Source organism: Ostrea edulis, chromosome 6 (assembly GCF_947568905.1).
Source record: "Ostrea edulis chromosome 6, xbOstEdul1.1, whole genome shotgun sequence".
NCBI lineage: Eukaryota > Metazoa > Mollusca > Bivalvia > Ostreida > Ostreidae > Ostrea > Ostrea edulis.
The window spans coordinates 6,284,282-6,406,177 of record NC_079169.1 but is presented as its reverse complement, the minus strand read 5'-3'; the positions used below and the strand labels follow the sequence as shown (position 1 = coordinate 6,406,177).

The following is a 121,896-nucleotide window of genomic DNA, read 5'->3' as shown; positions in this document are numbered from 1 at the left end:
TTTTTATTATTAGGCTACATATGGTGCATCCCATTTCCACTACTAGATACATACATACTCAACAACCACCTCCTTGCCATTGTCTTTGGGTGGGGTGTTCAGTTTTTCAATGAACAACCGACTCCAAACCTACATCTTCTTGCTCGGAGGGGGAATGGGAGAGAATTCAACTTTAACAATGATATCGGTAAATGATCAGCTGTATATTTCTGAGCGGTAGTAAATAAGAAATATAAAGTTTTTGTTTTTCGTAGATGAGGCTTTAATATTTCAAAACATTTCTCGACCTCGGAGGTGGATAACATACACAAAAACGATATTTAATAAGTCTCTGGAAGATAATTATAAAATAATCGTAAAACATTGGTACTGAAGACAAATAGTTTATTTTGTTAGATTTAAGCTGTAAACCTACAATTATAACAGATAAAAAACAAATATTTAACAGATAAATGACAACATATTTATATATAAAGGATATGAATAAAGTTGACTTATGCTTTTGTAAAGGTTAAAAAAAATTTATGGTCTATTCCACGACTTTAAAGTTGCTACTGAAGAATGTTCTACAAATGACAAACTAAATGTATATCATTCATAATTCATCCCAGCACCTTTAAAACATAGTTGTACTTTAATGCCAAGATAGTAATGTACAACTGATCTTTTATATTGATCTTCTATAGCTATTAGAAGTTGGAGCTTTGTGTATATATGCAAGGTATGACAGCCTGAAACACATGTACAGTAAAACATGCTTATAACGAATTCACGCTTATAACAAATTCACACTTATAATGAATACAGGCTTATAATGAATTCAGGCTTATAACGAATAGGCTTATAACGAATTCAGGTTCATGATGAATTCATGCTTATAAAGAATTCAGGCATTTAATGAATTCACGCTTATAACGTATTCACACTTATAACGAATTCATGCTTATAACGAATTCATGCTTATAGAGAAGTGATATGTATTCTCCTATGAGAGGAATATAACAAACATTGTATTGGCTGTAATAAAATTTGGTTATTGTTTTTCACTGGCCCTAAAGGTTCACTATAACCATGTTTTACTGCTTTCAACCTCTATTCTAAGCCTATTTTTGTACATTAGCCTATGTCTTGCTCATAGAGTGATTTGCTTCATACCGAATGTCTGTGCTGAGACAAATCATGAAACATACTTTGCCTCCAAAATATATGTAAGTACTTAAATCATTATCTGACCATTAGCTGCCCATATTGTTAATGAACTTTCAAACCAAATTTTGTTGTCATAAACTATCGTATTATAAGATCTAAGAAATCATGCAATAAGCATCTATTGCTAAAAGCTGCAAATGTGGAAAATTCTTGAAAAACTGTTTATGAAATAAATAAAAGTCCTTGTATCGTCGTAACAAACCTGCATAGTTTTTATAGTTTGCATGAATTTGTATAATTTCAAAATTGAGCGTCGAGCTGTATATATCGTAATAAATAATATCTGTGATTGTTTCACAGGGAAGAGTTATATCTTTGCAGTAGCTATGATATGCTAAGCAGCCATTTTTCTGAATCGCAAAAGTTTCCACATTTACAGCCATTGGTCAACACTCTTAACATATTATATTATATCACTACATATCATTACTCTTTAAAACATGCATATCTGCACCAGAGTACAGTATTTCTGCAATTTTTTTTCTGTAACACATATTGTTCCTAACAAAAAAGTGAAAGTAAACACACATGTATATATATATATAGAGAGAACAAACTGACTACAGACACGTACATTATAATACAGTATATCATAAAATTTTTCCACAGCCTTTTCATTGCTAAATGGGTCAATAAAAAATAGGTTACTCCATAACAACTTTTCGACAAAAATAGAAAACTTTATAAACTATGAAATGTTGTCCTAACACACTCATTTTACTGGCCATAGATGGGAAGAAAAAAAGGAGTAAAAGAAAATGTTGGTTGACTAAATAAGGCTTTTTATCTGAACATCAATAATGTTAATTGTATTTTCAATTTTAAAAAACCCCACCTTTTCACTGTTTGCTGCAGTCCCTATTTTGGTCAATTATTGTTATGGAGTATTGACAAAAACAGTATATAGTATACATATAGGTCAGATGGTCAGTGGAAACCTACAGAATATTCCCAGATACATACATGTACAAGTGAATCTGTGATATATATATAACAAGTCTAGTGTATGAACAAATCAAAGTCTACCATGGGACAAGTTTTGTGTGGGATTAGGACTCTCCACATAGAAAGCCATGAAATGCCATATAGCAAACAAAATAACAATTTTCCCGGCTTCTGTATACAATACTAACATGAAAAAAAAAAACATGATATGAAGTACAAAATCTTCCTTGTTAGTACGGCAAAGTACGTCATATAAGAAATGGTTTTAAAAAAATAGAATGCTTTTTAACTTCATATAAATATGTCATTTTCAATATTGATTTAATCAAACATAATTCATTTTCTTTTCCATATTTCAAACATGATCAAATGTTGGTTTTGGTGCTTCAACATTAACATGAGATTCCTTTAACAAGAAGAAAAACAGACTTTCTCCAAAATTATCTTACAAATCAATTTACACCACCAAACTTTTCAGTAAAAAATAATAAACAATAAATCTACACTACACCATTATAAAAACTGAATAGACCCATCACCTCTTTGTGACATGCAATGTACAAAAAGTAAACCCATCCTTATTGCAAATACATGCATCACATTTTAATCAAATAAATCACCTGATCTACCATCTGTTGATCTCTCAGTCTCATGTACGTGTTGTTCAGAGAGTAACATTTACAGCATCAATATATTTAGTGTCAAAACAGACAAGAGATAGTGAAAATTCAACACACATTGCATGCATGCACTTTTGTGTTCACATGTACAAAACATAAAGTAATATGAAATCAGTAAAAACTGTTTGATTCCTCAAGGTTGAGAGCGAGTACTAAATTTACCATACCAAGAAAATATTCTGCAACCAGTAACTATATACATGTGCATGTATTTTGAATCTCAAAATAATAAATAACCAATTGGTATGTGAAATTATTACTGAAATACAGGTTTTAAATGGAAAAGAAATGTACAAGACTCGGAGAAAACTCTACAAGTTGTTGGTAAACTGGTGGCCAATGACTAGACTCGACTGGAGCACATTATCCAAGGTTTGTCTGAACTGGTTCTTGTTTGAACTGGTTCTGTAGAGTACTACACTGGGAAGGTGTCAACAAAGTTTTCTCTGTTGCTTGGTAACCACAGACCTAGGCAAAGTACATGACTTTGACGGTGTCCGGGTGAACCGTGATTGCTCGTGCCATGGCTGAGGGGTTCCGTTCCATTTCATCCGAGTGCCGACTTCCTTCCCCACTGTTAATTAGTAAATCAAAACAATCATGGGCCTGGAATTTCTGTACTCGGAAAGTGAAAAGTTCTAAACCACCTCATAGCATCGCTGATGCCATTTAGTAAGTTAGTTATCATTGTGCAAAATTTGTGTGAACTACAATAATGGTATTGGACCTTGATGCATTAAACAAAGCAGCAGTAGCCATATGTAAGTTTTTTTGATATATCAATTATAAGTCTTGGAAAAGATTTAAATACTATCTTTATCATTTATAATGAGCTTGGCAAAAGATCTAAATACTGTCCTTAATCATTAAATGTAGTTCAGATTCAGCATCTGGACCATGAGTAGGAAGAATCCCTTGCGAGTCCCATGAGCAATCCACTCACACCAAGAAATAATAGGATTTCATTTACAACATGTAATTTGTCCTGTACAAATGGGTTTGCTATAATTGTGTCGTGTAATGACAACTGATGATGTAGAGATAATGATAAATGGGTTTGCTATAACTGTGTCGTGTAATGACAACTGATGATGTACAGATAATGATAAATGTCCCACTTCACAGTAAATCAAGATTTTCAAATTCATTATAAAATTAAATGAGTTTCAAAACGTGAAATTATATGGAATGACATTAACTTTGGACCAAGTTATAAGATGCAAGTATACCCTTTTTAAAAACCACTTCATAGTTTAATGAAGCTTAAACTGCCCAAATCCAGATTATATCCTACAACTTCATCTAATGGTAGCTCACTTCTTAGATAAATCTTAATAATAATTTAATTTTAAACACAAGGGTATGAAAAGTACATGTAGTAAATTGTGATGATGTTTCTACAACCTCTCAGTGACATTCACACAGAATTCACACAGTACAAACCTGTCGTGCTCTTTTTCCACCAAATGATATCGTGCTCGGAATGCCACCAGGTGAGCATAGTAGGCTGGAGCGGGAATCGACACGCTGCGTGTACAGCGTACATACGTGTGACAGAGCTGATATGTCAATTGTTGAAGCTCATCCGCCTTAAAACAATTGTCATCCCACAACACATGGTAATGAGACGGTCGACTTGTGCCCTGTAAATAAAACAACACAAGGTAATGAGACGGTCGACTTGTGCCCTGTAAATATAACAACACATGGTAATGAGACGGTCGACTTGTGCCCTGTAAATAAAACAACACAAGGTAATGAGACGGTCGACTTTAGTCTTGTAAATAAAACAACACAAGGTAATGAGACGGTCGACTTTAGTCTTGTAAATATAACAACACATGGTAATGAGACAGTCGACTTGTGCCCTGTAAATAAAACAACACAAGGTAATGAGACGGTCAACTTGTGCCCTGTAAATATAACAACACATGGTAATGAGACGGTCGACTTGTGCCCTGTAAATATAACAACACATGGTAATGAGACGGTCGACTTGTGCCCTGTAAATATAACAACACATGGTAATAAGACGGTCGACTTGTGCCCTGTAAATAAAACAACACAAGGTAATGAGACGGTCGACTTGTGCCCTGTAAATAAAACAACACATGGTAATGAGACGGTCGACTTGTGCCCTGTAAATAAAACAACACATGGTAATGAGACGGTCGACTTGTGCCCTGTAAATAAAACAACACATGGTAATGAGACGGTCGACTTGTGCCCTGTAAATAAAACAACACATGGTAATGAGACGGTTGACTTGTGCCCCGTAAATAAAACAACACATGGTAATGAGACGGTCGACTTGTGACCTGTAAATAAAACAACACAAGGTAATGAGACGGTTGACTTGTGCCCTGTAAATATAACAACACAAGGTAATGAGACGGTCGACTTGTGCCCTGTAAATAAAACAACACATGGTAATTAGACTGCCAACCTGTGCCCTGTACACAAATAGGAATTTCAATTATCTTTGAAAAGTACTTTTATTTCTCTGTTTAACACATAATAACACAAATTATACTACTGTGACAATCTGCACATAATAACACAAATTATACTACTGTGACAATCTGCACATAATAACACAAATTATACTACTGTGACAATCTGCACATAATAACACAAATTATACTACTGTGACAATCTGCACATATTAACACAAATTATACTACTGTGACAATCTGCACATAATAACACAAATTATACTACTGTGACAATCTGCACATAATAACACAAATTATACTACTGTGACAATCTGCACATAATAACACAAATTATACTACTGTGACAATCTGCACATAATAAAACAAATTATACTACTATGACAATCTGCACATAATACCACAAATTATACTACTGTGACAATCTGCACATATTAACACAAATTATACTACTGTGACAATCTGCACATAATAAAACAAACTAGTTCTAATTGTAATGGGGACCGTTACATATGTTCCCCAAACCTCCCCCAATTAAAAAGTGATGTCCTTGTGAATCTATAGCAAAAAATCATTTTATTTTAGCCTTTAATTACATGTAGTACGTTCAATATGGTCATTTCAGTACCAAAAAATGAAAGAAAGCGTTGCACGCGCACGCGTGTATGATTCCGAAATTTTGTTGATGTCGTTCAACAGGCATGTGTATCATATACCCACAGTGTGAATTTCATAATGTTTCCACCAAATACAAGGAAGTTATAGCGATTTTAAAATCGTCCAATCAGAATTCAGCACACGTGCATGCACGTGCTGAGCAGTAATTCTAACCACAGCAATTTGTAAGGAGTACCAAGACACATCTAAACCATTAATATCAATAGAATTTGATGAAAAACAAAAACGTTATCGTCCTTTAAAAATTGAACATTTAAAAAACGTTGCACGCGCATGCGCGTTGGCATTTTTTTGTTACACCAATATATAGATACACATATTGTCTACGTATGCTGTGAATATCATCTCATTCGCTTCATAAATAAGAGAGTTACAAACGTTTTAGTATTATCCAATCAAAATGAAGCGCACGTGCATGCGCGTGCAAATTGGTAATTTCGACCATGCAAATCAGTTAAGGGTCTCAATATCTACCTATGATATGAATTTCAAGCCATTTCAATGAACAACAAAAAAGTTAGACTGATTCCAAAGTTAGCGTACAAATTTTGTAATGCGAGTGCACGTGCATGCGTGCGCGTGCTGACAAAATAACTATTGTATTTCATATGTACAAATGATATACTATCATCCTATTTAGGTTTTATATCGCTTCCTTCAATATTCTGATTTTCCATTTTTTGTACCAAAATTGCAATGCACGTGCGCGCGCGTGCATGCATGTGCAGACAAAATGACTATCACTATGCACATCTACAAACGCTATACTATCATCCTGGAAAGTTTCATATCGATCCCTTTTGCAGTTTCTGAGAACACTACCGGACAAAAAAGTACCGGAGAAAAAGAATAATAATAATAACTAGACACGATCTCGTTGCGAGCAACGAGTAGGTCTTCCGTCCGATTTGTTGATGCACTCGGAGTTAAAAAAAAAAAACCAAAAAACAAATGAGTCCCAATTTAGTTTCCGACTTTAAGACACTTTAGATATAATCAATTTTTCATATCATAAACTTCTGAAGCAAAGTTGCGGTGAAATTCGTTTGAAATTCGACTCTCCAGGCGAGCCATAAGGCCCGCGGGCCTATTTCTTGATGTCATTTGTTAGCCTTCTATAGACTCAACAACTTTAGTTCTATATGTCTTTACAAAATATTTACCTGTAAAAAGTTATTGAGATCGACCGATATTGACAAAAAATCGACTCTACAGGCGAGCCATTAGGACCATAGGCCTATTTCTTGATATCAATCGATAGATCTCGATAAACTGAACGACTTTTGTTCAATATGTCCTTACAAAATATTTACCAGTTACAAGTTTTTGAAATCGACTGATATCGACAAAAATCGACTCTACAGGCGAGCCATGAGGCCCACAGACCCATTTTTTGATATTGATCGATAGGTTATGACACATTGAACAACTTTTGTTCAATAATGCTTTTCAAAAAATATGTCGTTTTAAAGATATGAGGCGTCAAATATTTACGATTTTGGCCCTTAAAATCTCTAATTACGTAACATATGACCTACTTTTTGATTGGATAAGATCAAGCTCGTTGAGATGAACATTTCCGCTTCTACAACTTATTATCAAATATTAATAGTTTCTGAGATATTCTCAAAAACATTTGGACCCTTCTGAACCCCTAACTTAAAGGGCCAGCCCGTTTTGCTTGATATCGTAAGAAAGGCCTTGTCATTTTAAACATTTTTTGCTCAACAAGTATTTAGAAATTCTTTACCGTTCTCGAGTTATCTCTACAAGAAATATCTAGGGGCCAAACTGTAGCTCCCTAACGGGGCCACATAGGGAAAAAACGAAATGTACATATTGTTTAGATTATCATTCTGAACAACTTTTGTTCAATAATGCTTTTCAAAATATTTGTCGTTTTCAAGATATGAGGCGTCAATTATTTATGATTTTGGCCCTTAAAATCCCTTATTACGTAACATATGACCTACTTTTTGATTTGATAAGAACAAGCTCGTTTAGATGAACATTTCCGCTTCAATGACTTATTACAAAATATTAATAGTTTCTGAGATATTCTCATAAACCTTTGGACCCTTCTGGGCCCCTAATTTAAAAGGTCAGCCCCTTTTGCTTGATATCGTAAGAAAGGTCATGACATTTCAAACATTTTTTGTTCAACAAGTATTTAGAAATTCTTTACCGTTCTCGAGTTATTTCTAGAAGTAATTTTTAGGGGCCAAACTGTAGCTCCCTAACGGGGCCACATAGGGTAAAAACGAAATATGCATATTGTTCAGATCATCATTCTGAACAACTTTTGTTCTTTATTGCTTTTCAAAATATTTGTCGTTTTCGAGATACAAGGGGTAAAAATTTTATGGTTTTGGCCCTTAAAATCCCTTATTACGTAACATATGACTTAAATTTTTATATGAATAGATTTGGATTGTTGACATGAACATTTTTTGTTCTTTGACTTATACCAAAATATTAACGATTTTTGAGATATTTGATCTAGACTTTGAGCCCTTCTAGATCCCTAATTTAAGGGGCTAGCCCCTAAATTTTGATATTGTCGAAAAGATCTCGTAAATGTGCACAACTTTTGTTCTACATGTCTTAACAAAATATTTGCAAGAAAAAAAATATTGGAGATCAAAGGTCAAAAATCGCCGAAATCGGCGAAAATTTTTGGCATCCATTTTTTCAGGTCCAGGCGAGCGTTTAGGCAAATCGCCTCCGGTAAAATCGAATCCCCCACAAATCTTCTAAAATGTTTACTCTATCTTGTGTAGAAATTTCAAGACTCTAGCTTCAAAACTAACGGAGGAGATGCGTGGACAACAAGGCCCTTCAAAAAGTCATTAAAAGAGAGATAACTCCTGACCGGAAGTGACGTCAAGCACAAAATTTTGCAAGCAAAGTCTCGTCACCAAAAGACATCTTTCCTGAAAATTTCGTGAAAATCGATCGAAAATGGCTGAGAAAAACGCGTGTACTACCAAGGAAAATAATAATAATAATAATAATAATAATAATAATGAAGAAGAAGAACGCGAACAATAATAGTAAGGTCTTCCGCAGGAGACGGAAGACCTTAATAATAATAATAATAATAATGAAGAAGAAGAACGCGAACAATAATAGTAAGGTCTTCCGCAGGAGACGGAAGACCTTAATAATGAAGAAGAAGAACGCGAACAATAATAGTAAGGTCTTCCGCAGGAGACGGAAGACCTTAATAATAATGAAGAAGAAGAACGCGAACAATAATAGTAAGGTCTTCTGCAGGAGACGGAAGACCTTAATAATAATAATGAAGAAGAAGAACGCGAACAATAATAGTAAGGTCTTCTGCAGGAGACGGAAGACCTTAATGAAGAAGAAGAACGCGAACAATAATAGTAAGGTCTTCCGCAGGAGACGGAAGACCTTAATGAAGAAGAAGAACGCGAACAATAATAGTAAGGTCCTCCGCAGGAGACGGAAGACCTTAACTAGAAACTCATTACTAGTAATGAGTAGGTCTTCCGTTAGACCACTTCCGGTAAAGAGCTTTCTGTTCCTACGAAAACCATTTAAATATATCAGAAAATGTGCCTTAACAATGAATGAGAAATGTATTATCGAATTTTTTACTCATTTCTCGTAACTTCCGGTGATGACCGGAAGTACTTTTATGATGCGTTTTCCTATAAATGACAGCGACTCTTTACTGTCTATATTCCCTGAAAATTTCACGTCTCTATCTGAAAGAGTTCTCAACAAAAAGAAGTAGACTAAAGAAAGAAAAAGTAGTAGGTTACTACCGACCGGAAGTCAATTTTGAAAAACAAAATGATCCAAACTCTAGAAGTTGATACTTTTATTATGACATGTGAAAATCATATGAAAGACTTCAAATATACGCGAGATTTATGGTGACAAAGAGATGAAAAGTAAAAAGGTATTTTATCAAGAAACCGGAAGTAGTTGTTTTGACTACCAACAGAGTCAATATTCTTTTGACACTTTCAAAGAGACTTAATAAACTAGTATAGGTTTCAATTTACAAGAAAAAGTTTGAAATTTGCGATTCTTTCAATCACTTCCGGTGACGACAGGAAGTGACGGTCGACATGTTCAACCCTCTACTGCACGACTGCAAACGGAGATTTATAATTCCTGAATAATTGATGAACCTATATTTTACCTTTTCCAAGAAAAATGCTGTACAAAATTCCTTTTGAGAAACAGAAAATCACCCATATTTTCCGACCGGAAGTGAATTTTGTAAAAACAAAAATAGTTATAGGAAGGTCCTTTCATAAGACATTATTCCTGAAAATTTCAAGAAAATCTATCCACCATCTCTGAGAAATCACTCGAAGAAATCGGAAAATCGACATTTTTCAAATACTTCCGGTATAGACCGGAAGTGACGGACGAAAAAATTGAATGTATGTGTACAATGGACTAATTTTAGTTGATCAACTCTACAAGTTTCAAGCGTCTATCTATATTCATTATTGAGAAACTGAAAAAACAAGGTTTGAATATGTCCACCCCATATCTCACGACCGGAAGTGAATTTTACAAAAAGATTTAAATTTACACTAGACATTTATAATGTCTATAACATATGTAAAATTCAAATCATTAACTTGTTTTATGACCGAGATTTATGGCACTGAAAAATGAGAGAATGAATAGTTTTTCTTTCATATAACCGGAAGTTGGAGATTCAACTTCCGGTGGGGTCAATAGTTTTTGAGAATTAGAACGAGACCTAATAAACCGATATAGGTTTCAATTTGAAAGAAAAAAGTTTGAAATTTATGATTTATTAATCACTTCCGGTGACGACCGGAAGTGACGGCCGACATTCTTACCCCCCTACTGCACCCCTACAAAGTGAGATCTATTAACTCTGAAATTTTGGTGACTCTATCTTTTACCGTTTCTGAGAAAAACGATTGACAACGAAAACAGCTCATAAGCCGTATTTGCTGACCGGAAGTGAATTTTACAAAAATATTTGACGTTACTCTAGACATTTATAGTGACTATAATATATGTAAAACTCAACTCATTAACTAGTTTCATGACCGAGATTTATGGCACTGAAAAATGAGAGAATGAATAGTCTTTCTTTGATATAACCGGAAGTTGGAGATTCAACTTCCGGTGGGGTCAACATTTTTTGAGAATTAGAACGAGATATAGTAAACCAAAGTAGGTTTCAATTTGAAAGAAAAAAGTTTGAAATTGATGATTTATTTGATCACTTCCGGTGACGACCGGAAGTGACGGCGACAAAAAATATTACGTGCATGCACTATAGAGAAAATAGATCTATCATCCCTGAAAGTTTCATTCGATTATCTTTAGTGGTTTTCAAGCTTACCCCCGAACAAAGTTTCTTTCAAAAACCGGAAAATCGGACGTATCTGACGAACGGAAGTGAATTTTGAAAAAATGAAAAAATGCCTCGAGGTACCATCGTTCCCTATAACCTGTGAAAGTTTCAGGAAAATCCATCCAACGGTCTCGGAGACGAAAGGGGAAAAAATAAATAAATAATAATAATAATAAACAGTAGAATCACTAGAAGGTCTTCCGTTGGAGACGGAAGACCTTAATAATAATAATAATAAGAAGAAACAGAGTAAAAACAATATGTTCCCAAACTTTGTTTGGGGAACATAATTATACTACTGTGACAATCTACACATAATAAAACAAATTATACTACTGTGACAATCTGCACATATTAACACAAATTATACTACTGTGACAATCTGCACATATTAACACAAATTATACTACTGTGACAATCTGCACATATTAACACAAATTATACTACTGTGACAATCTGCACATAATAACACAAATTATACTACTGTGACAATCTGCACATAATAAAACAAATTATACTACTGTGACAATCTGCACATATTAACACAAATTATACTACTGTGACAATCTACACATAATAACACAAATTATACTACTGTGACAATCTGCACATAATACCACAAATTATACTACTGTGACAATCTGCAGTGGAATCTTGACCTTCTGTTTTGATTTAGAAGTCTAGAGTGTGGGCAAAGTATAATACCTCTGTAAATTTAATCAAAAAAAGAGTTCTGCTATAGAAACATTTAATGCTGTCGATACTGAAATTATGCATGGATCCAGTTATATATAAGTAAACCTGAATCATGCTTCAAGGTATATACACATACATGTACATATCCATTCCTTGAATATCAGCACTCTGCTCAAGAATGCCTATCAATTTTCTACATTTCATGCACTCAAAAATCTTAATCAAAATGTACCTGTATTCCAGCGTGACTGCATAGGTAAAAGTCGAATTCTGTGGGGTGTGTGATCCCAACATCCACTGTGGTTCCTGCTGGGATGTTCCCACTGCGCCCTATCTGGTCCTTCCTATCGGCACAAAAGAGTCTGGTGTGGTGCCGTTTCTGGACAGCAATGAAGGTTATCCCGGGCTGGTAACCTATCTCCAGCTTCATACAAGCCTCCCTTACTGCTCTCAGCTCATGTGCAAGTACCTGGCAGTCAAGGGGAGATATCAAGGAACATTTCAGGTGATATCAAAGAATGGAAGTTTTATACTGAGACAAGGACTACTGTAGATTCCTTATTTTACGCGAGAACTTAATATCACAAAATGACTCATATACGCCAAATCACAAGAACTTAACTTCACAAGTGCTCTGTTGATCAAGAGCCTTCGCATGTATTATTAACAATATAAAAATAAAAACCGAGTAATTTTAATTCGCGATGCTTGTCATGAAATTACATGATTATAAATTACTTGCATATATTTAGGAATTTACAGTATTTCCGCTATATATCCACGTACAGTTTTTATTTAGGAATTTACAGGATTTCCCCTATATATCTGCGTACAGCTGTTCACATTCTTTTTGTTAAATGGATATAAAATGAAATACATTTTAATACAGTCCTTCAATGAACTACACGGAAGTGAATCACCTCTACCTTTTGAAACTGCCCTTCGCTGACGCCATCCCTGTAAATGATGATGCGGGTTGGCTTGAATTGTGTGGACTTGTAGAAGGAGATGAGAAGTTCACGGACCATTGAGCAGAACTCCTCGATCACCTCCTTACGGTGTTCCTGGACCCTGACAGTTGCAGAGTAACGACTGGGGTGGGCATCCATACTACCTACCACCTACAATAAACACACTGATATTTCACAAACAATTTATATCTATCTTACACAAAAGCAGAGGTAATTCACCCAATGATAATTTAGAAACATCTCTCACTATCCTAGTCTTTGACTCCATTCACTACTTTAAATCACATTATATTCGCGAGAACATTATTTACACATAATTTTGCGAAAATTTATCTCTCACGAATAAACTCTTACATATAGAAAACTTAAGCTATGAATAATGATTCGCAAAAGTTTTGTCTTGTAAGTAAATATGTCATCGTATCCATGCGAAAATAATGCCTCGTGAAATTAAGTGACCTACAGTACTTAAATGCAAAGTAGACTTTTTGAGTTAACTGTCCACGACTTTGACTTACAGCTGCTATGGAAGGTTTGCTTGTGTCTCCAGCAGGGGGATGAGTCACGTCTGCTCCGAGGAAAATCACTGGTTCTCGAAACACCAGGGGTCTACATGACAAATAAATCATATATCAATCTCACATTCATAATGACACAGCAAGCAATTCCCTTACTGGGTTACACTCTTTTGTTTTATTTGATTTACACTTGTATAAATATTCACATATTTGATCTATCTACATGAGGTGTACCTGGAACTTGGCAGTAGGATATTGTTGATGCCGCCTAACTTGACGTTAATTTTCAGGCAGAGGTTGGAGAGCGTCTGGGGAGACGTTTTGTTTACATTTTTGGACTGCACGCACTGTGTAGCTAAGCCAAACAAGATGTCTCCTACTCGCTTAACCTCAGCTACAAACACAAGTCAGATTTTGTCTAGATCGTATATAACTTAACCTCAGCTACAAACACAAGTCAGATTTTGTCTAGATCGTCTATAACTTAACCTCAGCTACAAACACAAGTCAGATTTGTCTAGATCGTCTATAACTTAACCTCAGCTACAAACACAAGTCAGATTTGTCTAGATCGTCTATAACTTAATCTCAGCTACAAACACAAGTCAGATTTGTCTAGATCGTCTATAACTTAACCTCAGCCACAAACACAAGTCAGATTTGTCTAGATCGTCTATAACTTAATCTCAGCTACAAACACAAGTCAGATTTGTCTAGATCGTCTATAACTATGGAGTACTTTTTCCACATAAACTACAGGCTGTCTGCATAACGTACATGTATAACGATATCGGTTAAATATGCATTTCCTCAATTATTTTAAGACAATGAGTAATAAACAGGGAAAATACTGTTACTATTATTGCAGGATTCATATCTTGGCACCTTCAGTGGTGAAGCAAGACTGCAACTTTATGGCTGGTTATAATCTATTCATTTATATCATACATACATGATTATGCCAATTAGTGCATCAGCTCCAATTGTACCAAATTCTAAATAAGGTAAAATAAGAACACATACTGCAATAACGGCTTGTTTTAAAACAGGATTCTGACTTACCGTAAACTGGTGTTCTGCCTGGTAGAACCACCACAATGAGCTGTAGCCCAGCATATGTGTTCTTCAGGTAACGAAACATTGGTTCCACTTGGTCTGGCCCAGTGGCATATTTGCAGAAACAGGGCTGGCCCAAAATGGGCATTCCTGCATCTGTAGAAATTTTCTGTAACTGCTGGGTAAAATTTCTGTTAAACAAAGGAGAAATGGTGATGAATCTGTCACATACCACATGTACAGTACAATCTTCTAGAGTGTGAAATCTTAATTCTTTCAGTTTCTGGACAATTTGCATTCAATTCAAATATATTCAAAATATTATTAAACTTTTCTGTAAGACTATTAACATGATTAAAGCTGATAACATATGTATAAATACATGAGGTGAATTCACTATGCATTGTATTATGTTCTGATCTATATACATGTATACGAGGGCTGTTCAATATGTAATGTGTATTGTACCACAGCGCGATAACACTTTGCACGATTTCGTGGATGATGATACTCTTGAATAGCTCTATTCAATACCTTTCCAACGGTATAAACACGAGCCTTCAGCTCTACATAGTTTTACACTTATAGTCATTTCAATAAAGCCAGTCGTTGACCACTGTTGTAACAAGAGATTATGCCCCCCAGGGTGCAAAATTGAAAAGGGTTATACACACACATCATTTAATTGATAGTAGTATCATCAATTCAAAATCTTGAGCAGACAATATCTTCCTATGTCAAGAGTGAATTGACCATGTGACCTAAAAATCAATAGGGGTCATCTACTCCTTATGCTGTACCAGTGTACTAAGTTTGGTGTCAATCAAGCAAATAATTCTTAAAATATAGGAGACAATATATTACTATGTCCAGTTCAAACAATTGACTTTTGACCTCAAAATCAATATGGGTCATCTTCTCCTGAAGATGTACCAGTGTATTTAGTTTGATGTCTGTCAAGCAAAAGGGTTATCAAGATATTGAGTGGACAGTATATTACTATGTCCAGTATGACCCTTGACCATGTGACCTCAAAATCAATAGGAGTCATCTTTTCCTGAATATACACCACTGTACTAAGTTTGATGTCTGTCAAGCAAAGGGTTCTCATGATATTGAGCAGACAGTATATTCCAATGTCCAGTTTGACCCTTGACCTTTAAACATGTGACCTCAAAATCAATAGGAGTCATTTTCTACTGTAGATATACCAGTGTACTAAGTTTGATGTCTGTCAAGCAAAGGGTTCTCAAGATATTGAGCGGACATTATATTCCTATGTCCGGTTTGACCCTTGACCATGTGACCTCAAAATCAATAGGGGTCATCTTCTCCTGAAGATGTACCAGTGTACCAAGTTTGATGTCTGTCAAGCAAAGGGAGCACATAATGGTTGGGAAACGGGTTGAGAATATTGTAGAAATTAGAGCTTATATAAAAATTCGCACAAAACTCGAGTCATTCAGTAATGCAGATTTTTACTGAATTGGGGGAAGTTTATGGGTCTGATAAGGTATCTTATGAGACAGTTCGTAGGTGGAGAAAGAAATTTCTGACAGGCACAGAGTCCGTCAAATATGCAGCAAAATCTGGCTGACATGACTGTAACAGGCAAGGCAAATGTCTCAAAAGTCAGGGAAATAATTGAAAGTGATGGCAGATACACGATTCGTGATATTGCCAAAGCTGTTGGCATATCGCTATCGCAGGTGCATTTCATTTTGAAGCGTATTTTGAAAGTACGAAAGATCTCTTCCAGATGGATACTGCATATATTGACAGATGACCAAAAACGGGTATGAGTACAAAGCTCCAGAAATATTATCATAAACGATGCCCTGTGTCAGGAATTAGGCATGTTCGTCTACTCCATGATAATGCTCCATTACATACATCTGAGCTTGTGAAGCAATTTTTGAAGTCGGAGAAGATTACCGTCTTGCCACATCCACCATACTCTCCAGATCTAGCCCCATGCAACTTTTTCCAAAACTTAAAAAGTTCTTATCTGGTCGTTGTTACAAGTCCTGACAAGCACTTGGCTCAGCCATAAGTCAGTGCCTCAGAGCTCTATCTAAATCAGCGTACCGTGACACATTTCAAAAATGGACTCAGATTCAAATTATGTATTTCAAACCGCAGAGAATACATGCAATGTTCGTTTCACTATTTGAGTCGAATGCTTTTGAGATATCATACAATACACATTACATATCAAACAGCCCTCGTATGCAGGTTGAATTCACTATGTATTTATATGCTCTGATTTATAAACAGGTACATGTATATGAAGGTTGTATGAAGGTTGAATTCACTATGTATTTATATGCTCTGATTTATAAACAGGTACATGTATATGAAGGTTGTATGAAGGTTGAATTCACTATGTATTTATATGCTCTGATTTATAAACAGGTACATGTGTATGAAGGTTGAATTCACTATGTATTTATATGCTCTGATTTATAAACAGGTACATGTATATGAAGGTTGTATGAAGGTTGAATTCACTATGTATTTATATGCTCTGATTTATAAACAGGTATATGTATATGAAGGTTGTATGAAGGTTGAATTCACTATGTATTTATATGCTCTGATTTATAAACAGGTACATGTATATGAAGGTTGTATGAAGGTTGAATTCACTATGTATTTATATGCTCTGATTTATAAACAGGTACATGTATATGAAGGTTGTATGAAGGTTGAATTCACTATGTATTTATATGCTCTGATTTATAAACAGGTACATGTGTATGAAGGTTGAATTCATTATGTATTTATATGCTCTGATTTATAAACAGGTATATGTATATGAAGGTTGAATTCATTATGTATTTATATGCTCTGATTTATAAACAGGTACATGTATATGAAGGTTGAATTCACTATGTATTTATATGCTCTGATTTATAAACAGGTACATGTATATGAAGGTTGAATTCACTATGTATTTATATGCTCTGATTTATAAACAGGTACATGTGTATGAAGGTTGAATTCACTATGTATTTATATGCTCTGATTTATAAACAGGTATATGTATATGAAGGTTGTATGAAGGTTGAATTCACTATGTATTTATATGCTCTGATTTATAAACAGGTATATGTATATGAAGGTTGTATGAAGGTTGAATTCACTAAGTATTTATATGCTCTGATTTATAAACAGGTACATGTATATGAAGGTTGTATGAAGGTTGAATTCACTATGTATTTATATGCTCTGATTTATAAACGGTATATGTATATGAAGGTTGTATGAAGGTTGAATTCACTATGTATTTATATGCTCTGATTTATAAACAGGTACATGTATATGCAGGTTGAATTCGCTATGTATTTATATGCTCTGATTTATAAACAGGTACATGTGTATGAAGGTTGAATTCATTATGTATTTATATGCTCTGATTTATAAACAGGTATATGTATATGAAGGTTGAATTCATTATGTATTTATATGCTCTGATTTATAAACAGGTACATGTATATGAAGGTTGAATTCATTATGTATTTATATGCTCTGATTTATAAACAGGTACATGTATATGAAGGTTGTATGAAGGTTGAATTCACTATGTATTTATATGCTCTGATTTATAAACAGGTACATGTATATGAAGGTTGTATGAAGGTTGAATTCACTATGTATTTATATGCTCTGATTTATAAACAGGTACATGTGTATGAAGGTTGAATTCACTATGTATTTATATGCTCTGATTTATAAACAGGTATATGTATATGAAGGTTGTATGAAGGTTGAATTCACTATGTATTTATATGCTCTGATTTATAAACGGTATATGTATATGAAGGTTGTATGAAGGTTGAATTCACTATGTATTTATATGCTCTGATTTATAAACAGGTACATGTATATGCAGGTTGAATTCGCTATGTATTTATATGCTCTGATTTATAAACAGGTACATGTATATGAAGGTTGTATGAAGGTTGATTTATAAACAGGTACATGTATATGAAGGTTGTATGAAGGTTGATTTATAAACAGGTACATGTATATGAAGGTTGTATGAAGGTTGATTTATAAACAGGTAGATGTATATGTAGGTTGTATGAAGGTATAGGTGTAGGATGAATTCAGTCTGTACTGGACACTCCCTGATTCATGTTCAAGGTGAATGTACAGGGTGAATGTTCAGGGTGAACTGACGAGGTATCTGACACACCTTTACTTCAGTCCATTGCTAGTTTTCCATTACAATGAAATTTAGAAAATTCTGAAGCTATTGACCCTTTTCTACATGTACTTGTGCAGTAACTATAAATGCAGAAATGAATATAGAACAATTCTATGTTTTCACTCTGGATTGAACAAAATACAACTGGGATCAAACCGTGATGTCTTACCTCAGTGCATCTTCCCTAACACTCCTCTGAGGGGCAAAGCATGCAATGGCCCACACTCGCACCTCAATCCCGAAGTAGAACTGCTTCCCCCTCATATCCCATACCCCCTGGTTTGGCAGAGCTTGGGCTTTAGTCTGAAATGTAAAGTTTCCGTGTATGTCATCATTTTGACCTTTATAGCCCTGTATACCGATAATTAACATTTATATAATCGTTGCTAGCCTCTTTATCAGACTCCCGTCCTGCACTAACCGCGCCTCCATATTGTAGCTTGGGATGAGACAGAACGCGACCGTGTAGGTCCATCATTTGGGGGTTGACCGTGATTCCGAACGTCCTCAGGTGGGGATCAGCATTGTAATTTGCTTTTTTAACCTACAGTTATATGTCAGCTTCAGTACTTCAGTAACACTAATCATTATAGATATAAAATGCAATGCTTTTTTTCTTATCCATTCCTTCACCTACCAAATTATTGATTTCTTTTTCTCTGTCAGGAGCATTCTTTGCTGTTGCCTGTCAACAAATTACAGAATAACATTGTGAATCACAGCAAGGTCATTACAATCACAACTATAAGTCTTCGTTTTGACAAGAGTTACTTACCCTGATCATGGTGGATGTTTGAAGATCTGTCAATTTCTTTATACATCTTTGACCTCCAACAACATTACAAACCTACAACAAAGGAGAAACATAGTGTCATACTGTACACAACAAAGGAGAAACATAGTGTCATACTGTACACAACAAAGGAGAGACATAGTGTCATACTGTACACAACAAAGGAGAAACATAGTGTCATAATGTACACAACAAAGTGTCATACCGTACACAACAAAGGAGAAACATAGTGTCATAATGTACACAACAAAGTGTCATACCGTACACAACAAAGGAGAAACATAGTGTCATACCGTACACAACAAAGGAGAAACATAGTGTCATAATGTACATGCTTCAGTCTCTGTTTGATCTTTAATACATTCATCTCATAAGAATGCAATTCTTGTTCAGTAAACAAAGAAACTGGACTTAATTAATATAGGAGTTTTCATGTTTTATGCATTTAATTTTTTGTCTTGTAATTTTACATGGTAAAATGTACCCCTTTAAAGAAATTGATTAAGTTTCTCCTAATATCAAAGTCAACAAATAAAATGAATTAATAAAAACAAGATGTGTTTGTGAAACACAAATGCCCCCGATAATGGCCAATTCCGAAGATGGCCAAGGTCACATATCTTGGTACCAGTAGAAAGATCTTGTCAAAAGAAATGCTCATGTACAATATGAAAGCTCTAATATTTACCATTTAGAAGTTATGACCAATGTAAAAAAAAAAATTAAAAGTATGTCAAATGTCAAGGTCAAATATCAAGGTCAAAAGGTTCAATACCAACGGAAAGGTCTTGTAACAAGGAATACTCATGTGAAATATCAAAGCTCTATCTCTTACTGTTCAAAAGTTATTAGCAAGGTTAAAGTTTTCAAAAAGTAGGTCAAATTCCAAGGTCAAGGTGACAGGGTCAAAAATGTTGGTACCCAGAGAAAGGTCTTGTCACAAGGAATACTCATGTAAAATATCAAAGCTCTATCACTTACTGTTCAAAAGTTATTGGCAAGGTTAAAGTTTTCAAAAAATAGGTCAAACTCCATTGTCAATGTCACAGGGTCAAAAATGTTGGTACCCACGAAAAGGTCTTGTCACAAGGAATATTCATGTGAAATATCAAAGCTTTATCACTTACTGTTCAAAAGTTATTTGCAAAGTTAAAGTTTTCAAAAAGTAGGTCAAACTCCAAGGTCAAGGTGTAAAAAATGTTGGTACCCACGGAAAGGTCTTGTCACAAGGAATAGTCATGTGAAATATCAAAGCTCTATCACTTATTGTTCAAAAGTTATTAGCAAGGTTAAAGTTTCAGACAGAATGACAGACAGGACAAAAACAATATGCTCCCCGATCTTCGATCTTGGGGGCATAAAAATCGTCAGTGATGTGAGATGAGTAAACCGACCTCTAAAGGAAGATATGTGTGCTTATGTTCTTGTCCAACTTGTAGACATGGCAAGTGGGGATGCCTGCAGAAACAAAAACGTAAATCGTGTAAAACTTCTCAAACTCCGGCATACAGATATAGAATGTTGAAAGTCCGGTAAAATTCTCAACAGAGCTTAATTCATTTAGACTCAAAATAAATATACCCTATTTGTACTTTGCCTTGCACATTAACAGCTGTATGTTATGGAGTCATAATGACAGTATATATAGTTGAAAGCAAAATAGGTCTGTCCAAAAAAAAAGAAGAAAAAAGATGCACACTCACAGCAATTTCATCTTGTACCGCTCCAGAAAGTACCTGGCTACCGTACAATCAACCGTCTGTCCCGAGTCGAGCTGGAGCGGAAATCTGAAGTAAATGTTCAAAAGTATGTTAATCCTGAAAAGAGGTGATACAGCACTACGTATATGAAACCATTAACTGCACTGAAGACATCATTCTGTGTATCACAGATACATGTACATGCTGTTCATATCATAATCAGATTATATTCTCCTTTGTTACAGGGAAGATGTTTTCAACCTAGTTTTTTTCTAGAGTGTGTTGAAGTAAGCATTTATAATCATGATCAGACCAGAATTACTCAAATGATTCAAATAGAGAAAGAAACATATGATTTCATATCTGGGACTGAGATTGTACTTGCATGTTTCATCAAGCAGTGTGCTTATTATTCAATTTTTGCAAGGTAATTGTATTTATCAGGTACTTGTATCTATCAGGTAATTGTATATATCAATTAACTGAGCAAGATCGTACTTCTGTCTGAGACTGAGTGGACCTCATGGCATAATATACCTAGAAGCAAATTACTACTCATAACCTAATTACTACTCATAACCAAATTACTACTCATAACCAAATTACTACTCATAATTGAGTTTGTTGCCAGTCATAGTATTCATTTATGTCAAGTATACGTAGCACTTATAACAGAGTTTGTGTAGGTTGACTGTACGCAGGCCTGAGACTGAAGACTGAATTCATTATTTCTATTGTAGCAGTACTCACGACTGAGTTTGACTTTACGCAGGCCTGAGACTTAGACTGAATTCATGATTTCTATGTAGCAGTACTCACGACTGAGTTTGAGCAGGACGGCGGGTAACATTACACACACGGTATTTTCTCCTCATGGTTCCACAGTGTGTGATCTCTACCTTCAAATCTGTGAACACAAACAGTCCAAAATGTTCCATATAAACTTGCTCTCATTTACCTTAAGTAATAAGATGTTTATCTTTAATAGCATGTACCTACAATATGTACAGGTACAAGGTATAACTCATTTAATCTATTTGTTGTAAGATTTTTTTACCGATACTAAGAAATGGTCAATAAATTCGTACTTCTAATTTCCTTGGTGAATTTAACTCTTTGTGAATCTGTCAGAGGTCGCCTCTGTTCGTTGGCATCCTTCAGCTCCAAAATCTCACACATGAAGTCTATGACTGGCTGGGCTTTATAAAAAGCTGTCGCTGACACTGAAATAAAAGTTATCATGCTTTCTCAGTAAATATTACAAAATTCCATTCTAGGCTGTAAAACAAAATCTGACCCACAATATGAAATGCAACATATTTACATTTCAAATGTTTATGCCTTTTTTAAATTGTAATGATAAGTCATTCCTCATGAACACACGGCAGCTGTAAACAATGCACGTACGAATCTTGTTAAATATAGACGTTTATTTCAACAGCTGGGAATTCAGACAGAAATGAAAGTAGAATGTAAATATAACAAATAGAATTTAATTTTTTAGAAAATACATAAGGGTATATGAACTGCAACACTTCACGCCAGCATATTTTTAATGTAGCACTAACATGTTTTATTTAGTATGATGGCGTACACCTTGTAGTTCATCCCCTCGTGTATTACAAAAAATGAAATTTATTTTTCAAATGTACACCAATGCTTTTTTCAAAATATATGTACATTAAAATAGTTGTTCAATTTAATTATTGAAGTAGAACAAGGTTTGGAAATGCCAAACCTACCATCAATATTCAGCATCATTTTCCAGTGGGAGGGACGAACACTCTGATGGAAGCCAAACCAGACCTCCCGACCCCCTCCTAGTGGGTAGTCATAGTCCTCTGGGGGTGAGAAAAAGGACCGCCCAACAGGGGTGTACCTGTAGAGAAGAAAATCATAGGCATGAACCAGTAACTTACAGACACATCAAAAAAACTCACACATCAAGGATAACATTGTCCAGTACCCGTGTTTCACAAAGAAGAAATATGTCAACTTCCAATATTCACACTGTAAATATTGTACATGGAACAATGATAAGAAAAGTGCAACATTAACAATTATTGTATTGGACATATCAGATATTTTTTTAAAATCTCATTTGTAGTTCAAATGATTAGGGGTGCCAATTAATTTCCACAGATCACGGATATTAACCAAATCTCTAAGATATCATTTCTAATTTTACATGATTGATGTATAACTTTGACATATCCTGGAGAGTCCCCATATGGATGTGGGTGCCAATTAACTATGATATATGTCCCAAAATACCATATCTGTGCAATGTGAAAGGACCACTATAATTCTATTATTTCCTTTTCTTGAAATATTCTTCCTTACATCATGCTGGGTAGGTGTCTCATGATGACATCGAGGGCTTCCACCGCACACTCGGGGATTCTCCGTGCGCGTCCCTCTAAGGCCTCCTCCAGGGCGTACAGACTTATCTGTGATACCCACTTAATGGCAACCTTGAACACGCGGTCACGCCCCTCTCCTGGCAGAGTGACCTCAAGTTCCACCTAAGGGTCAGTAAAACTTCATTACAGCCACAACATACCACAGTACAGAAGGAACAATTTGTTATATATATGATGATTACTAAAGTTGAACTTGATTTCATAGTACTTTTAATGTTTGTTTCCCACATTCCTCAGACCTGCTTGGAAAACTTAATTATCAGAACTCCTGGAAACCAAGTGATGACACATAATGTAATTTACACTGCTAATGACACATAATGTAATTTACACTGCTAATGACACATAAAGTAATTTACATTGCTAATGACACATAATGTAATTTACACTGCTAATGACACATAATGTAACTTTACACTGTTAATGACACACAATGTAATTTACACTGTTAATGACACACAATGTAATTTACAATGCTAATGGCACATAATGTAACGTTACACTGCTAATGACACATAATGTAACTTTACACTGTTAATGACACATAATGTAATTTACACTGCTAATGACACATAATGTAACTTTACACTGTTAATGACACACAATGTAATTTACACTGTTAATGACACACAATGTAATTTACAATGCTAATGGCACATAATGTAACGTTACACTGCTAATGACACATAATGTAACTTTACACTGTTAATGACACATAATGTAAATTTACACTGCTAATGACACACAATGTAATTTACACTGTTAATGACAAACAATGTAATTTACACTGTTAATGGCACACAATGTAATTTACACTGTTAATGACAAATAATGTAACTTTACGCTGCTAATGACACATAATGTAATTTACACTGTTAATGATACATAATGTAATTTACACTGCTAATGACACACAATGTAACTTTACACTGCTAATGACACATAATGTAATTTACACTGTTAATGACACACAATGTAACTTTACACTGCTAATGACACATAATGTAACTTTACACTGTTAATGACACATAATGTAATTTACACTGTTAATGACACATAATGTAACTTTACACTGCTAATGGCACATAATGTAACTTTACACTGTTAATGACACACAAAGTAACTTTACACTGCTAATGACACACAATGTAACTTTACACTGCTAATGACACATAATGTAATTTACACTGCTAATGACACACAATGTAACTTTACACTGCTAATGACACATAATGTAACTTTACACTGTTACTGGTACACAATGTAATTTACACTGGTATGACACATAATGTAACTTTACATTGTTAATGACACACAATGTAACTTTACACTGCTAATGACACACAATGTAACTTTACACTGCTAATGACACACAATGTAACTTTACACTGCTAGTGACACACAATGTAACTTTACACTGTTAAGGACACACAAAGTAACTTTACACTGCTAATGACACACAATGTAACTTTACACTGCTAATGACACACAATGTAACTTTACACTGCTAATGACACATAATGTAACTTTACACTGCTAATGACACATTATGTAATTTACACTTTTAATGACACATAATGTAACTTTATACTGCTAATGACACATAATGTAATTTGCATTGCTAGCTATATCCTGCCTATTGACAGTACTGCTTCTATTTTTCCAGCAACATTACAGCAATGAAACATATAGTGACCACTCAAAATGTCCATGGCTGTTAACAATTTCTGCCATGAATCTTACCTTGTCTTTGCCAAACGGGAGTGGTTCCCGGCTGTACATTTTCTCTCTGCCATCAAAAACAGGCTTTTGTCCTGAGAAAATTCTGGGTGTGTAGGCATTCACCATTGTCTCTACTATCTCTCTGAATAAAAAGAGGTAGATATAGAAACAACTGCGGAAGCAAAATTGTCTGATAATTAACATGTGATACCAAAAAATCTTCAAACCACAGTGCAGGCAGATTTTTTTTTGATAAACTTGTGATACCCCATGACCTTCAAAGTCAAACTAATGACTTAAACCACATTCTATCTAATCAAGTTTTTTATTAATGAAAATTCAATACTATGTGAAAACAGTCAAGTCACAAATGCAAAAAGAGATTTAAACTTCAAAAGGGGGGGGGGGATCTTTTTTAAAAAAAAAAATGAATTCCATCTATTTCACATACTTTTTCTCTTAATTTTTCGTGACAAAAATGCAAATGACATTGTGTATTCATGACTACATGTCATTCAGATGAATGTTTTTGTTTTCAAGCTCTTGAACTGCAAATTAATAATACAATAGAAATTGTTGCCCCATATATCTGTGACATTATAGCCTAAAATTTCTAATATTTTGGCAATTCGAATCCCATACCTCTAAAACAACATTAACCATACAAAATTTCATTCTAGTCCTCGTTTTTTTTTTTAAAGGTCTTGATTTCAAGGGCCTGGGCCTTCCCAATTGGGAAAAATAACGACATTTGCTTGAAATTGGGAAAAAAGTTTCATAAAAAGAAATGGGGAAAAACCAATCCAGAGTACTTTAAGGTATAATTGGGCTCCTTCTGACTTTCAATTTGGTCAAAGCTTACCTCATTGATTCAAATAATCAGAGACCAAAAAATTAGGTTTACTTAACAATTTTGAAGCAAAAATTGTAATTTGTGGGCCTGCGAAGAAGATTTATGAATGATTAGGCTATCCTGCTTGATTTGTTTTCATTGTTTGGGAATTCCAAAGCAAAAATTGGGAAAAATACCTGCTTTTTAACATTGGGAATGGGGCGTATTTCGGCCCCCTACAGACCCTAAAAAAATCCCTGATCCTAAAAATAGTACAGACTGAAAAATATAATGCTGCCAGACAAATGATCAATAGATACAATGTCAAATACAAAATAAAAGATCACAGCGGGGTTGTGTGGTCCTTATTGACCTTTACATCAGAGATACGCCGCAGGTTTAAATACATAATTATGTCTCCCTCCCTCCATGAACACGCATAAAACCATATTCCTAATATTCCCATCAGGTGAGATTCGTACAGCGAGAAGCATACAATCCCGTTGATTGTTGACTTACCTGTTGACCCTCCTGGGACATTTCTCAGGTACAATTGCAATGTTGTAGTGGTGGATGAACCCCTTAGGGATGTTGACATGGAAATGATTTGCTCGGAGAGCAATAGGCTTTCCCTCCCGTCCATGGTCTGGCCTGAGGGGACAGACAAATTCTCCTGCATTTCCATTGGATGGTGGTATTGGGGTTGGGGGTGGCTGGTCAGCAGGGTGGGGTGGTGCTGTACAAAGAAAACAATCTCGAAGGGTTAATTTAGCTTTTTGGGAGGGAGCTACCCTTTTCTGAAATACAAGGAAAGCAGGTTTTTGACAGTTGCAATGCAACACCCTGCAGGGGAAGATGAGCATTTTAACAGTGCTACGGTGAGCAGAGATAACAGTCTCATTGTAAACAAACATGTTTTCATTTGTATTTACTGTAAGAACTAAGTATACGGTCAAATTCTTTTTACTTGAATTGAAATGCATTAATGATAATTATCACAAAACATTTAATTTCAATTTCAAAAATGTAATTAATTTCACTTTTAAAAAATGAGCATTTAGAGACTGTAAGGCGCCGCCAGGATGAGAAGTGAGCAATCAATACACCCCTGTTCCCTACACCACTGAAAAGGTCTCATGTCTAGTTCCAGATTGCTACAGCTGACAGTTTATGAAAAGTGATCTGACTCACAACGCCTTTCAAGAATTTCTCTCTCTCTAAAATTAGCAAAAAAATCAAAATGTTTTGCACAATCCTGCTTATTCAGAAACAAAATGTCTGCAATGCACAATGCCCAACCATGGCCAAGTACATGCAATATCATGACAAATCTTGATCTTGACCTTAACTAACATACCTTTAACCTTGACCTTTCAACTTCCAACTATAGAGTTATGATTAAGATTAAATAAGTTGCCAACAGACATATACATGTATCTAAAGACAAAATGATCCAACAATCTTCAATATTTGGCTGGGGGCTTAAAAATCTGGCATACTAAAAACAGAACTTTCATTTGTGGAGTCAATTAATGATAATTAGATATCATTGTGATGGCAAGCATCACAAAAGGGCTCCACTTTGTGTCATTAATTTGCTAGGTTCAAGGTCCATAACTCTTTCAAAAATAGGTCAAGAAAGTCCATACTCAAACTATATCTGTAACCTAAACCTTGATCTGTAACACATTGATGTAACTTGACATGTATAAATCTATTCAACATCTGCAGAGATAGTCCAAAAAAGTCCAGAAACAAACACAAGCTGATCACTACAGGGCTCCCAACTTTAGGTGCAGCTCTATAACAACATGTTTTTAAAAAAAAAGAAGAACAAGAGGCCGAGGGCCACATCGCTCACCTGCATGCGCAGAAGTTCCTAGCAATAAACAAGCTTGAGCAAAACTATCATTATACAAGCTGCACCTTGGTTCAGAAAAAAAAAATTTCAAAGATAACAACTAAAAAATTCATTATTATCAAAATTATTAAACTTGAATACAAATTCATCAAATATCATATGCCCTTGTCGATGGGTATGGCCTTTCATATAAACAAATTTCATCTAAGGATGCTTTGTGCAATTTACTTTGGTTCCCTTCACATGCAAAACTCTGATCCCCTATTGTGGCCCCATCCTAACCCCAGGGGTCATTTTTACAAACTTCACTCTCCACCTTGTCAAAAAGCTATTCCTATATATGAGCAGGCAAAACTTTGATCCACTAATGTGGCCCTACCCTACCCTTGGGGACATGACCTGAAAAAATTTGAATCCACTCTACGGCATACCAGGAAGTTCTTTGTTAAATCTCCACTCTTGTAGTCCTGTGGGGATCCGGGTTAGAATAGGTCCTCAGTACCCCCCCCCCCCCCCATGGGGATCCGGGTTAGAATAGGTCCTCAGTAACAACAACCCCCCCCCCCCCCCCCCCCCCCCCGGGATCCGGGTTAGAATAGGTCCTCAGTAACCCCCCCCCCCCCCCCCCCCCACGGGGATCCGGGTTAGAATAGGTCCTCAGTAACCCCCCATGGGGATCCGGGTTAGAATAGGTCCTCAGTAACAACAACCCCCACGGGGATCTGGGTTAGAATAGGTCCTCAGTACCCCTTGCTTGTTGTAAAAGGCGACTAAATGGGGCATGATGAGACCACAAAAACTGAGGTCTCGTGTCACAGCAGGTATGGCACAATAAAGATCCCTCCCTGCTCAAAGGCCATAAGCGCCGAGCATAGGCCTAAATTTTGCAGCCCTTCACCGGCAATGGTGACATCTCCATATGAATGTAATATTCTCAAGAAGGACATTAAACAACATTCAATCAATCAATCTACTCTTGTAGCCAGGTGGTTCTTGAGAAGAAGAATTTCAAAGATTTTCCCTATATATTCACATGTAAAACTTTGATCCCCTGTTGTGGCCCCAACATACCTCCGGGGGTCATGATTTTAACAAATTTAAATCTACACTATGTCAGGAAGCTTTCATGTAAATTTTAGCTTTCTGGCCCAGTGGTTCTTAAGAAGATTTTTAAATGATCCCACCTTATTTTTGCATTTTTGTAATTATCTCCCCTTGGAAGGGGACATGGCCCTTCATTTGAACAAACTTGAATCCCCTTTACCCAAGGATGCTTTAATTGTGCCAAATTGGTTGAAATTGGCCCATTGGCTCTGGAAATGTTTACGACAACAATGACGTACAACGGAAGCTCACATTAGCCTTCAGCTCAGGTGAGCTAAATAGAAAGAAAAACAAGCATGTTCAGTTTTAAAATTAACAAGAGTTAGAGAACAAAGATGACTTAGAAACATACTTTGGAAAAGCTTTCAGAGTAGTAAGGACCACGACTGCTCACATGATGAGTAATATTATCTCCAAAATTAACTTAAATTGCTAAACTTTGTGGGAATATAAGAAAGTCAATAGTACTATTTAATGTCCAAATTATGAAAAGTTCAAATAAGCCCACTGACCCGGTACTATGCACCATATGTTTTGGGAGCATATGATTGTGAAAATACATGTACCACACTGGAAGAAGGTATCAGATCAAACAGACATACATTATGCTGTCAGAGGAAATATAACCAGAGTCCAAATGACTATGCTACATGAGGGTATGTAAATCAAGGGAAGACTACATGTATAAAGGTATATTGATAATAACATCCTTTATTTATACAGGGTAGCATGGTTATTTTACTAGTTCACAGTGAGGTCGAGCTGCAGCTCTCTGGGAAAATATCGAGACAGAGACACAGATCTGACAGTAGCTCTCTGGGAAAATACCGGGACAGAGCTGCAGATCTGACAGTAGCTCTCTGGGAAAATATCGGGACTGAGCTACAGACCTAAGTGTGGTTCTAAAAACATATTCACAGACAGCAGTAATATACCATACAGAATAGATAAAGGGGTTAAGGTAAAAACATGCAATATTCATACACACATAATACAAAACTGAACATGATTAATGAGATGTAAAGAACCTGGTTGTCATCAACTTGATGGGTAAATATAATTTCTGAGATCTGCAAATTTAAAAGTCTTCAATGTTGGGCAAATTTTTTAAACTTCTGGCGATTCATTCCACAGCTGTGAGCCATAAATTGTAAAAGATTTAAAATATTGTGTTTTTACCCCCAGAATATATACAATGCGCCATTTTGACTTAATCTAGTAGGTCTACAGCTAATTTCATGAACACATTGAGAAACATCTAATTGATAGTTAAAACCTTGTAAAACTTAGACAAGAATGATAGTCCTATTATAAAAAAAAATAATCGGAGAGAGCATCCATGCAGCATTTCAATTAAATGTAGATATAAGGAAGTTAGCGCCTCAGCTTTTGACCACAACTGTATAGAATGCTACAACTGTGTAGGTAATGGTATCAATACTTACTCTATTGGTCCAGCTATATCATATACATGTATTTACTATTTAAACCTATCCAGTTGAAAATTTTAGATGTCAATTCCAATTTTGAAGGGGTTTGGAAAGGACTACATTATGTGGTGGAAGGATTCTCTAAATTTGCAGGTTTACTGTTTTTGTTTTATCAAACACATCATTGATAATCATACCTCTAGGCATTTATCATATACCCATCAATGTTTCATTTTTTGATACTGTTGATTTCTCAGAGTAGGATCTGATTTTCCGGATCACCACACTGTGGTTTTCTGATTCCGGATCACCACACTGTGGTTTTCTGATTCCGGATCACCACACTGGTTTTCTGATTCCGGATCACCACACCGTGGTTTTCTGATTCCGTATCAGTATCCTCTGAACAATGTATCATTTTTCGTTACTGTTGATTTCTCAGAGTAGGATCTGATTTTCCGGATCACCACACTGTGGTTTTCTGATTCCGTATCAGTATCCTCTGAAACTGATGACATCACAAGGCATTAATGCAACGTTTTTTGTGAAAAATACGGACTGCAGCACAAACACAAAATGTAATTTCCCTGTAAGTCTGTGTTTTTGATAACATTTATTTTCTTATAAATGTGGATTTAAAAATACATAAGGGGGTATATAATAAATTTATCATTATTACAGTAACTTGGTCTGGAGAGTTGGATAATGTCTTGTTGACAAGCGCGGATCATCAGATCAAACTTGACGCGTCTCGTGTCATCAGATGACCCGTGCCTGTCAACTCGACGTTATCCAACTCTTCGAATCAAGTTACTGTAGTAAGGATATATCAATTCCAATTATGAAATTTCTGAGATAGATAGTAGAGACTTTGAACTAATGTTGTAAATTAATTGATTTGATTGATATGTTTTTGTAAGCAGAGGAATGAACATAATTAAGAAAACACCTATTTATGCTTTTAAGTTTTTTCAATAAGATTTCAACAAGTTCAGACCACATGAGACACCTGCCGATATACATAGCAAGTAAGTTTGCACAAAATACATTTTCAATAACAACACTACCCACTTGTAGAGAAAGATTTCCACAATTTCTTAACCTTAGTTTCATACCATTTACAAGTTTTTTTAAGATTGAGATAACATCTATACGTTTATCAGAGACATCCTGAGTTGTATCGTCCACACACTTAAGACCTGCTGTGTGTGGTAAGCATTCTGGGTAGTCAATAACACTAAGAATAAACAAGAGGCCCACAAGCCTTATTGGTCACCTGAGTACTAGTGAAAAAGTATCACTACTCCCAAGGGCTATGAAATCTAGAAAAAAATTCTTGTTCTGAATATCCAAGATAAATTCTAATGTTCAGCAACAGTATAAAACAAAATGTGTTCTTAAAATTTCAATGCCCTCAAAAGTGCATACACTGATGAAAGGCTTTAAATAATATAATAGGTGTATTAACATTAAAACATTAAAAGATATGACTAATTTGGACCCATCCTAGAGACAAAAACCCTAGGTTTTAAAATTCACCATTTTTTGTACATCCTTTTCTGTTATTCCTAAGTACGCAATGAGATTTTATACAGTATCAGCAAACTTACACATAAATACTATATTTGTGTGATGAAATTTACAATTTCCGGTCTCCTTTACCCACAGATGCTACATACCAAAGAACAAGGTACGATTGTATATATAAAAAGGCCCAAAATTTTCTCTCTTTATAAAATGTGTCTGGAATTAACCTTAATCAGCATTTTAAGAAAGTAAAATATATGCCAGGTATACTATGTCAACAAAATCAGAATGATATTCCTAAATGGATAGCATTATGACATCATAAATAAGACATTTCCCGCCTTTTTCTCAAAATAAGCCTGAAAACTGTCAAATGTCATACAGATTATTGCTCAGGAAAAGATGTGCCCATTTGTCGAGCAAAATGAAAATGATATATATTGTGTATTATTTTAAGATGAAAAAAATGCTTGAATATGAATTTGCTCGATGCATGTGCTATGTTTTCTGAAAGCAAAACCACCAGAATTTGTGGATATTATCATTGAAAATGGCAGTTTTATGCCATCTTCAAGCTCTAGTCATATGAAACAAATCATTTTGCTGATCAAACTGAGCGAATTTTGGGTTTGCTAATCTATTCCTTATTTGAATGCCAGGGTTGAGCTCCAAGTGAAATCATCGATATTTTGGGCCAGATGACTTTAGAAGCTGTACCTACTTCTTTGGTTAAGAACTTAAGATTGGCCCAGTAGTTTCTGGGAAGAAGTTGTTAATGGACGACGCATGACGACGGACGAGGACCAATATAGCAATAGGTCACCTGAGTCACTCAGGTGACCTAAAAACAACAGTCGAAGTACTGATCCTTGATGTACGCCTATAGTAATACCCAATTTGTCTGATTGAATTCCACTCTACCAAATATTCTGTAATCTAGATGTAAATTATGATTTAATCCAAAAATTCATTTGTGATCCCTAATTGACATTATTAATGTATTTTACATTGTATATGATTAAGATTTGTAATTTATCTGATGCTTTGCCTGAATAAACATAATAATAATAATAATGATAATAATAACATCTGAGGTATTCATGACAAGAATTGTGAACATGCCTTTCTGAACTTTGCTATATAAGTATAGAAAGAGACGGGATGGTTACTGATGAATAAGTTCTCATCAGCTTTATACAATGGGGTAACCTACAAAGGATTATGTAACCAATCCAGAGAAATCTGCTGCAGGAGAATGCAACCTCTCCAGAGAACTATACTATTTATGTAACTAATCCAAAGGAATATTTTGTAGGGGGGGGGGGGGTAACCAATCTATAGGATTGTATTTTATGGCCATATAGCCTTTGGTGCATGGGAGGTAAACAAGTTATTAACTGCACTAAGTCTGTATCTATAGTTCAGAAGTTACAACTAAGGATAAAAGACAGAAAAACCAAACACAATATGACCCCCGATCTTCAATTTTGTGGGCATAAAATTACTCTATAAATTTCATACTTTCTTTAAAACTCTTAGTTTTTCACTTCTAAATAGACAAAGCATTTTTTTCCTTTCTCTTTTGATCTACTAACATGACTAACGATGTCAGTCATTTGCAGCACCCTCTCTATTCATTAAAATTCTTGGTATCATGTTGAACAGAATGATGCATGATATTTATATAATTTTGAAAAATACATACACATCATGATGAAAAGAAGTGCATTGACACAGTCAGCAAATGATATGCCCATCAGAAAAAGTTCAATAGAACAAAGGACAAATACAAACACTGAAGCCTACACTATACCAGTGGAACGGTGAATGACCGCTGAGCGGTTTGGGAATGAATGGTTTTGTTTGGGCAATGGACGCTGCATGGTTTGTATGGTACAGTTCTCTGTGAGAATGGAACGGTTCTTATTGAGAACAGAATGCTTTAAGATGGAGAATGAAAAGTTTGGGTTTGAAATAAAGCACTCTGGGCCACAACAGCAATGAACAATTTGGCCTCGATATCAAATTCTGCATTTTGGACTCTTCCAGCACTTTTTACTTAAAGTGACATTGTAATAAAGAGAGGAAGAAAAAGAGAAGGTATTAAGCTTTATCAAACGACTTATTTGAAAATGTTACCAATTTAAAGTGAAAAAAAAAATGGGGGTAAAAGTAAAATAAAGCATGATGTACAGTTATGTTTACATGACATAACCTCACATATAATGTAATAATTCATGTGCTTTGTTATTCATACAAAGACCCCCCCCCCCCCTCTTCTGGGGTCATTTCAGGTCCGACTTTAATAAAATTGTCAGTGTATATATGCCAGCAGGTCCTTGACACAATTTTAAAATAATTATCAGTAAAATTACTGCAGAGTAATTATAAAAATAAGTCAGTTTCTACATGAACTTATTTATTTCTTGAGAATTTAATTAGTGGCTTGTAAAAGTAGAATAAATATTGCTTGTTTTAAAGTGAATTTATAGATCTTATATTTAAAAAAAAAAAAAAAAATTAAAGAAAAAGTGAGCAAGCTCACATACCCCTCCAACATTGCTTGACAATGCCTCACATAATGCTTTGCTTTCCTGCAAGAACAGGACAGATGGGCTCAAAATTCGAAGTTCAAAAGGGGCATAACTCCCAGAAAAATTATTGAATCAGAATTTCCGGGGAATATGTACATCTACACAGTGTGTCCTTATTAACTGCAAAGTTTCACGAAATTCTGTTGAACGGTCTCAGAGGAGTTGCACTGACAAGAAAGGGACTGATGGATGGACTGACTGATGGGTAGGTCAAAAACATTATACCCTCAGCAACTTCTTTGCGTGGGGTATAAAAATGCTTGGTAAATGTAAATACAATCTTATAGGCCAGTGAATGTGGATGGACCCAGCGATAATTTTTGAAGTTCTAATATTTTCATTGATGCTTTATTTTGTTTGGAAAATTGGATTGTGTGAGTTTTAACGAGTGTACAAATGTTTTCTGGTGGTTATGGGAAATCAAAAAGAAGCAACCCCCCCACCCTTTTGTTGTTGCTATCAATTGTCCTGTAAAGATTACATTTTTTTTTTATTAAATAAACATTTTAAAATCTAAGATGTTTCTAGTAAATAATAGTCAATAATTATTGATGGACCAATGCACATTATGTAAACTTCGATTGTGTATTTACAATAATACACGTCTCAAAATGAACACCAACCCACTAACACAACATTGGAAATTCAAAATTGTACAGTCATGATATTTTCAAAATAATAACTGATCATGAACAATGTTTACAAACATGGAACACTATACTATACGTTATAATTATGTAAGAGTGTTTCAATATTCGTGGTGAATCAATACGCGAATCAACACTCCGCACAAGTTCCATCCCTTGTCTGCCATATTGCGGTTGGAAAATAGTATCTCTCCACGTTGGCCTTTGTAATTTTCTGACCTGTAGTTTTAACATGTTATTTTTCCATCTATTGTAGTGAACTAAACAATAATGTCCCAGGGTGGGACAACCCATTAACTTGTATGAAAACTTGAAAATCATAAGTTATAATGTACACTAAGTAGTAACCTCTTAAATATGATAGGGAAAGGATAGAAAACTTGTCTGACTTTTCACCAATCGACCCCCCAAAAGACGTACCTCATGGTGAAGTGTTGATACGTGTATTGACGGTACATGTATGTATGTAATGGCATCCATTCAGTACACAAACTCAAGTGTCAGTCCTCTTTTGCTAGAGACAGAGAGAGATATCAAGGATGTTAATTTCACCTGAGGTGTGGAGTCTGTGTTCACTCATTCATCCTCAACCTAGTGCCATGTTCATTTACAATGGTGAGTTCTAACCATGTGGGAACATATGGTTTGAGGGAACAAATGTTTTACTGAGAACGAATGGTTTCACATGAGAACGGAACAGTTTGGTCCAGGAACGGAATGGTTTCGTCCAGAAATGAAACACTGAACAGAACAATTTTTGTATGGCAAGGGAACGATTTCAGTAACACAACAGTTCATTTGGTGTAGAAGTACACTTCAGGGTCTGCACTAAACTCCGACACCAGCTCTGTCATTATTGTTCAGCACTGGATCAAATTAATCTTAGGTAAAAATAAACTTTACACCCAACACACACAATGACACAAGTATGATGATTCTCGGCTGTAAAGTATCCGAGTCATAAGCCTAATGGAATTTTACTATTAATATCTAGTTGTATCATTCTTAGTTGAGGTCACTGTGACCTAGTTTTAGAGTGTGACAAACCCATCGACTAATAAGGTTTGATGGTTCTAGACGTGTTCCAGTTTAAGATGTGAAAAACATGACGGACAGATGCCTTAGCCATACCATTATACAGCCCATCATTGAGATAACATTCAACATTCCAGAAATAGAAATTTCATAAAGTTTTGTTTTAAGTCTTACCCTCATATGTCACTTAAATCCAACAAATATGTAAAAAATGGAAAAAAAAAAAAGTTACTGGACATGTTAATTGTGATTTAATTACCAGTAACCACATTTATAATTCAGATCAGCAAACACTACAGAAATAAAATCAATTAACAAATTATGAAAGTGAAAAAAGTAAACAAATTTCTTTGAACATATTATGTTACAGTACTCAAGAAAACAACTTACGTTCAGGTGGAGGGACTGTGGTGAACGGACCAAAGGAAAGCGGGGTGGACCCTGTAAATGAAATACACTCTGTCAGTCAACTAACTCAAGCGAATCACCACACAAGGGGCACCTGTTGACCCCTTCTAATCTCCCACTTGTGCAACACTTTTATTTTCATATTTTGAGGAATTCGATGATTTCACAGATACTTTCAGAAATACATTGGTCCATGGTAGAAAAGTCTCCAATAAATTTCTTATATTTTTGCTATTGCCTTATGTGTCCTAGAGTGAAATTTATAAAAAAAAAAGCAAAAAAAAAAAAAAAAGCAGAAATATAAATTTTCCTTTCATGCTCACATTGTTGCATTTCCATCAAGATACTGTCATAATATCATAATGAAAATACAAATGTTTCCACATCAAAATCACCTAAACTGTTTAATTTAAAATCAATGTATGATTAAGATATTCATGTACATCGTACAATTTCAAATGTGTAAGGAAAACTTATTTCTCATGCTTTTCTATTCAATATCAGAGATTTGTAAATATCACTGAACAAAATTTCTACACATGTAACTTTCATGTAGGTTGAAACTGCTTAGATCTAAATCATGCAAACTTTTCATATTGAATTATCAATGCATAACACAATATGGAAATAACTGTGCTTACATATTGTCATACCAGAAATATCAACATACATATCAACTTATTAAACACTTGCAACAACGAAAGCACCTGTAAAAAAAAAATGGTATCATATTTGATTAAAATTAGCTCATTTGCCACATTATAAGCATGTCATTGATACTTCTGGAAGTAGTCGCTACTAAATATATGTTAGCTGGTTTTCAACATACATATTCACTGTTTATAATGCGTAAGCGGCAGAGCCACAAGTACACATCAAAGACAGTATTATGTATATGATGATGACCAAACTAAAATATATTTGATAACTTGATTGTACCATAGAACCAATCAAAATGACCGCTTAAATTTAGGACCCGCCTACTTCACTCCAAAGTTAACTGGCAACTAAATTTTGAATGTCAGTTTTATTTCACGGAGCATGCTGTAGTAGGCACTGGGGTGTGACCAACAAAATAGTCATTGTCTGTATATATTGGCTCATAGCCAAGATGATCAGGGACTTTAAAAACTAGGAATCTCCACTGCAACTTCAAAGTAAATCATATGTTTTTAGAACATGAACTATGGTACAACTGTGTAAACACAATTCAATGTGGAGAGAGAAATAAAGGGGGGATAATTTACGTATGTCTGCAGACAGAAGTCCATTTGGCGGGTGGACACCACACATACCATTGTTTGCCACATTCAGTTGCTGGGTGACTAAGCTGGTTATACCTTGCAATAAAAACAAAAAAGCAGCGTCATTCATATTGGAAAAAAGCACTGACAAGACAAAATATTTAGTTAACCGAGGTAGAAGGACAAGGGCAATGTCTACTATCGAGGGCAGAAACTGGTAGATCCTAACTCCAACTCCACACCATTTACTTCTGAAAATTGTTGAAAAAATTTCCATAAATATTTTATCAATGATGTTGAAATGTGAAATTTTAACACTGGTCAATCATGCATTTTACTGGGTCTACCAGTGGATTTGTCTCATCACAGAATCAGTCAGGATGGACATCAATTGCCATGAATGAAACCAATTACAAACTCATCAGTGTTGTTTCTATTTGGAACAGTACCTATTCTCTAAAATATCATGTCTATAAAATAATTGGTACTGCTATTGAAGTTTTTCTGAGCAATTTTGAATTTTTTTCTATCAACACCAAGCCCATAGGGAGTAGTTTAAAGGTGTGTATGTGTGAAAAAATCCAGAATTTCCAAAAGAGAGATGGAGGAGGGGGGAGTAGAAAATGGGAAGGGACCAAAACTAACTCTGGGGAAAAAATCCCAAGATTCTTTTTTTTTTTTTTTATATGTGTATGTAATTTCTAAATTATCTAAAAGGAGTGGGAGTGATGGTTTAAATTAATATGGGCCTGACAACTAGGACTTGTAAACAAGTGCAGTATCACATTTATTCAACACCACATGAAAAATACACAACTAAGAAATAAATGGCAGTCTAGTACTTGCATTCCTCACTGACTGGTAAGGCTGCAGATAACAAAATTTACTTTTATACGGACTGGTAAGGCTGCTGATGACAAAATTTACAGTCTACCAACCACAAGAAACTTGTTTTTTCCCCTTAAACTTTATCTAATATTTTACGTCAATTAACAAACAAATTCTACAACTTACATCAAACTTTCTCGTTGGCTTGGATATTGACGCAAAGGGACCATTCATATATGAGGAAACCGGAGTAACCGGAGAAAACCCACATGTCTGAGTTAGCAACCACAACAAACTCTCATATACAACTACTACTGGTGCCGAGGATCAAACTCGGGTCACAGCGGTGAGAAGCGAGTGCATTAATCACTACACTACCTGAACATCCTCCTGTTGTTATTGCTGCAATGCATCTAATCATCTAAAAGCTAATCTGGTAACATCAATCTCTACATACCGGTAAACATGTACAGAAATTACCATTTTAAAATCAAGGCATATACAATATCATCATACTTTAAATTGGTTCATTGTACAGCTATTATATGAATATTCTATGCAAAACACCTTGGAAGTGTGAGGTTCAGTTTTAGAAATAGGTTCTTATTCAACCAGCTCTTAATTTTCAACAACAACCAAAAAAAAACAAAAACCAAGTTGAAATAAGTCCAGGATTTTACCAAAATTTGGATTGCTCAAAGAAAAGTTTTACTAGTTTTTTTTGTTGTTGAGAAATCCAAGTCGGATATACAGATGCATGATTCAATAGTAGAATAGAACAGTGCATGTTGTTCATTTGTATATATCCCATTCAAAACTTTTCACTCATGTAGAGAGGCCACCAGCGGTACATGAATAAAATAGAGTGGCTTCATTGACACGAGTCCTCCTTTTTTCCCTTTCTCCACCTGCCTTCTTTCTCCCTCCCTAACTCTTCCTTCCAACCTCTCCACCTGCATTTTTTCTCCCTCCCCAAATCTTCCTCCTTTTGATCCTCTCTACACCTGCCTATTTTCCTTCCCAAGTCTTCCTTTTTCCCCTCTCTACACTTGCCTTTCTTTTCCCTCCCAAGTCTTCCTTTTTTCCCTCTCTACACTTGCCTTTCTTTTCCCTCCCCAATTCTTCCTCCCATTCCATCTTCCTTTGAACCCAGTCTGTTTCCAAATCAATCTACTTTACATTTCATATACTTTAAAATTTATTGATATTCTACATAAATTAGGTTTGGATTCTAATTACATGTAATGAAAACTTCCAAACTTTGAACCAACACACTGTAAACATATAATAGTTTTCCTAAACCTTGAATTTCCTCATGTCATGACAAGGTTGGACTGACAATGTTTCATTATTCAATATTTGAAAATCTCATTACAACTATAAATAAATTTGATTTCCCACTGATGCTTAACATCTGTTGGAAATCTGATGAGAAAATTAATGTGAAAGTAAAAATATAGTACACGTTCTGAATCCATATGAATTTTTTGTAAATGCTGCAGACAGAATGATTGACCCACACATGAAAAAGACAAGTAAATCTGCCTGCACCTACATACTGGTGTATTGATTATTCTACAATTAAAAGAAACCATCCAGCTGGCACAATCAATAAAACAAATTAAGAGCAATTGGAACATGTAAAATGATTGTCCGTATTATAGAACTTCTGTACTTAAACAAGAGGCCCATGAACTATATTGGTCACCCGACTACCACAGAAGAAACAGGAGACACATAGGTCCCATTTCTCACTTGTAGATCTTTGCATTTCTCTATCCCTTTATTCATCTTCTTATCTGTCAATAATCTGCTCAGACCCAAGTAGTCATGTTGTGATTAAACTATTATTATAATCAAAGATGCTTGTACAGTTTTTTGTTGTTTTTTTTTTTTTTTTTTTTTTTATAATTTATTTGTTTTTTGACACATACAATATAATCACACAGACAAATAAACAAACGGACAATCAATCATACATACATCTCATTCTCTCCTGTGGTCACTTGCTGTACAGTATTGAAGCATAACAAAAAAAACACATGTCAAAATAAAAAAGAAATTATTCAAATATATTTTCCCATCTCTTCCACAATTTAATAAAGCTGTGCATGTTTTTGAATTGCAGCATATTTTTGCACATGATATTTTAACTTTAAGTGACATAATAATCCAACAAGGTTTGGTTCCTTATCCTGCATTCACAGGTAAAGATGTATTGTTTAACATATAAAATTATAAAATTCATAACTTTGTTATTAAAAGTTAGTGGATTTTCACCTAATATAATATTGGACACATTAAAACCTACTCTTTCTGAAGTTTTTCTATATATATGAAGACTCAACTCACTCCACAATGTTTGGGTTTTATCACATGAAGCAAAAATATGTGTCATCGTCTCTACATTACTTGTACAAAATCTACAGCAGTCATTTGTTTTTAACATAAATTTTTTTCAAATAATATCCAACAGGAAGGATTCTATGTAAAATTCTAAACTGTAGCCATTGAGCAGAAGAATCAGTTGTTGTTTTGAAACAAATTTTAAACACACCTTGTATGGAAATATCACCCACTCCATATGGAGACAGTTCAGCTTTCCACTTGACCATAGAAGTTGGGATCATATCGTTTTCGTTCAAAATATTGTAAATGATTTTGGAACATTTTTCATGCATCAAAACATGTTCAAAAAACACAGGCATACAGGGATTAGTAATTTTTTTGGCTAAATGTCTATCAATAGACAGACTTTTTAGGTATTTTGAAATTGCTGTGATAATGCTATTATATTGCATTTAATACACAAACTTCATGGAGATTGTATAAGCATTGTAATTTTCCTAAGGCAAGGAAATTACAATCATTGTCAAAAAAATCTTGAACAACTTTAATCCCTTTATCATACCATTCTTTAATAAAAACAGGCTTTCCAGCTATTTTAATATTAGAATTGTACCACACTGGAATACTTTGAAAATTACTTTCTAGTTTTGGAGAATTTTGACTGATCTTCATTATTTTCATTAAGTAAGCATTCTAAAATAAAGCTATCTCCAAAGTCATATAATTTCTTTAAGATATCACTTCCATACACAGCAAAGAAGATACTCATCCAAGGTTTATGACAGTTAGACTAAGTAAGTCTCTTAATGATAATCCATGAACATTTCAGAGATGTAATAAAGTTGTTTATATCAACCATCTTTAAACCACCTGCTAGATAGTCTTGTGTTATCATAGACCTCTTGACTTTATCTATACTAGATTTCCACAAGAATTCAAAAATAATTTTGTACAAATATGTAATTGTTTCCTTTTTAGGAGTAGGAAGTGATATGAACAAATGATTCAATTTTGGGATAAGTAAGGTTTTAATGACAGTGACCCAACCAATAGGAGTAAGAATTCTTCTTTTCCACCATTCAATAAGAGCGACAATATTCGGGATTTGAAGTCCAAAATTTATGTCTTCAATTTCTTTAAGATCAACAGAAAAATTAATACCAAGTAAATTAAAAGTTGTTGATCCCCAGTCCAATTTCCATCTTGTATGATGAAAGACTTGATCTGAATTTTTTTTTAACCAATCCATATAATCTTCGTTTTAGAAGATGCGTGTACAGTTGGTATCCTTGTGATTCTTAAGTTCACTACATCAATGCCTATACACCTTATGACACTACGTCACAAGACAGCGATTCAAATGTTTTGTGAAATTACTTGTATCCATAGTTTTGTTTGTAAATCTTCGTAGCTCAGTGGATAAGGTATCAGGTTACTAAGCTGCAGACCCTGAGTTCAGATCCACCTGTGTCTTTTGTGTTATCTAATGAAATAAACTTATGAAAATCATGTTTTCCCCTCAATAATTGCATACTTTCTGCCTCTTTGACCTGTGTACTTATTAGTATATCATCATATCTTTCATGGTTAAATCATTTCGTGCTGGTTTGATAAACTCTTTCAAGGTGTAGTGAGCCACCCTAAAGGAGAAGATTTTCAAACAATTTAACTCTGTATTTCTATGTACGAGTTGAAAACCCTTTTGTGGATTCATCTTAGTCATGATGGTGATGATGTAAAACAAAATTTAATTTTCACTTATTTACATATTAGGATCAAAGTTTTGACAATTCTGATTCAGAAGTTCTTAGGCAATTTTCTAAACACTCTCCTATTTTCACTTTTTCATACTTCAATACTGTACATTGTTTCATAAAATTTCATGGTCATCAAATTTTGTGCATTTCTCAAAATACAGCTTACCTAATCTTCATTCATCTTTAAGAACAAAAAAATTGTCCTTCATGGGTCGCTTGATTTTGTTGTATAACATTACACCAAAAACAACAAAAATTGTTAATCAATGAATAAGGATGAAACATAAGTATCTTGCCATGACCATGGACATCGTCCTTCATTTGTGCAAACTTTAAGCCCCATTACCAAAGGATGCCCTCTGGGAAGTTTGGTTGAAATTAGCCCAGCATACCGTGGTGAAAAGAAATCGAAAATGAGAAAAGGTTTACAGATGATAGACAGATGGATGGAGATTATTTCACTCAGGTGAGCGAAAAGCTCAAAGCAGAAACATCACATTGTGACGGCATGCCATTTTATCTTCTCAACTCTCCTCAATGAGAACATGACATTGCTGTTTATTTTGTGACCAAAGCAATGATAATAAAACAAAGTTATATCACTGGCTTTTCCCTAAGGTTATCTTTACAAATATTCTGGTCACTGTTACATAATATTTTGCCTGTGTTGTGTGCATTTGTTATCCATGGCCTACAGATCTGATTACTGGTACAGCTAAGTTACATCATGTGTACGACTATATGTTATATGCTGGTGTATAATATATCATGGATATTTGACCAAACTGAACTTAGTTTTACTTCACACCAAAGTAAATTACTACAAGGGGAAGTAAGAAGTTGATATAAATTTTCTGGTCAGTGTCCTAGCCCCATCCCTCGATTGAACTTCTTTGAACTCTACACTTTAAAGGGCATTCAAAAGATATGTCTCATAACCACCTTTCTGATGGTTTCATTTGTTTTTACACTGTGACCCATTTTCAATCTTTCATGTAGAATTGATTTTTGCATCAAAAAGACCCATCTCCCATCATCCTAGAGCCCTATTACCCACAATGCACGGTGACTAATATATCCGACACCCCATGGCGATTCCAAATATAATCACCACATGACCACCTTTCTAAATTTATTCTTTTACCACTTAAAGTATTGCTCTTTTCCCCATTTTACCAACTTAGACAAAAGCCCTCATGCTATCAATTGAATTTAGTGTTATCATTATTATTTCTTTTTATTTAATTTTTTTTTTTATAAATTGCTCACTGATATCACTCACATTTTCTTGTCAAAAAATGAAGACATTTTCCCATTAAACCACTGACCCACAAGTCAGACTGATGGGTTGTAAAGAGAAAAAAAAAATGATACATATATTGTATAATTTTCATCAATTAATGTAAGCGATGAAAATTTTGATGCATTATCAGTGCATGGTTCATATAGCCCTATCTTGGGGCCTGACCCAGGTATCATGGATTCAATAATCTCGAAAGAAAAATACCAAAACCTCATAGCAATCAGAGTGTATATCCATTATCAAACTATACTGATATCATAAGCACCAATGCCTCTACCAAGATTATGATTTTCATGACAACTACTTTATCATACAAATAAAGCAATCCATGATCTGTGTTAAATTACATGATACTACAGTCATTCTTAAAATGAAATAAAGCTTGGAACATGAATGCCACAACGACTTGACATATTTTGTTTTGTCTGCTAGCTGGTATCATTTGAATTTCACATACAACTTCTAACAAATGTTGCTTTCAAAATGCCTTTCCTTAAGAAAGTAATTGATTCTTCTATGTAAAACTTTAAAAAATTAAGCAGAGGCCAGTTGCTAAAACAAAACTAATATATCATACAAGATTTGCAATTTGAATTTTATGAAAGAAAGGCAGCATGACAGACTAGGTGCTATTGAAAATTGACTATTTTTACAATATGAAGTGTTATTTCAATTTTGATTGCAAAGCTTCTCCTTGAATATGCTACAGATTGGGAGCAATATTGAAAAGCATAAAGATCTATGTATGCAATAATATATAATGCATGCAAAATATGTATCTCATATAACATGAAAATACCATGTAATATTAAAAAAAAAAACCTTGTAATTACAACCTCTAATGCATACATGGACTTCATACCATATTTTAAAGCTGAAGCAACATCATTTGATCAAGAGATCATTGGAGAAACAGTTTTTTCTTTAAGTTCCCACTTGGAAATACTTTAGAGGTAACTTAAATATCAAAGCATATTCAAAAGTTGCATTAGTAATCATGATAATGATGAAAAACGAGCCCATTTCAATTTGTTGATACACCTGCACGTCAAAGGAGATAGTGGACAGAGTGTTTCTTTGTGTACAGCTCTTTAAATAAAGTTTGAAGGAAAAAATGTAATTCAATTCTTACCAAAACCTACCTGAATATTTTGACTTGAGTGTTAGCATTAAATATTTTTGGCCTCTAATTTCTAAACTAGAATCATTTCTCACCACAAGACAAAATTCAAACTTACTCAAACAGAAATTCGTTACACTAAACACTAAATGTGTTAGTTTAAACTTAAAGACCAAGTTAGTAAAAAGTGATAAAACCTAAACATTTGGTGCAACTATTCATTAGAAAATATAATATACATTTAAAAAAATATAAACCATTCGTAAAACCTTGTTATGCGGCGTTGCACCGTCCACCTTTAAAGAATATTCAAATGACCTACATGTAAAAGTTGAAACACCCAAAGCCCACAAACAAAACAAAAACAAGTACCTCGTTCATGATTCATAAAAAAAAAGTCAACAGCCCAGTTTTAAGAGATTAAATGTTGTTGCATCAAATTTGTAATACCTGGTGCTATGGGAAACATTATGACATCTTATGACGAAGGGAAATGGTAAATCAGAAGACGTAAACAAAGTTCTGTCATTTCCATCTTTTTGTCAAAAAATAAAACATGGCGCACTCTTTCTTGGTGATCTTCTGTGCGTTTGGAAAGTAAATGCTTTTATTCAAAAGCATCTAACAAACGTTGATTTTGCATAATTTTTATTGTTTTTGGAATTCGTTGTGAAAGAAATTCTACTTAAACAAACATTAGAAAATATACATAACAATTGAAGCAATATTTCATCGTTTTGCAGCAAGAGTCTTTGCAACTTGCAAAAAGTTACGATTCATTGATTATTAACATCGTGATCGAAATACCACAAAACATAATCACACGTGATGGTCATGTGATTGTCACAAAGAAACTAAGCAAATAATATCAATATGTATAAGGTTATAGTGTTTTTCGCTAGTGTAATTTTTGTTACGTCGTTGAAAAACGAATGTAATGTTCCACCAGAATTTTGGTGTAGTTCAGAAGAAATAGCTACACAGTGTCAGGTACGTTTCTCTATGTATTTTTGATAATGCCACACTGGGACATGCTCCCTTTAAAAAATGTAAACAATACATTTCTTTAATGGAAGCAAGCCCCTGTGGCTAGACCTATATATCTGACTATTTTTGGAAAAAATAAAAATAAGCTGCATTTGCATGGTCGATACCGTACCATTGATCATGCAGGTCCAACACAATCTCTACATTTAATTAAGCTTTATGAAGCTAATTGAAATAGCTTAATTAAGCTAGTTTGGATTGAATTTCTTTAGTGCAATAACATAGCCAGAAACATGTTTATACTTTGAACTATAACCACAACACTGTTCTAATCAGAATCAAATAAATTGCATTCATTGTTTGGGACCCTCAAACTAAGAAGAACATCGGGAAAATAGAGGCGGTGCAAATTAAGGAAAGCAGCTAGGATCGTGACAAACAACTACAAAAACACCAGTAGTGTCACAGCAATGATTGACAGGCTAAAGTGGGACAGCTTACATCAACGAAGAGTTCCAAGGCCACCATGATGTAACGGGTCGTCCATTCCCTTGTTGCCATGGAACTACCCCCCAATTCAGCCAAACAGAAGCAGCCACAAGTGGACGCCAACACAGACAGCGGATCCCATTCTGCCGTACCAGTATCTTCAAGGAATCATTCTATCCTACTACCATGAGGATATGAAACCAGCCGCCACAAGATACCATCATTGTCACGACCCTGGAGTCCTTTAAGACCAGGATCCAGGGGTTAGAAACACAATAAAGTAGCAGTACATGGTTTTACCAGATTTTAAACTTGTAAATAGTGGCATGGACTCCCCCTCGCGCACATGTATGTTTTTTTAACCAAAGGGAGACAATGTCGTAGTAGTGGCCCTTCTTTTTACAGGAAGAAGAAGAAAAAGAAGAGTTCATAACAATGCTATAGTCATTCTGAATTCATGTGAATACTAAGTCATTTTAAGAAAATTTCTTTTTTGTTGTTAACTGTCCATTACCCTGTGTGCGTTGAAGCATAGATTAGTATGAGGACTTTACAGTGTGGAATCTTTGGCAATCCATGAATCTTTTGATCTTCATTGACTTTTATTCTAAAATGCTGAAGATTGTATAACTGTTGCTTAACAACTTGGTAATCCTAAACATTAAATCAAAATTCTTCCTAAGGAACATTAGCTTTTAAGGTATTTTTCATTTACAATGTGTTGTATGGAGTACAAAATTGACATCGTCACATTAAAAAAAGTCAAACAGTAACACACACGAGGAGAGAGAGAGAGAGATTGCTCCTTTAATTTTAGATGTGGTTTGTACTTTATGTTGCACAGAACAGTTTCTTCAATATTAGATCCGCCACTTCATCATTTGCATTATGATGTCAAAACATAGAATATGACGTCGCATGTCATTATTTATTGTGTGGAGATTGAACTCAATTTGAAACCCGTGTCAAAATATGGATGTGGTATCCTAAAAAGTATTCTTGGAGGTGAAAATTTGGGAAATTTCCACAGTGAACTGATTACGTGTTTTTGGAAACTTATAGCCTAGCATTCAATGAGTTCTATATTTGTCACAGTGTGAGAACTTCGCTTCTGTCGCTAAAATTTCAAAGAGGACGCAAAGGTTAGTTATCATTTTGTCTCAAAATGCTCTGGAACATCGAACAGCATGAGGGCAGTAATTTTTATTTAGTTAACAAATAACTTACGAAAAAAAATATTAACTTATAACCCATAGGCTGTCGTGGAGTTACGATGATTTTTTTAACATAACTTAAGTTATGAAGTTTGATAAGACGGATTTTTATCGTAAGTTAAGGTTACGATGAAATCTTGAACTTACGAAGTTTAGTAAAACTCAGCCCAGGTCCATAGCAGTGAGGGTTCTTTAATGTGTCAGTGCCTGCTGCGGCACGGAACCTCTGTTTTTAAGGTCATGAAACCTGTGACTCTCACTAAATACCCTATATGAAGCGGATCGGGTCAGAAATCCTTGATGCACGAAGATGTAAATACTGTTAAAGTTGTTATTTACGCTGGAGGTTAAGTACGCGTAATGTCCAACATTATATGTGGGGGCCGGGAAATACGTTGTAACTGAATATGAATAATATATATCAAATATTTATAACTACACAAATGGGGGAAATTTACGCGCTTATTACGTGACCGTGTCATTAGTGTAATTTTCCCCCACGTGTAAATAACCACTTTTACAGTAAAGGATCAATTACTTCTTATATTTACATCTGAGGTTTGATGCTGCCATGGCACGCGCAGGGCTCGAACTTATGACCTTAAACAAATACTCTAACGACTACACTACTGCAACCAGTTCCTAACACTTCGTACAATATTCGTTATCTGCAAACACATAAATAATCAATTACATTCATATTTATCTTCAGTTGCATCTATTGCATATTTCTTGAATAATGGAACATTCTTTAGCTAATGCCCAGATTGCATGGATGCATTCCATATTTAAAAAAATAATGATAATCTTAATAGAAAACCTGAATTAAATCCCCTTCCACTGGCCATTGGTAGCACCATCTTCATCTTTGTTCTCAGTAACTCCATCGTCCATGCTTGCTCTATCGCCAACATTGACATCTCTGTTCACAGTATAACGTCATCTTCCAGGATTGCATCTTTCCAATTGACATACTTTTCTTTATCTATTGTTTTACTATATCTGTGGGCATCCTTTCATGTTTATACATAGCGCGCGCACGCAGATCCAGTGCAGACACTACTTTTCTTGAAGACAATAGCTTGACGAATTTGAAATATACAGACTGGTTGCTCATTGTACGTGCCCTTCAAAGGTTGGAGAGTGCGTTTCTTTTATTTTTAGGCTTGTTTATCGCACGAATCTTTTTCTTTACGAAGAAGAAGCTCATGCTTTTGATGTTTGCATTAAGGTGGCCCTGAAATAGTTTCTCAAATCAATATGAATTGATTTAATCATAAAATATATGATGATAAATATTAAGTATACATGCCAAAAAGGCAGAAAATATGCAAATTTGGATAAAAACATGATTTTCAAAAAAAATTATTTCAACACATATGAATAAAAGACCCTGGCGGATTTGAACTTGAGATATGTGGTTCACCAGCCGAATTCTTTAACCACTGAGCTACGACGATAGACAAATGAGTCGATCGATGCAAATAATTTCACAAAACATTTAATTATTATTATTATGATAGCATTCATATAGCGCTAAATATAATTAAGATTACTCCAAAGTGCTTTAACATTAAAATAATTATAAAAATATACAACAATCAACTGAAATAAAATTTAAGATATTTGAATGGACATAGGTATTTAAAGAATAATTTATGCTAAAGTAGTAAACTGAACCATAAAAGTTATAGTTTTACAAATTAAAAGTAAATCCCCATCTTGTGACATAGTGTCATAAAGAGAATAAGCTTTAGTGTAGTGAGCTACCTTAATCACCCATGCAGGGATAGATTTTTAAAAATCATCCAGAATGTTTGTCTTCTGAGAGCTCTCTGATTATTGCACTGTTCTCTCCACCCCGTCACAAGGGATTTAGTGTCTTCTGACTGATTATTGCACTAGCTGTTCTGTCCACCCCATCACAAGGGCCTGTGCAATATTGGCTGCACTTGAAGTAGTTCACGGTTGCAGAGCATCCATTCATGATGCAACACCAAGTGAAATATAAGTAACAGTTGCATTTTGAAATTATATTGTACAACATTCAAGAGCCTACACTTATTTTCAGGTGCCCACACTTATGTTCAGGTGCTCACACTTATTTTCAGGAGCCCACAATTATTTTCAGGAGCCCACACTTATTTTCATTAGCCCACACTTATTTTCATTAGCCCACACTTTGATGAATCAATTTAAGACTTAACCGTTTTAACAGGTAAAAAATACAGATGTTTTTTATTGTCTTTTGAATTGCTGATATAAATTTGTCTGTTGTCATAACATGTAACTCACATTTTCATCTTCTTCTCCAGAACCACTAGGCTAATTTCAACCAAACTTGGCACAAAGCATCCTTGGGTGAAGAGGATTCAAGTTTGTTCATATGAGGGGCCATGTCCCTTAAAAGGGAAGATAATCACAAAAATGAAAAAGTAGGATGGGGTAATTTAAAAATCTTCTTTCCTGGAGCCACCGTGGGCCAGAAAAGTTGAAATTTACATGAGAGTTAATTGTGACATAGTGGAGAATCAAGTTTGTTGAAATCATGACCCCTGGGGTTATGTTGGGGCCACAATAGGGGATCAAAGTTATATGTGTGATTATATAAAGAAAATCTCTAAAAAAAATCTTTTTTTCAAGAACCATTGGGCCAGAGGAGTGGAGATTTACGTGAATGCTTCCTGATATAGAGTAGATTCAAATTTGTTCAGATCATGGCCCATGAGGGTAGGGTGGGGCCACAGTAGGGGATCAAAGTTTTACATGCTGATACAAGTGTATATTGGAAAATCTTAAGCATCTCCTTCACAATGAAGGGTCATGCTCTCCCTCCAAAGGGAGATTATCACAAAAATGCAAAAACAGGGTGGGGTCATTTAGAACCACTGGGCCAGAAAAGCTGAACTTTACATGAAAGCTTCCTGACAAAGTGGAGATTCAAATTTGTAAAATCATATGACCTCAGGGGTAAGGGTGGGGCCCCAATAGGGGATCAAAGTTTTACATGTACATATAGGGAACCAAACTTGGCACAAAGCATCCTTTGATGAAATTTGTTAATATGAAAGGCCATACCTGTCTACAAGGGCATATGATAATTAATGAATTTGTATTCATGTTTCATAATTAAGTTTGTTAATTAATGAATTTTCAGTTGTTACCTTTGGAAAGTTTTTTCTGAACCAAACTGCTTGTATACTATGATAGTTTTGCTCAAGCTTGTTTATTGCTAGGAACTTCTGTTTCAGGTGAGCGATATGGCACACCGGCGTCTTGTGATGAGGTTTGTAATCCCTGTAACGCCATATTGTCTCAGTAACATATCATTTCTATATGCAAATATCTGATATATGATTTAATTATGTTGTTATTTTCATGCAGACATCTGACATTGAGTGTTTTGTTTCATGACTCTTAGCGCACCACTTGTTGTTTAACTTCCTGTCCTGTCCCGTGGGGATCTGAGTTAGAATAGGTCCACACTACCCATTGCTTGTCATAAGAGGCGACTAAATGGTGCAATGCTTCAGATGATATCGCAAAACTGAGGCCCCATATCACAGCAGGTGTGGCACATTAGAGACCCCTCCCTGCTCAAAAGCCGTAAGCGCCAAGCATAGGCCGAAATGCAGTCCTTTACCAGCAATGGTGACATTCGTATCCATATGAGTGAAAAATTCTTGAGAGGGATATTTGGAGTATATGATAAGAATTGTATATCAACTGGGTATCATTATTTTGTGCAGATATTACATCTGCAGTAAATCAAGGTGGTAATCTCTCTGAAAAAATCAATATTCAGAGAGGGTGTAGACAAGGTGACCCTTTGTCACCGTATATTTTTTTAATTTGTGCAGAAATATTAGCTATTCAGATTAGATTAAACAAAAGTATTAAAGGTATTACTGTAAACAATGTAGAAAAGAAGATTTCCCAGTTGGCTGATGACACTTCACTTATTCTTGATGGCAGTAAAGAATCTCTCTTAGAAACATTGGAAACACTGCAACAATTTTCAGAAATGTCTGGACTTTATATTAATTTTGACAAAACCCATATAGTATGGATTGGATCCAAAAGATTTAGTAATGAACTTTTACTGCCTAACTACAAGCTTAAGTGGGGTACTACAAGATTTAAACTACTAGGAATACATTTTGATGTGGATCTAAAGAAAATGATGCAATTAAACTATGAACCAAAATGTGTACAGATTAAATCTTTACTTAAACATTGGGAGAAAAGATTTTTGACTCCCATTGGAAAAATCACAGTTATTAAAACATTGGCTTTGCCCTTATTAAACCATATCTTGATGTCAATCCCAAATCCCTCTGAGTTATATTGTAAAAATTTAGAAAAAATATTTTTTTCTTTCATATGGAATAATTCAACTCACAGAGTAAAAAAAGAAGTAATAGTTAAAAAATATGAAGATGGAGGATTGAAAATGGTAAATCTATAATGTCTTTTATAGTTCTATGAAATTATTTTGGGTAAGACATCTTATTTTTTCCAGCAGAGGTATGGGAATGTTTATTCCCAATTTTGAGTTGAACAAATTCTTTGGGGTTGAATACATCACCACTCTTTTAAAAACACTGAAAAATAAATTTTGGATTGATGTATTCAAGTCGTACATTACATTACATAGTCTTATTGATGAGTCCACTGTTGCTGCTGATTCACCTCTATTTTATAACCCACAGATTCATATTGGTGGAAAACCAATTTTTAATAAACAAATGTTTGACAGCAACATCTGACTGATTAATGATATTATTAATGAAGATGGTTCACTTTTTAGTTTTAAACATTTTTGTGATATTTATACAAACATTAGGATAATTTTTTTAGAATACAACAGCATTATCCATGCAGTAAGAGCATGGATAAAAAACTCAGACCCTGGAAAAAACATCATGAAGCTCACAAGTCCATTAATTATGACAAATACTTACACAATTTTGAAATGTTACAAATCAAAACATTTTATGAAATTCTTAACAAAAATAACTCGGTCTCAGCTGGCAAAAAGAAATGGAGTGAGCTTTTAGATGTAGACGACAGGGAATGGAAAATAATCCACAAAATACCCTTCAGAGTGACAAAAGACTGTAAGCTCCACTGGTTTCAGTACAGAATTATAAACAAAATTTTAGCAACAAATTCATTATTGTTCAAAATAAAAAGAATAGATTCTAAATATTGCAACTTTTGTCACTCTGAAGAGGAAACAATAGAACATATTTTATGGGAATGTAATTGTTTACAATTATTTCTTGTAGAATTCAAACAATTTTTAGAAGACAAGACTGAGCGACAGATTACAATTACAAAGAAATCCTTTGAAAATAATAGTGATATACAAAACATTATTATTTTATTTCTGAAGTATTATGTCTATACTGCAAGATGCACTAAGAAACCTTTAAACTTGCCCGCTGCAATATCACAAATGAAATTATTTTATGAAACACACAAATATATAGCATATAAGAATGGTGAAAAGAAAAAAATTGATACTCAATGGAACAGATGGAACTTAATATTTACTTAAAACATGCATCTCTCTTTTTCTCTCTTTCTCACTATCTCTCTCCATGCACATAAGGATAATTATATATGACTTGTTGTATTCATGTACTTCATTATGTGTACAAAAACCAATAAAAAAAAAAAGAAAAAAAAAAAGAATTGTATATGTAAATAATTAGTTGATTTTAAATCTTTAGTCTTGTTTTTATTGATCATGGCAGTCACTTGTCACAAATCTAAGCAAATATATGCGTCATGTTATCTTGAATATGAAACCAAAACTGGAAATCAAACTATGCTTGTACTATTAAGTGGATTGTTATGACAAAAATAATGCACCAAATGTATTACTTTGTGAAGCTGTTAAATTCACTTTATTAAACTTGTCTGGGAAAGCATTTGCACCAGAACAGTTAGAAATTAACTGTTGGATCCACATAATGAGTTTGTTACTGACGGAAATTAATCTAAAAATAACACACCTGTTGACGATTATTACCTTGAGATTTCCTTGTCATGTGTTCAAGACTCACCTCATAAGGTCAACCATCCATTTTAGTATCTTTTGATTAAGATAAAATTGCAGTTTTCCAAATAACCTAATGACGATGAAATAAAATCAACAGTGGTGACCTCAAAGGAAAATATAGATGCATTAGATGACGATATATGAAAGACTACTCTCTGCCTGTTTCTTCGTACAAATTGAGGTCTGAGAGGGGCTCAAATGTTATATACAGTAGTTAGAATAAGAAGAATGAAGAACTAAATCAGAAATGGACTATTTAATGCAAATGTCTGATATGTAGTAGTTAGGGCTATACAGACCGCGGACATCGGCCTGGGTAGCTCAGTGGTTAGAGCACCTGACTAGTAATGCAAGGGTCCCTGGTTCGATTCCCGGTCTAGTAAAAGATTTTCTCCTCTCTCATGTATATTACATTTGGTGCTGTTGACCATCCCTGGATTTGCAGGTTGTCCTCCCAGGGATGAAAAGAACCTGGGTTGTGTGTGTCTTCAAGGGTGAAGACAAATTAAAGGAGGGAGGAATGTAGTAGTTGGGGCTATACGGACCGTGGACATCGGCCTGGGTAGCTTAGTAGTTGTAGAGCACCTGACTAGTGAATGCAGTACGTGGTCCCGGATTCGATTCCCTGTCCAGTCAAAGATTTTCTCCTCTCCTATATATACTACAGATGAAATAAAACCATTAAAACAATCAACAATCATTACATGTTTTTTTTTAAAAATGTTGAATTTGGTGACAATTAAATGGAAGATGAAAATGTATGTTCGTGTAATCTAAAAGCATTAATCAAAGCCTTGAAGCGCAATCTACATGTAATTAAAATCAGACTTCTTAAATCCACGTCATATGCGGGTTATGTCAGATCTGCTTACGCAGAGTATATGTCGTGGATCTAAGAAGCCTGATTTTAAATAGATTGAGTCTTGAAGTAGTACATTGCCACCCTTGTAACAATGCCAAAATTGTCTAGGAACAAATGTTGATGTTATAACAGGATCACTGCATATAATTTCTCTGCTGTCATCCTCTTTCCATTGTATAATCATACCTTTTTCCTACCTTCTCCTTCTACCATTCTCTACACCCTTTCTTGCATAAAATTTGGGATACTGTAAACCTTCTTTTACTCGCGGCTACTTTATTTCGTGATTCACCTGCAGTAAACTGGTTTGTGTTGAGTAATTTTTGCGATTGAGCCTTTTTCAAGCCTTTATATGACAGACATTCAAGAACTGGTTCGCGATGAGAAATATTTGCCACAATGAGGGTTTTGCGAATCTTGCGAAATTTTCTCGCACACGAATAAAAGTTATATAATTACAGTATCCTCAAGAGAGCTACAGTTCTGCAGCTACATTATGTACATCAAATGTTTCCTGAATTGCAGGTTCAAATTCCGACTGCAGGACATAACAATGCTTTTGTATAAACCCTTATAAAAGAAGTTTCCTGCCATTGTAAGCTTGGCATGAACTCTGAACCCTGATGATACTATCCTGTTGACTTGCACTGAGAGTATATAATTTATTGTTAATTTCCTAAGGTAACTGAACAATGTCATCGCTACCATCAGTCCAAAGCCAGCACAGACAAGGTGCAGTTCACACTGTACTTTGAATCTTTATGTCCTGACTGCAAGAACTTTTTCCAAAAACAGCTGACCAAGACCTACAATGAGATCGGGGAAATCATGGATCTCACTCTTGTGCCTTATGGGAATGCTGAGGTAACTTGTTTGATATAATTTGAATGAGTGAGGAAGAGAGAGAGTATATTATAAGGAATGATAATCAGAGATATAAAATTTACATGAATATTTATACAATTTTTTATCACGAGCTGTTTTATTGGTGATCTAAAATGTTGATGTGTGTACTGTAGTTCACTTTTTTCCATGAGATATTATTTTCACAATGACGTATTTATTGATGAGACAAAACTTTTGTTAATCATGATTATTGCTGAAGTCTTCTGTATCTAATTTGTGAGAATCAAAGTTTCGCAAACGACTCATTTCTCAAAATTATGAAGTTCTTGGAAATAAAACATGAGTTACAGTATGTTTGTTACATTAAAGGAAAAGAGAGACGTTTCTGGACAGTGGAAGTTCACATGTCAGCATGGGGAAGAGGAGTGTGTAGGGAACCTTATAGAGGTGAGAACCTTGTCTTTGTGAACCTGATAGAGGTGAGAACCTTGTCTTTGTGAACCTGATAGATTGTGAACCTGATAGAGGCGAGAACCTTGTCTTTGTGAACCTGATAGAGGTGAGAACCTGATAGAGATGAGAACCTTATAGAGGTCAGAACTTTGTCATTGTGAACCTTATAGAGGTCAGAACTTTGTCATTGTGAACCTTATAGAGGTCAGAACTTTGCCAATGTGAACCTTATAGAGGTGTGAACTTTGTCATTGTGAACCTTATAGAGGTCAGAACTTTGTCATTGTGAACCTTATAGAGGTCAGAACTTTGTCAATGTGAACCTTATAGAGGTGTGAACTTTGTCATTGTGAGCCTTATAGAGGTCAGAACATTGTCAATGTGAACCTTATAGAGGTCAAAACTTTGTCAATGTGAACCTTATAGGGCTCAGAACTTTGTCAATGTGAACCTTATAGAGGTGTGAACTTTGTCATTGTAAACCTGATAGAGGTCAGAACTTTGTCAATGTGAACCTTATAGAGGTAAGAACTTTGTCAATGTGAACCTTATAGAGGTCAGAACTTTGTCAATGTGAACCTTATAGAGGTCAAAACTTTGTCAATGTGAACCTTATAGAGGTGTAAACTTTGTCAATGTGAACCTTATAGAGGTGTGAACTTTGTCATTGTGAACCTGATAGAGGTCAGAACTTTGTCATTGTAAACCTGATAGAGGTCAGAACTTTGTCAATGTGAACCTTATAGAGGTAAGAACTTTGTCATTGTGAACCTTATAGAGGTGTGAACTTTGTCATTGTGAACCTTATAGAGGTCAGAATCTTGTCTTTGTGAACCTTATAGAGGTCAAAACTTTGTCATTGTGAACCTTATAGAAATCGGAACCTTGTCATTGTGAACCTTATAAAGGTCAACACCTTGTCAATATGAACCTTATAGAGGTCAGAACCTGATAGAGGTCAGAACCTTGTCTTTGTGAACCTTATAGATGTGTGAACTATGTCAATATGAACCTTATAGAGATCAGATTCTTGTCATTGTGAACCTTATAGAGGTGTGAACTTTGTCATTGTGAACCTTATAGAGATCGGAACCTTGTCATTGTGAACCTTATAAAGGTCAGAACCTTGTCAATGTGAACCTTATAGAGGTCAGAACCTTGTCAATGTGAACCTTATAGAGGTCAGAACCTTGTCATTGTGAACCTCATGACTGTTGTAATGCTTACATGACTAATGAGATACTTACATGACTGCTGTGATACTTACATGACTGATGTGATACTTGCATGACTGATGTGATACTTACATGACTGATGAGATATTTACATGACTGATGTGATACTTACATGACTGATGAGATATTTACATGACTGATAATATACTTATATGACTGATGTGATATTTACATAACTGGTGAGATACTTACATGACTGATGAGATATTTACATGACTGATGAGATACTTACATGACTGATGAGATATTTACATGACTGATAAGATACTTACATGACTGATAAGATACTTACATGACTGATGAGATATTTACATGACTGATGAGATATTTACATGACTGATGTGATACTTACATGACTGATAAGATATTTACATGACTGATGAGATACTTACATGACTGATGAGATATTTACATGACTAATGAGATACTTACATGACTGATGTGATACTTACATGACTGATAAGATATTTACATGACTGATGAGATACTTACATGACTAATGAGATACTTACATGACTGATGAGATATTTACATGACTGATGTGATACTTACATGACTAATGAGATACTTACATGACTGATGAGATATTTACATGACTGATGTGATACTTACATGACTAATGAGATACTTACATGACTGATGAGATATTTACATGACTGATGAGATAATTATATGACTGATGAGATACTTACATGACTGATGAGATACTTACATGACTGATGAGATAATTATATGACTGATGAGATAATTATATGACTGATGAGATATTTACATGACTGATGTGATACTTACATGACTGATGAGATACTTACATGACTGATGAGATAATTATATGACTGATGAGATACTTACATGACTGATGTGATACTTATATGACTGATGAGATACTTACATGACTGATGAGATACTTACATGACTGATGAGATATTTACATGACTGATGAGATACTTACATGACTGATGAGATAATTATATGACTGATGAGATATTTACATGACTGATGTGATACTTACATGACTGATGAGATACTTACATGACTGATGAGATAATTATATGACTGATGAGATAATTAGATGACTGATAAGATACTTTAACTGACTGATGTGATACTTACATAAGCTTTGAAACTCACCATTGCTTCTTTTGAATACAGACCTGTGCAATTCATTTGCTGAAAAACATCTCCAGTTATTTCCCATTCATCAGCTGTATTGAAAATGAACAATTTGGAGTACCAAAAACGTCAGCAGAAAAGGTTAGTACTGTTAAACAATGAATTAGTGGTGCTAGATAAATATGCTAATCAGAGCAGATAAGTTTACAATATACTGCATATAAACAAATTTTTTGTGAGGATTTAATTTGATATTATTAGCAAGAGTGACAAGATCGCTAAAAGATTGAACACCGCTAACAATTTATGCCATACTGGAGGTAATAGTTATCTTTCCTGGAATTATATAGTCACTAAAATTAACTCGCACTGAATATATATACATTATGTACCCATTTCAATGGAAAATTTGCTAAATTTGTGCTGCTAAAAAATTCCACATCTACGGTACATGTATACATCAAGTTTATAACAAACGATGTAAGCCAAGTTTTTTCTTTACACAGTGTGCCCGTAAACTCGGGATTGACCTGAAGCCTATCATGGACTGCTCCACCAGTAAACTTGGGAACAGCCTAGAGCATTGGATGGCTCAAAAGACAAATGCACTCAACCCACCACACAAATATGTCCCCTGGGTCACTCTCAATGGGGTAGGAGTAACACATTATTTTATATATTTATGTATAGTGTCTCTAAAGCATGTATGTGTGGTGGTCAGATGGGTTCATTTTAAACTCCGATGGTCAGATATCTCAGTTGGTAGAGCACCTCATTAGAGATTCAGGGGGCCTGGGTTTGAATCCCGGTTTGGTCTGTTGCATTTTCTCTTTACCTGATACATTTGGTGCAGTAGACCAGATCAAAAATACTGCTTGATAGAAATTGAAATACTCATGGCATTCCGTAGTCCCCACCTTCTGACTTTTCATTTAATTTGCACGAACTGAGAAATTTACATCCAGTTGTGAGTTGTGGGGAAAGTTAACACATTGAAGCTTCAAGGGGTTATCACTGTGAAAACTGTGAGTTGGAAAAGTAAATATAACACAATTATCTCATACCGGTAATTGCAGATTCAAAGTTACAAGTTTGATAATGTAATACTCAGATTACATGAATGTATTAGACATTGAGGCAATGATGCAAGAAAGTAGGAAAATGAAATTCAGATATTTTAAATGACTGTGTGCTAGATTTGAAAGAAAATGATTTATCAGTCTCATCATGAGCCACTACGTTATTTCCCGTATTCTCACATGCCAACGTCAGGCCTGGAGGTTATAAAACATTTACCGTACTCATACTCAAACTCAGGCATGTTTGTTTTGTGTACAACTCCGAGCAAGCTCCGAGGCTATCTTGCAAAATATTGAGCATGTACTCCATTTGAGTGTGAGAATAATTTTATAAAAGTTTTATAATCTACACTTTTGAGTATGAGTATGATTTAGAGCATAGAGTTTGAGTATGAAAACGTACTCAGAAAAGTTTTATAACCTTCAGGTAAGAACTTGCATCTTTTTTGGATTATTTCAGGTACACACTGAAGAGATAGAAAAGAAAGCAGAGGCTGATTTGACCAAGCTTATCTGTGATACTTACAAGGTTTGTGCGTCATTTTCCACATTGTGATACTTACAAGGTTTGTGTGTCATTTTCCACATTGTGATACTTACAAGGTTTATGTTAAATCCTCCACATTGTGATACTTACAAGGTTTGTATGTCATTTTCCACATTGTGATACTTACAAGGTTTGTGTGTTAATTTCCACATTGTGATACTTACAAGGTTTGTGTGTTATTTTCCACATTGTGATACTTACAAGGTTTGTGTGTTATTTTCCACATTGTGATACTTACAAGGTTTGTGTTAAATCCTCCACATTGTGATACTTACAAGGTTTGTGTTAAATCCTCCACATTGTGATACTTACAAGGTTTGTGTTAAATCCTCCACATTGTGATACTTACAAGGTTTGTGTGTCATTTTCCACATTGTGATACTTACAAGGTTTGTGTGTTATTTTCCACATTGTGATACTTACAAGGTTTGTGTTAAATCTTCCACATTGTGATGTTTGTGTGTCATTTTCCACATTGTGATACTTACAAGGTTTGTGTGTCATTTTCCACATTGTGATACTTACAAGGTTTGTGTGTTAAATCCTCCACATTGTGATACTTACAAGGTTTGTGTGTCATTTTCCACATTGTGATACTTACAAGGTTTGTATGTTAATTTCCAGATTGTTATACTTACAAGGTTTGTGTGTCATTTTCCACATTGTGATACTTACAAGGTTTGTGTTAAATCTTCCACATTGTGATGTTTGTGTGTCATTTTCCACATTGTGATACTTACAAGGTTTGTGTGTTATTTTCCACATTGTGATACTTACAAGGTTTGTGTTAAATCTTCCACATTGTGATGTTTGTGTGTCATTTTCCACATTGTGATACTTACAAGGTTTGTGTTAAATCTTCCACATTGTGATGTTTGTGTGTCATTTTCCACATTGTTATACTTACAAGGTTTGTGTGTCATTTTCCACATTGTGATACTTACAAGGTTTGTGTGTCATTTTCCACATTGTGATACTTACAAGGTTTGTGTGTTAAATTCTCCACATTGTGATACTTACAAGGTTTGTGTGTTATTTTCCACATTGTGATACTTACAAGGTTTGTGTGTTAAATCCTCCACATTGTGATACTTACAAGGTTTGTGTGTCATTTTCCACATTGTGATACTTACAAGGTTTGTGTTAAATCTTCCACATTGTGATGTTTGTGTGTTATTTTCCACATTGTGACACTTACAAGGTTTGTGTGTTATTTCAATAGAACAGAACAATAACACGTATTGGCAGTCTTTGTCATGGCTTTACTTAATAAAAACATATTTCCAATTCAACGACAATGTTCATATCAATACAAACCAATTACCATCAGTATGTATATCATATACACTCTGTAATGAAATGCATGCTCTACAACGACTTTTGGATAGTAATGTTGTAGCATCAATAGTCCATGCATGTTTGAGTCAATCAATCAATAATTCACTCAATATTTTCAATCAATCAATCAATATTTCAATCCACCAATGTGTCAATCAATCAATATATCAATCAATAATTCATTCAATATTTTTAATCAATCAATCAATATTTCAATCCACCAATGTGTCAATCAATCAATAATTCACTCAATATTTTCAATCAATATTTCAATCCACCAATGTGTCAATCAATCAATAATTCACTCAATATTTTCAATCAATCAATATTTCAATCCACCAATGTGTCAATCAATCAATATATCAATCAATCATTCAATGTCAATAAGCCCAATTATTGGCCACGGACCTGGACTGAAACAAAATCTGTGGCAGGCTTAGCAATCGGTGATTGTCTATTATTGACCACTGACAACTCGTAAATTCGTAAAGCCATGACACATCGTGAAGGCGGAGAGTCGAGTCACGTTGACAAAATGGATCTGAAAATACACAAAGAGAGACAGCAAAAACGCAACAAGGATGGTATGCATATATGCTTAGAAAAAAGGGGGAGTGGAGGGAGGGTTTGGATTTTCGTTGACATGCAACTCAAAAAGGACCGGCAATTAGCGCTTGCGCACTATATATACCCAGGGATTAGAAAGAGGGGAAAGTGTCATAATAGGTATTTGGGGGGATAGTGTCAAAACCATGCAATTCAATTGATTGCAAGAGTTATGTTTCTTTGCCTGAACAAATACTTGTTCTGTTCATTTCAATAACAGGACTTAACTCATAGTGAGTTAAGGCAGATTATTTTCCACATTGTAATACTTACAAGGTTTGTGTGTTAATTTCCACATTTTTATACTTACAAGGTTTGTATGTTAATTTCCAGATTGTTATACTTACAAGATTTGTGTGTCATTTTCCACATTGTGATACTTACAAGGTTTGTGTGTTATTTTCCACATTGTGATACTTACAAGGTTTGTGTGTTAAATCCTCCACATTGTGATTCTTACTAGGTTTGTGTGTCATTTTCCAAATTGTGATACTTACAAGGTTTGTGTGTCATTTTCCACATTGTGATATATACTTACAAGGTTTATGTGTTAATTTCCACATTGTGATACTTACAAGGTTTGTGTGTTATTTTCCACATTGTGATACTTACAAGGTTTGTGTGTCATTTTCCACATTGTGATATATACTTACAAGGTTTATGTGTTAATTTCCACATTGTGATACTTACAAGATTTGTGTGTCATTTTCCACATTGTGATACTTACAAGGTTTGTGTTAAATCCTCCACATTGTGATACTTACAAGGTTTGTGTGTTATTTTCCACATTGTGATACTTACAAGGTTTGTGTTAAATCCTCCACATTGTGATACTTACGAGGTTTGTGTTATTTTCCACATTGTGATACTTACAAGGTTTGTGTTAAATCTTCCACATTGCAATTTCTAAGTAGTAAGCAGAAAATTGACTGTTAAGTGACCACTGCCTGCAAATCAGCTGGTCACTTTTCACATAAAGTACAATATTTTCATATAGGCATATCCTCTTTCTCTTTCCTTGCATAAATCTGTGATGTAGGAAAATATGTCTGTGAATGCATGTCTTTTAGATACTATGGTGTAAAACTGTTTTGTAAACAGGGTTGGGGGAGAGCATTATAGTTTTACTCATAGATATACATGTACTGTATATTGAGTTGATGTCTGGTGTGCTGTGGTGGATCAAATAACTACAAATCAATTTATAAGTTACCTTTCAATTGAGAAGAAATACTTTCAACAAGTTTGTGACCTATGGATTTTTGTGACCTATGGAATTCAAAGGAGCAGATATTGACAACATTTTAAGATTGGATTGCCTTACATAACATTTAGAAATGAATTTCAGTTTTGAAATACAGGAGGGTATGAACTGCGACGCTTCCTGCCAGCGTACTTCAAATTTAGAAAATTTCATAGGAATCAAAGTTTTCTAGAATTTTTTGTACTGTATTTGCAGAGCTGAACTTTTTAATAATGTTTTATTTTTGCACATATTTAAGTACAAACATCATAATCATATACAGTAGTCACACAAACACACAACTAAGGTTCTTTCTTGCACACTCACAGTTATATAATCAAAGTCAATATATTACATGTATATATATACATACGAGCCAATCATATTGTTCTAACACAATGTGTAGTTGTAAACTGATTACCAGTGTTTTTATGTTCATAGGGTTCTTCTAAACCAGCTGCCTGCAACAAAATGGACAACTTTCACCATTCCTGGCGGGAGCTTTGATGCTGTTCAAGGACGCAAAGGGGCATAATTTTTGGCTCAAATTATTACTCTGTAGTACGGATTTAAATTCACTGCTGGTGATTTTCACAAATTTTTGTTTAAACTTGTTTTTATTCAAATTTGAAGTTATGGCATTTATGTCCATTGATGTGAACGTTAAGGTTATATAATGTTCACTGCAGTTTTGATTTCAATTTTGGCCTACAATGAAAATAGTGAAAATCAAACCAACAGGGAAAATAAAAATGTCTACAGCAAGTCATTTGAAGAATTAGTTGCCAAATTATGAAGGATACCGTATAAGTGATATTTTCAGTGAGACACAAATTTAGCAATTTGTCCATGAATTATGGGTATTATATTTAGCGAGAGCTAATTTGAGCAATTTTAGAATTCCAAGAAAGATAACTGTTACCTCCGATATGGAATAAATTGTTAGTGACATTCAATTTTAGTGACCTCAACATTGTCGCTAATATTGCCAAAATGAAATCCTCGCTAAGAATTCGGCTTATACGGTATGTGTATTTGTTTATGGTTTCTGTGATATAATTTCTGTATTGATTCTTTGTGTATCTTCTGTATCTATAATACTCCATGTATATTAATGGGATTCTGTGAAACTATAGCAACGTGCAATAACGTCAGTCAAAAAAAGACTAGGAGTTTAATCACTTAATAAGCAGCAGCAAGTTGATCCAATGAAATGAAATCTAGCATATATATATAGTTCAGGCCTTTTTGTATGATTATGATGAAAAATCTGTACCATAAAATGAACGGGTTTGATGTCATTTTTAAATTATTAAGATTGGAAATTCCTGCTGTCTCCGATATTTGACATTTAATGGAAGAAGGAAATTTTTTGGAAAAAGGGAAGAATAAGAAGGACAGAATATGCTCTTTTTTTATAGTTGGATGCGTAATTGTAGATCTGATTTTGGCATATCAAGACTACCTGATTGAATGGATATTCTGTTTCATACATTTATATATTGTTATAATTATTGTGAACTATAGCTGGTATTTCTTGGATAAGACCCAATTCTACATGCATGATTATATTAAAATTCTATTTATCCAGATATTCTGTTTCATGCATTTATTATGTTATTATAAATCTGTTAATCGATGCATTTCACGATTAACACAAGGCAACTGTACATTGTGGTCCGACGTTTGTTTGTGTTTTGCGTCCTGTCGAGAATTTATCACCCATATTGATACGTAACCAGCTGTAGGTGAAGTACCACAAATTTAGACCCATGTTTAGCACTAAGGACCATAGCAGTGAGGGTTCTATATAGTGCTCTCTCTTATTGCAACTCATAGGACTTTGATTTTTTTAAAGTCTCATATGAAATTCCCTTAACTGTCACTTCTAAATGCCGAGTGTTCGGCAAAGGAGCAGTTAATAACTTACAGAATGTATGTCAGACATGGCCAAGGCAGGAGCTGGGCATGAATGCTCTTATCATATATATATACACTGTACTTATATGAATACACAGAGAAGAGCTCATGGGCCTTAAATGTATTGAAAGTACCATATCACCAAACTGAGACTAAGAACATTGCTGGTCGTGTTACAAATGGCTATCTTGTGAAGTCGTCATTTTTCATGATCAGAAGTTATGATTATTGTTAATAAGATATTGCTTTCATATATATCCTCAGATTTTCAGTAACAATTCAGATTTTGTACTCTTAGACCTTGTCTACAAAGTAAAGTAATGTTTGGACTCTGTTCTTGTCAAGAGCTTTCCAACGGCATGTCACATGACCACATCAATCTCACTCTAACCCACCTTGACCACTGGATTGGCCATTTTTAATTTCTGTACTCTTCAAAGGCATTTCCACTGATATATCCTCAGAACACTGTTTTCAATACATGTGTTAGAATTTTTTGACGTAGGTGAAGATATTTTTGAAGATTAATGAATTTCAGTTTTGGTGCAGCCTTAACTTGATTATGTTGTAAACTTACACAGCATATGTTAAAGATTTTCAAACAATTTTGGTAGATTCCTCCATGCTCATTATAACTGTTTTTATTTGCTTAGCATTCCTACTAGAGGTGTTTATGAGAAAAGAAGATTTTAAATGACTGATTCACGATTTTCCTCCAAATTTTGTTTTCACTTTAAATGATCAAAATCTACAGTCTAATATGTTTAGAAGGTTTCACAAAAAATTAAGGTTATTCATCATGACAGAAGCTCATTATAGAGAGTTTATTATTTGTTTTGAAAACAAAGATTGAGGTGTGTTATTGTTTATGGGGTTTTCAAAATAAATGGACATTGATCCAGGTTTATTATATATATCACATCTGAAGTATACTTTAGGTAAAATGTGTCATTTAAAAGTTAAACTTTGTGATTTTGTACAAAATGAAGATGCTTTAAATTACCAAATTAATGTTTCACTGGTTTGTTTACATTAAAAGACTCAAGTCTTTCTTTACATAACACAGAATCAAAGCTAAAATATTGCTCTTATCCTGTATTCAGACGGTCCAAATTTTGGTTGTCAACATTAAATGAGTTATATTTTTATATTTTAACTTCAAAAACGAAAAACGTGAACCAGTCCCTTTAAGAGTTTTTATGCACTTTCAGTGTATTATCCAATTGCAAATATCTCTACCCTGTTACCTAAACCCATTATTTTTATACCCCCCGCAACAAGTTGTGGGGGGGGGGGGGGGTATACTGGAATCAGGTTGTCCGTCTGTCTGTCCGTCCGTCCGTCCGTCTGTAGACGCAATGGTTTCCGGACTCTAAAGCATTATCCTTTCCACCTACCGTCACCATATCATATATATGGACTACCCATGGGATGAAGATGTTCCCTATCGATTTTGGGGTCCAAAGGTCAAGCGCACTGGACATCGAAGTAGCAATATGGTTTCCGGGCTCTAAAGCGTTATCCTTTCCACCTACAGTCACCATATCATACATATGGACTACCCATGGGATGAAGATGTTCCCTATTGATTTTGGGGTCAAAAGGTCAAAGGTCACGCGCACTGGACATCGAAGTAGCAATATGGATTGCGGGTTCTAAAGCTTTATCCTTTCCACCTACAGTCACCATATCATACATATGGACTACCCATGGGATGAAGATGTTCCCTATCGATTTTGGGGTCAAAAGGTCAAAGGTCACGCGCACTGGACATCGAAGTAGCAATATGGTTTCCGGGCTCTAAAGCGTTATCCTTTCCACCTACAGTCACCATATCTTACATATGGACTACCCATGGGATGAAGATGTTCCCTATCGATTTTGGGGTCAAAAGGTCAAAGGTCACGCGCACTGGACATCGAAGTAGCAATATGGTTTGGTTTGTCATGCCATTTGTTTTTTACACTCAGAAAAGAGGTAGTTTATACCTATTACCAACACCCTTTGGGAGATTGTGGTAAGCGGGGGGTATTCTTAGTGAGCATTGCTCACAGTACCTCTTGTTGACTTGCAGTTTTGGTCAAACCTCATAATGCTCATTGACCATGTTGTGGTCATTTTCCACGGTGGCCAGATAGGTCAGTTGGTAGAGCACCTGACTAGAGACTCAAGACCTGAGTTCAAATCCCAGTCTGGTCCGCTGCATTTTCTCTCTTCTTGTTACATTTGGTAGACCAGCCACTGGAACTGTCAGACAGGGGAAAATGCCAGCCAGGAGATAAAGATCCACGGTTGATGTCTTTATTTAAGGGGAGAGGAATGTGGCGGTCAGACAGGTTCGATAGCCAGTGGCCTGATAGGTCATGCAGTTAGTAGAGCACCTCACTATAGATGCAGGGGGCCTGGGTTTGAATCCCAGTGTGGTCCACTGCATTTTCTCCCTTCCTGTTACAATTATAATAGATATGCATGAATTTTCAAGGGAAAGGAGATTTTCAAAGATTTTGAATTACATGTAGTATATTTTCAGTCTGTTCAGCAAGATTCCAAGGAGTCGGTAACCATGGAATTCTATAATTCCCACAAAGATCATGCAGCACATACAAAGTTTGAGTGGTGTTCTGTCAAAGGCTCTAGCTCCCTCACCTTTAGGGAGCATGAATGTGAGGTTAAATGAGAATGCCATGACTATAGAAAGCATGGAAAGAGAGTATTATAATTTTGTCTTACCACTTGCCCTCCTGATCTCAATCTTTTGGGGTTAAAGAAGTGTGAATGCAATGGAGAGAAGGTAAGGGAGTGAAAATATGAGTTGACAATGAGAGGCATTGCTCCTTCACTGTATAGGCAATAGAGCATTTGGCTATAAAGGAACAAGTGCATGGCCATATTACATTACTAATATAAAATTGAATTCTGAGAAGTTGTTCAAATTTTAAGACATGACACCAGAATGGATGACTGATGGGAACTGATTGAATAGGTCACCTGAGTTCAGTTGACATTAAAATCTAAGAAAAGACAAATATATGTAACAGGTTTGTAAGTCTGTCTCATCTGGGATATATATTTCGTTGTACACTTGTCATCATTCTGTGGCCTGGACAATCCAAACACAACATCTACAGGTAGTTTAGGCTCTCTTCCGAACACAAGGAATTATGGTGAAAACCTGGTTGTGTCATGGACTGTAGAGTTATAGGCATGAACTAAGCTGTTAATAGGACTCTTCCAATCTGCGTTCTGACAATTTTCTAAAGTCTTTGGCATGGGGAGAAGAGTATGTGGTTAAATCTTTCTGTAATTCCATTTCCCATTGGGTGATATGGAGTAGTCCTTGATTTAGAGATGTCAAAAAGTATACACAATTCTTTGATGATATTGCTGCAAAAATTTGTGCCTTGGTCGGAATGAAGTTGTTCTGGTATTCCATAGTGCAAGATGAAGTTGTTGAAAATGGCTTCAGCCGTGGTTCTTGCTGTTTGATTTCGGGTTGGTGCTGTGATGGCAAATTTCGTAAAGTGGTCAGTAGTCAACAAAATATTCTGAATTCCTCCTTTTGATGGTTCTAGAGTAAGGTAATCCATGCAAACTGACTCTAAAGGTTGTGATGATCTGATGCTTACTAACTCCGTCTTCTCAACTTTCTGCTTGCTCTTAATGCATCGTTCACAATTATCTATCCAGTCAGTCACATCTTTGAACATCTTAGGCCAATAGAACATTTGTCTAAGTAGTGATAATGTTTTCTCTCAGCCTAAATGTCCCATCTGATTGTGTATGTAAGTCATTATGGTTGGAACTGCTGATGCTGGGATGACATGCTGTTGAATTGTCTTATCCTGTCTTAATGAATAATGATAATACCATATTTATATAGCACCCTTTTCATACACTATGTACGCTCAAAGGTGCTTTACAATGCATATATACCTTACAAGAGAATGTTATACACATAATACATAGAAAAAAAATAAAACATTAAAAGCTGTACCTATCCTCATTGTACATATAAAACATGAAAACACAAGATACCATAAATATGCTAGATAAGAATAAACATCAGTTTCAGGGCGTATTAAAATAATAATGAAATACACACACGCACACACACCATATAATGTCTCAGGTATAATACATTAAAACATACAATTCCTTTCTTCACCTCCCTCATAAGAATTCCATCCTTAACCAGCAACTTTGAGATTTTTCGATGGAAGACCATATCATTCTCTGTCTGTAAAGACTTCTTACATGGCTTTTCACCTGACAACACTTGCTGGGTCCAGTATGTAATGTAAGGGTCTACACGTTGCAATGAGGCAGTATCAAATTGCTCCTGTTTACCAGTAGCTGGCTGCATAATCTGGCAGATTTCTTCATTTACAGCTAATGTATCTGCATAGGACTGACATATCTGACAAATGGCTTTGAATCAGATGATTTGATTTCAGAGTAGTTTTTCAATCTAGATAATCCATCTGCATCTATGTTTCCGAGATCTTGAAGTTATAATTGGCCAAATGTGAAATTCAATAATGTCTTGTAGAATCCAATTTAGCAGTATACTCAACACATAAGTCAGAGGATTGTTGTCAGTATAAACTGTAAACTCTTTCCCTTGAAGATAGTCTGAAAATTTCTCTGTTATAGCCTATTTTAGCACTAGCAGTTCCAGTTTGTGCGTGGGATAGTGCTTTTCAGAACAGCTTAACCCTCTACTGGCATAAGCAATGACACGCTCCACCTCATCCTGTTCCTGATAAAGGACAGCTCCTAATCCAGTCTGGCATGCATCAGTATGCAGCATGAATGACTTATTGAAGTCGGGATATGCTAAGACAGGTGGAGAAGTCGGATTGCCTTTCAGAAAGTTAAATGCATCTTCCTGCTCCTGGTCCCATCTCCATTTAGGGTTAATCTTCTCCTTGCTGTTATTTCTGGGCTTCTTCCCTACTGCCATGACATCTATCAGTGGCCTGGCTACCTTAGCGAAATCTTTTATGAATTTCCTGTAATATCCAGCAAATCCGAGAAACTGTCTTACCTCTTCTGGATTAGACGGTGTTGGCCAGTTCTTCACTTTGGCAACCTTGTCTGGGTCTGGCTCAACCCCATCCTTGGAGACAATAATTATGTCCTACACACTTAACCTTCCTCATGAAAAAGGAATATTTCTTGGGAGAAAGTTTAAGCCCATAGTTTCTAATCCACTGGAACGCTTGCTGTAGTCTATCAAAATGTTCTCTGAAAGATGAAGAAAATATAATTAGGTAATCTAAATATACAAAACAAATCTTCAAATGGAGATCACCTAAATACTGTTCCTGAAGACGTTGATAGGTAGCGGGGGCATTTGCTAATCCGAAACTCATCTTGTTTACCGGTAATTCATAAAATGCTAGAGGTCCGGCAGTAAAAGCGGTTCTCACCTTATGGTCTTCGGCAATCTCAATCTGATGATACCCTGATTTCATATCCAGGACACTGAAGTAGGTGTTTCCCGATAGTCTAGAATTTCCTCCTTGTCCTTAATGGTTTTGGCGTTCAACTGCCTGTAATCAATGCACAGCCGCAATGATCCATCTGCCTTCCTAACAAGGACAGCATTGGAGGAAAAGGAGAGTGGGATGGTCTGATAATCCCAGATGCTAACAGCTCCTTAATGTGAGATCGGACTTCATCTATCAATGCTAAGGTATGCGTCTATACTTCTGTTTGAAAGGTGTCTCATCAGTCAGTTCAATCCGATGTTTTACTTTATCTGTTGTTCCTATGTCAGTGTCACCAGAAGAAAAGATGTCTTGATAGGAACTGACTAAGTCTCTGCATGCTTGTAGATCCTCATTAGTAATGTTATCTGGTAAATGGATCTTGGACCAAATTTCATCTAGTTTAGGTGATGCAGATGATGGACAATCATGACCAGTATCTTCAATGACTACAGGCTGGACCTCACACACAACTGTTTTTGGAGATATGGAAATAGTCCTAGTAGTTACATTGTTAATGGTCACAGGCACTACCTGGTAATCCTCATAGAGGTACCAACCCGAAATGCACAGCAAGAAACCTCCAGTCAAGAGGGTGACGACTTTTCCTTGTCTATGGAAGCTTCAGTACCTGGTTTGGAAGAGGACGCTCTTCATCAGGATGGATCTGAGAACCAGTCTGAAGAGAACCAGTCTGGAGGTGATGGAGATGATACGGATAGAGGGCCTTCCATTGATGGAGAACCAGACACAGACACAACACCAGTTCCAACTCCTAGAAGGTCATCAAGACAAAGAAAACCTCCAGAGTGGACAAAAGATTATAGGATGATGACACAGACTCAACCAGACTGGTTACAGATAGCCACCTTTGTGAAAGAGATGATGCAAATTAAACACTTGAAAAGTGTGGATCTAGCGTGTGCCAGATGATGTTATTAAATATTGTGTCATCATCTTGTTAACTTGTGTAGCTGGTCTGGCGTTCGTATAGTCTGTACTTCACATTGTATTTGTTTTATTTGATTTGATAGTGGCGACTTCGAAACGACCCAACTACACTATGATTAGAAACTTGAAAGCAAATTCAAATAGAAATGAAAATAAGATATTTGTCACATTCATACTGGTAATAAATTCGTAAAGTGTTATTTATCTTATTCTCATTTCTATTGAATTCATTTTCAAGTTTAAAATCGTAGTGTAGTTGGGTCGTTTCGAAGTCGCCACTATCAAAATTAAATAAAACAAACACAACGCGAAGTACAGACTATACGAACGCCAGACCTGCTACAATTACAATATATATATATATATATATATATATATATATAGTGGGATAATTTAAATCTCCGATATAATCTTCTAGAGTGCTCGACGTGGCCTCAAATTGATGACCAGATGGATTTATTATGTGATTGAAATCCATCTGGTCATCAATTTATATATATATATGTGTGTGTGTGTGTGTGTGTGTGTGAACACATTTACTAGTCATTACCTTTTGGCATTGTGTTGTGTCTTGTGAAGTTGCTTTTGGTTAGTTTTTATTGTTTGTTTTGATGAGTCATCTATGGATTGTAACTATGTTGCTGGGTCTTTAAATTTCTAATCTCAGTACTCATTTCCTGGATTTGCCCTTTGAGTGAATCAAACCTCTTTCCAGATGAACCTGTCAGTGGTGCTGATTTTGCAGTGACAAATTTCTAATCTTGATGCTCAATTTCAACGTCGTATTGCATGGTGCATTGTCTCTGATTTACACTTCTCGTTAAGTAAACACTCAACCTCATATCGCCAGACATCGTAAGATGCACCTGTTTTGGAGTCTCCGGAAAGATGGATATCCTTGGATACTGTACATTAGGAGTTGTGTGCGAGTCCAATCTAACGGCATCACCACTTGTTTCCGTTTTCACTTCTGGATTCTTAACTACTGTAGACATCCATTGTATGAAATCCTGAGATGTGTCAGCTTTTGGTTTCACTTTCATTGATCCGAGTGCTTTTAAAACAACGTTCTCAATTTCCGCAGGAGTCAGTGCTGTGTCCTCACTTTCCGACATGATGAATTGATGTGAAGTAGCACACAATAAAATAACACAACAAAATAAGTACATATATTCACACTAAATAATTTGTATAATCAATGTATTACAGATGGCTACAAAGTCTTCAAAGATGCTTTATTCGGAATTAAAAGCAATGTAGAATAAGTTGAACTGATTTATAATAAATACAGGAGGGTTGTTCTGAATGAACAAGCGAAACATAGGGGAAATTTTGCATTACATATTTTTTAAAAGAGTAAAATAAATAACAAGTACTATTCAAAATAAATAACAAGTATTATTTAAAATAAAGTTTTGAAACCGTATGCTCTTAAAAGAACTACTGTTTGACTGTGTGATACATGTAAGGCTGTCGATGTATACAGAACTACTGTTTGACTGTCATAAGGCTGTCGATGTATACAGAACTACTGTTTGACTGTGATAAGGCTGTCGATGTATACAGATCTACTGTTTGACTGTGTGATAAGGCTGTCGATCCATACAGAATTACCGTTTGATTGTAATAAAGCTGTCGATGTATACAGAACTACTGTCTGATTGTAATAAAGCTGTCGATGTATACAGAACTACTGTTTGACTGTGATAAGGCTGTCGATGTATACAGAACTACTGTTCGACTGTGTGATAAGGCTGTCAATGTATCCAGAACTAGTGTTTAACTGTGATAAGGCTGTCGATGTCTACAGAACTACTGTTTGGCTGTGATTAGTCTGTCGATATATACAGAACTACTCTTTGACTGTGTGATAAGGCTGTCGATGCATACAGAACTACTATTTGATTGTGATAAGGCTGTCAATGTATACAGAACTACTGTTTGACTGTGTGATAAGGCTGTCGATGCATACAGAACTACTATTTGATTCTAATAAGGCTGTCAATGTATACAGAACTACTGTTTGACTGTGTGATAAGGCTGTCGATGTATACAGAACTACTGTCTAACTGTAATAAGGCTATCGATGTATACAGAACTACTGTTTGACTGCGTGATAAGGCTGTCAATGAATACAGAACTAGTGTTTGACTGTGTGATAAGGCTGTCGATGTATACAGAACTACTGTTCGACTGTGATAAGGCTGTCGATGTATATAGAACTACTGTCTAACTGTAATAAGGCTGTCAATGTATACAGAACTACTGTTTGACTGTGTGATAAGGCTGTCAATGAATACATAACTAGTGTTTGACTGTGTGATAAGGCTGTCGATGTATACAGAACTACTGTTTGACTGTGATAAGGCTGTCGATGCATACAGAACTACTGTTTGATTCTAATAAGGCTTTCGATGTATACGGAACTAGTGTTTGATTGTGATACGGCTGTCGATGTATACAGAACTACTGTTTGACTGTGTGATAAGACTGTCGATCTATACAGAACTACTATTTGATTGTAATAAGGCTGTCGATGTATACAAAACTACTGTTTGACTGTGATAAGGCTGTCGATGTATACAGAACTACTGTTGGACTGTGTGATACATGTAAGGCCGTCGATGTATACAGAACGACTGTTTGACTGTGATAAGGCTGTCGATGAATACAGAACTACTTTCTGATTGTAATAAAGCTGTCGATGTATACAGAACTACTGTTCGATTGTAATTATAGGCTGTCGGTGTATACAGAACTACTGTTTGACTGTGATAAGGCTGTCGATGTAAACAGAACTACTGTTCGATTGTAATAAGGCTGTCGATGTATACAGAACTAGTGTTTGATTGTGATACGGCTGTCGATGTAAACAGAACTGCTGTGTGACTGTGATAAGGCTGTCGATGTATACAGAACTACTGTTTGACTGTGTGGTAAGACCGTCGATGTATACAGAACTACTGTTTGACTGTGTGATAAGACTGTCAATGCATACAGAACTACCGTTTGAATGTAATAAGGCTGTCAATGTATCCAGAACTACTGTTTGACTGTGATCAGGCTGTCGATATATACAGAACTACTGTTCGACTGTGATAAGGCTGTCGATGTATACAGAACTACTGTTTGGCTGTGATAAGGTTGTCGATCTATACAGAACTACTGTCTAACTGTAATAAGGCTGTCTATGTATACAGAACTACTGTTTGATTCTAATAAGGCTGTCGATGTATACGGAACTAGTGTTTGATTGTGATACGGCTGTCGATGTATACAAAACTACTGTTTGACTATGATAAGGCTGTCGATGTATACAGAACTACTATTGGACTGTGTGATACATGTAAGGCCGTCGATGTATACAGAACGACTGTTTGACTGTGATAAGGCTGCATGTCGATAAATACAGAACTACTTTCTGATTGTAATAAAGCTGTCGATGTATACAGAACTACTGTTTGACTGTGATAAGGTTGTCGATGTATACAGAACTACTCTTTGACTGTGTGATAAGGCTGTCGATGTATACAGAACTAATGTTTGACTGTGATAAGTCTGTCGATGTATACAGAACTACTGTTTGACTGTGTGATAAGGCTGTCGATGTATACAGAACTACTGTTTGACTGTGATAGGGTTGTCGATATATACAGAACTACTGTCTGATTGTAATAAGGATGTCGATGTATACAGAACAACTGTTTGACTGTGATAAGACTGTCGATGTGTACAGAACTACTGTTTGACTGTGATAAGGCTGTCGATATATACAGAACTACTCTTTGACTGTGATAAGGCTGTCAATATATACAGAACTACTGTTTGACTGTGATAAGGCTGTCGATGTATACAGAACTACTGTTTGACTGTGATAAGGCTGTCGATGTATACAGAACTACCGTTTGACTGTGATAAGACTGTCGATGTATAAAGAACTATCGTTTGACTTTCATAAGGCTGTCGATTTATACAGAACTACTGTTTGACTGTGTGATAAGGCTGTCGATGTATACAGAACTACTGTTTGACTCCGTGATAAGGCTGTCGATGTATACAGAACTACTGTCTGATTGTAATAAAGCTGTCGATATATACAGAACTAGTGTTTGACTGTGTGATAAGGCTGTCGATGCATACAGAATTACCGTTTGATTGTAATAAGGCTGTCGATGTATACAGAACTACTGTCTGATTGTAATAAAGCTGTCGATGTATACAGAACGACTGTTTGACTGTGATAAGGCTGTCGATGAATACAGAACTACTTTCTGATTGTAATAAAGCTGTCGATGTATACAGAACTACTGTTTGACTGTGATAAGGCTGTCGATGTATAAAGAACTACTGTTTGACTGTGATAAGGCTGTCGATGTATACAGAACTACTGTTTGACTCCGTGATAAGGCTGTCGATGTATACAGAACTACTGTCTGATTGTAATAAAGCTGTCGATATATACAGAACTACTGTTTGACTGTGTGATAAGGCTGTCGATGCATACAGAATTACCGTTTGATTGTAATAAGGCTGTCGATGTATACAGAACTACTGTCTGATTGTAATAAAGCTGTCGATGTATACAGAACGACTGTTTGACTGTGATAAGGCTGTCGATGAATACAGAACTACTTTCTGATTGTAATAAAGCTGTCGATGTATACAGAACTACTGTTTGACTGTGATAAGGCTGTCGATGTATAAAGAACTACTGTTTGACTGTGATAAGGCTGTCGATGTATACAGAACTACTGTTTGACTCCGTGATAAGGCTGTCGATGTATACAGAACTACTGTCTGATTGTAATAAAGCTGTCGATATATACAGAACTACTGTTTGACTGTGTGATAAGGCTGTCGATGCATACAGAATTACCGTTTGATTGTAATAAGGCTGTCGATGTATACAGAACTACTGTCTGATTGTAATAAAGCTGTCGATGTATACAGAACGACTGTTTGACTGTGATAAGGCTGTCGATGAATACAGAACTACTTTCTGATTGTAATAAAGCTGTCGATGTATACAGAACTACTGTTTGACTGTGATAAGGCTGTCGATGTATAAAGAACTACTGTTTGACTGTGATAAGGCTGTCGATGTATACAGAACTACTGTTGGACTGTGTGATACATGTAAGGCCGTCGATGTATACAGAACGACTGTTTGACTGTGATAAGGCTGTCGATGAATACAGAACTACTTTCTGATTGTAATAAAGCTGTCGATGCATACAGAACTACTGTTTGACTGTCATAAGGTCGTCGATGTATACAGAACTACTGTTTGACTGTGATAAGGCTGTCGATGAGTACAGAACTACTTTCTGATTGTAATAATGCTGTCGATGTATACAGAACTACTGTTTGACTGTGTGATAAGGCTGTCGATGTATACAGAACTACTGTTTGACTGTGATAAGGCTGTCGATGTATACAGAACTACTCTTTGACTGTGTGATAAGGTTGTCGATGTATACAGAACGACTGTTTGATTGTGATACGGCTGTCGATTTATACAGAACTACTGTTTGACTGTGTGATAAGACTGTCGATCTATTCAGAACTACTAATTGATTTTAACAAGGCTGTCAATATATACAGAACTACTGTCTGATTGTAATAAGGCTGTCGATGTATACAGAACTACTGTTTGACTGTGATAAGGCTTTCGATGTATACAGAACTACTGTTCGACTGTGATAGGGTTGTCGATGTATACAGAACTACTGTTTGACTGTGATAAGGCTGTCGATGTAGACAGAACTACTGTTCGACTTTAATAAGGCTGTCGATGTATACAGAACTATTGTTTGACCGTGTGATGAGACTGTTGATGTATACAGAACTACTCTTTAACTGTGATAAGGCTGTCGATGTATACAGAACTACTGTTTGACAGTGATAAGGCTGTCGATGAGTACAGAACTACTTTCTGATTGTAATAAAGCTGTCGATGTATACAGAACTACTGTTTGATTGTGATAAGGCTGTCAATGTATACAGAACTACTGTGTGACTGTCATAAGGTTTTCGATATATATAGAACTACTGTTTGACTGTGGTAAGGTCGTCGATGTATACAGAACTACTGTTTGACGGTGTGATAAGGCTGTCAATGCATATAGAACTACCGTTTGATTGTAATAAAGCTGTCGATGTATACAGAACTACTGTTTGACTGTGTGATAAGGCTGTCGATGTATACAGAACTACTGTTTGACTCCGTGATAAGGCTGTCGATGTATACAGAACTACTGTCTGATTGTAATAAAGCTGTCGATGTATACAGAACGACTGTTTGACTGTGATAAGGCTGTCGATGAATACAGAACTACTTTCTGATTGTAATAAAGCTGTCGATGTATACAGAACTACTGTTTGACTGTCATAAGGTTGTCGATGTATACAGAACTACTGTTTGACTGTGATAAGGCTGTCGATGAGTACAGAACTACTTTCTGATTGTAATAAAGCTGTCGATGTATACAGAACTACTGTTTGACTGTGTGATAAGGCTGTCGATGTATACAGAACTACTCTTTGACTGTGTGATAAGGTTGTCAATGTATACAGAACGACTGTTTGATTGTGATACAGAACTACTGTTTGACTGTGTGATAAGACTGTCGATCTATTCAGAACTACTAATTGATTTTAACAAGGCTGTCAATATATACAGAACTACTGTCTGATTGTAATAAGGCTGTCGATGTATACAGAACTACTGTCTGATTGTAATAAGGCTGTCGATGTATACAGAACTACTGTTTGACTGTGATAAGGCTTTCGATGTATACAGAGCTACTGTTCGACAGTGATAGGGTTGTCGATGTATACAGAACTACTGTTTGACTGTGATAAGGCTGTCGATGTAGACAGAACTACTGTTCGACTTTAATAAGGCTGTCGATGTATACAGAACTACTGTTTGACCGTGTGATGAGACTGTTGATGTATACAGAACTACTCTTTAACTGTGATAAGGCTGTCGATGTATACAGAACTACTGTTTGACAGTGATAAGGCTGTCGATGAGTACAGAACTACTTTCTGATTGTAATAAAGCTGTCGATGTATACAGAACTACTGTTTGATTGTGATAAGGCTGTCAATGTATACAGAACTACTGTGTGACTGTCATAAAATTTTCGATATATATAGAACTACTGTTTGACTGTGATAAGGCTGTCGATAAGTACAGAACTACTTTCTGATTGTAATAAAGCTGTCGATGTATACAGAACTACTGTTTGACTGTGTGATAAGGATGTCGGTGTATACAGAACTTCTGTTTGACTGTGATAAGGCTGTCGATGTATACAGAACGACTGTTTGGTTCTAATAAGGCTGTCGATGTATAAAGAAATAGTGTTTGATTGTGATACGGCTGTCGATGTATACAGAACTACTGTTTGACTGTGATAAGGCTGTCGATGTATACAGAACTACTGTTTGACTGTGATAAGGCTGTCGATGTATACAGAACTACTCTTTAACTGTGATAAGGCTGTCGATGTATACAGAACTACTGTTTGACTATGATGAGGCTGTCGATGAGTAGAGAACTACTTTCTGATTGTAATAAAGCTGTCGATGTATACAGAACTACTGTTTGACTGTGTGATAAGGCTGTCGATGTATACAGAACTATTGTTTGACTGTGATAAGGCTGTCGATGTATAGAGAACGACTGTTTGATTCTAATAAGGCTGTCGATGTATACAGAACTAGTGTTTGATTGTAATACGACTGTCGATCTATACAGAACTACTATTTGAATGTAATGAGGATGTCAATGTATACAGAACTACTGTTTGGCTGTGATAAGGCTGTCGATGTATAAAGAATTACTGTTTGACTGTGTGATAAGGATGTCGATGTATACAGAACTACTGTTTGACTGTGATAAGGCCGTCGATGTATACAGAACAACTGTTTGACTGTGATAAGGCTGTCGATATATACAGAACGACTGTTTGACTGTGTGATAAGGCTGTCGATGCATACAGAACTACCGTTTGATTGTAATAAGGCTGTCAATGTATACAGAACTACTGTCTGATTGTAATAAAGCTGTCGATGTATACAGAACTACTGTTTGACCGTGTGATGAGACTGTCGATGTATACAGAACTACTGTTTGATTGTAATAAGGCTGTCAATGTATACAGAACTACTGTTTGACTGTCATAAGAGTGTCGATGTATACAGAGCTACTGTTTGCTGTGTGATAAGGCTGTCGATGTCTACAGAACTACTGTTTGACTATGTGATAAGACTGTTTATGTATACAGAACTACTCTTTGACTGTGATAAGGCTGTTGATATATACAGAACTACTGTTTGACTGTGATAAGGCTGTCGATGTATACAGAACTACTGTTCGACTGTGTGATAAAGCTGTCGATATCTACAGAAATACTGTTTGATTCTGTGATAAGGCTGTCGATGTATACAGAACTACTGTTTGACTGTGTGATAAGACTGTCGATGTATACAGAACTACTGTTCGACTGTAATAAGGCTGTCGATGTATACAGAACTACTGTTTGATTCTGTGATAAGGCTGTCGATGTCTACAGAACTACTGTTCGACTGTAATAAGGCTGTCGATATCTACAGAAATACTGTTTGATTCTGTGATAAGGCTGTCGATGTCTACAGAACTACTGTTTGACTGTGATAAGGCTGTCGATGTATACAGAACTACTCTTCGACTGTAATAAGGCTGTCGATGTATACAGAACTACTGTTTGACTGTGATAAGGCTGTCGATGTATACAGAACTACTGTTTGACTGTGTGATAAGACTGTTGATGTATACAGAACTACTGTTTAATTCTGTCAGATAAGGCTCTCGATGAATTCCTGTAATAAATGGTCTTCAATATTTTGTAAGCAGCCCAAAGTATTAAAGTGAATCTAGATTCCTAGAATTGTCTCTCTTTGCATAGTGTGAAAATGAGGACGATCAAGCACTGTTGAGGAAATAACACAGAACTGATGCATTAATGCATACCTATTCCAATATACTGATAGTTCTCCCTAGGGACTCGATCCCAAACTCGTGGAATATTAGAAATGTTGAATTTGTGGAACAAGCTATACCTAGGATGTTGGCCTGGAGACATGTAGCGCAAGCTTAAGAGCACCTGACTATCAATGAAGGGGTCCCAAGCCAATATCCACAACCGCCGACTTTACTACACTCCTCCTTCCTTGAATGGTTTTTGACCCTGAAGACAACAACACAAATAAAGATACATCTTTACCGGAGCAGGGATCAACTTTGCAGTTGTTTTGGGGGTTAAAGATTATATAAGATACATATGTGGCTCACTTCATCAAGACTTATACATTTTATAACACTATTTCACAAAATGGCAATTTTAATGTTTTGTGAAATTACTTGTACTGTTTGTCTATCAACGCTGTGCATCCAAGGTTAAAATACACCAGTGTCTTTTGTGTTCATTATTGATATAAATGTTTGAAAATAATGTTTTCCCCTCCATTATTGCATATTTTTTGCCTTTAATTACATATCTATGATTGAAATCATTTCATGCTGATTTTATCAACTCTTTCAAGCTAGATGTGAGCCACCTTGAAGAGGGAGGAATGTAATATATCAGCCTAGATAAGTCAGTGGTTGGAGCACCTGAGAAGTGATGTAAGGGTCCAAGGTTTGATTCCTGGAACAGTCAAATATGTCCTCTACTAATACAAATGGTACCATCATCACTGCAGAGGCCAACCCTGTTCAGAATTATCTTGTAGTTAGGTCTGTCAGGAGAGAAAGTTCAGGATTATCTTGTAGTTAGCTGTGTCAGGAGAGGAAGTTCAGGATTATCTTGTAGTTAGCTGTGTCAGGAGAGGAAGTTCAGGATTATCTTGTAGTTAGCTGTGTCAGGAGAGGAAGTTCAGGATTATATTGTAATTCGTCCTGTCCGAGAATATTCAGGAGGAAAGATTGAAGTAGCAGAATTAGTGAACCAACACGCTTAGTGGTTAGAGTCGCCTACTAGCAAGGCATATTTCCTCTTTCCTTCTGCAATTTTTAGAGGATAATATATAGTTTGTACCAAATCCACTTTATACCCACAGGGGCACTAGTAAGAGGGCTTTATTGCCCTGTGTAATGATCCACAGTTCCATTGTTTACTCAGATATGTCTGGGTGATTTAAAGATTAATTCTTAACAATTTACGCAGCTCAATTTGTTCAACTCCATCCCTTCCCATTAACCTTAAATTCCAGTCGATCAGGGTTTTTTTCTCCCAGTGACTTTTTGTATGACGGAAGTCTGTTTGAATAAAAGATCTATTTGGACTCCCTCGAGCTGTACCACCATGGATGTACAAAGGCATACATTTTACTTGCACAAATTTAAGATCTCATCCCTCAGTCTATTAAGATCCTAGTGTATGACAACATCGAAATTCACTGTACATGTTCCTATCCTCCCTCCCCTCCCAAATGAAAACGTGCAAACTCTTATGCACTTATGATAAGATTAAAAAATTAATAGTTCAAGTAACTCTGATGAAGAAAGCCCCTGAATTTTTTGAACTGAGCATCTGTTGGTATTTATTTCATACATATATAAATAAAAATTGATGGCTATTCCAGACTGCAACAACTGAATTATGGGAATCGAAGATTCTTAAAAAATATTCAGATTCAAATGAAAAAACCAATAAGAGGAACTGCATAATCAAGCAGATCCTGCTTTGGTAGAATACCAATGCGAGATAGCCACAGTTAGCTTTATTGAACCATTACAATAGACGCTTCATCACGATGCCCGAAACTTTTTAACAATCAATGCACCAGTCCTTTTCCCTATTGGTGTTTTCCTTTCCATCACGACACATTTCCAATGATTTTAATGAGCTTTGTATAGCATGTAAAGTAACACTGCACGAGCTTTAGTAATTCTACATTATTATGCAAATGATGGCAACAACTGCACCTGGCATTTCATTCAATCTATAGCCATAACTTGTAAACATGAAACAAGAAACGTACAGAAAATATATTTTATTCAGATGAATACGCCTATACACAACCGTAACTTGTGAGACGATATTGATATTATCAGTAACAATCACACACGGAACAAAACAATAGAATGCCAAGTTTTAAACTTAAATGTACAGAGCATTCTTTACTTGAACCCTCATCAGTTGGGATGAGGTGTCTACAGATATCATGAAATTGAAAAAGAATTATGGGTGATAAAAACCAACAAAACTTTACAACTTTCATTGCAGTCCATTTACATCACATCCAGTACAGAAAAGATAACATATTCCAGTCGAAATTGAAATTCTCGTAAACTGCGGTTCTAATCCTGCTCTAATGTATATATTCACTTTCTTGGTATTTCATAACACGCATATGTGTATTCATACCTTCATAAATATTTGTAAGTATCGAAGGCGTTTCTAAGATAAATAAATAGCACTTTCAGAAACATATACCTTATTACAGGTACATGATTTTGACCTTAAAAGTCAAAGACAGAAGAGGGTAGTGTATAATGACAAAATATACAAATAACCATTAACAGAACAAAACTCTATACGTAAGTTATCAATGAAGAGTACAACATCATGAATGTTTTAAAAACAATGCTACATGAAGAAAGCTTCAAAACAATATGTATACAGAAAATGATGTGACAAAAACAAACAGCAAACACAGAGAAAATGACAATAAGGTTAACAAAAATAATAGTTGATAGATATTGAAAACTGGACTGGAAAACAAAGAATCTTCTCCAGTCAGTGTCAATTCAACAAATAAAAGCAAAAAACGTCTTAAAACCATTCCATGTTTACTGTACATTAAATACTATAACATACGCAAGTTCATCGGACTCGTAGCTAGGGCTAAGGTCTGATATTCTCTGTGCATTTCAACATTCTTTGGAGGCATGGAACCAAATACAATATATATTTAGATGAATACCACATTTCATGCAGACACAATCATTCCGATTTATAGAAATGCAACAGCAATGAAAGCCTCTAGATTAAACAACATGTTCATATGGCAGTAAAACAAATTCATGATGCCAAGTACATGAAATATGATACAAAAGATGATAAGGCCATGCTGATCTCCAATTATGCGTGACAGATTTGAAATCTTTCAAATTTAGTACCTTGTCTATGAAGATAATCTTTTATAAAATCAAACTGAACAAAGCCTGAAGGTGTGCTTCTATCTATTAAGCATTAAAAACAAAGGATAAGCACTGTATGTCACAAAAGGCTTAAACACAGCAGGGATAATTTTATGTCGTAATGATTCTGCCCCCTGACCTAGACCTGTATCAATGTACTTAGCCGAGGACGTAGAACATAACTCCACTGACAGTTCTTATAACAGAGTAGGTCTCTTAAAATGTTTGAAACTTTTAACTATTCAACACATTTAGAAAAACTCTCCCGTTTGCTTTCCTTGCTAATTTAGGACGTCAATTGATCTCTTCACGTCTAATTCGATCCCCTTCCTTCCACCTGTCTTTGGTTGCATAACACCGGGACTCAACTTGAAGTTTCCACTACACTAAACCTAATACCCTGAAGAGATTTGTGAAACCCAAATTTAGAGGTAATGACCATCTCTATTTTCATTAATAAGCAAAAAAATTCTCATTTAGTATGACGACTTTTTTTGAAAACTTTGTATGTTCCTGAGTATAGGTATTCTAGCACTTAAATTTGATCACAGATTTTAAAAGGACAAGTTCCTTAATAGGATAAGCTCAAAGTATGACCAAAGTGCAATCAGTGGATTTCAACACCAAGCACTAAGTGCTGGACTGTTAATGGGATTCTTTTTCTCGCTCTTCCTTGATTTTCTTGTTCATTTCCATATGTTCATCAGATGTTACATTTTTAGGCACAAGGAAAACGTTTCCATCACTGGACTGTTGGAGAGAGAACTGAGCTGGGTCATAGGGGCGACCATGTTCATCCCGCAAAGACAAGAATATTTCCCTGTAGAGGGTGCTGTATTTGTCCTTCATATCACGTGTCTGCTTGTCAATCATCTGCCTCTCAGCCATCAGTTTTTCACGGGATTCCTTCAAATGGGTCATTTCATCCTCCAACGTGACGATCACATCCATCTTCCTTTTTCTACAGTTTTGGGCTGCCACTTTGTTTTTGCCTCGTCGTCTAATGTCTCTAATTAACTGAAGCTGCGACTCGGACAACTTGTGACGGGTCAGAATTTCATTGAATTCCTCCACAGGAGCATCTACAATCTGATCCAGTGACAAGGGCACTTTGAGATCCTCTAACCTCTTTTTGTCCCTACAGTGAGGACCCTTTTGCTTGGGCTTGTCCGATATCGTGTACTTCTTGTACTCACGAGGTTCCTGGCCTGGCTGCAGTGGGTAGGAATGGTTGTGTCTGATATGATTGGCGCTAGATGGACGGTAGTGATAATCTGTGTCGTTAGAGGAGGAGGAATAATTTGATCGAGAAGACTCGGCTCCATTTTCATTGTAGTTGAACCCCCCGTTGAAGCTGAATTTTCCTGGCCTTTTGCCGAAGTCAGGGGTACCATCACCATAATCTCCTCCACCTCGGGCACCTCCTTCCATGCCGTCGAAGGGGGACATGGCTCCCTCACTGAACTGATCCTGGAAACACCACCATTTAACAATGTTAAAAATTACTTCTAAAATACTATTATTCAGTCATTCAGTTTATTTTTAAATGAACATAAAATAATACATGTGGGTCGGATACTAACCTGTGAAGGTGAGCCCCTGGAGCTTCCCATGGAAATGCCCGATTCACTGCTGGCATCATCAAGCATTTGCATGGAACCCAAACCTAACACAAGAAAAATATATTATCAGTCATAGCAAAATCTCTCGCTCTCATTTTTAAATTTCCAACTAAAAGATGCTTTGTTCTTGACATGATATAGAAAACACACAAGGAGAACAATATGATATCCTCTTAAATATCTAGATATTTCTTTACTATCAATTTCATTCATAAATACCTCAACATATCTCCTACTCTTATACCTTCATCCAAAGTTATTAATTGTAAAGGAGCAGGACTTTTCCTGCACACCTTCCTATATGTACAAAGCTTTCTCTCGACAGGATCCATATCACTCACCTTCTTCCATGGCCATTTCAGTAATATTAAGGTCATCCAGTCCCTCATCAATGATATTAGAGAGAATGTCATCCACCTGAGTGGTTAGGTTGCCGTTTTGATCAGCCCCAGCATTACTGTTGTTAAACAATATGTTGGAGGGGTTCCACTCTAAGGGAGAAGCACATCCCTCACTGGGGGGAGCTGATGTAAAGTTGTTTCTTGTTTCTATAAACAAATAATTGATAAACCATGCTAGCAAATATTGTTGATGAAAGTGGAGTACCAATTTATCACACACAATTAACTTAAGTCAAACCTCGTTATCTCCAACTCAAAGGGACAGAATTTTTTTTGAGATATCTGAGGAATTGTGGGTAAAATACTTAAAGAATAAGTTGGGACTTCCGAATCACTTTCACATATTCATGGTATTCCCGATATCAGCGTTCAAGATACTGAAGACTCAGAAGTTCCACTGTTTATTAACAGAGTGAAGATAGTAATTATGTAAAAAAAGAAATTAAAACTTCCTTGAAATACAGAACAAGGCTTACGTGGCTCAAATGTGTTAGTGGTAACAGTGTTGTTGATTGGCGTAGGCATTGTAACATTCTGAATCAAGGCATTGGAGTGATTCTGAGGGCTCATCATACGTCCAGTGCCGGTCAAGTTGTTGACCATGCCAGCGTTAGATTCATTGCTGGGGAGCTCCAGAATATTGACCAGGTCCATCCAGGTCTCCTCCAGGGAGGTGTTGTTACCATATCCACTGTTCTCTGGCTGGGGGTACTGGACCTGGGGCAGGGTTTCTGGTGGGTGGTAGTTACCCTGATTCTGTAATAAAATGTCAGTGTTAAAATGAAGCATTATAACATGACTTCTTCATCTTACTTTTGCACAAAACTTTGGAATAAGGACACCAACTTCAAAAGTAATGAACAGGGGGAAAATCCATTTGTATTATTTTCAAATTTCCACATATTGAGAAATTATTAAATCTAGTATTCTGCAACATGGTGAACTCAACTGCTTAAAAATAACCTTCCATGAACAAAATTGACTTTCTAAGGAGTAAATCAGGAAGTTTATTTTATACTAGCAGTGCAGATACAAATCATGTAATATTGAAAATACATGATCAGTCTGTAAATAATTATCAATACTTCATGCTTATATGGGTGCATATTATGAAAATATCAATAATTTTTCATATATAGCTTTGCATAAATAATATTATTACAATACATTTCTAATACGGTCTATATTGAACAATGTATTTTTATTGTAATATACAATTATTTGCCTTTATTCAAACAAAAGAACAATATCTCTCATCTGGATGCAAAGGTCATTGTCCGCATCATATATAAACTTGTGATGCTTGAGCAATTTTTATTTTATACATGATTGTAGCTTTGTACATCACGATTCATCCCTACACATTGCTCTCGCAAGTTGCTAATAAAAACTCCCTAACAGCATATGTATGAAGAACATACCTGTTGCGTTTGATTGTAGGTATAGTTCTGAAGGTGGTTCTGTTCAGGCGAGATGTGATGTAATGGGGACGTTATATGTGAGGGGGTGGAGGGATGTGAAGGCGAGGACAGCTGATGTTGGTAGCTCTGGTTTGATGTCGGAATGTGATAATCATTCTCTAAAATATTCATACGCTGCTGCATTGGGTTGTTCATCATAGGCATTCCAGTTTCATAAGATTGGTAATTCTATATAAAAAAAAATATAGCACCATGAAGCAATAAAGCAAAACCAAAAAAAGTACACAAAAACACAACAACAATTACAAATCTACCAAAACTTATAAAACTTTGAAATATCTGTACTGACCTGAAACTGGCTGGTCTGGTTCATATTATGTGGGCTATTCTGCTGATTCATATTGGTAACATTTGGGGGAGGGACAGTGGATACTTGAGGAGACATGTTTGGGGGAACCATTGAAGGTGACCCCATGGGCTGGGGAGGGGCTCTTCTTCCATTCAGTGGCACCCATTCACCTGTACAAAGCAAAAGCAATGTTCAAATGTATTCAAATACGATCATCAATAAAATTGGGATTAGCATACATTCTCCAAGTGTACTTTTATGAATTTACTACAGAGCAGTAGGCATCACTAACCTGTTTCCCCATCCCTCATAAAGTTCTCCGACATCCATTGCTGTTCTCGGTGTCTACGCTGTTCTTCTAGTTTGCTTTGTAGAAGCTCCCTATCTTTTTGCTATAGTAGTAAAACAGTAGGCAAATTACGCTTGCATTTCTTTTATATTACTCAAAGTTGTGTTGAACAAGACAGACATTTTCTCACAAGATACTTAAATCTCTTCTGAACTGAATGTTGAACATTGCTAATGATGTATTTATCATCACATATGTACTCACTTTCTGTCTTTCCTTCTGCAGCTCGATTTCTCGTTCTCTCTCGAGTTCTCTTCGGAGATTCACATCGAACATCTCTTTTCCCACCCCAAGATCTATGTCTTGGCGCCATAGTACGTCTATCAAGTCCAGATCCTGAAAGACATTATCAAATGTAAATATCCTGTCTCCTTATTTGTAACAAGTTTTTGACTTCTTAAAAGTTTTCCTATCTATTCATGACTGGTATAAATATACTTCATGACACTGTAAATATAATATGAAATATCTGCAGTTACAGATTTGTTTTCTACAATGATATATGTCACACACAGTTGTATATATGCCATCCACCTATGTAACTGACAGCGCTGTATTACATTACATCAACTCTTCTCTTAGGAGTACAGGAATTATGTAATAGAAAAACCCATTAATAAAAAACCAGTGTCTAGCCTGATCAAATTTCTTCCCAACATCAGAAGTACCAAGCATTTAATTAGCCAAAGCTTTCATCTATGGAAGACGCCTTAATATTCACTACTAAGCTAGTCCATATTGGGGCAACCAATGCATGGAACTCGTCTTTTATTTAAAAATTCATTGCAAAGAAATATAAAGGAAAAAAAAACCACACACACCCAAAGGCAAGCTGCCCTCTCAAATAACAAAATACCAATTAATGTCAAATATTTTGAACCACAATTAGGAGATAACAGAAAGTTTTAGAGCAGCTATGTTAAGATACGCTCATTGTGATGTTTTCCTGAGATGATCACAAAGGGCAATATTATTCACAATCTCCCATCCCATCCATCAAAGTATGAACTAACAAACAAGTATTTAATGAATGTCAATTTTCTACTTCCAACCCCCTGCGGCACCAACCCAAAGATTAAACCTGTAAATTAAAAAAAAAAATCTGTGTATCAATTGTAGTGTATTAGACTAGGTCCTTGTGTTTGCTATCACAGGTAAATACCAGCAGTTTAGCTTGACTGATCAAGCCCATCACATTAATATCCAATATGTAATACAACACAGCTAAACGAGTGACCTCGAATAAAAAGAAATCCTGAACTTGGCAACAACAGTGACCTACTAAATGTCTCAGTCTTAAAACTCAATTGATCTGGGACTGGATAACTGCTAACACAGAACAATCTATCCTGCTAAATGTGTTAACGTAAATCAAATATTTAAAAGTTGGGTTCTGCATACAATACTCCTTTCTTCAAATGTACACATGCATAGGTAACATTACACATTCAGACAAGATTGAACGAGAGAGAACATTTAAATGAGACATTAAATAAGCAGTTCCTATGGTGAATTCAGCTTTTGAGTACGTAATGTTGTCTCTTAGTTTGATGTAGGGTAACTGGAAATTAACAACTATGGTATGGTCCTCCATATATTTAATCACAGGTAACTCCTCATAGACCAACAATCACCTGTATAATACTTGTTATAAATGAGAAAAGCTCATAGAAAAACTTCACATGACGATTCTTCTAGAACATAGTAAAAATTCATAAAAATGAAATATACATTCAAACATACCTAAGAGAGCAGACAAATGTATGCCAGATGTTGTATATATTACATGTGAAAGATTATAAAGTACTTTTAACCTATAAACACTAATTCTGACAATTTTGAACTTAAACCCAGAAATGAAATTAATGTTTTTAAACACATGCTAAAACCTTGGATCTATTGACCGAAAATGCATATATTCATATGGTGTCATATTTGAACTAAGTTCATGCTTTTTGGCCTGAATATCAACAGAAGTAAAGACCGAGAGCTATGTTCATCTACTAGTCATTCATGATGATGCAACTTGACCACCCCACCCCCTTTCTTTCTGCATCATCAAGGGTCAAGAGAGAGAGGGGCACTAGACAGAATACATGATTAATGAAATCTCCAATTAATACCAATTAAAAATAGTTGTGGTCCCCCCCCCCCATCTATTTATCCAACATCTTTTCAACAATGACTACACATTTTCTTAAAATTATATCACAATTACTGATATCTTGATTTAAAAGATCTCAATTGTATAATGACTGTAAGTATATATTATGCAATGTAACCCTGTAAACTGGTATGCCCAATATTCTAAGATGTCTGCTGTGCTTTCATGATATGCGATATGTCGGCACAGAAAACTAATAAACTGCTGTGCGTTCATGATATGTGTTACGTTGGCACAGAAAACTAATAAACTGCTGAAAAAAAGTGAGCAGACTTGATAATACTTTAAGAGATATATAGATCACAAGTAAACAAACGAAAATACTTTTTTTTCCAGACACAAGCAAATACTGGCCCCGGGATCATGTAATAAACTCAGACGTAAGTCGAAATTTCACAAGCAAATACTGGCCCCGGGATCATGTAATAAACTCAGACGTAAGTCGAAATTTCACAAGCAAATACTGGCCCCGGGATCATGTAATAAACTCAGACGTAAGTCGAAATTTCACAAGCAAATACTGGCCCCGGGATCATGTAATAAACTCAGACGTAAGTCGAAATTTCACAAGCAAATACTGGCCCCGGGATCATGTAATAAACTCAGACGTAAGTCGAAATTTCACAAGCAAATACTGGCCCCGGGATCATGTAATAAACTCAGACTTAAGTCAAATACTGGCCCCGGGATCATGTAATAAACTCAGACTTAAGTCAAATACTGGCCCCGGGATCATGTAATAAACTCAGACGTAAGTCGAAATTTCAATCACCTGTAAGATGTTCATTACTTTCAAACTGAAACTCTTAGTATGTAGACACTGGAAATTTGATGAAGCCATATTGAATCACAATTTTATTTTCAAATGAGGGGATTCGTCTCTCAAATTCATCTCAGCATAACAGAAAATTCATATATACAATATGATGTAGGAAAATTCTTAAATTTGAGAGATTTCTATGTTTGATGGGAATTCTTGTGTGTGGGGTGGAAAATATTCAAATTTTTTATCACAAGGGGAAGGGTACCTTTATCAAAAGTAAAAAGAACCTTGATAAATCTGGGTTTTTTTAAATGACCAAGTGCATTTGTTAAGCATGTTTACTAAGAGCCAATAAGTCAGGTATATCATTACAAGTAATTTACAAATTTTAAACAAGGGGATTTCAAAATAGGACATTGACAAAAATGGAAATTGCAAAATAAATTTCCATAGATGATTTACAAGCAAAAATGGCTGGAAGAAAAAAAAAGGATTATGACCAAAGAAGTTTTTCAAATAGAAAATTGTGATGTATACAGGATTACCTGTTAATACAGCTGAATCAAATCCACTAAGGCTGGGCTGGGTACCATCAGAAAATTATTCCACAGTACACAGTATACTGATACTTCAAAAATATACTGCAATATTTCTTATAGTGCATATATATTGATGCCATTGCCAAGCCCTATCACATGAATCACTAGCATGGGGGGGGGGGGGGGGGGGGGGGGGGGGGGGGGGGACGGACCACGAAGACACTAAGGATGTTAGACTGTTACCAGCAGTGAAGTCATTATTTGCATACATGGACATATATTGTGCAAATTACAGAAGTAGTTTTGAACATTCAAATACTGACATCAGTTTCATGTAGAATCATTTCAATAAAAATTCTCAACTCTGACACTATACATCAGAAACACTACTTTTCTAGCACATAATTAATGATACTAATATGCAAATCCGAAAGTCCTTGGCAATATCATTAATCATCTAACTCACAGCAATTGATTGTGATTTGTGGCAGGACTCCATGGACAGGACATACTGAATTTTAAGTACCTTGCATAACCATTAAAAACCCAGATCATGATTCATCCATGGAAAACCCTTTTTAAAAGTGAAACAAGATGGAGAGATATTTTAAGTAAAATCAACAAGGTAATTTGACAGGATTTTCCAGAACACTTCCTTATAAATTGACATACAGCAATAAGGATGTCTGCCCTTTGAGGCTCTGACCATTGAAAGAGGAAACCAAGCTATTATTCAGTAAATGCAAAGACAACTTTTACAGACAAAATATCAAGGAAAATAACCTTTTCAATTTTAAATTCTCAACAAAATTCAAATGATGTGTGGCTTTAGACATTAAACCATTTTTTTTTTATCAATAGCACGCCCACTCATCAATAAAAATAAAACCTGGGCAATGATATTACAAATGCCTTTTCAATATTCACAATTCATTTAATATCTATTAAAGACATATCTCATGCATATAGCTTCATAAATATTTCAATTTCATAAAATGTTAGTAGCTTCTATATTTCTTGGTTTTAAACATTCCAGTAGTTGGTGCACATGAGTATTCAAGATCTTGGTAAGGTGTAGTGAGGCCTAATAAATATCAAGACAGAGATTACCTGTACAACTAAGAGGACCAATGAATATTTGTTCATTTGTGAAATTACACTTTATCATAACTCAAACTTTAAAACAAACCACTGATCAATTAATAAGTTCAGGAATTTCAATTACAGCAAGTTGTTAATAAGCAATCCGAAGCTGTCGAAGAAATGAAACAATGTCTGAGAAGCGAAGCATTAATTGGGAACTAAATTTGAACTTTCAATTTCTAAATATAACCAAGTGACAAATCCCGACATGTCTATTCTTAACATAATACTGTACTGATATCCTTGCAAATATATTACTTAATGTGGCAAATCCTTCTATCATTAATTTCTCTGATTCACAACAGATATTGCACAGACAAAGAGCATTTTTGACCAAACACCTAAATTAAAGATGATGCAAATCTGCAATAACAGATAAAAACCATACACCATGACAAATCCTTTAAACAAGGAAACTTTTTTCAAATCTTTATATAGTTCATACTGCAAATTCTGATGTAATAAACTCTAAATGTTGTGAAACAAAAATACTCAAATGACCCCCCCCCCAAGAATCCCTTATCAGCTATCTTAACATTAAAATGTCAGTACTTTAACACTTTCAATACAGCATAAAGGTGGGGGATTTTGTGCAATGTGAAATACTGTTACACAAACATATACACAGCTTTACTAGATATATCAGGCTTGGGGTAATGATAATGTGTAACGACAGCCAATTTGAATGGGGGGTGTAATGTGTAATTTTTGCATTACAAGTAAAAGTAATGTAATGCATTACTTGTAGAAAATGTTCTGCATATGCTCATTACATTCCATTTACATTACTTCAAATATTTGATGATATTCTGGAGGTTTAGATTAATTCATTATGTTAGTAATCGACTTTTAGACCTAATATGATCCAAAATCAACTCCTAGTATATTGTTTTTAAGAGTTAACAGTATTCAATGAACAAAATTTTAGTTCCAATACTTATAATATAGTAAGTCAACACTTCATTTAATGAATGTTTCCCATGGCTATTTTTATGTTGAGTATTGTAATGCACTCTCTATTAATGTGTAATTAACATCATGGATTACATTTCAAAATAAGGGTAATGTAATGCATTGCTATATAATTGACCCCAGGTATATATATATATATATATATATATATATATATATAAGTGGTAGATCGTAATGATCTACAATTATAAAACATGCTAAGTAATGGCATTCACAATAATGCTCATTTCCATTTTCACCTCAAAAGATGGATCTACTGCTAAAGGGCATTCAGCATTAACTTGACAAAGTACAACTTCTTCATGTTCTTGGGTTTCCGAATTTTCTTCTACTTGAGCAGATCCAGATTGCTGTTCTGTTGAAGTTGGAGATTCGCTATCACTACTTTCAATGTTTACAGGTTGAGATTCCTGAGAGTTTGTTAAAAGGCGTCCACCACCATTCGAAATACCCACAAGAAATGTCACTATTCTTTGTTGTCTTGATACTTGATGACTAGCAAATCGACTCAGAGAACGAAGATCTCGCAAGATGACAGATGCTTCATTCTCTACATTTTTCAAATGTACATATCCTGTATATTGGTTTTCAAGACTATTTCTATGAAAATTCGTCTGTGTATACACTGCTGTCTGACCAAGAATTAATTCTTGCACTTCCGGATAGTTCACATAATTCGTATTCAAGTAACTGTTGAGATCGATACGCAACAAGCTGAGAACAATGGCAATCTGTACTAAGCCGTCAGTGAAATACTGCTTCAGTCGCATTTCGCACCGTTCTCTCGCTCTATAATGTTCCTATAATATCACTTCTTCCACTACTTTCAAACACAGTGGAAAAATAAATCAGATTTTTATTTTTAGCATCAATCTTACCACCACATTTTGCCTTCGATCATGGGTAAACAAAGCAGATTGTCAAGATATATGGCGGCCACCGCACGTGCAAAGACGTGACGACTTCTGATACTCATCTCATCTTCTGCGAGTATGAGAGTCGATTCTTTGAGAAAAGTAGAATGTCGAAAATAGATCAATTCCTATATCCTGAGATGATGAAACGACTAGAATATTCTCTTAACAGGAAGCGGACACTATCACCGAAACAACTGTGAACATGCAGAATTGATCGTGACGTCAGGAATATTGATATGCGCATGGGCACAAACACCCAATGCGAAGGTCACATCCGGGTCACAGAGGTGCACCAAACTGACCAAAATATGTTGACTAAAGTGTCATATACTATATTTACACATTCTTACGGTGTAGAGAAAAATAATTTCACTTTTATTATTTCAATACCATTATCGAAAAACAAAATTTAGAAAAGCAACACCCACGAAGATTCCTACAACCTACATTGAACTCTTTCTGAAGAACTCGAGATCTGGACAACATCCAATTGATATATATATAGGTCCGAGGACAAATAATAAAGTAAAACATGACATATAATATATAAAACCAGTAAAATATACAAACCCCATTTGCCGGGTTATTCCCGTGAAGACTGATAGGTTGTGTTTCCATCATTTTCAACGGCTTGATATAAACAGGTGCCCTAATCGCCGTATTTCAGAGCACTCACTTTCAAATGTTCTAATGTCCCTGTGAAGTTGAAAGTTAAAATCTCAATAAATTACTTGAATTTTACTCCATGTGAATAAAATCGTAGATGAAACATATTCTCCGTGAATTCATTAGAGCTGATAACAGGCTATTTACATCGACACACATTATCTCCAACATGCCATGATGTGTGTGTGTATTGAAATGTGCTAATGTATTTAACCTGCTGTGCGAGCGATACGTGTGATTGGCTGAGCACTAACCATGTGATTGTATAGGTAAAAAAGGACTGCCATGGCTTAGGTTTCACAGACGAAGAGACTGGATAAAGAAATATAAACATTTATTTTTTTTTTGATATAATTTAATGAAGATATATTTTCCAAGATATTTTAGTAAGGTATGAATCACACGTAACGCACATTTGTGAATACAACTTGATACTTGATTGTTCACAAGCAAAATGCCTTGAAAATATATGTCACAATCTAATTTGAATTCACAGTATTAAATGATGGACAAATCTTTAAATGCTAGAAGATCTTTTTAAATTGTTACACGTACATTTACCTTGGATATACAACCGATATGTACGGTTCCGAAAAAAGTGAAGGGGTGTAAACGTTCAATATTAACACAAAACCGAAATCCATAGCCAAATCAAATCAATACATTATTACATGAGAAAGCGAGAAAACAAATAAAACGTGTGGTGGTTTTAATTCTAAAAGGGGGGAGGGGTGTAAATGATATGCTTGCCCGTACATACAAGTTTGACGAGAAGTAACATTGTTAATATGACTTAAATTAACCTGTTTTTTTTTTTTTATTAATATTTGTAAATTACGTGACTCTGACGCATTTCAGTGAAATTCCCTTCGACTTGCACACACCAAGCACAATATTTTTGCATGTCATTAATTTAATAATTTTTTAATTAAATAAACGTAGTTATTTTAAAATTTCCATACTGTATCACTTTTAAAATATGTACGCGTTCGCAGTGATAACCATATATGCAGAGAAATTGCACCATGGCAGTGGATGGATTGTTGAAATGCACTTGCTTATCCCCATAAAACCCCGCCTTCATCTGGGCCAGCAGTCTTGACAGGAGTAATGATTAAGTATGTCCAAGCCATCATTTCGTCCACGGTGACCAGTAATATGGTCAAGATTTATTGCGGTATTTTGGAGGCTACGTGATGTCAGCCAAAGGTTTGAATCCTGCAAATCATTTGCCAAACATACTTTCATAAGTCGTTATATACTATTTATATTCATAATTTTTAGTAATTTTAAATTTGACTTATACAATGCGTGCTCTAAAACAGATATAACAATATCTGAGAGAATTGTGGAGAATAACAGAGAGACGAAACACACGACGAATCAATTTACTGAGTCCCAGATGTCGCCTCGCCTCGCCTTTAAAATGCGTTTTCAGCATACGACCGTGAAATATTTTTTGATAAAGTCATTTCATCTGTTTTCGAAAAGGTGTTACGTCATAATTTCGACTTATTTAAAAGAAACATTTTAAGCATAAACGAAATTTAAAGTAAAGTTCACTTCATGCAAATTCTTGTATGATAATGAGATTAAAATGTTGATTTCGACATGTCATTTTCTCTTCATCTAACATGTGTATAAAGCACTGGAAAGACTCAACAAAATACACAATACTAGAAAATGTGCACATTTTAAGATCAAAACAGATGCATTCAATGATTTATTACTTAAAATAGTAATGTTTTTAATTTATTGCTCCATGTTAGTTTATAAAACTGCTATTCGGTTTGATAAGATTGGACGCTACAAATTAATTCCAGATGAAATTTTTTTAAGGTTATTGAAAACTTCCAAAGCCCCACCATACACATTTGAATAATTGAGACATTTTATGCATGGAATAAAACAAAAACAACAGGTCTAGGCTGTCTGCAATATTTATAAGTGCTTGAATTATTAATCAAACGTTTAAATAATATATGTGCAATTACATCCCATGTATATCAAACTGTGGCACTGTCATGTGGCCGTGTCGTATATCTGTGATATAAAGCTGTGACCATGACCTTTCAGGTGACATGGCGTCTCTATCTTGCAAGCATTGGTGAAAATATATTATCAATGTTAAATATTATCGACAAGGAGACGCATAGATAGTCGAAAATGATACTTATCTGATTAAAATCACCTCCTCGATCTGATCCCTTTTTATAGTGTCGCTACTCGGGTAGCGACAATTTAAAAAAAAAAAAAGGGGGGGGGGGCTGGGGAAAGGGGGGGAGGGGGTCGAGCGAGTTTTCAAAATAAGATAAAGATATTGCATGCATATTTTAAAACCTTAATGTATTTCGGTATAATTTAACATGTATTTGAAGATTGAAGTGACGAATATAGACGGGGAGGGGGGAGGGTTAATTTTTCAGTTGAACATATTTATCAAAAAATGTCTTTTTTTGGGTCATACATTTCGGAATCTTCAACCCTCCCTGTTTGGATGGAAAAGGTACAAACTTGGATCGCAAACCCCGTTTAAAACTTTACTGGAAAAGATTCAATACACATTTCATACCCTTTTAAAGTATGGTATTCTTGCAATCTGAATATGAACCAAAAAACACTCTTCATAGAGAGTCCATCCTAAAGTTTTGGCTTTTATACTATAAGCTGTCTCTCATACGACCAATCATCGATACGAACTATAACACGCTTTTAGGGGCATTGACATGGCTATCATATTCCTCACAAACACGACCACGCATTAATCTAGATAATTAACACCTTTGTCAACTAATTATTTTTTCCTGTATCAAGCAGTAAATAATTAACTCTTTGTTACGGACACATGGTAGATACTTATTGGGAAGGTATAATTTGCATTTTCAGTGGGTGTTCAGGGGCGGATCCAGGAATTGCAGTTACGGGGGCGCCACTTTATGAGGCAGGGGACTGGGGCCTGGATTTTACAGATTTTATAGGGCTTGAAATATGTCTCCTATACTTAGTCATTTGTACTATTTTATTGGGGGTGGGTGGGTTGGGGGTTGGCGCCGGCTGCGCCCCCCTTAAATCCGCCACTGGTGTTGCATTTATAGTATACGGTACCCCACTTCTTTATGCATGTATTTTCAAAACCTTCATTTTTATTATTTTGACAAAGAGGTAGGATAACTTATTTCCGCGTTGGTTTCTAAACATCATTTTTACAAGCTGTTTGCCACATGTGTCGTCTAGAAAGAAATGGTTACGGGATAACTTAACGATATGGTTATTTTGAAGTTAAAAAAGGAAGACCGATAGCAATGCTATTGAAATTATAGCATCGGTTAGAATGTTTTCTCATCCACACGTTTTTACAGATCTCCATTTTGGTATTTGAAATAAAACATTTCATTTATTGTTCTAAATTCCACCTTCTTTCTTAGCAAAATATAAATTTCTTATCAACATACAAACTTCTTATCAACATACCAATTTCTTACCAACATACCAATTTCTTACCAGTGTTTTCAATATTCATTAAAATTAAGGTGTGGATTTTGAAACAATGTTTTTTTTTTTCAGCGTGGAAACGAAAGTTACAATATAGTACAGCGTGCCGTGGTATATTGAATATTTTCATAGGTGACTATAGATGTCCAAAGCAGCTACATATTTTCGTGTATTTGATTGGGCATAAAGATATGAATCAAGAAGCTTTATCATTAAATTCCATCTTATTCTAGAATTCGTTTTTAATTCATTTTTAAAATACTGCATTGCTATTAAAAGAGAACAGGTTTCACTTCCCTTTTTCTCATTATCAATGACACAAAACTCGACCCAAGGGGACGAAAAACCGTTTTCTGACATGTATTTGTTCAATTTCACAATATCAGTGCCACATAGACCATCCTGATATGCGCGATAAAAGGCATTTTACAGCCCAATCGATTTGTGAAATTGAAGCCTTACAATTGTGTGAAATTTTGAATATCTTCGCGTAACAATTTTGGAAGCTCGATTTAACAAATTTAAAACAGAACGGGCGTTTACACGTTATGATAGATGCCCTAATCAGCTACAGCTACTGTAGCTTTCTGAAAAAATATTATACATCCCAATATTTTCCCAGAGAGCTACTGATCTGCAGCAAATTTACGTTTTCAATGAGTGGAAGAAGGGATTCATCTCCCCTTTTCTCCTAATTGAAATTTAACGAATTTCGATATATAATAACTCGCCAAACCGGATTTTGCAAGCTTTCAACAAAGAATTTTTTTCTTCCAAGTTTTCAAAATTACGTCATTCATAATATTTGCGACCAAACTACTTGTATGTACTTGGTACCTATCCATACCAGGAGATTTTGGTTTGTAGTAAGCATATGGTAACTTCTGTTCACACGTCTGAAGGACGACCTGGACTTGTATAACAGTTATACAAGGTGACTGTCGGCTTCTATGAATCTGTCATCATATTCGTTTGGACACACCCGCTCTCTCTGAAGGGCATCGAAATAGGAAAGTTTACCAGAGACGTATGCAAATTAGTTCCAATTCAACTTAAAGGTTAGGTGCACGCGATGTTTTTTTTCTCTCTCCAAAGATTGCGTTGTGTAAATGGCTTTCCGCCCCGCCGCACATAGAATCGACCGAATCAATACGCTGCTACTGGTCTACCATTGACAGAATAGTTAATTTTTTTTACTTTATAGCGATACAATCAATCCCGAGAGCTGCCAGAATATTAAATGACGCAAAAACTAAGACTGCTCCCCTAAGAAGAATGGGGCCTTTGTCCTAGAATGGATAAAACCCATATTTCGGCCTTGAATGTGTGCTACAATAAATCATTTTAATTCAAGACATCCAGATCTTGATTTGATTCTTTTCTTTTGATTTACTGAATGTATGTACATGTCGTCAAGTGGCTGCAAACCGAAGTATATAATTGTGCACGTATCGAATAAGACAGGACAGTATCTGCACATTGATTATTTAAATTCTCTTTCTTCAAGTCCCTATAGTTTTTATATGAAGATAAATATCTACATATTTCTGTGACCTTCTTCCACCAGACTAAATATCTTTATTAGAAAACAATGAAAATATACATATATTGTAGCTCCACAATATTCGCTAGAATTAATATTTGCGCGATCGGCGTTATCGATATAAGTGTCATTATGCGAAAATATTCACAATTCCAATGTTCTTGCCTTTGGTATCTTTAAATTGTAATGACAGCCATTTCTCCCTGAACGCGCTGCAGTTGTAAACAATGCGCGTAGGAATATAGGGTCTTCTGACAGAAATGAAAGGAAAATGTAAATATTAAAGAAATAAATTCATTTTGGAAAATACATGAGGGTATGAACTGCGATGTTTCACGCCGGCCTACTTCTAACGCGTCCCTAGATGTATGCAGGCGTTCAGTGCCACAGTTCATATCCTATGTATTTTCCAAAAGAAAAAAGAAAAAAAGAAAAAGGAAATCTATTTCTTAAATAAAAATCCCAAATAAATCCAGATCATGAGTGTATTCAACAAAGAATGTAATTTTATTGTGCACAGCACAGTACGTCGCGTTAGCTCGATGCAATGTCGCTTGTGAACTTTGAGTCTTACGAACTGAAACAATCACTAACAAACAAACTTTCCAGGTATGGTAACCAACACAGTTGTGTCTCTGCACAATAGAGAAAAAAATGTGCAAACTACGAAACTGGGCTCCAACGAAAATAAGCGTACATGTATGCTTAGATTAACCCCAAAAAATATCACTATCTTTAAAACATGGAAATTAATGACGTCAGTAAATGTAAAAATACACTTTGTCCCCTGGCACGAAAGGTCCAAGACGTATGACATTTTGCTATGGCAAAGTATGAATTCCTGGAGTTAAAGATTTTTTTCTCCAGCATCTAAAACAGCTACACCTGTTAGATAAAAGATGTCACGAGGTGAGAATAATTATGTCAGAGGATATTTAATTACCCACAATACATGATAATGGTATGGTATGGTACATTTCCTTAATAATCATTGACAAATGAGATTATGGTATGGTTTACGTCAAATCTGTACGGATTTAGTTCACCAGAAATTTATCAAACTTATTCACCATGAAATTTTCTACCTAGGTGGATCCCCAGGTATATGAAAGATTGGACTTAAATGCACACGGTCTGACAAAGATTCATTGTGGTGTACTCTGATTACCAGGTATCAAATACTCAGGTAATCAAAGCGGGCGAGAGACAGGTAAATCATTAGTGTTTGTCCTCAAAGCATTACCTAACACCGATAGAAGCTAGAATGTCCCATTTACCCTCATCCGGTCATCTAAGAACAGCAGAGAAGAATTTCAAGAAAACTTTGACGGAGAGGAAGGCGAGCGGCATGGTTAGCGTGTGAAAGGTCCGTAAACGACAGGCCGGCTAAAGCGAGATGGAGTCATGTTGATTGCTTTTATTCGCAATACGATGCATAAAGAAAATGTTAAAATGCGGTTCATTATCGCTCTTGCGAGCGGATAAATTAGTAATTAGCGACATGGACGAATTTTTGCGACTTAGAAGTTATGAATATATATACATGTATGGTATTTACTAGTAGAAAAAGTTTTTAGAATGTATTAAAATTGGATATCCATTCAGAGATTATAGTCAGTACGATTTTAAGAAAATTGTAAAGAAACTACTCTGTGATAAATACACTGAAACCTGGTACAATAATCGAAATAAATCAATTGATGGGAAACTGTGCATTTATATCTTAAACTTTTAAAAGGAGTACTTTGGTTTTGAAAATTATCTTGATAAGATAAAAATATGGATATCAGAATATCTGTTTGTAAGTTACGGATATCAGCTCATAAATTAATGACTGAAGTTGGTAGATATTTTGGTATTACTAGGAAAGAACGAATATGTAACAAATGCAACTCAAGTTCATTAAGTGATGAAAGTAAAGAATTTTACTAAATATAAACTTAATGATGAACAAAAATTCATTTACATTTTATGTTCACAAGAGCCATCAATTCTAAATATAACTGGAAAATTTATTTTGAACAATATATGACACTGTATTTGCATGCATGTAACTTTGTGTTATGTACATGATGTAATCACTTCTTTCTTTACTTATATATGTATATATGCAATATTTTTTAATTTTTTTTTTATATATTTGCATGCTGTCCCTTGAGGGTCCTTGATTGGAAAAATAAATATGTTCTATTTTTTCTCTAGTGAGATACACCCCCCCCCCTTCATTCTCTCTAGTGAGATACAATCCCCCCTTCATTCTCTCTAGTGAGATACAAATACCCCCCCCCCCCCTTCATTTTCTCTAGTGAGATACACACGTTTTGACATTTTTTCAAAAGATTTTCAATATAAAAAAAGTATGAGCCCAAGCTGATATCCGCAGTTTAATGTGTTGGCCCTCTTACCTGCAAAATGAAAACTATTGTTCGTTTGTTTTTTGTATGACGTGCATTTTAGGGTGCTATAATTTTGATTTGTGGCTTTTTCTGTTTTACATTTCCATACATCTGAAAAACCCTTACTGCTGTTAAGATACATAGTTATGTGTATTTCATATTTTGAAACTTACCTTTTTAGTTTGCGGGAACGAATTTCCGGAGAGTTACATGTATTGTCATTATCCCGGTGTCGACGTCACGCTTTAAGGGGGAAAAAATAACCTTGACAATATCTTTTGAACCAAAAGGATAATGCTTTTATTTTTTAAATAGATTCCTCATGAACAGGCCCCAAGACCATAAACTGAGAATAGACTTGGTCAAAATTTCGTATACTTATATCTTAAGATTTATTTAGTACATATGTTGAAAACACCGCAGGTTTATATATATATATATATATATATATATATATATATATATATATATATATATATATATATATATAAGAAAAAGAAAAAAAGAAAGAAAATCAAATGCAAACACATACTAAAAAATTTCTTTCTTTATGAAAATTATTTCAAAAGTTAGCTGGATTTGAAATTTAGACTTAAGTCTATTCTCAGTTTATAGTCTTGAGGCCAGGTCTTTCATACTGGTATCAAGACTTGTGACCTTGAACATTGACCTACTTTTGAAAAACTTTAACCTTGACGACATCATTTGAAACTGGCGAGTTGCGCCGTCTTTTGACAACCCTTGTAAAAGCTTAGATTGAATGTGATTGACTGTCCTCTGGACATCTTCCTTTTATACGTAAACAACCAACACGATATATGCAGCAGCCAGGAACAGGGTCGGGGGCAGAAATGGGGTGGGAGATCGAAAGAGGGGTGGGAGGAGGAAAAGAAAAAAGGTTGATCAGTGCCCTGCCCCCGGTTAAAAATACCCAACAGAAAGATTTTTTTTATTTTAAGGCCTTCAACCCACCAGTGTCCCGTAGGTGCAAACTTGGACCGCAACACCCCTTTGAAAATTTTCTGGATCCGCCTCTAGTGACGAGGGTAAGTGGACCTCCTCCCCACCCCACTTTAGCTGTCAGAAAACAATTATTCAAAATCTATAACGTGATCCAGCAAACTATTCCATTCAGCCCAAGGAGGCAAGACAGATTCTGTCCAATAGGATTTTTGTTTTCAATTTTTTTTCTGTTGATCTCGAGTCGAAGATATCAGTGAATCTCATTTAAAAAAAATAATCGTAGAGAGAAATGAACAGTCGCCCTTTTATGAAAATTTTAAAACACTGTAATTCTTCACTCATATAATTCTGAATGAACAAAAGTATATACATAGACGATAAAACTTGCATTCTTACTTAGGGAATAGTTGCACTCAATTGAGTACAAGGCAGAGAATTTTTTTATCTTAGTCGTAAGTTTTGTTGTGAAAATGACCATAGAATTTCACGAAGTAAAGAATGTGTTAATTGAACGTGCGAATGTTGTTGATTAGCTGACAATTTAAAATGCGCGATTCTGTGTGAGAACACACGTGTATAATTTATACTTTGTTGTCAAAAATAAGAACTCTTGTTAGGTCATAAAACTACTTGTGGTTCTAGTAAAGACATGAATCACCAATCTGCGATAAGGTGTTTTGAGTTTTTATAGTATTTTCGCCACACCAATAATACATGACACGCGTCCATCAGGGTGTCTGGTGAGAGTGAGAGACCCACATTTTGACTGGACAAGTGTCCGAAGTGACATTGGACTCTACGGAGACGACTGGATTAGCGAGCCGGTTTGTCTTCTCTAGTGTGTCAGTTTTCAGTCCCCATTTCGTTATTTTCTCTCAAGCCTACTGTTGTGATGGGTTAAAGTTTTTTTGAATGAGAATTAACGGGAACTCGGACTGAATAGCAATGTAAGAATTTCACGCAATCGATTTGGTACAATTTTAGGGCTTGTACCAATAACTGTGTTTTTCTATATACATGTACTGAGTAATAAAATTTCCAGTGCGTGTTGTAAAGCACAGACAAAGTGTTCCTGTGTGCACAATGTAATGATAATAATTCTGCTTTTAAAAAGTCCTCTCTTTCTATAATTAAAAAAAAAAAAATGGAAATTCAAAAATACATGAAATATATTTTAACATGCTTGTTAAACCCGCATACTATTGGGGCTAGCCAGGCTGAACTAAACGATGAAAATGTGAATTATTCTTTGAATTGAAAGTTTAGTATCCTTAGGCATGGTATAAAAAATCCATCATTATAAACTGTCAAACCAGATGTGTGTCGGCTGTTTTAAAATCAACAAGGTTCAGAGGACTCCGTCCAGAAAACACTCTTGATGAATTTTAAAAATCTGATTCATGTGATTAAATAGAAAAAGTTATCAAAACAAGGTATTTACCGTAAAAGTGGTTTTTTGGTACATAGTAAAATAAATGCTTCAACGAAAATAAATTCATTTAGTAAAATAAATGTTTGATGGAAAATAAATTCATTAATGTAAAAAAAAATAATAAAAAAAAAAAATAGATAAATAATAATAATAAAAAACACGCACACCCCCCAAACACCCCCCCCCCCCCCACAAAACTACTCGATGTACATACAATAACATACACACATGCATAAGATTTTTGCGCATGGTATGTTTTCCAAATAACACAAGAATACTGTACAGTTTTTACAAACTTCTTCTCTACAGTTAAAAGATGCGATCAATGGAGTTTTGTGATTTCGTTGGCAAACACAATATCCAGGAAAACATGCATTTTAATTAAATATCTGTGGGTGTAACATTGATTGATATCTAATGACCTATGATAATTAATACAATCAGTATATAAAAAGTCAGAGTTCCTCCGATAAAATACAGTACTGATTCATGGGGACACGAATCGAAATTTGAAGGGTACGCCTCACAAAATATTGTCACAAACAAGAGGCCCATGGGCCACATCGCTCACCTGAGTCACCTTAATTGGACTATATTTCAAGATTTTCCCTATGTATTTGCGTATGAAACTTTTATCCCTATTTTGGCCCCAACCAACTCCAGGGGACATTGTTTTAACAAACTTGAATCTGCAATATGTCAGAAAGCTTTCGTATAAATGTAAACTTTTCTGGCTCAGTGGTTCTTGAGAAAAATATTTTTAAAGATTTTCCCTATATATTTGTATGTAAAACTTTAATCCCTTTTGTGGTCCCATCCTACCCTCGGGAGTTGTGATTTTAACAAACTTATATTTGCACTATGTCAGGAAGCTTGTATGTAAATTTGCACTTTCCTGGCCCAGTGGTTCTTGAGAAGAAGATTTTTCAAAGATTTTCCCTATATATTCACATGTAAAAAAAATTCCCTATTGTACCCCCACCCTACCCTCGGGGACCATGATTTGAACAAACTTGACTCTGCCCTATGAAAGGAAGCTTTCATGTTAATGTCAGCTCTTCTGGCCCAGTGCTTCTTGAGAAGATTTCTAAATGACCCCACCCTATTTTAGCAGTTTTGTGATTATCTCCCCTTAGAAGGGGCATGACCCTTCATTTGAATAAATTTGAAAGTCCTTTGCCAAAAAATGTATTTGCTAAGTTTGGTTGAAATTAGCGCAGTGTCTCTGGAGAAGAAGTCGAAAATGCAAAAAGTTCACAGACAGACGGAGAGACTGCGGAAACAGGTGATCACAAAAGCTCAGGTGAGCTAAAGGTACCTGGTTGTTTTCTGATTTATATGCTTATATTTGTTTGATTTGTAAACTATTGTGAACGAATTCCCGAAATATAGAGAAATGTGTGAGTATAGAGAAATGTGTGAGTATAGAGAAATGTGTGAGTATAGAGAAATGTGTGAATATAGAGAAATGTGTGAATATAGAGAAATGTGTGAGCATAGAGAAATGTGTGAATATAGAGAAATGTGTGAGTATAAAGAAATGTGTGAATATAAAGAAATGTGTGAATATAGAGAAATGTGTGAGTATAGAGAAATGTGTGAATATAGAGAAATGTGTGAGTATAGAGAAATATGTGAATATAGAGAAATGTGTGAATATAAAGAAATGTGTGAATATAGAGAAATGTGTGAATATAGAGAAATGTGTGAATATAGAGAAATGTGTGAATATATAGAAATGTGTGAATATAGAGAAATGTGTGAGTATAAAGAAATGTGTGAATATAGAGAAATGTGTGAATATAGAGAAATGTGTGAGCATAGAGAAATGTGTGAATATAGAGAAATGTGTGAGTATAGAGAAATGTGTGAATATAGAGAAATGTGTGAATATAGAGAAATGTGTGAATATATAGAAATATGTGAATGTAGAGAAATGTGTGAGCATAGAGAAATGTGTGAGTATAAAGAAATGTGTGAATATAAAGAAATGTGTGAATGTAGAGAAATGTGTGAGTATAGAGAAATGTGTGAATATAGAGAAATGTGTGAATATAGAGAAATGTGTGAGCATAGAGAAATGTGTGAATATAGAGAAATGTGTGAGTATAGAGAAATGTGTGAATATAGAGAAATGTGTGAATGTAGAGAAATGTGTGAATATAGAGAAATGTGTGAATATAGAGAAATGTGTGAATATAGAGAAATGTGTGAATGTAGAGAAATGTGTGAGCATAGAGAAATGTGTGAGTATAAAGAAATGTGTGAATATAAAGAAATGTGTGAATATAGAGAAATGTGTGAATATAGAGAAATGTGTGAATATAGAGAAATGTGTGAGCATAGAGAAATGTGTGAATATAGAGAAATGTGTGAGTATAGAGAAATGTGTGAATATAGAGAAATGTGTGAATGTAGAGAAATGTGTGAATATAGAGAAATGTGTGAATATAGAGAAATGTGTGAATATAGAGAAATGTGTGAATGTAGAGAAATGTGTGAGCATAGAGAAATGTGTGAGTATAAAGAAATGTGTGAATATAAAGAAATGTGTGAATATAGAGAAATGTGTGAATATAGAGAAATGTGTGAATATAGAGAAATGTGTGAGCATAGAGAAATGTGTGAATATATAGAAATGTGTGAGTATAGAGAAATGTGTGAATATAGAGAAATGTGTGAGTATAGAGAAATGTGTGAATATATAGAAATATGTGAATGTAGAGAAATGTGTGAGTATAGAGAAATGTGTGAATATAGAGAAATGTGTGAGCATAGAGAAATGTGGGAATATATAGAAATATGTGAATGTAGAGAAATGTGTGAGTATAGAGAAATGTGTGAATATAGAGAAATGTGTGAATATAGAGAAATGTGTGAGCATAGAGAAATGTGTGAATATAGAGAAATGTGTGAGTATAGAGAAATGTGTGAATATAGAGAAATGTGTGAATATAGAGAAATGTGTGAGTATAGAGAAATGTGTGAGCATAGAGAAATGTGTGAATATAGAGAAATGTGTGAGTATAGAGAAATGTGTGAGTATAGAGAAATGTGTGAGTATAGAGAAATGTGTGAGTATAGAGAAATGTGTGAGTATAAAGAAATGTGTGAGCATAGAGAAATGTGTGAGTATAGAGAAATGTGTGAATATATAGAAATATGTGAATATAGAGAAATGTGTGAATATAGAGAAATGTGTGAGTATAGAGAAATGTGTGAATATAGAGAAATGTGTGAATATAGAGAAATGTGTGAATATAGAGAAATGTGTGAGCATAGAGAAATGTGTGAATATATAGAAATGTGTGAGTATAAAGAAATGTGTGAATATAGAGAAATGTGTGAATATAGAGAAATGTGTGAGCATAGAGAAATGTGTGAATATATAGAAATGTGTGAGTATAGAGAAATGTGTGAGTATAAAGAAATGTGTGAATATAAAGAAATGTGTGAATATAGAGAAATGTGTGAATATAGAGAAATGTGTGAGCATAGAGAAATGTGTGAATATATAGAAATGTGTGAGTATAGAGAAATGTGTGAATATAGAGAAATGTGTGAATATAGAGAAATGTGTGAATATAGAGAAATGTGTGAATATAGAGAAATGTGTGAGCATAGAGAAATGTGGGAATATATAGAAATATGTGAATGTAGAGAAATGTGTGAGTATAGAGAAATGTGTGAATATAGAGAAATGTGTGAATATAGAGAAATGTGTGAGCATAGAGAAATGTGTGAATATATAGAAATATGTGAATGTAGAGAAATGTGTGAGTATAGAGAAATGTGTGAATATAGAGAAATGTGTGAATATAGAGAAATGTGTGAGCATAGAGAAATGTGGGAATATATAGAAATATGTGAATGTAGAGAAATGTGTGAGTATAGAGAAATGTGTGAATATAGAGAAATGTGTGAATATAGAGAAATGTGTGAGCATAGAGAAATGTGTGAATATAGAGAAATGTGTGAGTATAGAGAAATGTGTGAATATAGAGAAATGTGTGAGTATAGAGAAATGTGTGAGTATAGAGAAATGTGTGAATATAGAGAAATGTGTGAATATATAGAAATGTATGAGTATAGAGAAATGTGTGAATATATAGAAATGTGTGAATATAGAGAAATGTGTGAGCATAGAGAAATGTGTGAATATAGAGAAATGTGTGAATATAGAGAAATGTGTGAGCATAGAGAAATGTGTGAATATATAGAAATGTGTGAGTATAGAGAAATGTGTGAATATAGAGAAATGTGTGAATATAGAGAAATGTGTGAATATAAAGAAATATATGAATATAGAGAAATGTGTGAATGTATAGAAATATGTGAATGTAGAGAAATGTGTGAATATAGAGAAATGTGTGAATATAGAGAAATGTGTGAGCATAGAGAAATGTGTGAATATAGAGAAATGTGTGAGTATAGAGAAATGTGTGAATATAGAGAAATGTGTGAATATAAAGAAATATATGAATATAGAGAAATGTGTGAATGTATAGAAATATGTGAATGTAGAGAAATGTGTGAATATAGAGAAATGTGTGAATATAGAGAAATGTGTGAGCATAGAGAAATGTGTGAATATAGAGAAATGTGTGAGTATAGAGAAATGTGTGAATATAGAGAAATGTGTGAGTATAGAGAAATGTGTGAATATATAGAAATGTGTGAATATAGAGAAATGTGTGAGTATAAAGAAATGTGTGAATATAGAGAAATGTGTGAATGTAGAGAAATGTGTGAGTATAGAGAAATGTGTGAGTATAAAGAAATGTGTGAATATAGAGAAATGTGTGAATATAGAGAAATGTGTGAGCATAGAGAAATGTGTGAATATATAGAAATGTGTGAGTATAGAGAAATGTGTGAATATAGAGAAATGTGTGAGTATAGAGAAATGTGTGAATGTATAGAAATATGTGAATGTAGAGAAATGTGTGAATATAGAGAAATGTGTGAATATAGAGAAATGTGTGAGCATAGAGAAATGTGTGAATATAGAGAAATGTGTGAGTATAGAGAAATGTGTGAATATAGAGAAATGTGTGAGTATAGAGAAATGTGTGAATATATAGAAATATGTGAATGTAGAGAAATGTGTGAGTATAGAGAAATGTGTGAATATAGAGAAATGTGTGAATATAGAGAAATGTGTGAGCATAGAGAAATGTGGGAATATATAGAAATATGTGAATGTAGAGAAATGTGTGAGTATAGAGAAATGTGTGAATATAGAGAAATGTGTGAATATAGAGAAATGTGTGAGCATAGAGAAATGTGTGAATATAGAGAAATGTGTGAGTATAGAGAAATGTGTGAATATAGAGAAATGTGTGAGTATAGAGAAATGTGTGAGTATAGAGAAATGTGTGAATATAGAGAAATGTGTGAATATATAGAAATGTATGAGTATAGAGAAATGTGTGAATATATAGAAATGTGTGAATATAGAGAAATGTGTGAGCATAGAGAAATGTGTGAATATAGAGAAATGTGTGAATATAGAGAAATGTGTGAGCATAGAGAAATGTGTGAATATATAGAAATGTGTGAGTATAGAGAAATGTGTGAATATAGAGAAATGTGTGAATATAGAGAAATGTGTGAATATAAAGAAATATATGAATATAGAGAAATGTGTGAATGTATAGAAATATGTGAATGTAGAGAAATGTGTGAATATAGAGAAATGTGTGAATATAGAGAAATGTGTGAGCATAGAGAAATGTGTGAATATAGAGAAATGTGTGAGTATAGAGAAATGTGTGAATATAGAGAAATGTGTGAATATAAAGAAATATATGAATATAGAGAAATGTGTGAATGTATAGAAATATGTGAATGTAGAGAAATGTGTGAATATAGAGAAATGTGTGAATATAGAGAAATGTGTGAGCATAGAGAAATGTGTGAATATAGAGAAATGTGTGAGTATAGAGAAATGTGTGAATATAGAGAAATGTGTGAGTATAGAGAAATGTGTGAATATATAGAAATGTGTGAATATAGAGAAATGTGTGAGTATAAAGAAATGTGTGAATATAGAGAAATGTGTGAATGTAGAGAAATGTGTGAGTATAGAGAAATGTGTGAGTATAAAGAAATGTGTGAATATAGAGAAATGTGTGAATATAGAGAAATGTGTGAGCATAGAGAAATGTGTGAATATATAGAAATGTGTGAGTATAGAGAAATGTGTGAATATAGAGAAATGTGTGAGTATAGAGAAATGTGTGAATGTATAGAAATATGTGAATGTAGAGAAATGTGTGAATATAGAGAAATGTGTGAATATAGAGAAATGTGTGAGCATAGAGAAATGTGTGAATATAGAGAAATGTGTGAGTATAGAGAAATGTGTGAATATAGAGAAATGTGTGAGTATAGAGAAATGTGTGAGTATAGAGAAATGTGTGAATATATAGAAATATGTGAATGTAGAGAAATGTGTGAGTATAGAGAAATGTGTGAATATAGAGAAATGTGTGAGTATAGAGAAAATGTGTGAGTATAAAGAAATGTGTGAATATAAAGAAATATATGAATATAGAGAAATGTGTGAATATAGAGAAATGTGTGAGCATAGAGAAATGTGTGAATATATAGAAATATGTGAATGTAGAGAAATGTGTGAATATAGAGAAATGTGTGAATATAGAGAAATGTGTGAATATAGAGAAATGTGTGAGCATAGAGAAATGTGTGAGTATAGAGAAATGTGTGAGCATAGAGAAATGTGTGAATATAGAGAAATGTGTGAGTATAGAGAAATGTGTGAATATATAGAAATATGTGAATGTAGAGAAATGTGTGAATATAGAGAAATGTGTGAGCATAGAGAAATGTGTGAATATAGAGAAATGTGTGAGTATAGAGAAATGTGTGAATATAGAGAAATGTGTGAGTATAGAGAAATGTGTGAGTATAGAGAAATGTGTGAATATATAGAAATATGTGAATGTAGAGAAATGTGTGAGTATAGAGAAATGTGTGAATATAGAGAAATGTGTGAGTATAGAGAAAATGTGTGAGTATAAAGAAATGTGTGAATATAAAGAAATATATGAATATAGAGAAATGTGTGAATATAGAGAAATGTGTGAGCATAGAGAAATGTGTGAATATATAGAAATATGTGAGTATAGAGAAATGTGTGAGTATAGAGAAATGTGTGAATATAGAGAAATGTGTGAATGTAGAGAAATGTGTGAATATAGAGAAATGTGTGAGTATAGAGAAATGTGTGAATATAAAGAAATGTGTGAATATATAGAAATGTGTGAATATAGAGAAATGTGTGAGCATAGAGAAATGTGTGAATATATAGAAATGTGTGAGTATAGAGAAATGTGTGAATATATAGAAATGTGTGAGTATAGAGAAATGTGTGAATATAGAGAAATGTGTGAATATAGAGAAATGTGTGAGTATAGAGAAATGTGTGAATATATAGAAATGTGTGAGTATAGAGAAATGTGTGAATATAGAGAAATGTGTGAATATAGAGAAATGTGTGAGTATAGAGAAATGTGAATGTAGAGAAATGTGTGAGTATAGAGAAATGTGTGAATATAGAGAAATGTGTGAATATAGAGAAATGTGTGAATATAGAAAAATGTGTGAATATAGAGAAATCTGTGAGTATAGAGAAATGTGTGAGTATAGAGAAATGTATGAAGAAAAAGAAAGTTTATCTATAAAGAAATGTTGAGTACGGGTATATGGGCTAGGTTGTTGGGGACAGATACTTTATAGCGGTGTTGATGATAAGAACAGAACAAAACAACTAGTCTACTAATTTTCTATTGAAAAGAGAAGGAAGCGGAAACGTCACGTATAATACGTGTATATTAACCAAAACCACTATGTTACTTGTGAATGTGTAGTTCACAGTGAGATTGAAAATGTTTAGAAATTTAGAAGGTTTTATAAAACACAGCCCTTCCTTATAAATGCTTCACATTCAGGTAGCACAAACCATATTTCCATTGAGGATGTTACACTAGGGACTATTTCGCAATGATGTTATGAAATAAAAACAGGGAAATTAATAACACATTTCAAAAAGAGGTTGATTAGAAAATATATTATGATAATATTTTCTGGACAATTAATTGTTCGCAATTTTCGTAGACATGATGAATGTGAATTTGTGGGCTATTTTGTCATCTATTTGTGGGCTGTCTTGTCGTCTATTTGTGGGCTGTTTTCTCGTCTATTTATGGACTGTTTTATCATCTATTTGTGGGCTGTTTTGTCGTCTATTTGTAGGCTGTTTTGTCGTCTATTTGTGGGCTGTTTTGTCGTGTATTTGTAGGCTGTTTTGTCGTCTATTTCTAGGCTGTTTTGTCATGTATTTGTAGGCTGTTTTGTCGTCTATTTGTGGGCTGTTTTGTCGTGTATTTGTGGGCTGTTTTGTCGTCTATTTGTGGGCTGTTTTGTCGTCTATTAGTGAACTGTTTTGTCATCTATTAGTGAACTGTTTTGTCATCTATTTGTGGGCTGTTTTGTCGTCTATTTGTAGGCTGTTTTGTCGTCTATTTCTAGGCTGTTTTGTCGTCTGTTTGTGGATTGTTTTGTGGTGTATTTATGGGCTGTGTTGTAATGTATTTGTGGGATATTTTGTCGTCTATTTGTGGGCTGTTTTGTTGTCTATTTGTAGGCTGTTTTGTTGTGTACTTATGGGCTATTTTGTCATGTATTTGTGGACTGTTTTGTCGTCTATTTGTAGGCTGTTTTGTCGTGTATTAGTGGGCTGTTTTGTCGTGTATTTGTGGGCTATTTAGGCGTCTATTTGTAGGCTGTTTTGTCGTCTATTTGTGGGCTGTTTTGTTGTGTATTTGTGAGCTATTTTGTAGTTTATTTGTAGGCTGTGTTGTCGTCTATTTGTAGGCTGTTTTGTCATGTATTTGTGGACTGTTTTGTCGTGTAGTTGTGGGCTGTTTTGTCGTGTAGTTGTGGGCTATTTAATCGTCTATTTGTAGGTTGTTTTGTCGTCTATTAGTGAACTGTTTTGTCGTGTATTTGTGGGCTGTTTAGTCGTGTATTTGTGGGCTGTTTTGTCGTGTAATTGTGGGCTATTTTGTCGTTTATTTGTAGGCTGTTTTGTCATGTATTTGTAGGCTGTTTTGTCATGTATTTGTGGCTGTTTGGTCGTGTATTTGTGGGCTGTTTTGTCGTGTATTTGTAGGCTGTTTTGACATGTATTTGTGGTCTGATTTGTCGAGTATTTGTGGGCTGTTTGGTCGTGTATTTGTGGGCTATTTTCTCGTTTATTTGTAGGCTGTTTTGTCATGTATTTGTAGGCTGTTTTGTCGTCTATTTGTGGGCTGTTTTGTCGTCTATTTGTAGGCTGTTTTGTCGTCTATTTCTAGGCTGTTTTGTCGTCTGTTTGTGGATTGTTTTGTGGTGTATTTATGGGCTGTGTTGTAATGTATTTGTGGGATATTTTGTCGTCTATTTGTGGGCTGTTTTGTTGTCTATTTGTAGGCTGTTTTGTTGTGTACTTATGGGCTATTTTGTCATGTATTTGTGGACTGTTTTGTCGTCTATTTGTAGGCTGTTTTGTCGTGTATTAGTGGGCTGTTTTGTCGTGTATTTGTGGGCTATTTAGGCGTCTATTTGTAGGCTGTTTTGTCGTCTATTTGTGGGCTGTTTTGTTGTGTATTTGTGAGCTATTTTGTAGTTTATTTGTAGGCTGTGTTGTCGTCTATTTGTAGGCTGTTTTGTCATGTATTTGTGGACTGTTTTGTCGTGTAGTTGTGGGCTGTTTTGTCGTGTAGTTGTGGGCTATTTAATCGTCTATTTGTAGGTTGTTTTGTCGTCTATTAGTGAACTGTTTTGTCGTGTATTTGTGGGCTGTTTAGTCGTGTATTTGTGGGCTGTTTTGTCGTGTAATTGTGGGCTATTTTGTCGTTTATTTGTAGGCTGTTTTGTCATGTATTTGTAGGCTGTTTTGTCATGTATTTGTGGCTGTTTGGTCGTGTATTTGTGGGCTGTTTTGTCGTGTATTTGTAGGCTGTTTTGACATGTATTTGTGGTCTGATTTGTCGAGTATTTGTGGGCTGTTTGGTCGTGTATTTGTGGGCTATTTTCTCGTTTATTTGTAGGCTGTTTTGTCATGTATTTGTAGGCTGTTTTGTCGTCTATTTGTGGGCTGTTTTGTCGTCTATTTGTAGGCTGTTTTGTCATCTATTTGTGGCCCTTTTGTCTTCTATTCGTGGGCTGTTTTGTCGTCTGTTTGTGGGCTATCATAGACTGTTTCTTCCATCGATCATTTTGTCATTTTGCATTTTAGAGCTAATGATGAAAGATTGTTTAGAAAGCAATAAAACTCCATTTGGAACATATCATTAATCTGGAGATTTTTTTTTCTTTCCTAAAACGGCATAAGATCGTTCCGACACCGAGGAGAATTACCAATTTAAATAATTTTTTTCCCCATGTTCTGTTTTTGGGTCAGAAATGGCAGCTTTCTCGTCAATAGGAATTCTTCCACTTGGCTTAGCACAACGATTTTCTTTGTCTTTTTTTTTTTTATGGAGAATTCGTAATAAACACATCGATTTCAATAAAGCACACACACAAAGGAATAGGTGAATTTGGTGGCTTATATGTCTCACAACTATGTTTCAAAACCGCAGTGTCTCCAAATATCAGATCACAAACTTCAAAACAAAGTCTGCTTCAAAATGAAAATGACATTCTCTTAGAATAAAGTTAATAATTCTACGTTGCATAATTGGTGTAACGAAGAACTTTTCTTTCATAGGTGGCTTACATGATATGCAATTTGAATAACCATTTAGTCTCGAAGAGAATCCAAACACCCAGCTTTCATTGCTGAACATCATACAGTCACAGATTCAGACCGGTGTTAGAGGTCTCCTCCTCCCATCAGTGGACTGTGAGGGACAATGGACGATCAGTATAGTTGTTTTTCCCAGTTTTAAGGGCATATCTGAGAGACCTATGACTTTCACATCTGATACTGGGCGCTTGGTGATGGAACAGTAACTATCTATGTTAAACATGTTAGGTTTGACGCGGCTCCAGCATCAAGTAACCCGTCGCGAGAGCGAGCGTCATATATAGCGTCATACAGCCACTGGACTACCGCCACTGCCTATAATTAATATACTTGTGGATAATATGTACATATGTAAGCATGGAATGCCGGTACTTCCTGATATCTTCAAATATCTATATTTCCAATGCTTTAACAAATTGTGATGATAGCCATTTCCTCGTGAATGCGCTGCGTGCGTATGAATCTTGATGAATATAGTACGTCTATTCTTAAGGATCGGAATTCCGACAGAAATGAAAGTAGCATGTAATTATGAGAAATAATGGATTTCTTTGTTTCTTTTTTAATCTGCGAGAAAAAAGTGATAACTAAACACAGTGTGTAGTTTTTTATCACGAGAGTTGAAATGATCAACGTAATTTCTCCTACCATGCAACAGAGTTGAAATGATCATTGTGATTTCCTCTACTAATTTGAAATGATCAACGTAATTTCTTCTACTGAGTTGAAATGATTAATGAGATTTTTCCTACAGAGTTGAAATGATCAATGTGATTTCTTCTACTGAGGTGAAATGATCATTGTGATTTCTCCTACCAACAGAGTTGAATTGATCAACGTAATTTCTCCTACCAATTGAGTTAAAATGATCAATATAATTTCTTCTGAGTTGAATTTCGTTAGAATAGGTCCTCAGTACCCTCTTGCTTGTCGTAAGAGGCGACTAAATGGGGCGGTCCTTCGGTTGAGACCGCAAACACCGAGGTCCCGTGTCACAGCAGGTGTGGCACGATAGAGATCCCTCCCTGCTAAATGGCCATAAACGCCGAGCATAGGCCTAAATTTTGCAGCCCTTCACCGGCTGAGTGAAATATTCTCGAGAGGAACGTAAAACAATATTCAATCAATCAATCAATCTACTGAGTTGAAATGATGAATGTGATTTCTTCTAACGAATTGAAATGATCAATGTGATTTTTCCTTCCAACAGAGTTGAAATGATCAACGTACATTTGTCATTTCTTTTACTGAGTTGAAATGATCAATGTGATTTCTCCTACCAACAGTGTTGAATTGATCAACGTAATTTCTTCTACCAACTGAGTTGAAATGATCAATGTGATTTCTTCAACTGATTTGAAATGATCAACGTAATTTCTCCTACCAACTGAGTTGAAATGATCAGCATAATTTCTTCTACTGAGTTGAAATGATCAATGTAATTTCTTCTACTGAGTTGAGATAATCAACGTAATTTATTCTACCAACAAAGTTGAAATGAACTGTGCAGTTTCTTTTTTCACCAACAGTTGTAATTCTTTTTTATAACCGAGTTTAAATGATCAATGTAGAATCATTTTACCAACAGAGTTGATATCATCAATGTATGTAGATTTTCACCAACAGAATTATAATAATCAAATTAATGTAGTTTTTTTTTTTATCAACAGTGTTGTAAAGATCAAATGTAGTATTTTTTCCCTCGTGTTGTAATAATCTCTTATGCGGCTTGTTTATCTTTTTTTTTTTTATCAACAGCGTTAACGATTAACTATTGTATTTCTTTTTACAATTTATATAATGATCAAATCTAGTATGTTGTACTCTTTACCAATAGTGATGCATAATCATTGCAGTTTCGTGGTTTTTTCTCAACATTGCTGCCGAGAATCAAATATACAGCTCTTTTGTCGGCGTGTATCCCCCATGCATCACATACTTCTTTTATCTGATGGAGTACACTTGGTCTGCATTTGTTATTCGTAAAGGTAATTTCCTTTTTGCCTTTTAAATCCATAGAGAAGAAATTGTGGTAAGCGCATACAATACTATGACTCACATCACGTGGGCAATTAGCGTCTGAAGGAAAGATTGATAAAAATCAGAAACCTGAACCGATTACAATTGCATGAGAGAGAGAGAGAGAGAGAGAGAGAGAGAGAGAGAGAGAGAGAGAGGTAGGTATATTAATATACAGATATCGCCATCATTCTACACACTGAAATCAAGTTTCGAGTTTCATTCAGATTGAGACACCTGTGCTTTGACGGATTATATTTTGATGATGTAAACTAGCGCCTACTCAGAGTGATGATAAAAACATCAAGCGTATATTTTTTTCTGTTTCATAATCTAAGCAGGTAGCTTATAGACACTGTTGTATACATTTTCGACTTATTTCTAAGGGCAAGGTGTTGGGCCAAAGTAATATTAGGCAAAACATCCATTGCCTGATAGATCAGTCGACATTTTCTTTTATACATCGTAATATATCATGTGTATAATGCAATATGACTACTTATTTTCATTCCTTTATCAGTTTTATTGAGGTAAAAATAAGTCTGTCAGCAAATACGAAGATGGGGTATTTCAAAGTAATCTATAAGGAAAAAATCTTTACTCAATTCCTTTGATGCATGCTTTTCCATATCGTGTTCTGATTTCTCCGTTTTCTGAATCTTGCCTATTTTCATATCTAAGTCCTGGAAAAGAAGTAATTTGTGATGTAATTTTGCTATATTTCACTGAAGAATAGTCGATTGCAAGAGTCAAAATAATTCACTTTACTCTAACCAACAGCAAAACACTACTATTTGAATAGTAAATCATTGATAGTTAGATAGTAAAACAGCCAAATACATAGCAAAACATTGATAGTTAGATAGTAAAACATTGATAGTTAGATAGTAAAACATTGATAGTTGGATAGTGAAACATTGATAGTTATATAGTAAAACACTAATAGTTAGATAGTAAAACATTCATAGTTAGATAGTAAAACACTAATAGTCAAATAATAAAACATTGATAGTTAGATAGTAAAAAAATTGATAGTTAGATAGTAAAACACGGATAGTTAGATAATAAAACACTAATAGTCAAATAGTAAAACATTGATAGTTAGATAGTAAAACACTAATAGTCAAATAGTAAAACATTAATAGTTAGATAGTAAAACACTAATAGTTAAATAGTAAAACACTGATAGTTAGATAGTAAAACATTGATAGTTAGATAGTAAAACATTGATAGTTATATAATAAAACACTAATAGTCAAATAGTAAAACATTGATAGTTAGATAGTAAAACACTAATAGTTAAATAGTAAAACACTGATAGTTAGATAATAAAATACTAATAGTCAAATAATAAAACATTGATAGTTAGACAGTAAAACACTAATAGTTAGTGAAACACTGATGGTTAGATAATAAAACACTGATAGTTAGATAGTAAAACACTAATAGTTAGATAGTTAACATTAATAGTTAGATGGTAAAACATTGATAGTTAGACAGTAAAACACTTAATAGTTAGATAGTAAAACACTAGCTGCAATAATGTAGCCCTATCCAATTTTTTTTATTCTGACGTTTTCGGGATAGGGCTACAATTTCATAGGATCTCCGTAATGGTGCAAAATAATTTTAATGATAACCGATAATAAACTCTGTGTATTAGTCCCAAATGTTGTTTACACCAAAAGGAGTACACACTTTGTGCTCGGGCATGTCTAATAAAGGTGTTTTTCATTAAATATAATGTACAGCATGCAAAATTCTTCGTCTGCTCCGTCATGCTTGTTATCGCGAGATCTCGTAGGCAGAGATGGGGCGATTACATTGTAAATGTAATTGATTACGATTACGATTACTTTGAAAATCTATGATTACGATTATGATTACGATTACACATATTTTGAAAGTAATTGATTACAATTACGATTACTGTGAAAAGTAATCATGATTACATGCTTTTGAACAAGAAAAACAACAAATATTTACTGGTTTTATTAATAAGATACATTGTATAATACACTTTATATATTTATGTACAGTAAATGATACAGGGTATACTAGTTCAGATTATTAAGTTTAATTTAAACAGATTTAGACCTTAGTTGCTATTGAATACATGCAAATACTGTAAGTATAATATCATATAGATATGGATAAATCTTATGATACACATAACATACATAAGCTCTAACTGTTATCTATTAAATAATTATTTTAATATAAATATAAAGTAATCATTGTAATCATTATTGTAATCATAAATTACGATTACTTTGCCAAAGTAATTGATTACGATTACGATTACTTTGCTTTAAAAACAAATGTAATCAATTACAATTACGATTACTTAAAAAATGTAATCGATTGTAATCAATTACGATTACTGATTACGATTACCCCATCTCTGCTCGTAGGTGGATCTAATGAAAAGCCTAAACATTGACAATCAGCGCGAAAATGTAGTTACTCGAGCCACTTCGACAAAGAAAGGAAAATGATATTGTTGCAGAAAGAATTTACACTCTGCTGTTCGGCTTTTAACTTGATATTAAATTCAAACCTTTTCAATACCGACAAAATAGCTTTCGCCTCCATACTTGTCCATTGATGTAAATACTACCTTATATGGCATATGCAAATGACTTCACAACCGGAAGTTGAAACTTCAGTACATCAAACATGGCGCACAAATATGAATCGAGAAATTGGAATTTATCGAAATTGCTGAAAACGGTAGAATAGAGCCTCACAAATCTAAAGTTGCAGGTTGTAAATTTATATATTGACTAAGAAACATAGAATATCATTTTATTTACGTAAAGAAAGTCAGGAAATGTTTAGAATGAGCGCAAATGTTGCGGGAGTGAATCACTCCCGCATTTGCACCATTACAGAGATCCTAAGGAGTTGTAGCCCTCTCCCTAGAAAAAAAAAAAAAAAAAATCAGAGAGGGCTACATTATTGCAGCTAGTAAAACACGGATAGTTACATAGTAAAACATTGATAGTTAGATAGTAAAACATTGATAGTTAGATAGTAAAACATTGATAGTTATATAGTAAAACATTGATAGTTAGATAATAAAACATTGATAGTTAGACAGTAAAACACTAATAGTTAGATAGTAAAAAAGCCAGTTAGATATTGAAACACTAGATAAAATACATTCAATTCAGTTGTAAATCACTGCCAGTTAAATAGAAAAGCTCTGCCACTTAAATTTTCTTCTAAGTAATTTTCTTATTGTGTTATTTGTCTGCATGGTAGTGAAACGGATTTAGTATTCCCCTAAAATCAATGTATCCTTTATAATTCTGAACTTGTCCACTTCGATCCCTCTACAGACGCAGTTGCATAATAAACATGTAAAACAGATATACACGCATCAAATCCCCCTTTCATAATTTGATCTGGATATAAATTGGATGAAACCGTCGGTATCACTCGTCCATCAACATCACGCACTACTGTGTAAGGTAGTATTGGTCAGTGCACTGAACTGTGCTGCAAGCAGTACTAGTATTTATCTAGTGTCAATGTGAGTAGTGCCTTTGTTAGGCAACGTGTCTGATTTAAATTTCCAATATGATATTCACAGTCGGTATGAGGATTCATAACGGTTTCACTGAGAATAACCCATTGATGACCCTAACAGCTCTATTGTGAAAGGATCACTGTCCAGCGATGACATCGGCTTATGTGTACTGATACTGGTAGATAGTACAAGTATCTATCAGTACATCCAGGAATAAAGAAATCTTACATACAAAAAAAAAAAAATAACCATAAACTGAGAAAATACTTAG

General features: G+C 34.9%; 3 protein-coding genes across 15 annotated transcripts; 1 reads left to right on the top strand and 2 right to left on the bottom strand.

The window, feature by feature from the left end:
• Positions 1-367: 367 nt before the first annotated feature.
• LOC125683714 (protein argonaute-2-like) lies at positions 368-46,069 on the bottom strand. 12 transcript variants are annotated; one of them, XM_056141404.1, is made up of 23 exons: positions 45,930-46,059; positions 38,126-38,218; positions 36,861-36,911; positions 36,645-36,656; positions 26,792-27,008; positions 25,462-25,582; positions 23,639-23,820; positions 23,038-23,174; positions 22,384-22,518; positions 22,115-22,202; positions 21,299-21,382; positions 20,990-21,053; positions 19,578-19,649; positions 19,440-19,487; positions 19,194-19,346; positions 18,972-19,105; positions 14,596-14,780; positions 13,768-13,927; positions 13,534-13,624; positions 12,971-13,165; positions 12,277-12,513; positions 4,278-4,477; positions 368-3,408 (listed from the first exon to the last, which is right to left on the bottom strand). In XM_056141404.1, exons 1-23 carry the CDS (start codon positions 45,946-45,948, stop codon positions 3,303-3,305), a joined length of 2,784 nt encoding a protein of 927 aa, XP_055997379.1. In that variant the 5' UTR covers positions 45,949-46,059; the 3' UTR covers positions 368-3,302. The 12 variants fall into 12 exon arrangements, with proteins under 12 accessions (XP_055997379.1, XP_048781104.2, XP_055997381.1 ...); XM_048925147.2 differs by having other exon boundaries at positions 19,224-19,346; XM_056141406.1 differs by lacking the exon at positions 36,645-36,656 and having other exon boundaries at positions 45,930-46,069.
• Positions 46,070-46,289: 220 nt separating this feature from the next.
• LOC125646597 (gamma-interferon-inducible lysosomal thiol reductase-like) lies at positions 46,290-65,155 on the top strand. Its single transcript, XM_048872989.2, has 7 exons — positions 46,290-46,469; positions 55,783-55,965; positions 56,317-56,394; positions 58,788-58,889; positions 59,255-59,401; positions 60,288-60,356; positions 64,003-65,155. Exons 1-7 carry the CDS (start codon positions 46,353-46,355, stop codon positions 64,066-64,068), a joined length of 762 nt encoding a protein of 253 aa, XP_048728946.2. The 5' UTR covers positions 46,290-46,352; the 3' UTR covers positions 64,069-65,155.
• Positions 65,156-82,955: 17,800 nt separating this feature from the next.
• Positions 82,956-95,658, bottom strand: LOC125645893 (endoplasmic reticulum membrane sensor NFE2L1-like). Of its 2 annotated transcripts, none has more exons than XM_048871839.2 (9): positions 95,331-95,658; positions 88,467-88,598; positions 88,206-88,305; positions 87,914-88,083; positions 87,565-87,792; positions 86,620-86,899; positions 86,084-86,290; positions 85,704-85,786; positions 82,956-85,590 (listed from the first exon to the last, which is right to left on the bottom strand). In XM_048871839.2, exons 1-9 carry the CDS (start codon positions 95,379-95,381, stop codon positions 84,766-84,768), a joined length of 2,076 nt encoding a protein of 691 aa, XP_048727796.2. In that variant the 5' UTR covers positions 95,382-95,658; the 3' UTR covers positions 82,956-84,765. The 2 variants fall into 2 exon arrangements, with proteins under 2 accessions (XP_048727796.2, XP_048727795.2); XM_048871838.2 differs by having other exon boundaries at positions 94,083-95,625.
• Positions 95,659-121,896: the final 26,238 nt, after the last annotated feature.

Excerpts from the sequence above, each read along its gene's own strand:
- LOC125646597 (XM_048872989.2), top strand. The coding sequence starts at position 46,353 with ATGTATAAGGTTATAGTGTTTTTCGCTAGTGTAATTTTTGTTACGTCG. Across the intron at positions 55,966-56,316 it reads TGCCTTATGGGAATGCTGAG|GAAAAGAGAGACGTTTCTGG; the intron begins GTAACTTGTTTG and ends GTTACATTAAAG. Across the intron at positions 58,890-59,254 it reads CAAAAACGTCAGCAGAAAAG|TGTGCCCGTAAACTCGGGAT; the intron begins GTTAGTACTGTT and ends TTCTTTACACAG.
- LOC125683714 (XM_056141402.1), bottom strand. Across the intron at positions 25,583-26,791 it reads TGTCCCAGGAGGGTCAACAG|AGAGATAGTAGAGACAATGG; the intron begins GTAAGTCAACAA and ends CTTTTTATTCAG. Across the intron at positions 21,383-22,114 it reads CGTCCTGCTCAAACTCAGTC|ATTTCCGCTCCAGCTCGACT; the intron begins GTGAGTACTGCT and ends CATTTACTTCAG.
- LOC125645893 (XM_048871838.2), bottom strand. The coding sequence starts at position 94,613 with ATGCGACTGAAGCAGTATTTCACTGACGGCTTAGTACAGATTGCCATT. Across the intron at positions 88,599-94,082 it reads CAGTAGATCCATCTTTTGAG|GATCTGGACTTGATAGACGT; the intron begins GTGAAAATGGAA and ends AATGTCTTTCAG. Across the intron at positions 85,591-85,703 it reads CCAGGGGCTCACCTTCACAG|GATCAGTTCAGTGAGGGAGC; the intron begins GTTAGTATCCGA and ends TGGTGTTTCCAG.